Raw genomic sequence first — 144179 nt, 5'->3', positions numbered from 1 at the left:
TGATATTTTGACATCTTTTACATTGTAAAACAATGCTTCTACCAAGGTCTGACCTTTTTTTGCCCTGGACACAGTCCATTAAAGCTTGAGAGGACTTTCTCCGAAAAATGTTTTTATAAAAAAATGGAATAGATTCACAAAGGAAACCAATTACATTGAAATATAGTTATCAAAACATGAAGAAATGTGATATAGTATCGCATGTGCTTTTTAAGAACACATTTTTAAATAGCAAGACCTAATAACTATTGTAGTTTCAGAATGCTGATGGATGCAAAAATATTTCATGATATCAGAGAAAACTGCTGTGTGATTTCTATTGATGGCAAAATTGTGGGTTTTGATAACACAGATATTCTTTTTTTAGTTAATTAATTAACATTTTAGGTAATTAATTACTATTCTTTTAAATTAACAAATATTCTTTTAATTAATATTCTTTTAATTAGTTGGTTAATTTTCTTCTTAGTAATTCTTTCAGATAATTTTTTAGATAAACCAATTAACTCTCTCCAATTAGTTAATATCATTTTAGTTAATTAATTTTCTTTTCAAAGTTAATTGATTAACTAACTGAAAAAAAAGAATATCCATGTTATCAGTACCCACAATCTTACCATCAGGAGAAATCACACAGCAGTTTTCTCTGATATCATGAAATATTTTTGCATCCATTGCCATTTTGAAATTAGGATGGTTATTTTGAAATTAGGATGTGTTCATAAAAAGCACGTGTATACTATGTCACACGTCTCCATGTTTTGACAACCATATGTCAGTGTAACTGGCGGTTGTGCTGGGTTGTCGTTGCTGCCTGGGCTTTCTCTAGCGGTGGTGAGCGGGGACTACTCTTCATCGCAGCGCACAGGCTTCTCATCGGGCGGCTTCCCTTGGGGCAGGGCACGGGCTCTAGAGCGCAGGCGCAGTAGTTGCGGCACATGGGCTTAGTTGTCCCGAGGCATGTGGAATCTTCCCAGGTCCAGGATCGAACCCATGCCCCCTGCATTGGCAGGCGGATTCTTACTCACTGTGCCACCGGAGAAGTCCATGGACAGTCTGAACTGAAGGCAATGTCATGTTTTAGTTAGAGAACTGAGGACATAAAGGTGTGATTTTTACCCCCCCTCATCGTGTTCCCAGGCCCCCAGAATTCTGTGGATGAGTCAGAGGTCAAGACTCCAGATTAAGAACCACTGCTTTAGAAACAGAACTAGAAACCTCTCTTTTTGCCCTGGTGGTAAGGGGTGTGCAAACCACTTCCAGACTGTGGAGCTCTGTGCCTGCTGGGGAATCTTGAGTGGCTCCTCAGCCCAGCTCTAAATAATCTGTCCTTGTGACCTACCTGGGCTTTAGGGCTTAGAGAACAAAATTGCAGAAGACCCAGTTAAAATTGATTTACAGTTCAACAATAAAAAATTGTTTAGTATAAGTACATCCCATGCAATATTTGGGACATATTTATTGTATTGTTTTTCCATTGCTATGCAACAAAGGTAGCAGCTTAAACAATACAAATTCATTAACTCCAAGTTCTGTGGGTCGGAACTCAGCCCATGTGACTCAGGTGGGTCCTTTACCTAGAGTCTCACAGGTTGCAATCAAGGTGTTGGTCAGGCTGCATTCCTTTCCACAAGCTCTGGGGTGTATCCGCTCCTCCTCCTTTGAGTCACGGAGTTCAGTTCCTTGAGGTTGTAAGATGGAGAATCTGGTTTCCTCGCTGGTTGTTAGCAGCGGGGTGTGATCAGCTCCTTGTTGTTCAGTTGCTCCATTGTGTTCGACTCCTTGTGACCCCATGAGCTGCAGCACCCCAGACTTTTCTGCCCTCCACTATCTCCTGGAGTTTGCTCAAACTTACGTCCATTGAGTCGAGGATACCATCCAACCATCTCATCCTCTGCCTACCCCTTCTCCTCCCCACCTCCATCTTTCCCAGCATCAGGGTCTTTTCCAATGAGCCAGCTCTTCCCATCAGGTGGCCAAAGTATTGGAGCTTCAGTTTCAGCATCAGTCCTTCCAGTGAATATTCAGGGTTGATATCCTTTAGGACTGACTGAACCTTGCAGGCCATCAAAAAGACGGTGGTTTGTATCCTGGGTGAGAAGGGAAGACTGTGGAAGTTTCTGAGCAGAGGGCTACCATGATCTGCTTCAAGTATTAAATGGTCTTTGCAGCTACTTGGCGGTGGGCATGATGTGTGCCTAGAGCTGCCTGACAGGGTGTGGGATACATGGTCACTGCCCGGTACGGACTCCATCCACAGAGAACTACAGAGCTGGGGAGACACGGCAAGGTGGTGTGTCGAGCAGCAGGAGCCGGGACTTTAAGATAGAACTCTGGATTTAAGTCTTCACTCTTCCGCTCCTCAGCCTGGAAAGTTACCCAAATTCTCAGTTACTGCCGTGACCACATCTGCCTGATGTCGTGACTTTGAAGCCTGGCTCATCACATAGTGCCAGAGCCAGAAAAATAGAACAGTGGCTATGTTATTATTGGATAATAATATGGGGTAATTTTAAATTCTTCATCAAGGATCAGTTGGTAAAGAATCCGCCTGCAATGTGGGAGACCTGGGTTCGATCCCTGGGTCAGGAAGATCCCCTGGAGAAGGGAAAGGCTACACACTCCAGTATTCTGGCCTGGAGAATTCCATGGACAGTCCATGGGGTCGCAAAGAGTCGGACACGGCTGAGTGACTTTCACTTTCACAGAGGATGAAGATGGTAGCTGATAGTCTGGAGTCGGTGGGCCTCCTCAAGGCAGGGCAGACGGCTAACTACTGGAGGGATGGGGATCAGGAGGCAGAGGAAGGGACCTGGCAGAACCCAGGGGCCGGAGTAAGTGGTGGGTTCGTGGTCACAAAGACACACAGGGTGAGGTCAGCGGGACATTGCAGACGGAAGCTGGGGGAGGTGTAGGCTTGAGCAGGTGCAGGATCAAGCTGGTGGGAGGGCCTGATTCTGAAGAGCATGAACAGACATTGTCTAATTGGAGGTGACAGAGAGCGGGAGAGGGACTGGACTTGGGGCCGGCAGGGAAGGAGGGAGGAGCACAACAGACCCACAGCCGGGCCGGAGGGGTTGGGATAGAGTGGGCCTTAGGCAGGTGTCCCAAGGCCCAGGATTGCAGGCAGAAGGAAGTAGGCCTGTTTGTCCTGAAACCTGATCTTTCAAGCAGCTGTCCCCCTCAGCCTAATGGACCACAGGAGGGGGTGGGGGATGGACGGCCTGTCCCTTCCCAAGGCATCATTTCCACCAGCATCCCACCAACTCTCTGAGAGCACAGGCATCCCAGGAGAGTCACAAAGTGGGGTGACAGGGTCTCTGCCCCGCTGGGTGAGACAAGATGGTTGATTGGCATCGACTCCATGGACGTGAGTTTGAGCAAGCTCCAGGAGATAGTGAAAGACAGGGAAGCCCGGCTTGCTGCAGTCCATGGGGTCCCGAAGAGTCGGACGCGACTGAGCAACTGAAAAACAGCCATCGCTGGGTGCAGCCCCCAGCTTTTCTCTCCCCACGTCCCCTGAACTGGGGTCTGTGCAGTCTCTTAGGGCTCCAGGCCAGTGATTTCCGACCGGGTCATCCCCAGTCTCCAAGTGTCCCTGGAAGCAGTGTTGGAGTTTTGGGGGAGCTATTTTAGTGTTTATAGACATGTCTCACACAAATCATACATTTTTTGTCATAAGGCTAACTCCTGTTCATCCTTCAGAAACCCAACTTAAATATCCCCGCTCTGGGAAGCTTTCCTGACCTTTCACATGTCAGGTTCCCAGCAGGAACAGATGGCTCATTGCAACTGGGTAACTGAGAATTTAAAAAGGGACTACTGGAAAATCTATCGGCAGATATCACATTGCTTATATGCAGACTCAAAAAAAAAAGAAAAAAAAAGATACAAATGGACTTATTTCCAAAACAGAAACAGACTCAGCCTTAGAGAAGGAACTTATACCAGAAGGGAGCATTCAGGGAGAGGGATAGACTGGGAATTTGGGATGGACATGTACACACTGCTATATCTAAAACAGATAATCAAAAAGGACCTACCATATAGCACAGGGAACGCTGCTCAATATTCTATAATTACTTAAATGGGAAAAGAATTTGAGTAAGAATAGATGTATATGGTAAAAAAAAAAAAAAAAAAAAACTATTGGCAGGATTAAGGGACACGAATGACAGCATCTCAAGACCTCACCCACCTGAGCCCTAAAGAGACAAGGGAAAGAGGCAGTGACCAGACCCCTGCAAGACCTGCTGTGACATAAGGGGCTGCCTGGCAGGCTCTGTGGCCTTTGGAAGAGGTCACAGCCTCAGCCAGCCCATGGTGGCTGATCAGGGAGGGAGCTGACACTCTGCCCAGGCCAGGGCTCCCATTGGCAGCACCCACCTGGAGGCTGGTGGAGAGCCACTGATACAGTCCTTCAAGTCAGATCTCGAGGTCCAGGGCTGGGCGAGCCGGGAGTAATGTGGGTTTGGAGGGACTGGGGACAATATCCAGCCTACTTCTTGTGTTAGCTCGGGCTGCCATAATCAAATACCATAGACTGGATGGCTTAATCAATAGAAGCTTATTTCTCACCATTCTGGATACTGGAAGTCCAAGATAAAGGTGCTGGTCAATTTGATCCCTGGCAAGGACTTTCATGCTGGCTTGTCGATGTCCTCACATGGCCTTTCTTCAGTGCACACACATGGAGAGAGAGAGAGCTTTCTTTATCTTCTTATAAGGGCACCAATCCCAGCCTCATGACCTCATCCAGCTCTAATCACCTCCCAAAGGCCCACCTCCAAATACCTGCACATTGGGAGCAGGTAGGGCTTCAACATACGCATCTGGGGGGACACAGGCATTCAGGCCACAATACCTCCTCAGGGTGGTTCTGCACTGACTTACTGTGTGACTTCGGATGACTTACGTAGCTTCTCTGGGCCTCAGTTTCTTCATCTGTAAAAGTAGAGTAACTATGAAGATTTAAAAAGATATCAGGGAGCACATAGTTTTCAAGGTAGAAGCCCAGTGTGTCTCCCTTTGCCTGGCAAAGCAATAAAGCTATCATTTCCCTGTTGGTGTTGCTCAGTTGCTAAGTCTTGTCCGACTTTTTGTGACCTCATGGACTGTAGCATGCCAGACTCTTCTGTCCTCCACTCTCTCCTGGAGTTTGCTGAAATTCATGTTCATTGACTCTGTGATTCTATCTAACCGTCTCATCCTCTGCCTTTCTCTTCTCCCTTTGCCTTCAACCTTTCCCAGCATTAGGGTCTTTTTCAATGAGTCAGCTCTTCCCACCAGGTGGCCAAAGTATTGTAGCTTCAACTTCAGGAACAGTGCTTCCAGTGAATACTCAGGGTTGATTTCCTTTAGGATTGACTGGTTTGATCTCCTTGCAGTCCAAGGAACTCTCAAGAGTCTTCTCCGGAACCACAATTCAAAAGTATCACTTCTTTGGTGCTCAGCCTTCTTTATGGACCAACTCTCACATCTGTACATGACTCCTGGAAAAACTATAGCTTTGACTATACAGACCTTTGTCAGCGAAGTGATGTCTCTGCTTTTTAGTACATTGTCTAGATTGGTTGTAGCTTTCCCTCCAAGGAGCAAGTGTCTTTTAATTTCAGGGCTGCAGTCGCCATTGCAGTGATTTTGGAGCCCAAGAAAATAAAATCTGTCACTGCCTCTACTTTTCCCCCATCTATTTGCCATTAAGTGATGGGACTGGATGCCAGAAAAGAGAAAAGAAAGGACTTTCCTGATGGTCCAGTAGTTAAGAATCTGTCTTCCATCACTTCTCAGCCTTTTGGCTAAGATCAAGTGTAGCATCTGTTGTTATCATTTTAATATCTGATACATCCTCTATCCGAGGACAACATATTAAATGGATTTTTGGAGCAGGCTCCGGGAGTTGATGATGGACAGGGAAGCCTGGCGTCCTGCAGTCCATGAGGTTGCAAAGAGTCAGACACGACTGAGCAACTGAACTAAACTGAACTGGAGCAGGGAGTTGGAACAGGAGTTTACTCCGTCCACTCCACACATCAACGTGGTATTGCAGTACTTCCAGGAATGGTGCACCCCCTCCAGGGAATTTAAAAAAAAAAAATCTGTCTGCCAATGCAGGGGACATGAGTTTGATGGATTCCACACGCCTGGGGCAGCTAAGCCCATGCGCCCCAACTACTGAATTTGAACTCTAGAGCCTGTGAGTTCCAACTACTGAACCCATGCACCAGAGAGCCCGTGCTCTCAAACAGGAGAAGCCACCGTAATGAGAAGCCCACGCACCACAACTAGAGAAAGCCCCAAGCAGCAACGAAGACCTAGCATGGCCAAAAATAAAATAAATTTTTTAAAAAAGAAAAAACAATGAAAAAAAGGAGGGGGGAAACAAAAAAAAGATATTGCAGCTCCAGCCTGGACTGCCGTTTGAGCAGCCTGAGAAATCCCACCATTTTCCACTCTGGCCACCACCCCTCCACCCCACCTCTTTTCTTTTCTCTACCAAGTGACATGGGATTACACCATTCCTCTGCTCAAAGCCTCACCACAGCTTTTTATTTCACTTAGAACACAATGCAGCTTCCTTATGGGGCTGCGAAGTCCGCCACCATCTCACAGCTGTGCTTCCGTTCTCAGCCAGGACTGGAGTCCTCCCCCTTATCCCTGCCAGGTTTCAGATCTGAGCTTAAATGTCATTTCCTCAGAGGAGGCTTCCCAAAGCCCCCGAACTCCCTGTAATGTTCTCATGGTGGCTGTCCTTTCCCATCACAGCAGTGATTGCATCCGGGGAAAACATCTTGCAGCTCCTCGTGGGATGGATTGGAGCTTCATCGTGAGAGCAGGAAAGTTGACTGGCTTCCCCACTGCTTAGTCCCGGATGGCCCCGGTGCAGCACATATTTGTTAAAGGAATAACAAAGTAAAAGGTCTTTCCTGGAATGCCAGCAAGCTCTCTGGGGAGACAAAGACTGACACAGAAAACTCTTCAGCACAACACAGGATAATTTGTGTCTAGCCCGTCTCCAGAGAGCCTGGCCCTCACCCTTGAGGCTTCAGGAATTCAGAGAAAGGAGGAAAGGGTATTAGCTACCTCGTGAAGACTCAGCTTGAGGTCATTCCTTCCAGAGAGATGGAACACAGCAGGAAAAGTCACATTTGTCATGTGTCCACTATGTGCCAGAAGCGTATCACACAACATCTCTTTAAATCTTCAGTTAGATCTTCTAGTTTTGCAAATGACGAAACTGAGGCCCAGAGAGGTTAAATAAGTCACCCAAAGTCACACACCAAGTCAGTGGCAGAGCCAGGTTATCAAATGAGGCAGGCCAGATGTCAAAGCTTGCATTTTTGCAACCAGGCTTAGGACGGGAAGGGAGGTGGTAAGAATTTACTCTGGTAAAGTGGGCAGTGGTTCAAATGGGGCTTATGACGGAATAGCATCTAAACTATGGTTATTCTGAAAGCTGGGCTCGTTCTGATGCTGAGCCCAGATCTTAAATGTTATCAGGCACATGTGGGTTCTGAAGGGTCCAACAACAAAGAGGACAGCTAGACCCACCCAGAGCAGCTGCAGCCCTCAGAGATGGCCCAGAACTGGACAAGCCCTGGAATGAGGGTCTGGGCAGCGCTCCCAGCATCTGACCTTGGAAGGCGGCTGCAGAGCGTGGTTTGGGAGGTTTTCCTTCCTCAGCTAAGACCCACCGGACTCGGTTATAAAGACCCAGGTAAGGGAGCGAGGTGGTGCGGGGCGGGCAGTTCCATCTTGATAAGGTGGGGGAGGAGAGGGAGGGGTCATTCCTGCCAGGCTGACCTCAGCGGGGTAATGTGATCAGCCTGTCATGGTTCTGAGCCCTGATTTGGGAAGAACAAAGAGGCCAGGCCCCTCTGCCTCCTCTAGCCCAGGAATGCAGCTGGGGCCAGGCCGTGACCAATCAGGAATGCAGGTTGGGAGTGCGGCACGAATGCAGTTTGAACAGTCAGGCGTTCCTGCCGCGATGGGAGCGGGCTCACAAAGCCGGTGGACAGGCCCCGCGCTTCCAGCTTTGATATCCCAGCCCTGCCTCTGGGGAGCCCCGCATCCCGGAGCTGTCTGGCCCCGCTGCCCCACGGTGACCCTTTGCGGTGGTGGTGGTAGGGGGGCGGAGAGTGAAAAGTCCAGATGCAGACACCCCAGCCCTAACAGCGCTCCCAGGTGCTCGCATCTCCTTGTCCATCTCCATCGATCTCAGGAAGTCTGAGAAATAGGCCCTGGGGAAGGGGGGAGGGGAGGGGGAGCTCGGCTGAGCCTCCTGCCTGCTCCTCAAGGGTTTGAGAGATGGATGCATAGACAGACAGACAGATGTCCCACAGGAGAGGCTGCCAGGCCTCTGCATCCGCTGCTAAAGATAGGTCCTAGAAGCCTCTTGAGGCCACCCTTTCCAGGGAGATAAATAATGTTGGGGTTGAAGGGGGGGTGCTGACCCCTGGGCTGACGGTTGAATCCCTTCTGCATTCCACAGCTCTTCACCTCTCCCTGGCAGCCCAGTTCCACCAGTGTGGGGTCCTCTGGGCCTAACCTTCTCTGCCCTCCCAATTATCTTCTGCCCCCTCGCCTTCTGCACTTCCTCTCTTCCTGGGTATTAGCAACCACAGTGCTTCACCGTTCACAAAGCACATCCATATACACTAGATCATCTGATCCTGAGAACCCTACAAAGCAGGTGCTCTTGCCCTCATTTTATGCAGGTAGGGAAGAAGGAACAGAGGAGGCAGGAGTTCCGGATGCAAGAGGTTTAAAGATAGGAGAGGGAGTACTCGTATTGGATGATCCAGTTGCCTCAAGGGACGGCAGGAGTGGAAATGCAGAAGCTACCAGGGAGCCAGTGGTTAAAGGAGCCGACAGTGTAGGGACCAGGAGCTTGAAACTTTCTCTCCCCAGTGTCTGGAGCTCTGGCAGTGCTTAGTAAATGCTCGCTGACTAATTGAGTGTGCTCAAGGTTCTCTTGATCTCCCTGCGTTATACTTGCTCTTATGAAAAGACATGAAAGCTACACTGACATGTAAGTAACTGACGATAGTTTTCAAATGATGCCCCTCAAAGGACTCTGTTCTTGTGTCACAGATGCCATTCCAGTGAGCAGACCCTGGAGACTCTGCAATGGAAAGACCCAAGAGATAAGGACAGAGGAGAAGAGGCCTTGCCAAAGCTTCAGGGGCTCCCAGCTGGCAGTGGTGGGGGCAGGGGGAGGTGGTCAGAGAGACTTTGATGGAGCAGAAAGGAAGCCCAGGAGGAGTTCTGGTGTCCCCTCTGAAGTCCCCCTCTCAGAGTCACAGAATATAAGAGGCTGGGGGACCTTAGAAGTGATCTAGACCTTTGGTTAAAAAGAAAGGAAGCAGGAACTTCCTTGGTGGTCCAGTGGTCAAGACTTTGTACTTTCACTGCAACGGGCACAAGTTCGACCCCGGTCAGGGAACTAATATCCCACATACCATGTATTCCGACAAAAATAAATAAATGAAATCTATACCATGGCCAAAATGCCCTATATTTTTTTTTAAAAAAAGGAAGGAAGGAAATCTTCCTTATTTCTCACGCTCTGTGTATTGGTTTCATTAATTCAAGCCCCCTGGTAGCTCCTGGGTTTTTGTCATCTAGGTTTCCTAACCAGAAAGAAAATCAGGCTGCTCTCTCCTGGAGGAGGTTGGTGTGAGGGATCCTGGGAATGGGCTCCACTCTGGTCCAGCTTGAGGGACTCTCGCCACCCTAGCACCCTGGAAGCAGCATGACCCTGCATGTATTTGGACAACAGGTTAAAGGATGGAGAAGGGGGGAACAGTTCCCCGAGACAGAGGGTCATCACATAACCAGCCTCCATGTGAGCCCTGAGCTGGACGATCACCCTGTATCAAGTCTACCACAAAGCAATCTCATTATGGCATTTAGATACATTCTGTTGTCTACTGACAGGAAAATAGGTGAATAAATTATGGTACCTCTCACAGAATCCTATCCAGCTGTTAAAAAGATTGAAGAAGAGCTGTACATCTTTATATGGGAAATATCCATAATATATTAAATAATACATGTTTCAGAACAGTCTGTATATAGTGTTTATGTATAACAAAGCTATATATATACATATATATATATATTTAAAATTTACTTTTAAAAAGTTGGAAAAACTTTGTACCAAACTGTCAAATAGGATGGCCTCTATATATGTACATACTTTAAAAAATTCTTTTAACAAAGGTATATATTGTTGTTGTGTAGTTGCTAACTTGTGTCCAATTCTTTTGTGACCCCTGCCAGGCTCCTCTGTCCATGGATTTCCCAGGCAAGAGTACTGGAGTGACTTGCCATTTCCTTTTCCAAAAGATCTTCCTGACCCAATCCCGATCCAACCCATGTCTCCTGCATTGGCAGGCAGATTCTTTACCACTGAGCCACCTGGGAAGCCCAAAAGTATGCATTGCTTTTGTAATAAAAAAATAAAAAATGAAAATACTCAGGAAGGAAAAGGCCCAGTGCTCATAGTCTGCAGGTAAGGAACATGGAGGACAAAGAAATTAAATGACTTGCACAAAATCACAAAGAAATAAGAGCCTGATGTTCAAACTGCCTAGGAGGTGGCCTTCTTTCGATATCTGTCCAGGCTAGCAGCAAGGGACGGAGGTGGTGGGAACCCACGGGGATCCAGTCCAGACGGCACCAGGGGCGGGCCCAAGAGCAAGGGGGGGAGCCTGACATGGAGGAACAGAGTGGGTGCTGATTCTATAACTTGCTGATGCTGTCAGCTTTTGCCCACCGCCCCTCCTCTGCCAGCAAACAGTGGCCTGGGGACACATGTTTGCGTCTGAGTGCCAGGAATGGATTAACCCGGTGTCTTGCTGGAGAGGGGGAAGCCTGGGTCTCCAGGAACATGAAAGGAGCTCAGTGGCTCCAGGGATAACGAGAAATGAAGAGGCTCAGGTCTGAATCAATTAGAGTCTCTATCTGAAATGTAAACCAGGTTCCTGCCCAAATGCCGCTTTCCCTCATCCTGGTCCTGGAGTCCCAGAGGAAAAACCAGAGAACAATGCAGCCTTTGGAGTGGCTGCCTTTCAGAGGCCATGGCTGTCTACTCCATGGAGGCCCCGGCCCACGTGGGGAGCGCGGGCAGCTCAGCCTGCCCTCTTCCGTGCTCCTGGATTCCGCTGACACTGAGCCCTCAGCAGCCAGGGTTGCCCGTGCTGACTCCTAACTCCAGAGCTTGTGCCCAGCACTGGGGGACAGACAAAGAGATCTGGGGGCATCGCTAGGCATCAGATGCTCAGGGCCTGACGGCAGCAGAAGCCCTCGGCCCTGGTCCCCGTGGCTGGGCATCTCCCCACTGCCACTGCCCCTTTCCCACGTTCACAGTGCTCAGACTTACAAAGTCTGACCAGGCCAGTGTGGTCTGAGGTCTCCACCAGGCCTCTTTCTCCAAGCACCCTCTGAGTGTCCACATCAGAAGCTTCCCTCCTGACCACTGCCACGATCCTCTCTTTTTATCGTCTCACTTTCTCTGAAATCAAGGATGAGAGGAATTCCAGTTCTAGCATTTTCTGGCTGTATCACCTTACAGCACTTAGGAACATTTTCTTCGTGAGCCTTTCTGGGCTTCGGTTTCTCATGATATAAAATGAGGGTCAAGGCGAGGAGTCCATGAGTAAGTCATGTATAGAAAGAAAGCTGAGCCCATAGGAGATCTTTTTCTCCCACCCCTCTATGCCTCATCCCTACACCCAAGCGAAGGGAATTAACACGATCTGCTAAAGGACAGGGGAGTAGATGCAGAGAGAGACCCCTGGGGAGCTCAGATCAGGAGAAGGTGTTTCCTGGGAGCGGAGGCAGAGATTCTGGTTGACAACGACCCCGTAGACCAGTCACCCCAAGGAAGAGGGGGCAGCTGGATGGTCTGTTGCCAGGGCTCTCCACAGAGGAGATCAATTTCTCAGTCACCAGATGGTGGGAAAGAAGAACGCAGGAGAATGGCAGTGGTCTTCAAGCACATGCGGGAACCACAAGATGAGGCAAGCGGACATCAAACCAGATCACAGCTGACATATAGAATCACGAGGATTACCCACGTGTGACCTGGAGCAGGGACTTCTCGACCGTCTGCTTGGTGAGGGGAGTGAGACAGCTGCTTGAGGGCAGTGTGTGTGTGTGTGTGTGTGTGTGTTTTAGGTCTGGACTCCGAGGAGGACTTCTTGTAGCCCTGCCAAGCCCCACTTTTACATATTAGGCTTCTGAACCCAAGCTGTGTTGGAAAACTCCCCTGGGAGCAAGAAACGAGGCAAAGTGATGAGACAAGAAGTTTGTGCATGAGAAACGTTCATGGAGAAGGAAATAATCTAAAGAGAATGAAAACAAAATGGTCAGTAGGTTTGGTGGGCAGAAGAAAGGATGATCTAAAATACAGACAAGGAGGCTCTGGGAAAATTAAGGCCAGCCTGGGTGAAGAGCACAGGCTCTGGGTACCACGTACCATGTGACCTTGGCCATGGCTCTTCACCTCAGTTTCCCTATTTGCAAAGGAGGATAGAAATGCTTTTCTTACAGGGCTCGCATGTGGGTTGAATGAGCAAATAAACAAAGGCACACAAGTTATTAACAGAAGGGTTGGGACATGGAGAGGAGCACGGTGAAGAAAAAAGGCAGAGCCAGAAAGAGACAGAGAAAGGTCCAGTCACAGGGCGGGGGGACACACATGGAGACTTGGAAATCTCAGGTGGTTCCTGGGAACCAAAATCCCCCACCCTGGGGTCTGTTTCCAGAACACACACACACACACACACACACACACACACGCGACTTCTTGTGGGGACAGTCCTTCTGTTTTCTCCATCCTAGTGCGTTTTTTGTTTTCTGAATACTCACTACTTGGAGACACTGTGCTGAGAACTTCACGTCTTATATTACGTAATCTGCAAGACAGCCCTGAAAGGCAGATAGGTGCTAAGGCAGAGAGAAGTTAGTTACAAAGCTGGTAGAGGTGAAGCCAAAAATTAAGGGACCCTTACGTTTTCATAGTGACCCAACTAGTATATGGTTACTGTTCGTAAGCTTAAAATAGTATCTGACAGATCATAAAAGCTGAATAATTGTCTTATCATCTTCACCATCATTATCATCACTATGACTGTGTCTCGGCAGGCAGGATAGAACAGTGGAGATCATATCCAAGCATAGGCTTGAACTCCTGGTTAAAGAAGGCAGATTGAACACATTAACTTCATTCCTTAACTTCCTTAACTTCATTCCTCCTCAAATCCCACTAAAACAAAGATTAAAGGAAACAAATAAACAAACAAAAGTATAAACCCACAAAGACATGGGAAAGGAGACAATAGCAACACAATTTTGGAGGCTAGAAAGCACATGTAATAAATACCACATTAATAAGTGGAAACAGTCTAAGCAGGATGGAGAAAGTTAAATCCTAACTCAGACATGAACACTGCAAATTGTATCTCAGAACTTTCAAAGACTCAGGAATTAGTGATATAAGATAATTCTAGAAAGGAGAGGGGCAAAGTTAGCACTGAGAACAAGGAGATTAAAAGTTGGCTCAAGCACCTCTCTGGTGGTCCAGTGATTGGGAATCCACATGCCAATGCAGGGGACATGGGTTCAATCCCTGTTCCGGGAAGATCCCACAGGCTGTGGAGCAACTAAGCCCATGTACCACAACTCCTGGTTAAAGATGACCAGTCACATGACCCACACTGGGTCACATGTGGGTCACTGAAGCCACACGCCTAGGTTCCGTGGTCCTCAAGGAGAGAAGTCATCGCAATGTGAAGCCTGTGCACTGCAACTAGCAAGTAGCCCCCTCTTGCTACAACTAGGGAAAACCCATGCACAGCAATAAGACCCAGTGCAGCCAAAAATAAATTATTTTTCTGAACGTCAGCTCGTAAAAAAATTTTTGTTCAAAAAGCCGACAAGACCCAGATCCTTTCCCTTACTCTACATTCCCATCCCCAGCATAGACTGGACCTCTCTAGAGAAGAGGAGATCAAACAGATAGTTTCTAGACTGAGGCATATCATGCACAATCAGAGGTACATGAACACATGGGAATTAAGTGCCAGTTTACAGACTGAATGTGAAGACCACCAGTCTTTTTCCCATAAATGGTGAAAGCCAGGCTTATACTCTCCAGGGAGGAGACCAAATAAAGTTTTTCTGAGAAATATTATCAGATGACATCAAGAGTTTTCCACAGGGAGACTTACTCCCCTGGTGGCCTAGTGGTGAAAACTCCATGCTTCCAATTCAGAGGGTGCAGGTTCGATCTCTGGTCAGGGAACTAGATCCCACATGCTGCAGGCAGAGTTTGCATGCCACAACTAAAAATTCTGCATGCTGCAATGAAGACTGAAGATCCCATGTGCTGCGAGACCTGGCACAGCCAAGTAACTAAATAAATATTTTTAAAAATTAAAAAAAAAAAGAAAATGAGATGGATAAAATACCTAAGAAGTTTCAGCATTTGAGATAAATGAGAAGCAACACTCAATGTGGGAAGAGTTTGGACTAAATAAGTAACAAACACATAGAAAACAAAACAACTAAACAAACAAACCAAAATGATTTTTAACACTAAGAGAAAAATTTAGCAGAAAAAGGAAAACAATCATTATGTACTTATGACTTGGCTGTGAATAGTGTTTATATATTCATAATAAGGTAAATATTGAATGTTGATCTAACCCAAAACATGATCCAGTTATACTGGGAAAAGACAGGTTGAGTGGGTCAGAAAACGTGTGTGGGTGTGTGACCAGGGCAGGGGGATTTGGTCAAAGACAGATAAATCCTTTTCTTCCATAATGGGGAATAAAGCAATGCCTGTGTTAAAATTTTTAAGAAATGCCTAACATTGAAAAATTAAAAGTAGTGGTATAATCTTGCTACTTAACAATATGAAAGTAAAGAATCAGTTAAAAGGAGTTAAAGAAGGAACTGGCTGGAGCAGGGGCTCTGCTGTATTTCTTACCAAGCCTTGCAGAACTCTTGGTATGTTTAAATTATATGCCAGGAAAATTTTATTTAAAAAAAAATGATAAAGAACAGAAGTAAGAGCAAGAGGTGGAGGAAAAGAAGAACTCAGAAGGATCCAGTAAAGACTGGGTTCTGTTGTATTTGGGGCAAATGATTTAAATTATTTAATTTCTCTGATTTCCTCCTCAAAAAATGAGAAAATAATCCATAACTGACAGTGTTCTTTTTGTCTCTGGTATATAGTAACTAATATTATTGGAACCACAGACAGAGTCATCAAAGAATTAACCCTTGTTTTCCTGTCTGGACAATGGAGATCATCACCTGCCTCATTAAGCTGTTGAGAGATTAAATGAAGTAACTAAGGTCAACCACAAATGCTTTGGAACCAGGCAGGACAGGACTTTGGTCACATATCCAGCCTGGTGCCTAGCGGTGATGCTCTTGTGTACAGAGAGCTTACTCCTTGAGGAGCTCCATACATGGGCTTATCCCTCATCTTCCCAAGCAGAATGTCCTTAATCACCAGAACAGCCGGGTATGCTGTTCAAACAGACAAACACCAACCATCATAATGCATGTGAGTAGTCACATCTGGGCAGGGTGGAACAGACCAGAAAGACAGTGCAAGTCATTTATATACAGTTTGTCCACTTCTGAAAAAGATTAGTGATGGAGCTGCAAGAATAACCCAGAACTTAGAGATGAGAATCTGGGGACTTCCCTGTTGGTCCAGTGGTTAAGACTTTGTGCTTCCACTGTAAAGGGTGTGGGTTCAGTTCCTAGTCAGAGAACTAATATCCCACATGCCTCATGGCACCTCTGAGAAACTTGAAACAAAAAAGACAAAGAATCTGGCTTCAGATCTCTAGTTCACCCCATTAACTGTAGCCTACCAAGCTCCTCTGTCCATGAGATTTCCCAGGCAAGAATACTGGAGTGGGTTGCCATTTCCTTCTCCAAGGAATCAGAAGTAGAAGTATTAGTAGTGGTAATATACACATAGAAAATAAGACTTAAAATAGAAGTAAAACCCCCAAAACCATATAGGGAGGAAGAGGAAAACAAAAGCTTACTTAGTTTAGTTAGTTCAGTCCTAGACTTCCTGGCAACTAAACAAAAATTTAACACTGTGATTCTCATTGATAAAAAGCAAATGAAAATAGGACACTTCTTTCTGGGGCTAAATTCAAAGTAATTTGTCCTATCCTGGAAAAGAATCCCAATGACCCAGAATGAATAACATTGTTCAGAATTCTTATGATAACTTCTTATGATAATCTTCAATTAAAATTGATCTCAAGACATTAAAACAGTGTTTAATGGAAGCATTTCTCCGGGAACAACACTTCTAAGTCTAGAATGTCTTCTCACAGTGAAAATCACAGTTTCTTTTCACCACGCTTTTAACAGAAACAAGGCTGGCAGATTTCTAATCCTCATGACAGCCCAGAAGGTAGATGTTATTTCAATATTACCCTCTTTTTACAAATGAGAAACAGAAAGGATGAGCAATTTTGCCAAAGCTACACAGCCAGAGGTGGTGGAATCACCATAAGGTTCAATCTCTTTCCATTAAACCAGACCATCTTAAACTTAATACCTGGATTAGTTTTATGATGTGATTGACCATCACACCCTTTAACCAGCCTTCAAATACCAGTGGTTTCACCGGGCTTGTCTTCAACTGGACCGTAGTTCAAGATTCAGTTCCCACATAACTATCCAGGGCTCAAAATTCTCTTCTAATTGAAGGGAGACCCTACAAGTTCTTCTCAACTTTCATCTTACACAACTTTTTTTTTTTTTGTAAGCATTTGATGATATGAAACATTCTTTCTGTTATAGCAATAAAATGAAACACACTGCATTCAAAAAAATGGTGCACTCTTTCTTCTTAGCAAGTCATAGTTTTGTGTTTCCTGGGCAATAGTTCACTTGGGGAGCATCCGGAGTTTTCAAGCACATCCCCTGCACATGAATGGCCGGTTTTCTCCCTGTGGTTATGAGGAATCTGTCAAAGCCAATGTAGGTTGTTTGAGGTTCCACCAGCTCCTCACTGGCCCTGACTCAGTGGACAGGAAATGGATCACAGAAGAAAAAGATGGGTTTCCCTGAAGTCTCAGCGGGTAGAGAATTCGCTTGCAATGCAGGAGACACAGAAGAGGTGGGTTCCATCCCTGGGTTGGGAAGAGCCCCTGGAGGAGGAAAATGGCAACCCACTCCAGTATTCTTGCCTAAATAATTCTATGAACAGAGAGGCCTGGTGGGTTACAGTCCATGGGGTCACAAGAGTTGGACATGACTGAGCAACCCAGCACTCATGCAAGAACAGGACAAATCCCTAGCTGTCAACGTTTATACTAAATCTAATTTTGGGCACCACCATGAATATCAAAGTTCTCAGGAATCAGAGCTAATAACAGTTTAGAACATTCTGAACCACAACACCATTTTGATTTCTTTTTCTTTTTTCTCTTTTGTCCTTCTGCACCTTTTAAATTTAAAACTTTAGTATGATTTTTTTAAATTTAATTTTTTTTTTGGCCACACCATGCAGAATGCAGGATCCTAGCTCCCCAGCTAGGGATCTAATCTGCAGTGGAAACTCAAAGTCTTAACCCCTGGATTGCCAGTGATGTTCCTTAAATTTAAAACTTTAAAAAGTATACCCCAATAATCTGCTCTAGGATTATCTATGGATGAATATACTTGCTTTAAAAATAGGAGGGGAAGGAGTCCTCTGACTACAGATTTGATAGGCCTTCTGTTTACCACAATCCAGGAGTAGATATATTGAAGGGACCAAGGGTCCTAGAATACCATGCTGAGTGACTCACATTGTTCTGTAACAGAATTACTCTCTGGGGCAGAGTAGTTGTCGTTCAGTCACTAAGTCGTGTCCGACTTTTCAACACCATGACCTGCAGCACGCCAGGCTTCCCTGTCCTTCACTATCTCCTGGAGTTTGCTCAAATTCATGTCCATTGAGTCAGTGACGCTATCCAACCATCTTATCTGCTGACCCCTTCTCCTCCTGCTTTCAATCTTTCCCAGCATCAGGGTCTTGTCTAGTGACTTGGCTCTTCCCATCAGGTGGCCAAAGTATTGGAGCTTCAGCTTCAGTATCAGTACTCCCAAAGGATATTCAGGGTTGATTTCCTTTAGGATTGATTGATTTGATCTCCTTGCAGTCCAAGGGAGTCAGGAGTCTTCTCTAGCACCACAATTGAAAGCATCAATTCTTGGACACTCAGTCTTCTTTATGGTTCAACTCTCACATCTGTACGTATCATCCTCCAAAACTGAACTGTCTCACGTAGGATAATCCCACAGATCAATCAGCCTAGCAATTTAAGAGTACATTTATAATTAATTTCCTTCTAGAGTAAGAACATTGCTCCAGGCTAGATCTCCTAAGGGAGCATTTTTGAGATTTTTTTCTATTATATGACTGAGTACAGTAATTAATGGCAACATTCCCCTCTGGACATTGTCAAGACCCAAATAATTTTGATCATTCTTTATGACCATGCGTTTCAAATGAAATTCATATATCCGGAGAAAAATAGGCGACATGCCATGGGAACCTGTAAAATTTCGGGATAAATACACTCATTTTCTGAGAGTATCCTTTTCATAAAGATGTACAGTGAATCTTTAGTGAATCGTGTGAGTAACTGAACAGATTGTAATTTGTCAGATACAATTATAGAGTATTTTAAGTTTCATGAAATTTTAAGATAAAGTGTGAAAATTTAAAAGGATTTCATACTAGTGATAAGCTACCTGTCTCTGACTTCTCAGGGTACACAGATTTTTCACTGATCTTGGGAAATGGTCACTTAAAGTGAATCCACTTAGAATGAGGACCAAAACTATTTCATAGTAAATAGCAGGGGGAAAGGGTAGATTCAAATTTTACATTGAAAATTATACAAAAAATGTGAAAAGTAAGTTCATTTCACCCCATATTTAACAAATTGTTATGTTCTGATTGCAACCATGCAGTATTTTTAAAAAAAAAAAAAAAGCAAAATTTTTTTTAAAGCTAATCTTTACTTTGGGAAGATTTCTGACAGGATATAACATGGCCTGAGACATCACTTTCCCTTTTGACTTTCACAGCAAGATCATAAAGAAAGTTATGTTTCTCAAGGGAATTAAATCCTTTGTTATTCAAAAATTATCTTTCAGGGACTTCCCTGGTGGTCCACTGACTAAGACTCTAAGCTCATAACGCAGCGAGCCCAGGTTTAATCCTTGGTCAGGGAGCTAGATACCACATGCTGCAACTAAGAAGTTTGTAGGCCACATTTGAAGATCTCACTTGTTGCAACTAAGACCTGGTGCAGCCAAATAAATAAATAAATGTTTTTTAAAAACTTCTATTTCTGAGCACCTATCAAGTTAATAATTTTGTCAATTTTCTCTGTAATTATGAGTGACCTGTGGTTTTCTCAGGGCTTTGCATGAGTTTCAGTGGTTTATTCAACACCACTTTCATTGACTTCATAAAATCCCTGCATTTTGTGCCAGGTTTGCCATTGTCTTTGCCTTTTGGGGTCAGATACTCACCACATCTACCACTCACCACCAGGCAGGCTTGTGAACACGGATGTAGATGCAGCTGTGGGGGATGAAGAGATGAACGCTAGGTTTAGGAGGTAGGCTGCTTATATATGAGTGGTCCATTCATTAGAGGACATGTTCACATTATAATGGCACTTGTCTCCCCTACATAGCCTCAAAACTATGTAGGGACTTGGACAGAAACACTTAAATAATAAAGAACCCAGTGCACATGCCTTTCAATAAAGGCTGCTTTGAAGAGAAAGGTAGGATAGTTTCTACAGTGTGGAACTTTGGAAATTCACTGACCACTTGTTCATGGACTATAACAAAATAAGATGTGTGTCTAAGGAAAAATCCATAGAAACTTTTATTTGTGGGTGCTCCTCCAGCCTTCCTGAGTGACTCTCCACACAGGTGAGAGTCCTGGTTAGACACCTTAAAAACAATAACAAACTTGTAACCTGCTCAACTGGTTTCCATACTGACGGATCTAGTCCCATTCTTTAACAAAGAACGTCATCACTCCAGGGTCTCTTTATGGAATATAATATTGAACTACCTGCCATCTGGCATCTTTGAAAGGTGACACTTATGGAAGATTGTCTGAGAAATACTGAATTTATCCATTTCTTCAAATGTTAAAATTTCTATCTTTTTCAAGTGGAGATGCCAGTTCTGGTCTATGCTGTGTCTACCGCTGCAATTTGAGACAAGTCTAAGCAAATTTGGCAAAACCGGTGAGACAAACTGTCTGGAAATCTATTTGTGTGAAGGATGAAGGCACCTCCCAGGAAATAGTACCAAGGAAAAAGACAGGAAGTCTGGTTTGACCTCGTCACAAAGCTCGGTATCACAAAGGTGAAGAGAGAGGACTTCTGAATCCACCCTGTTGGGCCGGGAGGAACAATCATGTGTACAATATTCTTTGGGTTGGCCCCTGCTTTGTCTGAGCCTAAGAAATGAAAAGAGGTAGCTTCACGTAAAAAGCAAAAGAGTTGTTTTCATTAAAATTTTGGTCCATATCAGGACTGCATTGTGTTGGTGGATCTCTAATGAGATATGATGTGACAGAGAGAAAGACATTTTCTCCTTTTCAGTGGGGGGCCTTCTGAGAGCTCCGTCTCACCTTGAACTTGAAGGAAAAAAGGTCAATGTCCAGCATAGACTATGATGCTGAACAGGCCGGGTGCTCCCTGTGACGTTGCTGGGAACCAGCAGAAAAGGCAGTGGACCTGGGACTTAGGATAAACTGTTCCCAGAAGAGGTGGCACTGCCCAGATGACTGGACTGGCTTGAGAGGACATGCAAAACGCTCCCTGGGTTCTCCTAGGAATAATTATGGGAAGACTTTGTAGAGAACTAGAAGTCCTACATCAGCGGGTCTGAACAAGAGCCAGGAGGATGGAGACCATTTTTGCTGAGTGTCACCATGTGTCCCCCAGGGTGGATGTCACAGAGCAGGCTGGTGTAGCGGATGCTGTCAGCCCCCTCCCATACCTCCTTGACTACTTCAAGGCCTGCTGGCCCACAGGTCCCTGGCAGCACCTGCATCTCTTTGCCTAAAGGCTTTCTCTGCTTCCTGGAGCTTGCTCTGTTCCACCTGCCTGGTAGGCTGAAAACGCCTGGGGATTAATGCTTCTAGGAGCAGCCTTCAACCAATGACTGATGAGAGTTGGTACACAAATGCCCCACCTCCTTCCCCACCCAGGTAGGATAACTCTGAGGCTGTTTAACAAGCCCCACATTTCCAATGGGAAGGTTTTAATCTACTTTTGTAGCAACTAACTTGACCATACATCTTTTGCAGGGCTTTTCTCTGTCTCACTTGCCCACCCACTACCATTGCTTACTGGGATTGTATCTCGAGTAAATGACATGCATTTGGATCCTTTTCTTAAGGTCTATTCCTAGGGGAACCCAAACTAAGACAGATGGGTTACACTTGGAGCCAACTAAAGCAACACAAAGCTACTCTTTCAGGTTGCTTTATCTTGAATATTCATCAACCTGCTTTTTTTTTTTTTGGCCACACTGAGTCTTGGGGGATCTCAGGCTCCCCACAAGGATTGAACCTGAGCCACGCCAGCAAAAGTCTGGAATCTTAACCGTCTAGGCCACCAGGGGACTCCCCATCAGCGTGTTTTTACAGAGGTGCATTTTAATGTTAATGCTTTCAGTTTTTATTGACTATGCCCAGAAGCTGCCACAGGAGTCCAATACCTTTGGGAGACAGCTAAAGATGTTACACAACACTTCCTATATGACATTCATTGTGAGAATTACTTCTAAAATTTTAAGATGGAAAGGGTTTTTGCTTGGCCTGAGAAGCTGGTATCATTCCTGAATTCTGATGAGGAGAGCTAGATACTAGAGCTAGATACTCTCTCTCCCTTATAGGAAATTCAGAAGTCAATTTGGAGTTCAGTTATAGTAAATATATAGAACTTTATCACCTGCATCTATATACTTCTCTTCCCTAGTCTGGATGTCAGTTAAGGTATGTTTTCTCTGGTCCTGATTATTTATTCCCATTTATATTTATCTCTACTTTAATTTTTTTTTCCTTTGGCTATGCCAGGTTTAATTGTGGCAGGGGGGATCTAGTTTCCTGACTGGGGATTGAACAGGGTCCCCTGCACTGGAAGCTTGGAGTCTTAGCCACTGGACCACCAAGGAAGTCCCTACCTCTCCTTTCTATATACATCTCTTCGTAAGCTGCCTCAAATCTTCTGCAGAGTTAGTGGGTATATTAAACAAGGTGTTTAATAAGCATTTAATGAATTACATTTGAATGCTAACTCTGCAGAGATACAGTCCTGGAAACTGAGATGTATGAATCTCCCCTCTGAGCATCTTACTCCTTCAGTTCAGTTCAGTTCAGTGGCTCAGTCATGTCAGAAAAGACCCTGATGCTGGGAGGGACTGGGGGCAGGAGGAGAAGGGGACGACAGAGGATCTTACCCCTTAGGGCAGTGCATCTCAGACTTTCTAGATTCTGTGATTGTTTCTTCAGCTGACACCTTACAGGAACGGCAGATCAAGTCAATGTGAGCAGACATCCGGTAGAGACGTGTGGACAAGAGGATGGGACCCCTCACTCAGCTTGGACCACCACCTTCCTCATCTGCATGAATCACCTCCTCCTAAGCCTTAGGTCCCTGCCAGGAGCAGGCCGACAAAGAGCTCTGGAGAAAACCCAGCAGGGTTTGGGGCTTCGGACCCCAGGGCTGGGGCCGGGCCACAGTAGCCACCTGCTGCCGCCCAGGAGAGAGGGAACCCTCCCTTCTGTGGGCCTGTCTGCCCACCAGCCGAGGGCTATCCAGGTGCTGACTCACAGGTCAAGAACTAGCCTTGGGGCAGGGCCTTCCCCTGGCCACCTGTTGGTCTGTCTGGACTCTTTCCTTGCCCACTGGCCATGGCTTCCATTCCTCCAGGCTGTGGTGGAGATGGCGTGGGTGGGGTTGGGGTGGAGGTGAAGGGCCTGGGGAGTCAGCGGGGAGGGGGTGGAAAGGGACTGCCCCACAGGCCCCGGGTTCTGCCTCTTTTCTGGAAGCTCCTTCTAAACTGAGACGCACCCCCCCACCCCTCATCCTCACCCCCAACTGTTTGTCTAATGAGGAAACCTTTCTGACCCAGCCAGTTAAAAGTCCTGGCCCTTCGCCTCATTACTGCCAAGCCCAGAACTAAAGAGGTGAAAGCTGGCAGCCTTGGGCTGCCTTCAACTTGGCAACTACCCCTCGGGGTCTGTGTCTCGGAGGCCCAGCCTCTCAATAGGGCTGTGTTCTTAGTCCTGGTTAAACAAAGCCGGGCCGCCTCCCTCCCAGGCCTGAGCCCCCCATTCTCGTCTTTCTTGCAGGATTAAGAGCTGCTCTCTTGTTTGGGTGACACTCTCCCTTTGAACTGCCGTGGCTTCATCTGGTTTCAGGCTCAGCTTCCTGCCAGGAAGTGGATTTACCCCTGGTTTGTTGTTACTCTCGCCACAGGTCCATACCCAGGGGGAGTGGGGCTCTTTCTCCCCAGAGACCCCCGCCTCGTGTGTTTCCTCCCCTCCCCCTTCTCTCTCCAACCTAAGTCCCTAAAGTCAGACCCGGTCACCTCCTCTCTCCTCCTCTGAATTCTCATGCCATACGGGCAAAGGTGGAGGCTCTAGAGATGGGGGGGCCCAGGTCTGCTTGTCGAGGGGCACCAAGGGGAGCAAGATGGAGATGCTAAAGGCTGGGTGTGCGCTGGCCAGGCTGAGGGAGGAGAGAGCCCTGAACTGAGTGGGGAGGCTGGGCTGGGTCCCTCTCTGGGACTGGAGTCCAAGAACCTCTCACTCTCTTCTTTTTAAAATATTTAATTATGTGGTTGCACCAGATCCAGCTTCCTTAGTTGCAGCATGTGGGATTTTTGATCTTCATTGCCGCATGCAGGATCTTTTGTTGCAGTATGCAAACTCTTAGTTGTGGCATGCAGGATCTAGTTCCCTGACCAGGGATCGAACCTGGGTTCCCTGCATTGGGAGTGTGTAGTCTTAGCCACTGGACCACTAGGGAAGTCCATCTCAGTCTCTACTTAAAAGTCCCAGAAAATGCTAAACTTGTACTGAAAGCCAGATCTCTTTGAGTGCTAATTCAGGGTTATTTCTCTCATTACTTTTAAAATGTGTATTTTACCTTTATTTGCAATAGACAGAATCTTACAGACACAGTCCTTGAAGTGTGGAGAGAGTGTGTGTAATGTAGAAGGGGGTCAATTGACCTTAGGTACATTGACATCCAGGCAGAAGACAGATCTTTTCTTGTCTTATGTAGAAGTATATAAGATTTCCTTCTTAAATAGAGGGAAGGCTATTGTCCTTATTCTAGAAAGGATCTTCCAGAAAACATCAAGAGAGATATAAAAGTATAGTTCAGCTAATATCCCTTGTAAGGTACAAGAAGTGTCTGTCCAGCAGCCAACATAACACCTTCTATTTCATTAATAATCAGGGAAGGGTGAGTTTTGGCAGTAAGAATCCACCTTGGCCCATATTTCTGGAAATCCTCTTCAGGGGCGTGGATTTCAGGGGAGAGAAGTTAAATAATGGTGGTGATCTTGCCTGGGGCAAGGGACCATCTCTCAATCAGGACAGGTGTTTTTCCTTGTTTGTTTCTGTTTGGTATTACCTGCCAGCACCCCCACAACCTGTTAAGTGAGAAAATCGGCCCCTAAAATTGGGAGTGAGGGCTCTGTGGGGCACTGACATGAAAATAGATTCCAGCGTGGGGCTGGGGGGGAAGAGATATGGGTTGTGGGTGACAGAAAGTGGCTCACGGGAGGAGGAGGACGGTGTCAGGCCACAGAAGGTTCTGGACAAAGGAGCCGAGAAGGGAAGTGTGGCCGAGTGGATGAGCAGGAGCCCAGAGAAAGCCAGCAAAGCCACCCTCCAGGCCCGGCCCTCCCCTGCACACAGGTCGTGGGCCCAGAAGGTGCTGCTGGCCCAGGCCCGTCAGCTGCCCTCCTCACAAAGCCTGAGCTGTGCTGCTGGCTGTCTGGGCCTCCCATCCCCGAGGTCCCGACTGTGGCCGCCGGCCCTGGGAGCGTCCTCCGGCTGCCAGAGGCCCCGGGTTTGTCCCAGTGCCCAGACCTAATGAGCAGCTCGTCGGAATCCGAAGGACCGGGGCGCAAGTAGACATGCTAATTAACGCGATTGCTGTTCTTTAATTAAGCAATCATCCCCCCAAAGAGGGCATTATCATGCAAATAGAGCCCTCTCGGGTGAGGTAAGGGCTTTGGGCAACAGCTGAGGTCTGTTAATAAGGCCCCAGAGCGCTGGAGGGCAGGGATCCAGGATGCCCCATTGACTGGGTGGCGGAGCCCGGGAAGCGATCACGCCTCACCGCGCGCCCTTTGTCTCTCCCGGCCTGGGCTGCTGAGCAGTGGGAGGCAGAGACCCCCCCACCTCCCCCACCCCCCCGCCCCCGCGCTTCTCCTTCCCCTCCATCTCTCCAAGAGAGGCTTTCAGAGCTGTGCAGGCTGGAGGGGTTTGTAGGACAGGGTCCAGTTTGGTCCTTTTGTACAATCAACGCCCCAGTTATCAGAGCATCGGGAAGGGTTGGAACGTGTGAGAATGGGGGCTTCTCTGTGTTCATAAACATGGAAGATTCTACAAAGGGATGAGCACCATCCAGACTCTAATGGAACAGAAAGAGACTGAAATGAGTCACCCACCTGGCCGACTGGGTCAAACCACTTTCTCTTCAAGACCCAGTTTCTCATCTTTGTTTTTTATTAATTAATTTTTATTGCGGTACAGTTGCTTTACAATGTTGTGTCAGCTTCTGTGAGCTCAGTCATGTCTGACTCTTTGTGACCCCAAGGATTCTAACCTGCCAGGCTCCTCTGTCCATGGGATTGTCCAGGCAAGAATACTGGAGTGGGTTGCCATGTCCTCCTCTAGGGGAATCTTCCCGACTCAGGGATCGAACCTGAGTCTCCAGTGTTTCCTGCACCGGCAGGCAGAATCTTTACCACTGAGCCGCCTGGGAAGCTTTTACTGCATAAAAAAAAAAATGAATCAGCCGTACCGTATCCATATACCCCCTCCCTTTTGGATTTCCCTCCCATTTAGGACACCACAGTGCAGTTTCTCACCTTTGAAACGGGATGCTCACACGTGCCTGACACAGTTATCATGTGACTAAGAGGTTGTAAACGCAACAGGTTGAGGGTTTCATGCCTAACCTAATGGTTCCTGAATGGGGTGGCCTACTTCCAGAATAAGGCGGCAGATAAGATGTATCTATGTATTTTTATTTGCTAAATCCAACAACCTTATCGCTGGGGACACTGGCTTGTCTCAGAGATGTTTGGGCTGTCACGACTGGACAAGTGGGGGCTACTGGTGTCTGGTGGATGGAGGCAGGGGACACCGCTCAGAGGGTGCACGGGACAAAGACTTATCTGCTCCAAAATACCCGCAGTGCTCAGGTTGAGAAGGTCTGACATCAACAGCACCCAGGAAACCTGACTTAGAGGAAGAAGTCATGAGGCAATAGTGCACTTTCTAGAGCAGGCCCACAACAGTGTGGTTGCAAGTCACCTCGGGACCAGCTCTTTGGGTGTTTCTGTTTTCTCAGAGGAAGAATTTGGATAGTAATTCTGTTTTAAGTAACGGAACACCACGCTGAGGCCGAGTGGTACCGGCCGGTGCTGGGAGGCCCGTGCAAGAAGCGGGACCAAAATCAACTATGAACCTGAGGAGCCTCAGAGACAACACAGAGTCTGCTCAGAGCTAAGAGGAAATTGGGCCTTCATGAAAAGAAGCACCAGGGCGCAGCCTGCGGGCACAGTGAGGCCCCCGAGAGCCGGTGTTGGTGACTCCTGGATGGTAAAGAGGGAACGCTACTCACACCTTTGTTGTCGTTTAGTCCCTCAGTCATGTCCCACTCTTGTGACCCCATGGACTGTAGCCCACTAGGCTCCATAGGATTTCCCAGGCAAGAATACTGGAGTGGGCTGCCACTTCCTTCTCCAGGGGAATCTTCCTGACCCGGGGATCTAGCCCACATCTCCTGCATCTCGTGCATTAGCAGGTGGGTTCTTTATCACTGAACCAGAGTTTCGGGTGGGGCTGGTGCATTGCTGTGGGGGAGACGAAAGGCAGAAAGTCAACAAACCAGGCCATCCAGCAAGGGGGAAGATCAAGCCTTTTGCTCCCAGAAATCTTGGACCCTTTTCAGCTTGGTTTTCAACTCGCTGCAAAATAAATGTTTTGTGTTACAAGGAGACGGAGATACTATCTCATCAGCCCTACTAGTTTAGCACCGCCTCTGCCAACCTCTCACTCGACATTTGGCAGGGGAAGGAGCGAGGTGAAAAACAGGACCAGGTTCTGTTTGCAAAACATTTTCATCAGTCAAAAAACTGCCAGGGTTGTGAATATTAAGTAAACCCTGACTCACGGAGACGGATACCTTCCCTTGCTCTGCTGATCCGCTGGGTAACAAGAGTTCTGTTACTTTGGGCGTGACAGCTCTAACATTCTGCAGGCTCCTCAGAACTGCTCTGGCTTTTTCTGAACAAAGAACAATCCACAAAAACGCCCATGGTTTGCAGTGGATAGGAGTCTGTTTACAGGACCGAGGGCTTGGGCCCTCTCTTCAGTCAGGAGGGACCCAGTGAGATCGCCCATTTAATCACCTCCCACCTACACGTGGGGCTGGGTGGCCTAAAGGCCTTCTGCCAGTGGATTTCGTGAAAGTGTGGCCCAAGTGTCAGACCTTTTCAATGAGTTCCCTATGGGCCAGCTCTGTTTTTTCCATTGCAGGATTTATAAGTGGGTTTGAAATGAAAGCATAGTTCTGCCTTGCCAGGAACAAAGGTTTTCACTGTGTTTCAGTCACTAGCCTAAGACACCATAATATAAGCCAGGCTCCCCAGTCCCCACCTCGAGCAAGTCCCAAAGTGAAAGTTCATCCAAGAACAATAATAGTAATGGTATAGCCCAAACTTACACTTACTACGTACAAGGCATTGTTCTAATCCTCACAAAACCAGGAGGCAGGCATTCCTAGCACCATCATTTTTGAAAGTGGAGCTCTCCTCTTTTCCTTATTCTTAAGTTAGGCCAGTCTCCCACCATCCCGCATAGCTTCTCTTCAGATCTCCAGGTTATCTCCTTCATTCTGAATGTGACCAAGGTCTTCTGTTAGCTTAGAAACAGTCCATTTGTGTGCTAAATCATTCAGTGCTACCCGACTCTTTTAAGACCCCATGGACTGTAGCCCAGCAGGCTCCTCTGTCCATGGGAATTCTCCAGGCAAGAATACTGGAGTGGGTTTCCATTTCCTCCTCCGGGGGATCTTCCTGACCCTGGGATCAAACCCGTTAGTCAGGTGAGTTCTTCACCACTAGTACCACCTGGGAAGCCCTGAAACAGTCCAACCGAGTTCTTTCCGTGGCTTTCTCCTCAAGGACCATTTCTTTCTTGATCTTTAAACCCATAACCTCAGTCTTCACCAAAACCACTGGAATGCTTGTTTCTGTGCTGCTTTGTCAGGTTTTCTCATTGTGGAGACCACATTTTAAAAGCTATGAAGCCTAAGAGTTAAGTGTGTGTTTGTTCTGAAATTCACCTGCTTGGGTTTCAATCCAGCTCTATATCTCTAGCTGCGTCACCTTGGGTAAGTTACTCAACGTCTCTGAGCCTTGGTTTCCTCATTTATAAAACGGGAATAATATACCTGTTTCAGAGGAATATTGAGTGAGTGCTATCAAACTGTGCCTGGCACATAATAGGTACTAGCTAAGTGTGATGTTATCACACTAAAAAAGACTAAATGTCTCAAGGGCAGAGATGCTATTGTGTCTTTCTATGAGTGCTAAGCTAGTGATAAACAAATAGAGAAAGCTTGATAAGCCTTTGCGTGGGTCTTTGACTGCTCAAAGAAATGGTGAGAAGATACATGTGTCTTCCTGGGACTCCACCCAGGAAAGCAGCAAAGTAGGAAGTACACACAAAGAAGTGTAGAATCTTGATAATATCTTGTAGGCACTTAGTAAATATCATTGAATAATTTAATTACACTTAATCAGCTCTGTGGAAAACTACAGCAGTTTCAGTGTTTACAGGCAGAGAAGGAAATAGAGCAAAAGAAGACAGTAGAAGGATGATGATCGATTCATCTCCTTCTAGCCTTTGCCTTGTTTTTTCCAAGTGTTTGCTAAGCTCAGCACCTTCTGAGCCATCTCTGAGGCAGCCATGGGGTGGAAGTGTGCACTGACCTAGGCTCAAGAGGAAACACAGGGCTGACTCTCCAGACTGGTGCTGCTAATCTTGGTAGGAAGAGAATTTTGAGAATGGCCACCTTCCTGGTGACTCCAGATGGGTTGCAGGGCTCACCAACCGGAATCCAGCTGGGCTGAACATCCCAAAAACATTCTGAAATGTTTCCTGTGTAGAAGGATGGTGAAGCCAACCTCTGGGCCTGGAAGGGGTCCTCAGGATTACGTGCCTTGAGATCAGGCTGCAAGATGTTGACATGGGGAGAGAAGGGTAAACAGGGCCTGTGAGAGGAGCTAGCTGTCCCTGAGCCAGCCTCATGCTTGGAGGCAGGGGATTGGACCTGATGGGCATGTATAGCCCCCAGAGGCTTGGTTCTGATGGTTAAAAAGGAAATGATCTCACTGCGGAAAAAAGTCCCAGAGTCCTGATATTCTGCGTTGCTCTGGCTTATTTTGGGACTTAAGTCTCAATGCCCCCACGTCCATTCCTCCCTTCCTTTTGCAAAAGGCCCCACAGCCCTCCTCCTCCAGCATTTTGAAAAATCCTAAGCACAGATCTCCCCAGGCACAGTCCTTTAATCAAGGTGGAAGCCCTTTGTGAAGGGGCCCAAGAGAAGCTGGGCTGCAGGAGGGGCTAATTGGCTCAGTGTTGAGCCTTTTGATAAACCCATGAAATGAAAACAAAGAGAGTGGGCCAAGAGGTGTTTCTGAATGCAGGTGGGGTCTGAGACATCAAGAGGGCCTGTGAATGGGTTCTTCCAAAGGTCTTCTCATGCCCACACCTAGTCTGGGACCAGGTAGGAGGGGGGGGAGGTTGCTAATTTCAGTCCCTAACACATTGTTGGTCACGAGGGAGATTAGCGGCCACCAGGCAAGCAGAGAAAGGGTGTGTGTGTGTGTGTGTGTGTGTGTGTGAGGTCGCTTTAGTCCTGTCTGACTTTTTTGAGACCCTTTGGACTGTCTCCTGCCAGTGTGTTCTGTCCATGGGATTTTCCAGGCAAGAATATTGGAGTAGGTTGCCATACCCTCCTCCAGGGGATCTTCCTGACCCAGGGATCAAACCCATGTCTCTTACATCTCTTGTATTGGCAGGCAGGTTCTTTACCACTAGCTCCACCTGGGAAGGCCCCAGAGAAAGGCACGCGTTCTTACTCCCTCAGTCGTGTCTGACTCTTTGCAACCCCATGGACTGTAGCCCACCAGGCTCCTCTGTTTGGCCTTAAATGTCGGCAGCACAGAGCCAAACATGTGCTGTGATCTGAACAGCAGTGGAGGAGACAGAAGAACCCCCAAAGCCAAAATATCTCCAGGGGTGTCTGCTGTAGCTGCTCCTATAGAGTGATGGCCTGAGATCCCAGGAGAACCAATTACAAAGCTGGTCTCAGTTATTGACCCCTTTGATTGAATTAGCCTGAAAGCACGCTGAGAAGCCCATGGCCAGTTTATATTGGCAGCTTGGAGAAACATGGAGAAAATCTGTCTCTTTCTCCATCCCACTCCCTCGTTAACTAAGGCAGTCCCTGGTGCAGGGAGGTGAGGGACAGTGAGCAAGAACACAGTGTAAATTGTTCTCCATCCCCACCACCACTCATAAACCTCCCTCACTGGGGTCGCTAGCTCCAGCGGCTCTTCCTACTTGCTTCCCTCCCTTTCGGGCATAAGTGTGAATGTAAAGGCTGAATCCAGAACTCAGGGGGGTTTCTCCAGGCTCCTACCTCTGTCCCAAGTGGCCAGAGTCCCCAGCTCTCCTCCCCTGGCGTCTTCTTCCCGTCTGGACCCCGGGCCCCGGTCTCTGAGGCCTTACAGAAGTGGTAAGGCTGAGACGGTGATGTGGAGTCAGAAACAAAGAGTTTCTATTTTTTTTTTTACCACAGAGGATTTTGAGGGGCAGTGAAATTATTCTATGTGATACTATAGTGGTGGATATATGTCATTTTACATTTGCCCAAACTCATAAAGAGTTCTCATTCCTCCCGGAAAATGTGGTACCCAGAACTCCCAGGATGGGACAGACAGTATCAGGGAGCAGGCAGTTGGTAAATGACCTGGTCAACATGTGGTCAAGGGAGAGAACAGGACACAGAAGAGGGGATGCAGGGAAGCATGGTGGCTAGTGCAAGGCGTGAGGTTGAGGGAGACACAGGGACTCAGGGAGCTCTGTTAGGAATGGCGTGTTAGCCCTGAGGCTCTCTGGAAATACTTTTAACCAACCTAGAGAAAACACTTGGTTAGGTAGGGGGTGAGCAAGATTAAGGATGATGATTCACGAGCTTGCCTTGTCTTTTTCTGTATGTATATGTTAATCTGGTTAGCAAGCACCATAGAAGGCTTGCCAAGCTTATCTCACCCTCATAACAGGCTTCTAAACTTATGTCATTTATGGATAGCTATTCATATGAAGAGGAAGTATAATCCTTATTACTAAAACGTGAACCATCAGGACACAGATCATTAATTCACATGTGCTCACTCTTCCACTGCTCCTGTAGCATGATAGTTGTTCACAATGAAAGCAGAGAGAGAGACAGAGAAACATAATGCAGAGAGAGAAAACTTTAGTCTGGGGGAGGAGAATTCACAGTGATTTTTACCATGATGATAAAGGTAATAATGGTAGCTATTTTAAATTATTGATAATGTTTATATTATTTCAAAGCCCATTGCTTTGTAAGCATTATTTCATTTAATCCTCACCACAGTCATAGGAAACAGGTATCATTATTCCTGTTTCACAGATGAGAAAACTGCTGCACAAAGCCTCAGTAATTTGTCTAAGAGGCAAGTTAGTTTTTGTAACATTCTTTGCTGCTGATTTAAGAAATAAAATAATTGATGAGGAACCGTGGCTGTCTGAAGCAAGCTGGTGCATATAAAGAGCAAACACATTGCACCAGCCTTCGTTACAGACCTGTCTTTCTCTTTCCTGTAAAATGATCTCCACATTCTTTGCTAGTGCAAAGGAGATGTGTAAAGTCATTTTCTCCCGACCTGGTGTGTGGGTAAATTAATCTGGTGTCACAAACCCAGTCACAGCGTTAGGTGATCTGTGTGTAATGGGTTTAGGCCGTGAGTCTCCGGAGCTTAGCCTGCTCAGCATTAAAAAGGCCATAGAAATCTCTCTCTCCGTGAAATCCTCTTGCACACATTCAGGAAATGTACAAGACAGTGAGGGTACAGTCAACCTATTGGAATTCCTTTTTGAAGAAAAAAAAAATCTTGCAGAGGAAAACTGTTGATGACCCACCTCTGAGCCTTGGTAGGGAAGTTATCCTGCAGTCATTAGATGTAAAATTCCAAAGGCCTGGAGGAGGGTCAGCTCCCTTAATAACATGTCAATATTAAATTACATCATAAATAATCAGAACTTCCTGCATATTTAAGGGGAACTTTGTTGTATAAATTTGGAAACCGTCCAAAGGGAGACAAGCGACTTTTGTTATTGTTTAGCCCTCTGGGCCCAACTTCTTGTGGGATTTAGTTGTTATTTTGAACTTTGGAACCTTTAGCAGAGAGAAAGGCCCTAAACCAATTGACTTTTAGATGGTCATTTTCCCTTCCTTCTTTCAGTTTTAAATTGGTTAATGTTTTTTCTTATGTAAATAAGATCCAATAAAATCCAAAGCCATGACCAACATCAAAACATGTGAAATCACTGTTTGGTTTGAAAACCTTTAACAGACTGAGCCAGCTTGGTGATGACCAACTCTGACCACTCTTGCTTAAGAGGGACACTCTGACATTTGCCATGTCTATCAGTCGTTTCCTCTTCTTTTTAAAACATACTTACATATTTACTTATTTATTTGGCTCACCAGATCTTAGTTACAGCATATGGGATCTAGTTCCCTAACTGGGGATTTAATCAAGTCCCCCTGCATTGGGAGTACAGTCTTAGCCGCTGGACCACCGGGGATGTTCCTTATTAGGTCATTTCCAGCCCAAGAATATTTGAGAGGCTCATAACATTCATTTTGGTTGGTACCAAATCCAACCAGTAAGGTCTGATTTTCTACCATAAGATACAATACAAATATAAGTTAATTACTCTTATGACCCAAAGAACAAAGTCTCAAGTTCATGGTACAATTCAAGCCTTCCCTTGTGGCCCCGGATTGCTCTCAATAACTCCACCTCCCACTGCTCCTAAGTACTTCTCTGCTCATCCCCTGGGCCACTCGCTGTCCAGAACCTTCCTTCCTCTTTCCATTCTGCCCTCACAGCTTTGTTCCCTGTGCCCTTCACTCCTCGTTGGGAAGCCTCTCCATTTCTCTACTTCTCTTGGAATCTTCCCCAGCCTCCAGGCTGAGATCACGTTCTCTTTCCTTCTTAAAGCCTTTCTACCTCCACTTTAATTGGGTGTTGCTTCTGTAATCACCATTTTCTGAGATCCTACTATGTATCAGGTACTGTGCTAGGAATTTGGCACGGGTGATCTCATTTAAGTCTGGAAAAGGGGGTATTATTTTCATATCAGATTTTGTGGTTTTGTCTAATGATGAACACCTGGATTGTTCTAAATCTGTTATGAGCAAGGCCGCAGTGAATGACTTTCACATCAGCCTTGCACATGTGTGCAGGAGGGTCTGTAGGAGAGATTGAAAGGCTGGGACTGCTGGATCAAAGGGTGATAGCGTGCTGAATTTTTATTAACATCTTCCGATTTTCTACCCTGGTTCTTGTGCCATTTTTCATTCTTACCATCAATGTGTGAAAGTACCCCAGGCTTCCCTGCCCATCACCAACTCCTGGAACCTGCTGAAACTCATGTCCATCGAGTCAGTGGTGCCATCCAACCATCTCATCCTCTGTTGTCCCTTTCTCCTCCTGCCTTCAATCTTAAGGTACAATACAAATAACTATTTGATAAATACCAAATGAGCAGGATGCCACCAAGTGCAAGTTTTCAGCCCAGCCTGAATATCATTAGCCCAGTGATCTTGCATTTTCTATGCCTTCCTTGTATATAAAACAGGCAAATTTGGAGACAAGTGAGGGGGAACATGTCACCACCCTGGCCACTGCTTTCTGATATATCACAAGAGACATAGCTGGTCCCTCACCAGGTGCTTCAGTTTGGCCATGAGAGTTGCCTCCAGAGGGGATAAACAGAAAAACCAAGCCTCTGAACAGGACATGGATAGACAAGGAATCTACCTGTGGTGTTCCTGCCATATCCTTCTCACGGTCATAGGGAAGATAATGCACCTGCAGTTTTGGGCTTGGTCATTTCTTTCCAGCTCACAGCCCAGATTCTGTGATTGATGACTTAAATTATTTTCTTACTAATATTGCATATTAATCTCCTTGTGCATACCCTCCAGCACAGCTCCAAATTTGGATCGGTCTAGTGCTTTCTTTCCCCTCATGCCTGAGCAGTTAAATTTTGATAGTCATGCAGATTCCATCACTACAAATTCACCATCTCAAATCTAACCATCCCACATCAATCCCATAAATGCTTTTCAACTTTCAATTTTCAACTCTCATTTTTCTAATGACTATTCCAAACCCTCATCACCTTCCCAGAGTATCGTTTTCAAGTCTTACATCTTGAGTTCTCTAAGCAACGCACCCTCCAAATTCATCGGGATAATTGAAGGCTTTAGATATCAGAATTTTAGAGATCTATCTTTGGCCGCAGTTTTCCATATTCTTCCTGAAGCTTCACCTCTACTTTCATAGTATAAAAACTACTCTTTGTTGATGACTTTCAAATCTAGACCCTGCAGCTTGGACTCTTCTATCTAATAGACACTTTCACTTGGAAGGTCCATGGACACCTCAAGCTCAAAAGTATCAAAATCAAACACCATTGTTCCTCTAAAATCCATCTCTCACGCAGGACATGGCTCTCTTCCCGAGTACCATGGGTTTAGAGAGAGGGTCACCAACTTCTCAAGCTAGAAGGCTGATGTCATCCTCAAGTCCTCTCTCTTTTTTACTTTCCACATGTCATCAGGTTCCAAATCTTGCCAAGATTTCCTTTTGTTTCTGGAATTTCCTTTCTCTTCATTTTTCTACAGTTGTTCTACTTCAGTCTTTTGATCCAGCCTGGACTGCTTTGGAAGCTTCCAAATTGTCTGATCTCAGGCTTGGATCCCTTAAATCTGTCATTATAGCTGCTGCTTGGTGATCTTTCTAAACATGAATCTGCCCATATCACACTCCCCACTGCACTGACGAGTCCCAGTCTACAGAACCGAGTCTCAGCTGCTTGGCATGACATGCACGGCCATCTGTGATCTGGCTTTAGCTTCCTCCTGCAATTCCTTTCCTTACCAGTCCCTACCTGACCCCTCACACTTCAATCACCAAGGAGTATTTGCAGTTCCTTTGAGCTGCCTCCTTGCTTGCCTTTATTCATAATATCCCCTCTGCTAGATGACCCTCCCATTCCTTCACCTGTACCTGGCCAGCCCTACTGTCCTTTAAGGCTTAGTTCATGGGTCACTTCTTTTGGGAAGCCTTTCTTGACAAGCCGCCCTCCACTCTCCCCAAACTCTAAACTGGGTTGGCTACACTGACCCTGTGCCCCCACACCTTGCTTGTTCATTGCACTGAAGATGTCTCAACACACTTATCCACTGATGGGTCAGTATCACAATTTTTGTGTGTGCTCTCTGAAGCTTGTGTTGGGTCCTATTTCTCCACGTATCTCTCTGCCTAGGAGTGGCATAGAGTTCAGTTCAGTTCACTCAGCCATGTCCGACTCTTTGCGATCCCATCAACTGCAGCATGCCAGGCCTCCCTGTCCATCACTAACTCCCAGAGTCCACCCAAACCCATGTCCATCGAGTTGGTGATGCCATCCAACCATCTCATCCTCTGTCATCCCCTTCTCCTCCTGCCCTCAATCTTTCCCAGCATCAGGGTCTTTTCAAATGAGTCAGCTCTTCGCATCAGGTGGCCAAAGTATTGGAGTTTCAGCTTCAACATCAGTTCTTCCAATGAACACCCAGGACTGATCTCCTTTAGGATGGACTGGCTGGATCTCCTTGCAGTACAAGAGTAGGTACTCAATAATACTTGTAAAATATTACATTTGTAAGTGAACAAATAAGTGAATAATTCATTAATGGGAAACAATTTGCCCCTGAAATGAATTCTCCACTTTACAGGTAAGGTAGCAAGGGAGTAATCAGCATCCAGAAACATCATGATTATTTCTCAGGCCTGATTAAGAGTAACAATACCATGTGTGTGTGCTGAGTCGCTTCAGTCATGTCTGACTCTTTGCGACCCTATGGACTGTAGCCCACCAGGCTCCTCTGTCCATGAGATTCTCCAGGCAAGAATACTGGAGTGGGTTGCCATGTTTTCCTCCCAGAGGATCTTCCCAACCCAAGAACCAAACCCCCTGTGAATTGAGCCTGCCTCTCTTAAATCTCCTGCATTGGCAGGTGGGTTCTTTACCACTAGTGCCTCAAATAGGTATACTGATATTCAAAGGGCACTATGAGTCCTGGGAAAGCCCAGCATCAATGAGGCTCCAGGAGAGAACCCTCAAAAGTCTGTAGAGGAACTGCTATGGGATCCTTACAGAGTGCTGCAAGAAACCTGCAGATTTCGTTCATACAAAACCCTCAGTTCAAATAAACCTTCACTGTTTACAGGGCATCTTATTTACTGATTGAAAAAATCATGTAACATACCTTTAAGTTAATAACATACAGACTCGGTTTGAATAAGTAAAAAATGAAACAAGAGAACAAAGAAGTAGAGTTCTTTTTTCCCTCTCCTATACTGACTTTCTTAGGACCCGATGCGTTCATAAAGACCCTGGATGTAGCTAAAGTAAAAAAACTAAACTGTCTGAACACCACCACACTTTCATAGCCTTTGCATGTGAAATTCAATTAAGAAGGTAGTGAAGTGAAAGTCGCTCAGTCACGTGACTCTTTGCAATCCCATGGAAGGTAAGGAACGTCATGTTTCTCCTGATGTTCCGAACTGAGTGTTTTTGAACTCCAAGTATCATTAGAGCTCTTTTTTGTAGTTAAATAGTAAGTGACGATGATGGTAAAAATTAACTGCTATTATTATTATTAATATATAGAGGTCACAATCCTCGAATGCCCATGCTGTGGCAGGTGCTTTCCGCTAAGTATCATACTCATGCTTCACAACAACCTTTTAAATACAGTAGAAATTATTTCCCCCTTTTCTGTTTGAACAACTGAAGTTCAGCGAAATCAGATCAGTTGGGGCACGTCCAAAGGACAAGCTGGAAAGACTCTGGGGCCAAAGGCCGAGGTGGTTGCAAGACCACGCTGAGCCTCTCCTAGTCTCTGGGAAGTTTTGTTACCTGCCTGCGTGTATGTGAAGGCAGAGCGGGAAAACCGGTGAACCCGAGGAAGATTCACCGCCTAAGAATCTAAATACTAAACGTGGGGCAAAGGCGAAGGAACCAAAAGCGGCGGGAAGCCGGAGCCATAAGGCAGACACTAGGTAGGAGCTGAGAGAAGGGATGGACTGGCTGGCTCCGCAGACGACTTAGGTGGAGGGATGAGGGGCGGGGCCTGGGCGGGGAAACCGGGGACCGAGTAAGCCAGAAGAGCTCGTGCTCGAGCCCAGAAGTGGGCCGCCCCAAAGGCCGCCTCTCCCGGGGAAGTAAAGGTGAGGGGGGAGGGAGTGCAGGCATTATGGGAAACTCCGAGCATTGCTAAGGCAGCTCATCCTCCCCATCCTAAACCAAAGCAGAGACTTTCCTCTCCTTTCCTGGGGGGGCGCCCTTGTAGCGCAAGCAAGAGTGGGACAGGGAGAAGGGCCTGCCGGAGAGCACTCCCCCCCCGCGCTCGTTGGTACGGCCCGTCCCCCCGCCGCTGATCTGGCAGGCTGCGCGCGCACCCTGCGGCGGGGCGCGGGCCGGCGGGGAGCTGCGGCCTCCGCGGCCGGGTTCCCTCCTCCCGCTCCTCGCGTGCTGTTCGCTGGCGCTGCGCCCGCCGGGTGACGCGCCCGCGCGCCTTGGCGGGGAGGAGCGCGGCCGCGGGGGCGCGCCCCGGTGACTCCGCCCACCCACCCCCGCCTCCCCTCCCCTGAGTCCCGAGTGCCCGGCTCGCGCGGCTTGGTGCGAGGAGATCGGGACCCCGCGCCGCCCGCCCCCGCGCCCCCCGCCCCGGCGTGCGAGGCGCCGCGCCCTCCCGCTGCCCTGCCCGGTGCATGGAGGGGCCCGTTCGGATCGCAGCCGCCGCCGCCGCCGTAGCCGCCGCCAGCGCGCGGGGGATGACCTGGGGGTGGCTTTCGGAGCCGGCTGCCGCGCAGGAGGTCTGGGGGCTTAGCCAGCCCCGCTGAGAGGTGCGGGGGTGGGGTCGCACCTAAGGGTGGGCGGGAGGGATGGCCTGGGGACACCGGGCTTGGGCGCCACGAGGCTTGGGAGCTGGAGGTCCGGGAGAGCGGGCTGCCCGGGAGGGGCTGGGGGTTCAGGCTGCGTGCGGGGTCTGGGAAGGGTAACTGAAGGATGCGCAGCGGGGAGCTCCTAGGTTCCCGGTCCTGGGGACTCAGCCACCTCGTGGAGGAGGCGGGGTGAGGTGTCAGTGACACGATGCAATCTCTTTGACAATGATCCGCTGGGGCAGGTGAGATGAAGCATAGCGGGGTGCAAGGGGCGCCGGATCGTTTTCCCAAGGGAGCCGGATCTCTCGCCTCTCTCAACCTCCATCCCCGCGGAGCGCCCGAGAGAGACAGTGATTTATGTGTAGGGAGAATCAAGAGAAATTTCCTGCACAATGTATCTTTCTCTGCCTTCACAGACTCAGTGACTTCCCAGCCCCAGGGAGCGTATTTTTTCCTTCTCCTCTCTAAAGCATTCTGTGGATTGCATTATCATTTGCTAAATACATTACAGCCCGCTATTTATTTTATTCTGCAGCTTCCAGACCTTTGTTGCATTCTCTCCACATCTAGGAATTTCAGTAATAAATCACCGAGGGGCTAGAGAGCCTCTCTCGCCCTTCCCTTCATTGTTCTCCCCAGCCCACCAAATCAGGTGGAAGGCTCTCCAAAAAGAGATTTCTCCAGAATGCCTGTTTTTCCCAGTTCAGACTCCAGAGGGTGGCAGGTGCCTGAAGGGCAGGCTGCCTTCCAAGTTGGCATCTAGAATTGAGGGAATCTCATTAACCTCTGTGTCCTTAAATCAGACACCTTGAGAAACAGAAGACTGGACTAAAGGAAACATGAGATACAGTCTCAGGCCAGTGGCCAGTAAAGGTGAACAAGGCCAATTCTCCTTCCTTGCCTCCCTGATGCCACAAGCTGCAGACTTTCCAGCTGACTCTTGGCATAACTAGTGGACTGTGTCTGGTAGGAGAGGGTGGGAGGGGACTGGAGCATGAAACAGGTTTATTCTCAGTACAATTCTAAACAGTCTATTATATTTTATAGATCATTTTTTTGGGGGGTAGTCTATTTTAGCTGAGAATGTGGGAGTAGTTCAACTTTTAGAACAAGATGAAAGCGACCTCTAGAAAATTTCTGGAAAATTTAAATGAGTGCTTAACTAGAAAGCATTCTTAGGAACCCAGAGAGGCACCAAATACTGTAGTTTCTGTTTTGCACATGTGGAAATAAACTGCCTCATACTCTAAGTTATATGAGAAGGATGGAGAAAACCTGTTTCATTTCGTAAAGACGTGCCCTGGGTGTGTGTTTGGCAGCGTGTGGAGCAGAAACATTTATATTTCTGTAAAACGCACACACACACACACACACACATGTGTATATTGTTTAACTTTCATGCAAAAACTCGGATATAGTATTTGGGAAATCTGTCTTTGTTTGAATAGTTTAGTCAACCAGGAAAATCAGTTACTAGAGGTACTGTGCTATTGTTTGTGTAGTAACTCACTTGGGACGCCTTGATTGATTGCCATGGTTCTCATCAGCCTCCTCTTCTGTGGAAAGTACTTAAACAGCTCTGACCCTCCAGCCAGGAAGCACAGAGAACCTTTAGGACTTGGAGCATACAGATCTACCTCATGTAGGTTGGCTTCTAAATCCGTGTTACTCGTTTCTTTGCAGGTGGCTTGACTGTGTATGGAAGGAACTAAGTTCATTTTAAGATAGGACAACCCCCCACCCTCCCATCTCTAAGGTATATGTAAAGAGGAAGTCTTTATGTTGGAGTAAGAACTTCTGCCATAGGGCTGGGCTCCAAGAATTTCAGGTAAAACTTGACCAGTTCTCATGCTTTCTTTTTCTTTTCTCACTTTTGCCATTATGCTTTTGTGACTTTCTAGATGATTTCATGTATGTTTTTGTCAAAATGGAAGTCGAAGTATAATGTTGCTTCTTTAGAAATGTTTCTTATGCAGACGTTTGGACTTGAAATCGGTACTGTTTGTAAGTGAATTGGTACTGTTTTTAAGTAAAATACTGGATAAATTATCTCAAGAATGAAGCCTTATTGTAACAAAATTGGGCTGGAGATTGGAAATTTAAAACGATTAAGTGAAAAATTTGTTATTTTTTAACACATTGTTACATTAGCTATTGCCTTGTAGTTAGCATTTCTACTGTAGCTAAGGCAACACATCAGAAGGGAAGCCTTGACGTCTAGGGATAGTCTTTCTATAGACATATGATCTTACTACTTAATAGAAGCTAATTAGATTAGAAAGGAAATTTGGAGTCTGGTTGCTAAATAGATTGCTCTGAAGGACTTGATTTAATGTGAGTTTTGATGGGTGCTTTTTTCAAGAAATTTTATTAATGTGAATTAGAGAATGCTTTATTGTTTGTATTTAAAATTTTACATTATACGTAAACATTTCATTGATTTATAAGCACTCCATTTATAAATGTTGTGTATATGGTACTGACTCATTTTTCAGGAGAATAGAAAGGAGAGCTTGACTCTCCTCAGTTACAATGAAGAGATAGTATATGGGATATATTTAATTTCACTTTAAATATATTGGATTACAATTAAATGAAAAACTGGTTTGTTGGTTTTTTTTTTAATCCTTCAAGTTCTCCCTCATTGTCTGTGCCCTTTCCCCCATTGTCAGGCTTAAAACATACAGTATCATTGTCATCTGTCCCCTGAATAATGGTCCTGAGGTGATATTATTAATGTGGCTTTTTAAAATCAAACTAATTATACTTGCCTAAAAGAGCCACATGTGTGTGATTCTAGCTGCCTGGTGCCTTTTGAGAGCCCTGGAGACAAGCTAGTGAATAGAGCTGAAAATTCATTCTGTATTTGATTAAATGGAACAGACTTGCTGCTCCTTACCCCAGCAGGGGCGATGAGATCTCTTGATCCCCGAAGCGGCTCCAAGACCCTGGGAATTCCATTAGCGAGCACCTGAGGAATTTCTGCCCTGCAGTGCCTTTTTTGTGTGTGTGTGTGTGTGTGTGTGTGGAGAGGGAGGGGGGCCGAGTGGTGATGGGGGGGTGGTGGTGGGCGTGGGGACGGAGAGAGGCTACGTTAGAAGACTCCATATGTTAGCGGATCTAAAATCAAGGCAGGATTTAACAGCTTATCTTGTAAGAGAAGAGCCCAACCCATAGGCAGATTGCTGGCCAGGACTTTCTTACCAGCACGACTGTGGTGATGCATCTTTACCCTGAAGTGCACGCCACTGTAAGTACAGAAAGTCACTTTTCTGCTTTCCCTCCGAAGCACAAGCATATACACGTTGCAGACCTGGTAAGTTTTCTCTGAATGATCTTTTGATAACTATGTAAAATCATGGTACAGTTCGGTCTCGCCTGTAAGGGCCGCTTTATTGTTTTAATAACTTTTTCAGCCAAGAGCAGAATCAGACTTTTCTGTGAAGCAGAGTGTTTTGCAGAGATGAAATGCTTGTTTGAATAGGCATATTTGAGTTTGCTGTCTTGTTTTTATATGACTTTTATTGTGTTTTTGTAACATTATTATCACAACATTTACCTTCGTGCAGGATATGTCTCTCTCTTCTGTTGTCTTTTGAAGAATTCTGATTGCTAGGATTTTTTAAGGCATCGCTTTGCACACTTGCCAGCAACCACAAATAAATGAAAATATATCTGTCATAAATATTCTGTAAAATCTTTGGAGCAAAATTTTTGAGAAACATCAGCATGTCTGTCCACTCCACCCCCTCCCCAACCCTCACCCCACCCTTCTTCCCCTCCCCTGAATGAGTTTTGAATACAGACGCTCTTCAGACTATGAGCCTGGTTTGTTCCTTGTGTGTTTTTCAAGGAAGAGCAGTTCTGAATCTTGGGCATTCTACTTAATTGATTTTCATCTTCCAAGAATATTTAAAAATGAGTGTGAATTCCAGCGCTTGTAGCTTTCACCTAGAGCAGAGAGCAGTAGCCTATTTGATGGTTAATTTGATAGATTTTGTTTCTGATTAAAATCTTGTTGTGTGTCACAGATTTCCCCATCCGATTCCTGTGTAGTCCTCTACTAGAGCCTCCTAAATGTTTAACACTAAGTGTTTAAAAAATGAAGTCTTTTAGAGAATATGTTTAACTTTTTTTTTCTACCTTCTTCCTGGGCTTGCATTCTACTAGTATGGTCAGATTGAAAAGACTCGAATGAATGGAAGTAAACACTAAAGTTAGCATTGGGCCCCTCTCTTTTCACAGTTTTTAGGAACTTTGCTGTGTGGTGTATTTTGATGGCCAGAGATAATAAAAACTATCCCAAAGCAGATTTTGTTTTACTACCTGTCAGTTGGAATGTGAGTCAGGACTTCAGTTCTTGAGAACCAGGGCTGTGCTTTTAACCATAGAGTTAAGAAACTGTGAAGTTCCATACTACTTGAGAGGGGGGGGAAATGCACAGGTTATGTTACTGAACTGAGATGTATTCTGCTTACATTTGGTTACAATATTTTTATATTGCTCTTATGTAAACAGAATTAAGAAGCTGACATACAGCTTGCTTTTCAACCATTCTTGTCATAAATTAGCTCATCTGTTTTTATTTGTGTGAGTTGGGAAAGTGATTTTGATCTAAGCCTTGATTTCCTCATCCCTAAAATGGGGCTAATCACAGTAGTAACTGTTAGCATTGTTTTGGAGTTTACGTGAGATACTGAAAGTAAAGCACTTGGCATATAGTAAGACCTCTATGAATGTTAGCTGCTATTTTAGGTAACTCCTCCTGTACACGTTAGTCTGTTACTTTGATCCAGAAGTGATTTCTTTTGAAGATTAAATAATGAGGAATTCTCCAAAGTTAGTAATAGTGGGGGCACATGGAATTGCTCTAGCTTCAGTATGCTACAGTTCTTTTCGTTTTGCAACTGAGACTTAAAAGGCACTTGGAAACAATGTTGCATTCCCCCCCCCCACTTTGAGGTATAATAGAAAAATGTACACAAGTGTACAGTTAATGTATACTGAGCGAACAGCCAGATGAAGTTTTATATATGCACATGTGTGGTAACCATTACCCAGATCAAGATGTAGGACATTTCTTCATCTTGGAAGGTGCCCTGGTGCCCCTTCACGGACTTGTCTGCCGCCCCTAGCCGAGGACAGCTATTTTGACTAGTCTCAACCATACGTGAGTTTTGCCTGTTCCTGAACTTTATAAAAATAGACTCACATGATAAATATTCTTTATATCTGGTTTCTTGCACTGCTCCTTATGTCTGAGAGCCATCTCTATTACTGTGTATGGCAGGAATTCATGCTTTTCCAATTGTTTTTGCATCTTTTGCCTGTTCTGAAATCCATAGTAGTTCATTTTATTGGCACATTAGGTGTGTGGTTATTGGGAAAACAAGAAAATAACATCTCTTCCTCAGTCATTAGATCCTAGTCACTATCTTAGAAAGACCTTAAATTTGTACATGAAGTTGGGTTGAAGGTTCTGTCACCTTCAGTGACAGTTCCATGAACCAAATCCTTTGATAACTGCCTTAATTTGTGTGTGTGTTTAGAAAGGGAGAGAGGGAGCCTCAAATTAAGGACCATCTAAGATAGCTAATAATGTTCATGCTTAGGATTTAATGTCAAAATCAATACTTAGCATGGTGCATTCTAGAAAAGCAATAACTAGCTCAGCATGAGCATCATATTCTCTTTGGAGAAAGCGAAACAACACAGTGGATTCATTAAAAAAAAAAAAAAATCCACCCATAATGGAAGAAAATGGAGCAAGGATATTGTTATACTGCAGGAAAATTTTGAAGAATGGAACCTCACACTTGTATCAGGAAGAATTTTAGTCACTAACGTTCTAACAGTTGCTGTCAGTCTCTGCCTATATGTTTGGAATTTCTATTTGTATTGTTGGAATTCCCTACTACAAAATAAGTAAAATTGATTTCACCAAACAGTGAAATAAGAATACCAGATGATGTGGATGAATCAGAAGTGTGGTTTTTGTTTTTAAATTTTGGAAGGGGCTGCAGCTGAGGTTAATAGTGTGTGTTTCTGCTCTTGGAAATGTTGATGAAGCATTTTCTGGGTGTTCTGCTGGAGAAAGCCACTTCTTTCTCCAGAGACATTGTCTTTTTCAATGTTTGTAATTTTATTAAATCTTCTTTTTCATAGTGCCTCGACACCAGGTCCATCTTCACATACAGCTGTGTATAGGATGGGTTCCTTTGGACTACAGGGGGCAAGTGGTCCCCTTTTCTCTTAAATCAGAACCCCAGCAGCCAAGATTTCACTGGGGGTGGGGAGAGTTGAAATAGTGATATATGAGTCATCTTTTGTCCCAGAGGGGCACTTGAAAGATGCAGATTTTGTTTCAAAAGAAGAACTATTGACAAATAAAGCTGCCTCAGGACAGAAAATGCTCCTTTAAAGGGTGTGAGCTCCTTGTTGCTAGACATGTTGTAGTGGCGTTTGCAAAAGATGCTGCAGAAGAAATCTCTTCCTTGGGTGAGAGTTGGGACCTCATGACCCCCAAAGGCCTTTTCAGTATGAGCCCATGAGACGGGCTCTCCTGAGGGGGCCGTGCTACTTAACCACCACGTTCAATAGTCCCCCCTTACCCCAGGGATCACTTGCTGCAGTTTCATTTCCCTGGGATCTATCACAGTCCAAAAATATTACATGGAAAGTTCCAGAAATAAATGATTCATAGGTTGTAAGTTGTATGCTGTTCTCAGTAGTGTAATGAAATCCTTCCCCCCCACCGCCACCACCCAAGAGCCCCAAACCTTCGGTGTTGTCCTGCCGCTGACATCCAGCCATTCACTTCGTCACACCTGGGTGATCCAGGGTTATCAGGAGCTGGTGATCGTCCTTCTGACATGTTGCCAGAAGGTCAGTACTAGCTTAATGCTACATCACAATACCTGTTACTCACCTCACTTCATCACATCTGGGTGGGCACTTGGTCACCTCCTACCATCATCATCATAAGAGCAATATTTACAATAGTGCAAAATTTTGAGAGAGAGAGACCACATTCATATAACTTTTATTATAGCATATTGTTAAATTGCTCTATTTTATCATTAATCTCTTACTGTGCCTAATTTATACATTCAGCTTTATCATAGATATGTATGTATAGGAAAAACACAGTATAAATAGGGTTCAGTACTATCCACAGCTTCAGACATTCACTAGGGGCCTTGGAATATATCCCCCATGGATAAGGTGGGGGCCAACTGTGCATAATTTTGGAGGGAAAAAATGTGTAGAGTTCCACACAACCATTGGATAAATAAAATTTCTCAAACCAGCCCTAGTTTAAAGTTGAGGACTGCCTCTTCTTGTTGACCCTTTCACTTTAAATGTAATTTAGTTTATCAGTAACAAGTAAATGTCAAATATTCTTTTCTACTTAGAAAACGGGGCCCTTTCCAGTATTCTAAGTATATCATTAGCAGAAATGAGAACACTTTACAAGTATCTGCTACCTTTTTAGGTAGGTACACACCTGAGTTTACTTGAAGCTCCACCACTGGCCAAGTTACTGACTCACTCCTACAGAGAATTACAAGGCTTCCCAGATGGTTCAGTGGTAAAGAACCTGCCTGCCAGTGCAAGAGACACAAGAGGATTCGATACCTGTGTCCAGAAGATTGCCTGGAGAAGGAAATGTCAACCCACTCCTGTATTCTTGTCTGGGAAATCCCAGAGACATGCAGGGTCACTGATCCCACTAGATTTTTAAGGGCAGAAGTGTGTAATTATGATTAAAAGAAAGCTTTGGATAAAAAAAAAGTTAAATGTTAAAGATATTAGGACTTCTATCATCACATTATCACTGGAATGCTTGTCAAACACTTTACGTATTTAAGATGTTTATTTTTGTTCTGTGCTGTTATTTTGTGCTCAGAGAGCTGATGTCAGATAGTCTGTTTTTTTAATACATAGTATTAGGGGAGTTTTCCTGGATTTCTGGCACTAAAAAGTACATTCTGCCTTCTGTCTCTTGCCAGGGAAATTTCTGACAGTTATTGGCTTTTTAGGTATCAGAATAACAGTAATTAGTATTTTCTCTTTTACTATCATTTGAAATCTTTTCAGTGAGTAATTGCATACACTGCCTGGTTGGAGGTGAAATTGGCAAAGGGGACGAATGTCTAATGGATAAAATACTACTTTTATCAGGCCATGAAATTACTGTAGTGACATCAGAACTTGGCAGCCTCTTGTATTCCAATAAAAAGAAAAATAGCATCATAAGCTAGGGATAAGATTTTTCTTGCCCATTTATTTTGGCTTATTTTCATGGTTTTAGCCTCAGGGTGTGTGTGCAACAAACTAGCACAGTGAATAACAGGCAATAAGAAGGAGTGAACATAGCTTTAGCTGGAACGGATATACTGCTTTTCACTTACCTCTGTTTCAGTGGTTTAAACTTCCTCCTAGATTGGTGAGTGTGAAGTTATGAAAGTAGGTATGAAGAATCCCCCTCTATGAAGTGGAGTTAAGCTTCATTATTTGATGTTACATAGCTTTCAATATATTGAAAAAGTTTGATAATTAGCTGTTGAAATGGTCATATGAGGGGGAATGTCTAAATTTGATTATGAGTGGGATTGTGTCAGACTTGTGCTGTTTATTCCTCTTTATAAATACCAATAGAGTAACATTGTTTGAATCTAGTGTTTCCCCCTGCCTATATTACCCTGTTCACTCTTGAAATTAGGCTAATTAGACTTTTAGATATTGGCATGATTTAATGACAACTGATGCACCAGGATTTCAAATTGGTTTCCATGCATCTGAACAGTTGTTCCAGTAGATCTTGGGACTGCTGAATCCTGGGAAAATAGTTTTATGTTTCTTAATAGATTATTAAAGCGCCCAAGTAGAACCACACTGGTCTTACCACTGTGTTGTGTCCGTAAATTACCATGTGGGTTCTCCTATTCTGATCAGTTTTTTAAACCAGGTCATTTTATTGTTTCTTCCATTAAGTCTTAGATGGTCTTCCAAAATGAAATTACACGTTTTGTTTTACAGTAAGAAGGATTATAGTATGGATGGATTCGATTTTAGACCTAATTCTGCATTTTTACTCCTGAAGAACATATTTTCAAGTCATATTATAATCTGATTAGAATTGGTCCTAACCTCTAAATCAGTTCTTTGATTTCTATTTATTGAATATTAGGCACACTTCCTTTACTGTGGTCAAGTCCTTTTTGAGAGTAAAACAAAAACAGATCAAACTTCTACTCTGAATCCCTAATTCCAAGCTCTAGTTATTAAGTTATTCATGTTTTGACTGTAGACCCATATAAACGCCTTTCATAGAATTTTCATCATACACTTTAGAGCCAAAGTTGTTTTTTTTTAAGCCTCATGGCTGACTAAAGCCAATTTTGAATCATTCTAAGATGGGTTGTTAACTGTGGTCTCCTGTTAGGTTAGCGAATGAAATTGTCATTGTTGGTTATTCTTTTGTGTTCGAGGATGCATTTTAAAAGAGCTGTTGTCACCGTGGTTAGGCCCTAAAATAATTTTATGTTTGTCACTGTGACTGCAGCCGCGGTGGGATTTTTAATCATAAACAATACAGCTTGTGCAGAGATTTGATAATCTATTTTTTGCAGCATCAAATAAATTTTAGCTCAGGGATTTGACTCAATACATCTTGTTAATGTTAATAAGGTCTTATAGCTAACTCCCCAAGTGAGTTTCTAAATATAAGCTTAGTATAAGTCCAGGTTGTATCCTACCCCACAGGAAAGTAACAGTAGAAATTGTTTTAAAGAAAAATTGTCAATGTTTTACTTATTTGAAGATTTTGTCTTCCAGATAGGCAGATTATTAGGAAAAAGATAGGAAACAATTGACCCTGTAGAACAAAGACAACCCTTGATCAGATCCATGTTTTCTCAGCTCGGAGTTGTACACATATACTGAATAATTAATGAGTTGTGACTGTAGATGTCAGTTGGGCATGGAATCAAATTAACAGACACCATGTACTGAACTCCTGAGGCCTTCAAAATCAAGAATGAGAGATTGAGTTCTGAGTTTTTCATTTGTGCAATTAAGATTTTTTTCCCCCTTCATGTTGAAATGTGAGTTTTCTGGAGAAAGAATCCATTCACTTGCCATTTCCTAGACAAACAGTCCCCATTTGCTTTAAAAGTTCTTTCTAATTTACTGAGAAATACTGGCATCTTTTGTGCCTGAATCATCTAGAGGGATGGGTACTTCAGGAATACTTGGGCAGTTTAACAATAAACAGTGCTGTGACAAAGGAGCAAAGTATTGCTTTGGCTATGCCAGGGGCCTTGATTGAATGAGTGCCCTACAGACTTATCAGAATGATGCTTCCAGAGGACTGGGAAGCGAAAGATGGTCCTGACACCGCGCACAGACAGGTTGGGTAGAACCAGGACCCTTTCTGCTCACGCAGCTCTGTGCTGAGGAATTGCTAGTTCAGCTAGACCCCTGTCCTGTGGTTCTTTTCATTCTATTTACAGAATATTTGTCTCCTACCCTCTATTTCTAATGGTCGTTATTTCTTAAATAATTCTATAGAGTCCTTTGTACTTTGCAGAGTGTTTTAAAAGTTTTTTTTTTCCTCCCCTGTTTGCAATAATGTATGAAATAGTAAAGTTTTCATAAGAAGGAAAGTCATGAGGAAAATAAAGATTGAGCATTGGTTTCACACACAAGAGTTTTTAATGTAGTTCAAAGTTGGGTTAAAATATCTCTAATGTTGGAAGAGGAGATTATTTGAAACTGTGGTCTTTGTTTTTAAGCTTAATTTAGATTACAAGTGCACATTTGTCTGATTGGGAATACAATAAAATAGTTAAATTTTAAGGTTTTGTTGTTGTTTTTGGTTGCTCATGGGATCTCAGTTTCCCCACCAAGGGTGGAACGCTGGCGCCCTGCAGTGAAAGTACTGAGTCCTAAACACTTGACTGCCAGGAAGTTTCTTGTTTATTGTCTTTGACATTTGTAAACCACAAACTGCATCCTAGGTTCTATTGACCTAATGGAAGATACTGAGATAGTGAAGTAAATTTTGCCCAAGGTAAAATTGACTCCCAGGTGTTTTGTATTTTTTTAAGGTCTTTCCTCTTTATTTTATTTCTTTGCTCTTTCCTCTTTAAAGAGGTTCCCCCCCCCAACCCCCGGCGACAGGGATCCTTATTTTCCAACACATTTTTTTTAGAGCAGGTACCTGGATTCTTAGAAATTCTTTAATGGCATATTCCAGCTGAAAATGAAGTTTGAAAGCCCTTTCCAGTTACATGCCCAGTAAGGAAAATAGCAAAGGGGGCTTTTAGAAATAAATCTCATTTTACATATACATTTTTGCTTGTGGAATAAATATCAAATCAAATTGAATGCTCTTTTTCTTAACATTTGTTCCATGGTAACCCTGTATTCTGAGCGTGACAAATGAGGTCAGTGCTTAATCTTTCTGTTTCTTGGATATGTTAGAAAATGAATACAAACTTTGTAACTTTAAGTGATTCTTCTCATATTTCTTTTGTCAATCATTAACTGTTTCTTTTCTTTTTAAATTTATTTTTAATTGGAGGTTAATTGCTTTGCCATATTGTATTGGTTTCTGCTGTACAATAATTTGAATCAATCATAAATATATATATGTATCCCCTACCTCTTGAGCCTGCCTCCCAATTATTAGCTATTTGTTTTCTGTTTTATATCATTGTATGAAAGAAAGTGAAAGTGCTAGTCACTCAGCTGTGTCAGACTCTTTTGCAGCCTCATGGACTGTAGCCCGCCTGGCTCCTCTGTCCATGCAATTCTCCAGGCAAGAATACTGGAGTGAGTAGCTATTCCCTTCTGCAGGAGATCTTCCCCACCCGGGGATCAAACCCAGGTCTCCTGCCCTGCCGGCAGATTCTCTACCATCTCAGCCACCAGGGAAGCCCCATATCATTGTATAGTATTGGCTAAAACAAATGCTAATGCTACAGCATTAAGGATAGATTACTTGTGTTCTTTCATTGTAGATCAAACTATTTAATGAGATAGTTTAAAAGTTTTGATGAGCAGATCAAGAAGGAAAGAAAGAAAAATAGGTAACTTAAAGGCAAATGTTGCCCCTCCTCCTGGGCTGGAGAGAAGCTGAGTTATAAGAGTGCAGAGTCCAGCTCCTAGTTTGAGGTGTGAGGCTGTTTATTTTCACTCTGGAGATGTATATACTACAGAAGGAAGACTCTGGCCTTGCTTAACCTAAGCAAGTCATTACTTATCTACGATCTGGCAAGCGATTTGATTAAGGTTGACAGAGCTCATATAATATCAGAACCAGGCCCTCTTAATGATTGATGAAGCTTGTCTGTAAGTTTTTTTTTTTTTGAAAGGACAAAAATGGAGCAAGAATGAATACTTGTTCAGATCTCCAACTGCCCAGTATCAGCCAAGTCTGTAATATAATGTAGTTTTATCTGTTGGGGTTAATAGGTATTAATTTGTATGTTATTTTTAATGGTATAATTAAATGGCTTTAAAAGAATATTTTTAGGTCAGCAGGTTATGATTTAGAAACTTGTAATAAAGTGTCACTGAGTGTCGCTGCTAACCTTTGCTACATTATTTGTCCCTTATCCTCATTACCAACAGGTTCTCTGTATGACTGAAATGTGCCAGATGTTCTTTTTAATTACTTTTTAAAAATTTTAAACTTTTTATTTTGTATTAATAAACAATGTTGTTGTAGTTTCAAGTGAACAGCAAAGGGATTCAGCCATACATATACATGTATCCATTCTCTCCCAAACTCCCCTCCCATCCAGGGTCTTGGCAACACTTTATATCATTAGTCTACATATAGTTCTGTGTCCAGCCAAGATTTCTTGTGTTTTAATCATTCATATGTTGCTTAGTAGAAATGAGTATAGGACCAGAAGAACCCTCTCCACCTTATTTTAAGTAAATTGAACATAAAGAATTTTCAGATGAGTGAAACAATTGAGTTGAGAATGAATTTGTTTTCTGTAAATGGAGTTTTCACAAGCTGGGAGCTTTCAGGCTATTGATCATACAGGTTTAGACTACAGTAAACTCTGGAGTCAGTGTGAGTGGGATCAAAGCCCGACCCCACCATCTTCTCATGGGGGTTTAAATAAAAAGTTTAAAATTTTTACAAAGTAATTAAGGCTTCTCTGTGCCTTCGTTTCCCGGTCTGTATAATGGGATCACCTCAGTTAATCCTCACAGACTAATAGGTGCTTGATAGGTGCTTCTTGCAAGTGAGCTGTTGTTGCTATTATATTATCTGTGAGCTGGGGTCTAATAGTGACAAAATATTATTGTGATGTTGCTGAATTCGAGACAGTCATTTCAAAATAAAATGAGCTGGGATTAAACTCTGGGGACTGTAGAAATGTGGAAAGAAACTAGAATTGATTATATGTTGTTCTTGAGTTGGTTAGGACTTGGCTTCCATCACAGAGAGTGGTTAGCTTAGGTGAAGAATGTAATAGCTGGTGGTGATTTTCCCATGTTCCCAAATAGTTGAACGCATCTTAACTTTCTTACCCTAAATTTCAATTTTGTTTCTTTGCGATCTCCCCTTTCTCCTTCTCATCTCCCCAGACTCAGTAGAAACATACTTTAGTACCAGGAAAATAATATTTTAGGTATGAGAAGAACGTCATACCTAGTCTTATTGACATGTTCTTAAAAGCAAGAGCTATCTATGGTTGGAACCCTTTGTTAATTCTTCTTGATAATTTTCCCACCAAAGGTACAAATGTTCTTATCTGTGGGAAATCCCAGTGCTTTCTAGGATTTTGATGTATATGTGCTTAATAATGAGTTTGGCTCTTACATCTCTTTTAAATTACTTTTTTTCTCTTGGGCCTAAATATGGTCAGAGCAGATAAACACTTAACTGGGATTGATAGTTTTGAAGACCACCAATAAAGTATCATTCCCAAGTTGTTTCTAAAAAAGAAATAGAAGAGACATGTGATCATCTGATGCAAATGTTTGATTTGGAGGGAGGCCAGCGATGTACACTGTCAGCCCCACCCTAGCCACCCCCTTGAGTTGTTTCTCCCTGGCTGGATAAGCCCTCAAGTCACTGTTCAAGATTGAGATTTAGCAGCAGAGGGGAATCCAAAGAACTGGAGCCAGGAGTTGTGGAATCAGAACATGAGAAGGTTGGGGCTGCAGGCGTCTCTTTCTACCTGATTGTGTGTGGCCTGTCCGTCCTGGAGTTCCTTTCTGTCATCAGCAGTGACAGTACTAATGCTTCAGGAAGGAGGTACTTTTCTGTCTTACTTTTTTGTTGTTGTTTTAAATATTTTCTTAGTTAAGGTTTGAGAATTCATCTGTTTTTTCTACCTTACGGGTTGGCCTCATTATTGTATTTTTATTATATCACTGGAATCCGGGTTTTCAGGGAAGCACAGTAAATTTTGCAGCAATAATGAGCCTGTTTGCTGAAAAAAACATTGTACCATAACTCTAAAATGCACAGATTTTTAAGATATTCCCTCTGGGGCCTATGGAATAGAGGATAAAGCTTGGTTGAATTGCATTTATAGAGTTTTCTTAAGGTAGTGGTCTTCGTGGCTATGGAGGTGGATAGCATTTACAAGATTCTTTTAACCTTTTTGATTTGGGGGAATGTGAATCTAGTGTTTGAAACTATAATTCTTGTCCTGTCACCCCCATTCTCAGTTGAGATTTGCAAAGATGTATATAATCAAGGAATTAGCTTTGTGTGTGATTGGTTAACATCTTAAGAGAGGTGATAATGTCCTGTATTTTGCTAAAAAGGAGTGCACAAACTTGAATAATGTGCCACTTATCAAAGGGAAAAATTTTTTAAAACCCCAATATTGTTCAAAAAATTTTATTATTGACCTCATTTAATTATGTACAAAATAAACTAGATGCAAACTTCTTATGAAACTAAATTCGCACATTGTGACAAAATCACAAAACCAACGTAATTCAAAAATGTTAAATCTTAAAAATTGTTTTGTTACATTGTCACTATTGAGTTGAATAATAGGAAGATGCATGTGTGCTAAGTCGCTTCAGTTCTGTCACTCTTTGCGACCCCTGTAGCCTACCAGGCTCCTCTGGGATTTCCCAGGCAAGAATACTGGAGTGGGTTGCCATGCCCTCCTCCAGGGGATCTTTCCAACCCAGGGATTGAAGCTGTGTCTCTTACATCTCCTGCATTGGCCGGCGGGTTCTTTACCGCTAGAGTCACCTGGGAAGCCCTAATAGGAAGATACTGTTGCTTCTTTCATATTTGACTTGTCCTTTTGATTTGATTCTTCGATTTTAAGCATGTTTAACATTATTTTTCTTTTCTTTTTTAAACTTTTCATTTTTATTTTAATTAATTGATTGATTTGTTAATTTTTGGCTGCACCTCAAAGCTTGTGGGATCTAGTCCACTAACCAGGAATCACACTCACACCCCCTGCATTGGAAGCACAGATCGTTAACCTGTGGACTGCCAGAAAAGTCCCTGTTTTTTCTTTTTAGTATTGAACTTGTTTTTAACTATTGGTCCAGTATTTTGTGGACCACTTTAAAAGTACACTCTGATACATAATACTGAAAAACAGTTTAGAATTCATTTGATGAAGTGCATGTATGCATTCATATTTACTTATTGTTGATGAGCCATAGTAATGTGGGATCTTTATAGTACACGTGTTTCTAATGTTATATTATACCATCTGCGATGTCATCTGCTTTTCAAGTTTGGCGCACTTATGCTACCATGAGCTAGAAGATGATTTACAGTTCCTCCTTTTCTTTTCACCTGTTTCAGAACTTTCTTTGAATGGTATTATGTAACATCATTTGACCTTCACATGTCATGGATATGATCCAAGAACACAAATGTAAACCAGGCATGGAAATTTTGTGTCATGTCTTTATCGTTTGGCTGATGACCTAGAATAAGATTACAATAATTCAAGTTTCAGCAGTGCAGAAACACAATGAAATAAAAAAAAAAAAAAAAGATTTTCATACCTTCAGAAATTCATCTGCAGATTAAAACTAAAATAGAGAAAGAGAACTAAAACCTGGTAGATTTAAGCATCCTTCCAGAATGAGAAGTGGCTGTGGATTTACAGTGAATTCAACGGGCATAAAAAAGAGACCTGTACTCAAGGTTCTCCTTTATTTAAGAAGCTGTGGGTAGAAAGGGTGAAGTGGAGGCCTGAGCTCACCCTGGGTTTGATCTCACCCCCATCATTTATTAGCTATGCAATCTTGGGGAAATTATCTGAGCACTCATTTTGTGCAGGTTACTTCGCAGGTGTTAGAGGTACAGAGGTGACCAAACTAGATGTGGTTCCCTTCCCTCACGGACCTAATATTTAATCCAGGTCTGGTAGAAATTTTTTACATTTATATGACCTATAGATATCTAGTCTAGTTCTTTATTTTCACAGTGTAATGAGTCAGGTAAAACCAGCTTCTATACATTCCCTTCAATACTGTTCCTTGGTTACCATTTTTCTCAGGAAATCAGATTCAAATGAAAATCAAAGCCATTACTGAAGAAGAGAAGACGTTTTATTTTATCTTTTTTAAAGATCTTATAGACAGGGCCATCTTTATTTGATGTAACATGATGGTACAGAGAGAAAATTGCTTTAATTTATAGAAGATTACAATAATTTATTATGGAAATGCTCAGGTATATACTTGTTCATTGAGTAAATTTAACGTGCATTCAAGGAAATATAGGGCTTCTATAACATAGTATGAGAGTGAAATTCCTTATGTTTTATCTCAGTAATTTCTTAAAAAAATTTTTTTTTTCTTTTTTGTAAAGTTTTAAAACAAACTTTGAAAATAGTTTGCAGAGAAAGTAAGGGGATAACGGGAATTTCGCTTCCCAATAAGGTCTAGACGTTTGGCCTATTTTGAAGAGGAATGTTAATAATGAAAAGTACAGGTGGTACTGGGACCAGTGGGGTCTTTTTGAGTGGCAGAAACCTCTCAGTACTAAGAGTGAAAACGCTGCTTTCGGGAGATTTGTTGGTTGACATTCAAGATGAAAATCTGAGGCTGTGTGTTTAATGCTCCATTAAGAGACACATGATTTAACCTATTTTATAACCAAATGTTGGTGATGAGCTGTTATAATCTACTGATTTATAAGAGTGAAGACCTTAAAGTCTTTAGATTACTGTTTCTCAGCATTGATCTTTAAACCAGCATAATTTACAATGAGGATTTTATATTCATCTGGAGTAAAATGAGAAACAACCAACTGAAAGACATGGAGTGATTACTTCCTAAAGCCAAATTTATTCTAAAGTTACTTTTTGGCTCATGTTTTGTTCTGTTCCAACGAGCAATGATTGTAGATGACAGTTCTTTTCTTTTTTTTTTTTTTTACTTGGTAAATGGTTGGTATTCTTACATGGGACATACTGGTATTTTGTTTTATTTTTAGGTGTCTCTGGTTATTGAAATCCCAAACTCTGGGAACCATTGCTCTAGATTAAATTTGGTAAATTATCAGTATACAGTTTTCCAAATTGGACATGGCGTCTTTGCTGTGTCTCATGCTGGATGTTTCTCCATCTGTAATGTTTACGGCCATGTGTTCATGATGCATCAGCGTCAAGTCGCATTCTCCCTCTGACCACAGACTTAAGTTGGCTTTTTATCCTCCAGCAGAAATGGTAATGCCTCACTTAGTTTTACGTGTACCTTCATTGTTCCATATACTGAGGTCAGGAGGCAAACACTTAGAGAGTCTCTCTCTATATAAAAGTTGCTTTTAGATGTTTTATTAGTCCTGCTGTTGGTTATTTTAATTACTTGTATGTTTTATTTGTACCCTGAGGCTGTTCAAGCAAAGAATGTAATTCAAATAAACAAAATAATATCTGATTTTTGGAACACCCACACCTGCCAGCTGGGCCTTTCCTTTTAACGTCTTACTCAGGTTGGCATGGAAGCTGGGCAGAGAAAAAGGAGGTGATTATGTAGAGTTATGAAATGTTTTCTTCAATGTAAGTTCTTGGAAAGCTTGGTAACTTCGTTTTCAAATTAGCGGTGCTGTTTTTCTTTCAGCAGTCTTTCTTTTGTAGGACAATCCTGAGTCTTCTTAAGAAGGTCTGTCTTTTCCATTGTGTATGTTTCTAACTGTTCCCAGAATTCTGTGAAAACCTCACAGATAATTTGACTGTCAAATAGTGGATGACACTTTCACAAAGCAGGAAAATTTGCCAGGGAAATTTCTTCAGTTTCTTCGTTATTATTGTTCAGTCGCTAAGTCATGTCTGACTCTTTTGGGACCCTATGGACTGTAGCCTGCCAGGCTTCTCTGTCTGTGGAATTTTCCAGGCAAGAAAACTGGAGTGGATTTTTTCCTTCTCCAGGGGATTTTCCTGACCCAGAGATCGAACCCCTGTCTCCTGCGTTGACAGGTGAATTCTCTACCACTGGGCCACCAGGGAACCTCAGTTTCTTTTACCCAAATACAAATTAAAGGGTCTGCCTCTTCAAGTTCTTACAATGAAATTGTAAACTTGTCTCCTGCTTTTTTTTTTCAACTTGTTTTTCTTTTTTTTAAATAAGGGTGAACACAAGCAGTCTCTTTTTTGCTTGCAAACTGAAGGGCTGAACTATATGCTTTTGACTTAATTTTTAGAGCTGAAATTTTGTTGATTTTGGATACCTTTGCTGTTTTTTTTCTCCCTTTCCTCTTTCATTAGTGCAGTCATGTTTGGAGTCTGCCAAAGATGAGGCAAAACTAGTGTAAGAGGTACACACAGGCTTTTAAGTGCTTTTTCATTTAAACATAGCACTTGTAAAATGTTTGTCATAGAATTCTACAACTGAGAGAAAATTGTGGGTTTTTTTCCCCCTCTATTTGCAGACAGAACCTAAGCCACACTACTTTACTAAATGTTCTACCTGACTGAATCCTCTAGGAAAAAGAAATACGTCACTGTAGACTACCAACTGTTAATTCTTTAAAAATATATTTTGAATATTCTTATTAAATACTTTAAAAATATGTTATTAATAAATTCAGACTCCTGTCACTTTTGGAAACTTTTTTTTTTAACGTCAAAAAAGTTTTAAATGCTGCTGTTTATGTGTAATCCAAGAGTTAAAGATGTCAGAGATTTAAGAAATGAGATCAAGGTCTCTGTTATCTTATTCTACTTCTATGTCATCTCTTCTCTAATCGTTTTCTTCCCCCAACTGCTTTGAATATGGACACTCAATACGTTTTTGTTGTGTAAATGAATTGAGAAACTGCTTTTTGTGTTTTTAGGCTACAACTTTCAACTCTACTCATAATGTCTTAGAAAACGGGTTGAAGGAAGAGATTTTAGAAAATTAAGCAAAGGATCCAACCCACAGCATTCTTATATTTTAAGATCCAAATTAATCATCTGTCATTATATAAACAATCGAGTTAATAATTCTCTTCTAAATCTCACCAAAAAAGAAAACCAAAAACTCCTCAAGTTGTTCTGGAAGCCAATAGTAAGTCCTTAAGAGTTCAGCTACAAGGTATATGCCTGTATCAACATGTGTGTTCTACAAATGTCAGCTATGACATGAGTATAGTGTGATATGAAAAAAAATATATCAGAACTATACCAAAACATAAAATATCTAAATCAGAATTATGTCTTTAAAAAAGTCTGTTACTTTGGCAAGCTGTATATTTAATATCACATTGCTGTTATTATACCAAGAAATTTGGTGTTCTTTTGGAATTGCCTTTACTGTTTATGGCACTTAAAATTATTATTTTTTATTTCTTGAGTATTTTGGAACTAACCATTAATAAATTAATTGGGTGATGTTGATGGAGTTAAAACTATATGGAGTTAAAAATCAAGTGTAATCATAATCTAATGAGATGGTTTTTATGCCTTGTTTATACACCAAAAATAATGAACAAAGGATTTTCAGAAAAGTTTTACACAGAGGGGCATCACTGGAATAAGTTTATCTGTCTTTCTGGTTGGGTCTATCTGCTGTTCTGATTTTCCGATGATGTCCATGAGTACTGTGTATGTCTGTGTGTATCTCTTCTATCAGGGTGTTCTTGAATTCTTTTCTTTGGACCTTCCTGTTTACCATTGTCCAATATATGTCACAGAGCAGCTGCTGCTCTTTGGTATACATGCGTGCGGCCTAGCAGAGTTGTTCCAACAAGCTTTGTTTCATTTCTGGTGGACAAGGTGGACCCACTGCTAAAACGTCACCTCAGGCTCTCCCAGTTGGACTAAAACTTCAAGCAGTATTGTGTTATGTTTAGAAAGATATCCCAATCTTAATTGATCCATTTTTCTATGTTCACTTCATCAGAACTTTGAATCTTGATCATCTCTTTGATTTTATCTGTCTATCAAAACTTCTAGGAATGCAAGTTTTTTTTTCCTATGGCCTTCGTGCATTTTTACTTATATCTATATTTATCAGTCCATTTGTGGTGACTGTGCTCACTGCACAGGAATCTGTGATTGACGTGTATGCCAGCCTATGAATGGGCTTGAAGGGTCCCATTCTCAGTGCCTAGTGCACGGACACGATGCTGTGACAGCTCTGACAAAGCCGTGTCTGACCTAATTCCCATCACCAGCTTGAACAAAGTGGGCCTCCTGAGAAATATAGACCCCTTCCGTTTTTTATACAGCTAGGTTTATTTATTTTTGGTTATGTGTATTTTGCTTTTTCAAAATTCTTTATTTGGCCATGCTGGGTCTTAGTTGCAGCATGTGGGGTCTAATTCCATGACCAGGGATCAAACCTGGGCCCCCTGCTTTGGGAGTATGAAGTCTTAGCCACTGGACCACCAGGGAAGTCCCTATTTTATTTTTTTTAATTGGAATACAGTTGCTTTACCATGTTGTGTTATAGTTTCCTCTGTACAGCAACGTGAATCAGCCTTATGTGTGCATATATTCCCTCCCTCTTGAGTCTCCCTGTTACCCTCCCTCATCTCGTCCCTCTAGGTCATCACTGAGCACCAAGCTGAGCTCCCTGTATTTTATGCAGCCAAGTTTAAAGATGGAAGAAGGTACTTGGAGACTAGTATCACTATGTTCCATGTCTCTAGGAAACTCATAATTCAGCAGGTCATATAATATAAAAATCATCCTGATGGAGGTCCAGTGCCCAACCATCACTGATTCAAGTTTGTTTGCAGCCAAGATATTTTTTCTTAGATCTCTAATATCTTTTCATTTTGCTTTTTCCTCAGTGTTTTCCTGTATACATTAGAATATATTGCATGGAAATGAGTTTCTCCTTCAGTCCTTATTTCCTCGTTATGAAAATGAAACATAAACCAAAACCCCATGACCGTGGCTTTCGTCATGGCCAAGGAAAATTCATTCCATTTGGTAAGGTCTGAGCAAGGCACTGTCCTTATTAACAACTAGATTAATTTTATTGCCTAACACTTATCATCCAGAGCTCTTTTTAAAATGGCTTCACATTCCTCCTTCTCATTCTCCATCAAAGAACATTAGCCCAGTGTCTATCTGGATCTTTATAATATCAGCCTGTTCAAGTTCAGCTAGTTCTTTGTAAACTTAAAGTTTTGCGTTTGGCATTTGTTTTGTGGTTACCATTATGGTGTTACATTTTCCCATGAAGCCAATTCCAATGACAAACCCAAAAATCGACTGAGAGTTGGATTTGTGGCAAGTGTTGATTTTGTGATGATTGCAAGAGATTCAAGAGTAATCTCCTTGAAACTTGCTGTATTTTGTGTTTTTAATGATCCCTCCTAAGTCTCGCTTTAGAATTTCACTTGTCTGTATGCAGCTATGCTTTTAAATATTCGGAACACTCCTGTACAGTCACTGTGGATGCCAGAATTATCTTATCTCCACAATTCTTGGTTTCCTGTGCTCTAGAAGCAGGAAGAAATAGCCTCTTTGAGAGAGAGTGGAACAGGAACGCTTGACTTTTTTAAAAAAAAAGACACACAAATATGTGGCTAGAACCTAACTCAGCCCTGGCTCAGGCTCCTTCTTTTGGTGAATAATTAAGACCACATTGGCTCCCATTGCAGCTGGCAGCCCCTCACGGGTGCCTTTTTCTGCTCATGACCTTTGATCTCAGTGACCTTTCCTGGGGTTAGTCCTAGGCCCTTTTCATTGTGTCGGAGCTGAAGTGGCTCATGTGCAGTTGATTATTTCTTTGCTCGTTTGGCCTTTTTGGTGCCATAACTCCAAGTCACTTCCATTTGCTTCCTCGACTTTTGATGGCCAACAGTGAAAGGAAATGCTTGTGGAGGCAGCAGGATCAGCGTGCCGGCTCGGCTGACTTGATTGAGGCTCCGGAGAAGTGGGGGAAGGGCTGTGAGGTCTGTAGGTGTCAATGGTTTAAAAAACTAGATGCTCATAACTGCGTGGTCCTTCTGAGCTCCTGGAGGCAGATACCACCAAGAGCTGCATTTCCATTGGCAGCGGCGGGAGAGGGGGAAGGGTGGGGGGTGTGCTGAGTTCTGGTGAGAAGAGAGGTCAGCCCATTGTTGACTTGGCCTACATGCTGGACAAACTGCATCTCTGCTTGCACAAAATTTATACACTCATTCTGCCCTCAAGCTTTGCAGCAGGTCGCAGAATGCATTCTTGTCAATTGCACGTGACTGCTGGAAAGGATGCTCTGGTTTCTAAAAGCCCTGAGAATAGCCCCCAGAGAGGAACATGTTGACTCTTAGTGGCAGTATCTGCTGCCACTGGACTTAGGAGGGCCCTTTCTTCCCTTCTCCTTCCCTCCCCCTCCTCCTGCCCCTACCCACGCCTCCAGTCAGGCCACTGAAGGATGCCTGCCGGCTGTTGCTCTCATTTCTTGGGACCCCATGTGGGCAGCCTGAAGACTGTCACTGATCAAAGGCTGCAGGGAAGGAATGTGTCTGGTTACCCTAAACCGTGCTTGGTACCTTTGAAAGGTATACGGGGGCGTGAAAGTCCAGGGACATTTGGGAACTCATTTCTAAGAAGTCTTGAGTGTCTGATTCCATCCCTGGAATATAATTTTCTGTCTTTTCCTCTTTTGTTAAGACAAAAAACTTTTAATCAGTAGCATTGATGATGAGCATTATTTTTGAGAGAGGAATTAGTACCCCTTTAAATTTGATTTTATTTCATTTTTTGGTTTTAGCCCGAGACTCCTTCCCCCTTAGGGAATCACAATCTCTCTGTCTGCCCTTGCCTCCCTCATCTCTTTTAGGCTTTTCAGCTTGCCTGCTAGGTCTTTCCTAGAGTTTCTCTTAGATCCAACTCAGCTTATTAGTTCCACACCTTAAGATTCGTCCTTTTCGTTCCCTGCTAACTCCAAACAGCAACAACAAACCATGGAAAGCCCTGCTCTTTCTTGTGCATTTCCTGTCTTAGTGAAGGCAGTCATCCACATACTCACTCTTCCACGTCAAAATCTGGACAACAGCCTCAATGCCTTTATTTATGGCCGAAGCCAAAGGGAAACAGAAGTGAGCGGACAATGGATTCCAAAGATGTCTAAGAGATGTATTCCTTCCCAGTTCACATCGTTCACTACCCAAGTTCCATCAGTCCCACCTCCTAAATAGCTTTTGAACTTGTCCATGTCTTAACATTAAAAAAAAAAAAATCTTTCACATGTATCCCCTGTTATTTCTCTAGTACAGGTCCCCTTTCCTTTTCACAACAGCCTCCTAAACGCTCTTCAGCCTTTCTCCACGTGGCAGGGTAAATGGTTTGTCAAAGGCACGAGTCTAATCTTGACTCTTGCTGCCTAAAAGCTGTTAATACTCGGCTCAGGGGGAAGAAAGCCAAACGCTATAACCTGATTAATTTTGTTCTTGATACTCTGGCATCTACTCACCTATGTGGCCTTATTGTCTCCCTGTCCTAACTGTCCACTCTAGTCTATTCTTCCTTCCTCTCTGTGTCTCTAATTCTGTGCACACACTCTTCCTTCTGCTTGGAATATGCCACTCCCCTTGCTTTTTCTCCCTCCCCCCAAACTTCTCCACCTGACTCACCTAATCTTGTCTCTTCTGGGATGTCTTCTCAGCCTCTGAGTCTTGGTTGGATGACACTTCTATTTTTCCAGTAGCACCTGTGCTTGCTTTATTCTGTGGCTCATTTAACCTCTCCTTACCTACTTTAGTTCCTAAAAACTTGTATACCCTAAAAGCCTTGCTTCTTTATCTTCTGGTGGTTTTTTTTTTTTTTGGCCACACCCTGAGGCTTACAGGATCTTAGTTCCCCAACCAAGGATTGAACCATGGGCCCCAGCAGTGAAAGCACCGAATCCTAAACATAGACTGCCAGATAATTCCACTAAAAGCCTCGCTTCTTAGTGAAAACTATTTCTATTGATTTTGATGGGGAAAAAAGTCATGACATGTTCCATCCCAAACCAGGAGAGCTAAACTGTTTTCACAGATAGAAAAGTAAATCAACTTAGCAATAAAAACCAATTTGTGTAGATGATAAACAATATTTTGAATGCAAACAGTTTCTTCCTAAATATGTTGCAGTGAGTTTATTTCACTTCACAAAGGAGAAAGAGAAGACTTGAGGGTGCCGGCTGGTGAAGGATGGCTGGTGAGGAAGTCCTGCAGAGGTGGGGGAGTCCGGGAAGTGGACTTGGAGACAGGAAGTTCTTTAAAGCATGTAGTTACCTTCCATTCCACATGGCACTTAAAGTCATAGCACACAAAAGCACCTGATGGCAGAATAAAGGCTAAGCACTAGAGTATTCCATAGTCATGAGAATGATGTACTCCTGCTGCAGGCAGAAGATTAAACATTTACAGTCCTTTGTTTTTTGGTATCTGTTCACAAAATATCCAAATAAATATAGCAGGCCATTCAAATTCCTATAGATAGTTTCTGATAAAAACTGTGGCATCATATAAACTGGTGGGTGTATCTTTGCCCACAGCTGTCCAAGTTCCATTGTTTAGTTTCTGATTGAAAAAGTTATATAAAAGTTTATACCAAATAGAAAGAAGCCGTCCACTCCTTAGGTACAGCCATCATTTAAAACTGGACATTTAATTTCCAAATACATGGGGTTTTTAAAGTGTTGTTGGTATTAATTTCTCACTTAAATGGTTTGTTCTCTGCAGTCACCCTCTGTTTTCTCAGTCTTCTAACTTTATTGAGGATTTCAATGGTCAAGCCAAAGATCTCTCTTGGTAAATGTCACATTGCATTTGAAATTATGTGGGGTATTTTCAAATATCTTTTGATATTGACTTCTAACATAATTCCACAGTGATAAGAGAACAGACTCTGTGATTTCAATATTTAGACTGTGAAATTTTTGTATCTTGTTTCACATCCTTGGATGTGTTCCAGTGTCTCCTAGTTTATAGTCTATGGAAATTTGAGTAGAATTTGTATCCTACTGTTGTGTGAAAATTGAATAAATCTTGATTCTGTTGAATTGGTTCATGGTGCTTTTCAGGTCTGCTGTAATCTTCTTTTCCGTATGTTCATTCTGTTAATTTTTGAGAGTTTGATATTGAAGAAACTCCAACTAAAAATCTTAATACTTAAAATTAACTGTAATAAATAGTGAAACTCTATGTAACTTTGTTTCATATTTTCCAAGTCTCCTGTAAACGTGTTACCATTCTTTCATAATTTAAAAAAGAAAGAGAAAAAAAGAAGCCATCCACAAATGCAGTAACCTTGAAGGGGCCCTTGTGGCAGCAAGTTTAGTTGTTCTGTTAGGTGAGTCAGTATTGGAAGGGCTTCTCGAGTTGTCACCTGTCCTTACCTGATTTGAAGCATCTTGAAGGCAGCTGTCCTGCTTGTTTCACCCCTGGCTGAGTTCCCAGGACAGCATAGCCCCTGACATGGAGTAGGGAGGCACTTAGCGTTTGTCGAATGAAAGATGGATTCCTCTGCTTTGACCTCTTTCAATACTTTTTACATTCTCATTTACTTATTATATTTTTCTTTATTTCAGAGTTAATTAATTCAAGCCCTCTTTTCCAAATGAGGCTGCAGTATCCTTTAGCTCAGAAATTATGCCTTCCGCATCTTCCTCATCTTTGTACCTCTCCCAGGATCTTGCCCCAAGTCAATACCCTCCATATGGAATTAATTGATTGAATGAATATTTCTTGGAAAAAGTAAGATTCTCTGAGAAGTCTGTGCAGGAAATATTGTTTGCTTAGCTAAATTACTCAGATATTCAGAATGAAGAAAACTTGGAGAGATTTAAAGTTGCTTGTGATTAAGGTCAAGGTGGTTCAGTGGGTTTAAAAAAAGGTTTTTGACTTCCATAACCGAAATTGTGCAGAATTAAGCAGTATCTAGTAAAAAAAATTTTAAGTATTTTTTCTTTTGTTTAGTTATTGCCAAAATGTCATTTTTTTCCCTCCACAGTTGAGAAATAGGATGCTTTGAAATAGTTTGAAAATAATTTTTTTTTAAAGAAGGAAATTACTATTTTATGAAGAAGATGCCTTTAAAATAGAAAACTAAGAATGTTCTGTTTTGAAGAACAATACTAATCCCAAAGCCGAATTTTTGGTTCACAAATTAATCACAGTTATTCCCTAAGCCTCAAAGAAAACTCTAAGAACATCTGATACAGGAGTCTAGGGAGGGGATAATGCAGAGAGGCTGCTTTGATCATCCTTAGGAAAGCAGAGGCGTTCCTTCAGAAACAGAGGAGTCAAATCTAGAAATTCAGGAAAGACTTTTCCCAAAGGATTATTCTGGCAGCGTGTTGAAAAGGGGTTATAAAAGCAGCAAGTTCACAGCCTGAACAATAAGTTAAATAAATGTTAGGGAACTATTTCCTTTCTTATTCTGAGATGAGGCATACCTTTAGTTTCCCCTTGCTGACAGAAATTCTCCTCAGCCTGGGATGGCTTAAAAGTACAGTTTGTAATGGAAGACAAATAGCCTTCTCTGTGGGCATGCGGGAAGGGCTTAGAGAAAGCCCTGAATCTTTAAGTCAGGACTCAAGGAGCAGCACTTGGGCTGTCTGTTACTCTTCTTGTGATCAGGGATGTTTGTTTGTGAGGTTGGACCTAGGTTGCCCTTGGTGGCTGTTGAATATAATTTCAAGCTACCTGATGAGTAGGGCAACGGAATCCAGGTCCTTATTCTGAATATCGCAGTTCTCAACAAGCTGAGCAGGCCTGCCAGGGATAAATATAAACCAAGTCAACAAATATGTAGTCAGTAACTGTTAGGGTTGTAATTCCTTTCCAGCCACCCAAATTAACTGACAGAGTGTTAGCCTCATAGAAACGTGGGCATGTTTCTGTGCCATAGTGTTTAGGTAGCAATAATGAGCTGTGACGTTTTAAAGGACAGCTATAAAGTAACTCACCAGATCCCATGCTGGGGTTCAAGTTGACTCTGGAATTTGTTTCACTGCTTTTCAATAAATAAATAGTTGAGGAAAGATTTGGCAAAAGGAAGAAACTCTCCTCCTTGTCCTCATCGTCTCAGGAAAGTGTCTGCTGTTAACAAGTTGTTTGAATGTTTACTTTGCCTTGACTGCCTAGCAGCGGTATGTCAGTTCCTGCCCTTGAAACAGGGGAGAATTCAAATAAACCAAAAAAGGCCTTCACGCAGCTGGCCCTTTCTGCCAGTGAGTGGTACTGCAGTATTTTCTCCCACATTTAAAAGAGCTCATCAAGGAAACAGGTAAAAGGAAGTCCTTGAACTGATAGTAGATGAACTTGAGTTTGCAACTTGGAGATTTTGGAGTCTGTGGTGTAGAGAAGAAGCAAGCAGATCCTGAGAAGTACTTGATTTATTCAAAGACATTCTTAAAATGCCTTGCCTTGGGTTACTATACCCAGTTTTGTCAGTGGTTAGAGTTAACCTTTCTTTTCACAAATAAGTATACATGTAGAATTCTCACTACTGAAAGGTCACTAGTGTAGCTCTGGCCTTACATTTTGTTGTGTTCTGTAGTCACAAATTCTGTATCCTGGCCAAGCAAGAACATGGGGAGTGGAATTTGTCATCAAAATAACCACTCTGGATCTCTAGCCTAGCAATTATACTTGGTATACAGTAGGTACTTACTGTATGTTTGCTGATTTTTGAAATCATATCTATGAACAAATAAGTGAATGAAGGAATAAAAATATAGCTAGGTCACACAGAATTCAGTTGAGATAACAGTTCTCATTAAATACTACTTTGTTAAGGTACTTCTGGGAGTTACATTCTATGAAGGTATTCCTTTCATTTTCAGAAACATGAAGTGCCTCTTTTCTGCTAGGCATTAGAATTTGCAAAGTTCAATATGACATCATTCTTGCCTTTAAAGAGGACACGGTCATGTAACCAGATAAATTGCAGAACAGAGTAGTGAGTGCAGTGGTAGGCAGTGACCAGGGTATAGAGTTAGCACAGAGGAGAAGGAATAAAGCGTATCTGGAGAATGGCATGGACCATATTCCTAATTTATTTGTCTGGTTTATTGTTCATCTCTCACACAGAATGTAATGTATACATTTTTTTGTCCATTATTTTTTACACTTATATATGTATTTAAGGTGCTGTAACCCAGTTCCTAGAATAGTACCCAGCATATAGTAAACATTCAGAGGGAGGTTCAAAAGGGAGGGGATATATATATATATATATATACACACACCTATGGCTGATTCATGTTGAGGTTTGACAGAAAACAACAAAATTCTATAAAGCAATTATCCTTCAATTAAAAAATAAAATGAAAAAACTGTAAAAAAAAATTCAACAAATACTTGCTGAATGAATGAATAATTTTCCTTCTGAAAGGAGTTTGCCAATTTTATTTCCACCAATGAGATATTATAGTGATTTTACCCACATCTTTACCAGTGCTGGGTTTCGTGAAACTTCTTTTTTAACTTTGTTAATGTGTTACAGGATTTCTGTATTAAAAAAAGACCCCACAAAACCCAACATTTCCATGGCTGTCAACCATCCATCCTTAGCAGTTCAATTTTTCTGCTGCCATTTATAGCAATGGGCTTCCCTGGTGGCTCAGATGGTAAAAGAATCTTCCAGCAATGTAGGAAACCCAGGTCTGATCCCTGGGTCGGGAAGATCCAGATGGCCAAAGCATAGCTATTGAGCAACCTCTTCTTCAGCTGTTTTCCCCTCTCTAGTCCTCCCCATTTCAGGAAACAGGACTTTATTCTGTTACATCAAAAGCTAAAATTTATCCTTGACATCTCTTTATCTCGCCTTCTCTACCCAAGCCTTCAACAGATTCTGTTGGTTTGCCTTTAGAGTCTGCTTTGAATCTAGTGATTCAGTGACTGCCTCTGTTGTATCTGATGCACCCTATAGACCAATGAAAGGCAGTCCCTTATTACATCTATATGTTTTGGTCCTTGGAGCTTGTAAAAGTTCTAGAAACAGTCTTATATTTTAAAAGAAATAAGGCAATATCCTGATACAGAGCTTAACAGTTAGGGCAGTATAGATGAGAGAATCTTTGTGACATAAATGAGACAAAATACTAATTCTATAAATGAGAAAAGGTAAACAGCTCTTTGAATGAAGCAGCTTGGTCCATTGAAAATTCAATTATTCAGATCCAAATTCTGAACTCTTAGAGACACTGCTGTATGTTACTCTCCCAACTCTGCTCTTCTGTGAGGCCAGGTAAGAAGAGAGAATGGCAGTTTGGGGGGCTGAAGCTTTTCTTCGTCTTAATCCTGTGAATCACTGGATTCAGTGGCTGCCCACAAGTTTGCAAGCTTTATATAGAGTGCATGAAACACAAGACAGGCAGCCACTAACGCAGTGCTCACACCAGCTTGTTCACACTCCTCCGTTCCTGCCCCACTTCAGTCTAGTCTGTCCTCCAGCCAGTCCTCTTAAAGCATAATGAGACCCCATTATTCTCTGAGTCCTCCAAGGGCCCGCCATTGCCTTGAGAATAAATGCCAACATCTTCACCGTGGCTTTTGAAACTGGGTGGGATCTAGTCTGGCTTTCCTCTGTGCTCTTTTTCTGGCTCATCCCACCCTCACCACAGTGGTCTTCGCATGTTCTGCAGAAGGCTCAGTCCCCACCCACGTCTGCCCTTAGCTTTCTCTGTGCAATCCATGAGTCCCCATCTGAAAAAAGGGAAGAAAACCAGGAGTAGCTAACTCATAGTGTTGTTGCAAAGGTTCAGTTAATATATGAAAAGCACTGAGATGGTGTCTGGCCCGTACTAAACACTGTATAAACGTAAGTTATAATTTTGTTGTTTTTGTTATTGTTTGTATCTTAAGGAATGTAGAGAAGGAATGCGTTTTGGTTGAGTTTTAGATGGTTGTGAGTTGTACAAACAGAAATGGGCGAAAGGCTGTAATGGATTCATTTGCAATGATTGGGTCCGTATAAAATAAGTGTCTTAGTATCTTGGAAGAATGAGCGGAACTTCTAACTTTAATGCCTGCAGATTATTTTGTGAACTGGGAAGATGTGGATCATTAAATGCCTTGTATTTGATGCAGTCTATATGAAGCTTGCAAAATTGAAGGCAGCTACCACGTGCAGGACTTTGGCTCTTCAGAGAGTAGATTTCAACTGTTTTTATACTTTAAAATTTGCTTCTTCTTTTTTTTTCCCCCTATGTCTCTTAGTGAGCCAAAGCCTGGGTTTTGCCCTGGAAGTCTGCCCTGCCCGCTTCTGTAATCTGGCGCTATGCATCCAGATTCTAGACCCTTACAGACGCTGTTGTACATGACTCTCCTGATGCTCTGCGCTTCTGTGAGTCCAGGTAAGAAGAGAGAATGGGAACTTTTGGGCTGAAGCTTGCCCGCATCTTAACCCTATGAAAAGCTTCAACTTTAATGCTTTGCCAATAGTAACGGTTTATAAAGACGTTTCTAAGATTTGTTTGACCAGCGGAACGATTTTAAAACCTTTAATTAAACAATTCAAAGATTTCTTAGTAGTGCTTCTAGGCACTCACAGTCCTTCCCATCATTGTCCTTGTAATTTATTCCTTTTGTTGCCTTGAAAATAAATATTTTCTGATTGTGCTTTTTTTCCAATGAGGATATGTTACAAATTTCTGAATTTGGAAGTTATAATAGGAATAAAGTGCTGACTGTATACCACCAAAGGAGTAGTTTTAGAATCAGTATGTAAGAATACCCAACTTGGAGTGAGAGAACTTGGTTTGAATCCCAGGTCTCATGACCTTGCCTAATTTATTATCTCTTTGCATTACTGAAAAGCTTAAATGTGTTTATTATTAAATGTACATGTAAGCCCAAGGCTGATACATGGCCCATACGCATTTCTTTTTATTTTAGATTTGTGTGAAGATTTTTATATACAAATACAGTGATGTTTATTTATTAATATCTATTTATTATCTTTGTTAAAAATACTATATAACTGTGTTTGATTTAGTTAAGGGAAAATTGATTTAGTGGTTTTATTTCTGTTTTTTTGTTGGGCTAAATAGCAACCTCAGATTCAGCTGAGGCATTTCCCTTAATCTTTATTTCTGGTAAAATACCCTATAAAAGTAGATTCAACAATTTATTGTGTTTTTTCTTTTAAGTATTTTATTATACCAGATTAGCAGGATTCCTCCCCCATCCTCTTTTATGGGTGGAGGAGAGGGATCTGTTTTGATACTTGAGTGCAAGAACCTCTCTCTCCCAAATTCCTGGAAGAATAGACATAACAAATGAAACTATTCCAAAAACCAAATAAAAATGTTCAGATTGATACCCCGTTTATCCTTACATCCCAGAAAGGATAGGTTTTGTATTTCAGTGTGGCTTCCTGACTTTCTACTTCTGCTTTCTTAAAAGTTGGACATGATTTATATTAAAGAGAAGTAGTCAAGGAGTTGTTATTGTTTAGTCGCTAAGTTGTGTCCGGCTCTTTTGCAACTCCATGGACTATAGCCCGCCAGGCTCCTCTGTCCATGAGATTTCCCAAGCAAGAATATTGGAATGGGTTGCCATTTCCTTCTCCAGGAGATCTTTCCCACCCAGGGATCAAACCCCTGCCCCCTGCATTGGCAGTCAGGTTCTTTACCACTGAGCCACCAGGGAAGCCAAATCAAGAAGTACCATAATCTTTATTGATAAAATAATTTGCTCTTAAAGTCAAATCCTGTTGGTAATATGGAAGAGAATTCTCTTTATTTTGAAAGTCATCTCTTTTTCAGATGCCTAATTTCCAGTTTTTAAAAACTACTTCTTTCAAAGAGCAGCTTACCATTTCTCATTTACAGAATTAGTGTTTTGTTTATTTAGATCATAAGGATTGTTATCTGTACTGCTCTAATTGTTATGTTCTATATCAGGACATTGCCTTGTTTCTTTTCAAATGTAAAGCTGTTCCTTGAACTTATACAAGCTCTTAAGGACCATAACATACAGATGCGGTAAGGGATTGTCTTTTGTTGTAAAGGGATTGCCAGTAAGTATATTAAATGTGCTCTTCTTTCTCTCTCCCCTTACCTCCCCTTCTCTCCCATTCCCTCCTCCACCTCCACCCCTTTGTATACGGGGAACGCTCCCTTGCAGACTTGGCACCTTATTTTGTTTCTGAGCCATTGTCTGCTGTCCAGAAACCTGGTGGACCTGTAGCACTGCATTGCTCTGCTAAACCTGTGACTGCTCGCATCTCATGGTTGCATAATGGAAAAAGGTTGGACAGAAATGTGGAGCAGATTAAGGTTCATCAGGGCACGTTGACTATCCTTTCTCTTAACCCCTCACTTGCGGGTTATTACCAGTGCGTTGCTAACAACAGCATCGGTGCCATCCTGAGTGGTCCTGCAACCATATCCACTGCAGGTGAGTTTAATTGTTGTCCCTGTGATAGATGCTTTTTCCTGAAATTACTCTCGGCACCTGCATTGTTTGAGTCGTGGAAGTAGCATGGGCTTTGGAGTAAGATACATATGAGTTCTCATCCCAGCCTTGACATTTGTTTTGTTTAACCCCAGGGGAATGATACTTGAACCTCTGTGAGCCTAGCTTGGTGTCTTCCATTGTAATAAGGGATGTGAAAATTATTTTGGGAAAATATTATTTATTTTCACATTTATTTATTTATCACATAAAATTATTATGTGAAAATTAAATTGTCCTAACTAGGAAAATTTTCTAACATGAAACTGAATTTCCTTGTATTTCCTTAATATCAGCAACAACAGCTGTTGTCTGCTTTGATGCAGTTATTTCATGCAGTCCTTTATCTTTTTATCAAATCTCACTGTTTTATTTATTTTGATTACAGAGTGATTTTAGTTTGTTTAATTGAAACCAGGTTAAAGAAGTGCGGAGGGGGGGAAAATAACGGCAAAGAAAGGAATGTTGAGTATTGAACTTACGGAAAATCTAGACTGTGTGGTTTTCTTAGTAAGTTTGGGCCATCTGCCTTTCAAATGGTGATGGCTTCCAGTAATGGAAAACGTCTTTGTGAGGGCACCCCTATTTACAGAACAAATCTGGATTCCCCAGGAGTAGTGAGTTTGTCGTAACTGAGAAGAGTAAATGTTGTTGTAGAGCTGTGACCCATGGACAGCTCCAAGTCACACTCTGGAGGGCTGACTTCCTAGGGGCAGGCTGCAGAGGCTGTCACCATTGCCCATAATAAAGAGCCCGTCCATGCCGGCTCCATCTGCAGTAAGCTTAAACTGGGAGAAATTGAGACCTAGTTAGGGCACGTCCTTGGCAGTGATTAAGACTCAGTGCTTCCACTGCAAGGGGCCTGAGTTCCATCCCTGGTCTGGGGAACTAAAATTGCCACCCCCACCGCCCCCCCCCCCAAGTTAAAAAAAAAAAAAGGACTAATAGTATATTTGGGGCTTCCATGGGGGCCCAGACAGTAAAGAATCTGCCTGCAATGTAGGAGACTTGATTCTCTCCCTGGAAATTCAAATGATACACTGTTTTTTGTTTTTCCCTATGTCCTAGGTTCATTCTTGTAAACCATTTTATTGCCATGTGAGTGGCTACAGACAGAATAAAGATGCATAGGGCAAGTGAGCTGTGATGAGTGACTGGATTAAAAAGGATTCGTCTTGACAGAATGGGGAACAGTTATGCTTTATAGTTCTCCCTAATATTTCAGGAACAGTTTGCTTGTCTTGTAGTCTCCCGGAAGCATTGACTTCTCAAAAAAGGTGCCATGACTAAGCCCCAGCCCTCAACCGTGCACCTCTATCCCAACTGCTTACTGAGATAAAAAGATTCTGCTACTCCGGAAACTGGGATTAGCTGCCACAAACAGCTGTGGTGCCAATGTTGTTTCTGGTTTTAAAATTTCCTTTGGGGAAGAGAGTTCAATTTTGCATTTATTTATTGATCCGTCTACTTATTTACTTATTTATTTTAGTTCTTGGTGATTTTGGTGCATCCACAAAAAATGTTATTACGGCAGAAGAAAAGAGTACCGGTTTCATTGGCTGCAAGGTACCAGATAGTAACCCCAAAGCTGAAGTGCGCTATAAAATCCGGGGAAAGTGGCTGAAGCGGTCCACAGGTGAGAACTCTAATGAAAAGCCAGTGACACCGTGGAACAAATGTCATTCACCAGCTTCCTTTAAGCTCTGTGTGCTGGGGGCTGTGGACACAGAAATACTTGAGACACATTGTCTCTCCTCTTGAGAGTCAAGTGGAAGAGACTAGAACAAATGGTTGTAGTCTAAGATAGAACATAATATAGAGTACAGGATAGAAATGATTATAGGAAATTCCCGGGTGGTCCAGGGGTTAAGACTCTGGGCTTCCAACGCAGGAGGCGAGGATTCAGTCCCTGGTCAGGGAACTAAGATCCTGTATGCTCAGAGGTGCAGCCAAAAAGTAAAAATTAAAAAGGAAATAATTACAACCCCGCACCTCTAAGGCTCACTCCTTCAACCTGTTCAGGAATTTACTCAGATAATATTTCCTTCAAGGTCGCTCTCATGGCTCTATCTAAAATGATAAGCCGTGTTTTCTCTGTCCCCCTTGATTCAGCTTCATCTTTTCTGTAGCACTGTATTGTATCAGTGATTGCCTGCTCTTTATTTGCCTCTCTCTCGGCTACCCCGTCCCTGCACTGGAATGCTGGCCACGTGAGTGCAGGGTTTGCTCTATCTGCTTGCTTCATTGTTGTATGGCTTGGGCCCAAGCCGTTGGCAGAAAGTAGGCTGTCAGTGCATACTGTTGAGAAGAAAGGAATGAAGACATGATTGAATACTGGGTGGTCAGTGCTGTAGGCAGAGGTTTGCCCAAGGTGATAGCTGTGGTCATTGTGTCTTTTTTTTTTTTTTAATAGTCCCCCTATAACTGTTTATTAGAATGTGAATATATTTCAAATCAGTAACTTAAAAAAAAAATCAAGTTACAGAGCATGCATAAAATACAAAGTAGCGATTTACAAGGAGATAGTAGTATCTTCATAACCTATACACCAAAATAATAAAACAGCTACAGAGGAAAACTAAATAGCTGACCACAGCAATGCCTTCAGTGCGCCCCACACGTCATGAGCACCGCAAAAGACAGAATCATTGTGTCTTTGTCCAAATGTTTCTTGTGCTTTTGATTTTCTCAGTGAGTGGTCTGGAGTCATGGGCCTGATTTTGTTACTCAAGTGCTGTTGACTTTTTTTTCCTGTCTTGGCTTTCCTTTTCCTTCATTTAATGTTTTTTCCCTAATTGCTTATCAGCTGCTTGTGTCATGTCTACATTTAAAGCGTAACTATCAACCTTTGTGAGTTTTAACTGGTGTCCTTCATAAAGAGAGAAGCCTAACTGCATTCCCTTCCTTCCTCAGAGAATTATCTAATCCTTCCATCAGGAAATCTGCAGATTTTGAATGTATCCTTAGAGGACAAAGGATCATATAAATGTGCAGCTTTTAATCCTGTCACACATGAGTTAAAAGTTGAACCCACTGGCCAAAAGCTCCTTGTGAGTCGTAAGTATTTGGGGGAATCATGGTCACTGGGGAGAGTCCTTGGAAGCATTCCACGTGAAGAGTTGGGAAATGGGAGTTCATTTTTCTTTCACATCCTGTTTGTTTATCATGAGAAAGTCTTATAAAAAATTACATGCCTAAATAGCATAATTCTGTACATGTTTTATTAATACAAATATAATGGCTTTCCAGGAGAGAATTTTGGTCGAATTGACAGAGTAGAATTCATATGGAGAACTCTGCCTTTTGCTCAGAGAGAAAGAAATTAGAGAGACTTCCCTGGTGGTCTAGTGGTTAAGACCTTGCCATCCAATGCAGGTCGGGGGGCTAAGATCCCATGTGTCTCAGAACCAAAAACCAGACCACAAACAACAGAAATTTATTGTAACAGATTCAATAAAGACTTTAAAAATGGTCCATGGCAAAAACAATCTTTGAAAAGAAAAAAAAAAGAAATTGGAGAGCGAATATCACTTTATATCAGTGATAATCAAATTGGTGGCTGACTATGAATTATGCAAAAATGTTTCTCACTTCTCTTTGAGATATAGTAGTTCATATCTGATTTTTTGGTCAAGCTGTGACTGGATCAGTAGTCAAAGCACAGTGAAGGAGTTGTCTGTCCATGTGCTTGGTGTGAATTTGACATTTCAAAACTATTAATTAGCCCTAAAGGATCCCCAAGTCTTTTAAAATCAATTCTCAACTGAAAATGGCTTCGTTACCAAATAGGACTTTGTAGTGTAAAAAAGAGTAAATGGGAAGATGAAGATGCTCACAGCTTTGCTAAGGAAGAAAGTAGAAGTGAATGCTTAATGATTTTTTTTGCTTCGCCTTCTTTCTCCAGGTCCTTCTTCAGATGACTTTCACATTCTTCACCCCACCTTTTCACAGGCATTAGCCGTTCTTTCTCGTAGCCCTGTGACCCTGGAGTGTGTGGTGAGTGGGGTCCCGGCTTCTCATGTGCACTGGTTGAAGGATGGTCAGGATGCGGTGGTGGGAGGCACTTGGAGAAGGCTGTATACGCATCTTGCCACGGACAGCATTGACCCAGCGGACTCCGGCAACTACTCTTGTGTGGTGGGGAACAAGTCTGGAGATGCCAAACACGTGTCTTACGTGGTGAATGTACTTGGTAAGACGTTACTTGTTAAGTGTGTTTTCAAGTCAGGCTATTTTTCCGATCTAACTGATGTTTGAATGGAAGATCTGTTTGTGAACTGTAAATGGAATAGAGACTATCTAGAAATAGTTACCCCGGTAGCCAGCTTCATTTCTCTAAAGCACTGCTGGGACTTCCATGGGGGTCCTGTGGTTTAAGACTTGGCGTTCCCAGTGCAGGAGGTGGGGTTCAATCTCTGGCTAGGGAACTAAGATCCCACCACATAATGTGTGGTACAGCCAGGGATAAGAGAAGACTGCTGAGTTGGGCAGTATTTCTGTGTAGCACAGAGTCTTTCACCTGGGATGTTCTTGGGATCTCACCCCTACCCTGGTTACACAAAACGGAGCTGGTTCTTCCTTCTCAGTGACATGGAGGAAAGAGACTGGAGTCCAACCGGATCAAGGTTCTGGGCTGTATCAGTGTGTGGTGTCCAGTAACAGTAACTAAGACAGAGTGCATTGTCAGCTGTATCTGACTCTTTTTTGACCCCGTGGACTGTAGCCCACCAGGCTCCTCTGTCCATTGGATTGCCCAAGCAAGAATACCGAAGTGGGATGCCATTTCCTCCTCCAGGAAGTCGAACTCCACCCAGGGGTCGAACTGGCGTCTCCCACATCTCCTGCACTGGCAGGCGGATTCTCTACTATTGAGCCATCAGGAAGCCGAATAAGACAGAGTACTAACTAGAAAATGTCATCTCATAAAGGCAGTGGGTTTCATTTTATTTTCCCTTTTGAAATGGTTTCACTACTGCTGACTCATAAAATTTGTGTTATTTTCACTCACATTCCATGTGTACTATTTATTTCCGTGTCGTTCCTTTCTTCCAGCTACCTATCTCACTGTCATGTGTAGCAGCAAAATGTTTTATCAAAACAAATTTTCATGGAAACCAGAAAAAAAGTTTCATACTAAATATAGTTTTTGTCAACTGGACCTGTTTATGTGCAACAGTGGCCTGAGGCAGGTTATACTGGCATTAGTGTATGTGTATGGCAAGCAGGCTTTAAAATTTAATGATAATTAGGACTAGATTAATATACACAATCATTTAATATTGGCATATGTTACAAATGCCAATACATGATTTACTTTGTCCAAGTAAAAAGTGGCCTGATGGATACTAAAAGAAGATTTTTTGCCCAGAATACACCTAACCTCAAAGCAGAATTCACCAGGAAAAAAGAAAAAATTTTACTTCCAAATAAGCATTCTTCTATTTTGGCTCTTGTATAGTATAAAATCCAAGGAAATTATTATTTCAAAACAGATCATCTGAAACCCTGCATATGTGCATATGTGTGTGCGCACATATGTTGGCTTGGGGGGTGGTTAATTGGGTGGAGAGATCTATTACATAAAAAAGGACTGCAACATATTAGTAACATATGGTTTATCCTATTGGAGGAAAGTCAATACATTTCTAATTTTTTGTTGATGAGAGAATATGAGGGAGGAAACAATACATATTGGTTTCAACTAGTCATTGGTAGAGTTTTAATGACTTGTGTGAGGGCTAACTTTATATTTTTTATTTTTATTTTTTATTAATTTTTATTGGTGTATTAGTTGATTTACAATGTTATGATGGTTTCAGGTGTATAGCAAAGTGAATCAGTTATACATATACATTTCTCCACTCTTTTTAAGATTTTTTTTCCCATATAGGTCATGCAGAGGATTGACTGTGGTATACAGTAGGTCCTTATAAGTTATAATATGTTTTATTTTTAGAACGTGCTTCAATTTCTAAAGGACTGCAGGATCAGACAGTGTCTCTAGGTGCGACAGTACAATTCACGTGTGAAGTTCATGGGAACCCAGCACCCAACCGTACCTGGTTTCACAATGCCCAGCCCGTTCACTCTTCCCCACGACATCTAACTGTGGGAAATGGATTGAAAATTAGTGGTGTTACCATGGAAGATTCCGGGCTGTATCAGTGTGTAGCAGATAATGGGATTGGATTTACACAGTCTACTGGGAGACTTGAAATTGAAAAAGGTAGGCTTTTAGGTCATGTCATCCTAGGAAATTTCACTGTACAGATGGGATTTTGTTTTGATTAAAAATTAAATTCTCTTTACAAAAAGGAAGTAATCCTATCACCATAACAGAACTGTGTTCATTTTCCATGTTCCTTTCTACTTGCTGGTAGACATTTCCATGAAGAAGCAACCTTATTTAATCAGGCTGATAAAAAAATTTGTTTTTAATATTTTTTAACAGATACATCATTGCTTTAAAAAGGTATAATTTTAAAAAGTATGTGGTAAAAATCTCACTCGTGTTCCCTAGCCAGTCAGATATCTCTTAGAACTAACAAGTTTTGTAATTTTCTTGACTAGTCTTGTATGCATGTATATGGTTAATTACATGTAACATGTGAGTTTGTGTGCATTTAATAGTAATATCAATTTTTTTTATACAAATGATGCTGGCATTCATATAAATTACCTTGAATTTCTCCTTTAAAATTTCCTTGGATTTTACCTTAAAAATTACCTTGATTTTTTTTTCACTTAACATATATCCTGGCCACCTTTGCATATGGTACATTAAATAATATTTTCATTTCTTTTAAAAAATGGCTGCTTAGTCTTCTATTGTATAGCTGTGAAGGTCTGACTGATACCTCATGGATGACTGTTTCTAATCCTTTGCTATTATAAGGACTCTATGATGAATGTCCTTCTACATAGATTATTTTGCACATATGTGAACCTCTTTAAAGTAAATCCTTAGAAATAAACTTGCTAAATAAAAGCATATATGCCTTGGTAATTTTGACAGATACCTTGCTCTCTCTCTCTTGTTATCATTTTACACTCCTACCAGCAATGTTTCCTTATATTCTCACCAAGGCAGTAGATTGTCAGAATTCTGTTTAATGTTTGCCTATCTGATAGGTTTTTCAAAACTACGTTTTGATCCCTATATTTTTTATTATAATGAGTGACGCTGAGCATCTCATGATGTGTTTCTGAGCCGTCGAATTTGCTTTCCTGTGTACTGAGTGCTCATTGTCTTTTGTCCATTTTATATTAGGTTATTCGTCTTTTTTATTATTTATAGGAATTCTTTATATATTATGGAAATTAAGCTTTTGCTGAGAGTTATAAATATTTCAAAGAATCAATATAACAGAGACCAACTCTCTGAACTTGTTGCAGTTACTTTAGACTCTGCAGTTACTTTAGACTCATTAATTTCAATGAATTATTTCAGATGTTAATAATAAAGAATTTTTACATGGCATGTATTTGGAAATTTAGAATTATAGTTCTCAATGGCTGGGTGAAAAAATCGTATTGGAAATTTAAAATTCAAAATAATAATGAATGTCAAAGTCAAATTGTGTGGGATATAGGAGAGCAGAATATAAAAGGATTTATACCCTTAAATGCTTATAAAAAAAAGCTAGTAAAACTAAAAATTAGTGGGCTAAGTAAAATAATAGAATAGATTTAAAGAAAACAGAAGAAAGGAGATAATAAAGATATGGACAGAAATCAGTTAAATAGAAAATTAAGATAAAATAGATAGGATCAGTAGGGATAAAGTTTAACCAAAGAGTTAGCCCAGTAATCAGTCAGAAAATTTAAAGTGGCGTTCATCCAATTTAATGAATAAAGGAGAAGAATACTATGATGATCTCAGTAGAAGCAGAAAAACCATTTGATATAATTCAGTATCCATGTTAGACACTCTTGGAAAAATAGAAATAGGAGGGAACTTTCTTAACAATAAAGAAAATCCAATAAAAAAAACTTACAGAAAACATTACTTTTAATGGCAAAACGTTAAAGCATTCCCTTTAAAATATCTTTTAGTTTTCATTATAGTTCAGATTCTAACCAGCACAGGATGATAAGAAAAAGAAATAAAGATATTAGGATATAAAAAGGCAGGAGGGAGAAGGGGGCAACAGAGGAAGAGATGGTTGGATGGCATCACTCATTCCATGGACATGAATTTGAGCAGACTCCTGGAGATAATGAAGAACATGGAAGCCTGGCATGCTGCAGTCCATGGAGTCATAAAGAGTTGGACAGGATTTAGTGACCGAACAGCAATAAAGATAAGAGAGAAAGAAACTCTTTCTCTTTAAGCTGTTCTCTTTCTCTTTAAACTCTTTTCTTTAAGCTGTTATTAATGTTATTAATTCACAGCTCCTATGGTTGTCATGAGAGAGAATCCTCTATAGTTTGTTGGCAAATTATTAGAAATAATAAAAGCTTTAGCAAGATGGCTGATGAAGACCAATAAACAGGAATCAGTTGCCTTTCCAGGTACCAGTGTGTTAGCAAGTTTCTCTAGAGAAACAAAACACAATAGGATATGTAAGATACACATCAGAGATTTATTGTAGAAACTGGCTCACACAGTTAAGGTGGTCAAGTCTGTCATCTGCAAACTGGAGAAGGAGGTAAGGTGATGAAGCAGTTCAATTGTGGGAGAAGTGATGGTAAGTCTCAACCTAAGCCCCATAGCCAGAGGTCCAGGAGCACTGATGTCCAGGGTCCTTAGGGCAGGAGAAGGATGACTAGGCTCATAGAGAGAATTCGTTCTTCTGCATTTTTGTTCTACTGAGGTCCTCATCGGATTGGATGGTGCCCACCCATATTGGGGAGGGCCATCTGCTATCCTCAGTTTACCAGTTCAGGTGCAGATTTCTTCTGGAAACACCCCTCACAGGCACACCTAGTTATCTGAGCATCCTTTAACCCAGTCAAGTTGACACATAAAACTAACCATTACAACCAGCAACAGAAAATGTCATTTAAAAGTCACCTTTTTATATTAGAAACTTTAAAAAGTTCCAAGTACATAGAAATATATAACAGTTCATGGATACCAAAATTCAGTATTAACATACTTCTAAGGTCTTTCCAAAAGCTTTCTGTAGATTCGTGCAGTTCCAACTAAATCCTATCACTAGTTTGAGGACCTAGACAAACTAATTCTAAATCATATGGATGATCAAAAGACCAACAATAGCTAAGACACTCTAAAAGAAGAACAAGAATGTGGGGGGCCTTGCTTTACCAGATTTTAGAACACACACAAAAATTTATAGTAATTAAGATATGCTGTAGGGCTTCCCTGGTGGCTCAGTGGTGAAGAACCCCCTGCCCATGCAGGAGACTGCAGTTTGATCCCTGATCCGGAAAGATTCCACATGCCGTGGAGCAGCTAAACCCATGTGCCACCACTATTGAGCCTGTGCTTTAGAGCCTGGGAGCTTCAATTACTGAAGCCCGTGCACCCTAGAGCCAGGCTTTGCAATAAGAGACACCACCACAGTGAGAAGCCTGCACACCACAACTAGAGTTGTCCCTACTCCTGGCAACTAGAGAAAAGCCTGAGCAGCAGTGAAGATCCAGCACAGCCAAAAATGAGTAAACAAATAAAATCATTAAAAAAAAAAAGACAGTGATGTATTATTGGTGCAGGAAAAGACAAGTAGGTCATGAAGGATATGCATGTAAGGATTTGACCTAGGTGGCACTGCAGATCACCAAGGGAAGGATATCCATTTCAGGGTTCCATGTGGGGATAACAAATGGAGAAAAGGAAATTAAATCTCTAACGCACAAAGACTAATTTCCAGTGGGCTAAAGACCTATATATGAAAGGCAAAATGGTGAAGTTTTTCAAGAAAATATAGAAGAATATATGACCTAAGTAAAACTTTTTGACCAGAAATTTTAGGCTAATTTTTAAGAAAAGATTGGTGTGACCATGTTAAAATTAAAGCATCCTTATTATTAAAAGATACCATTAAAATGAAAAGAAAAACAGAGAGAAAATACTAGTAACAAATGTAATGCACAAAAGAACAGTATGTAGTTACAAAGAATCCAGAACCATTATGAAAAAGATAAAGGACCCAGTAGAAAAAAGGACAAAAGGTATTTGACAGAGGAAGAAAAAATGAGTAGCAAATTAACCTGTGAAAAGATGTGCAACTTCATTAGTACTGAGGGAAATGCACGTTATGACCCATGAGATAGCATTTTATAAGTACTTGATGGGCAAAAATTCAGAAATCTGGAAACTGTTGAATGACTGTCAAACGCAGGAAGTAGGACTAGAAAAGGAGAAAGATGTGCTGGAGAAAATGTCAGATGTCAATATTCTATTGTGAGGTCATGAAATATATGCTCCCAAAATATCTAGGACCAAAAGGAAGGAGGTGGTGTTACTTTAGTTTACAAACAAAAATTTGTTCATGTATGGTCAGAAATACATTTATCAACTATAATTCAGAACAGGTTTTTCTCCCAGAATTGTTGTGATCAGATTTTTGCATCCTGGAACCAACTTTTTTTTTTTTTTTTTTTTTTTTGAGGGCCTATTGCTTAGTCTTATACTTCTTTACACCTTTTTCATGGTAAAGTCTGAGGCTTTGGCCTCGCATGTTCTGTATTTGCAGTGACCAGATGTGCTGAAGAAACCTGTGGGCAAGTTCTCTTCACAGTTCTGTATTTACATTTATGCAATAGGATGAAATTATTTTGCATTGTAGATACTATATATAACGTACTTAATTTTTATATGTGAATTATTTTTTTCTTTAATAGGCAGTGGACTCAAGCCCATTATAGTTAGAGCGCCAACAAGTGCAGAGGTGGCCGTTGGTGACTCTGTGACTTTGTCCTGCAATGCCACTGGGGTACCGGTGCCCGCCATCCGTTGGTACGACAAGCACGGATTGATAACCAGTCATCTGTCTCAAGCTCTTAGATCTAAATCCCGAAAACCCCACTTATTAAGACCTGGGAGTTCCGACCCAGAGCCTGTCACATCCCGGGCGGGCTCAGGCTCTCTGCACATTCAGGCTGTTACTCGGGAACACGCCGGGAAGTACACCTGTGAAGCCACAAACACACATGGCACTGCACGGTCGGAAGCCATCCTTATAGTTGGTGAGTTGTCATTAGTGTCTTTTCCCAGAGGAATGGGTTTCTTTGATAGTAAGGGATAAAGTAAAAGATACATTTTTTAGAGATTGTTGAACTTATTAAGTGAAAGTCGCTTAGTCGTGTCCAACTCTTTGCAAACCCATGGACTGTAGCCTGCCAAGCTCCTCTGTCCATCGAATTCTCCAAGAAAGAATACTGCAGTGGGTAGCCTATCCGTTCTGCAGGGGATCTTCCCAACTCAGGAGTCGAATCGGGGTCTCCTGCATTGCAGGCGGATTCTTCACCAGCTGAGCTGTCAGGGAAGCCCAGACTTATTAAGATATACTTCAAACCCAAGTCTCTTGCATCTCCTGCATTGACAGGTGGATTCTTTACCAGCTGAGCCACCAGGGAAGTCCTCATCTATATATTTCCCTCTTCCTTCTTCAAAGTTATTTTTCTAACAAGATGTATGCTATTCTTTATATTTTTATTGACGTGGGGCAATGATGACTTAATTTGGAGTACTGGTATATAGAATATCAATATTCAAATTAATTCAGATTTGACTTAATTCACAATCAAATCTGATATCAGTGGGCATTAGTGAAGGTGCCCTACTCATAGGGCTGGTGTGAGAATTCCAGGAGACTATATCTGTAAAGTGCTTAGAACAGTGTCTGGAAGTATTACTAGAAAGCCTTTAATAAATACTAAGTATTGGGTTATAATTATTGATATCTAATTATTATTAAATTATAATTATCCCTTATGATTCCCTGGTGGCTCAGATGGTAAGAATCTGCTTACAAAGCAGGAGACCCAGGTTCAATCCCTGGGTTGGGAAGATCCCCTGGAGGAGGGCACGGCAACCTACTCCAGTGGTCTTGCCTGGAGAATCCCCATGGATTGGAGCCTGGAGGGCTGCCGTCCATGGGGCTGCAAAGAGTTGGACACAACTGAGCAACTAACACTTTGTGGTAGTGTGTAAGGAATGAAGAAGTAGTTCCTGATTTTAGTAAACCTCAAAGTATCCTTAAGTATAGAAGGTAGTTAAGGTTTGCATAAATTTATACACACTTATGGATGTGTATATGTATGTATACATGTGTGTGTTTATGTATCAGTCTGGCAAGCAAAAATAGGAGCGGCTCAGCTCAAAATTGTTAGCTGCAAGATGTGTAATGCAGGTACCGCTAGGATAGAGCATTTGCTGAAGTGGTCATTTTATGTAAATAAGGGGAAGATGGAGCTGTAGATGTCACAGTCATAGCTGTTGGGACGAAGTAAGTGTCTAGTTGTCTGCCTCACTTTACTTACTCATTTATTTAATTTTTAATTTTTTTGGCCATACCACGTCATGTCGGATCTTAGTTCTCTGACCCAGGGATCGAACCCAAGTCCTCTGCATTGGAAGTGCAGGGTCTTAACCACTGCACCACCAGGAAGGCCCCCTAACTGCCTCACTTTAAATATGAGAAATCTGAAGTTATTGGAAGATACATAATTTGTTTAGAGGAGATATTTTTAGGTTTTGAAGATCCCTGTCACCCCCGGGATTTTATGTCTTGATAAGCCTCATTTTGTGATGTACAGTAACCCCATGCACCACATCCTGCCTGAGTGGGCCTCCACTGTGCCTTTTACATGCTCCACATTAATGATCAAAGTCTAGCTGAGTCTGTTAAAGCTCAAAACAGCATATAACAACCCAGTTCTTCCCCTGGAAGTCTGAGCCTATTGTTAAATTCTAGCGTGCTGACAGTCTTTACATTGTTTATTGTGAAGAGGGCAGTAAGCAAGATGAATCACTCCCTCACCTTTTTTTCTTCCCAGAGACCTTGGTTTTTGAGGTTCTGGATATACAAATATTTGTAGAGTGAGTTGTAACTCTTCAAAACTATAATGAGAATTGGCCTAGGGTCCTAAATAGTTTGGGGTGGGGTTGCTGGTTTGAGTGGTCACAGGGGGAACCACTTAGGCAGATTTGGTTCTGTTCCTGTTGACTTGGTTTCAACTCAGAGTCATTAACTCATAAACATGGCCACTGTCATAGTACTCAGAAAGCCAATGTTTTATCAATCTCTTTTACAATTAAAAAAAAAATTCTATCTTAAAAAAATGCTAGATATCTCTTTTAGATGACCATTTCAAAGTTGTTTTGACGATAAAAAGAGTTGTTGTTCAGTCACTGTGTCCAACTCTTTGCGACTCCATAAACACCAGGCTTCCCTGTCTTTCATTGTCTCCTTGAGTTTTTACCAACTTGTGTCCATTGAGTCAGTGATGCCATCTGATCATCTCATCCTCTGTGGCCCCCTTCTCTTGCCCTCAATCTTTTCCCAGCATCAGGTCTTTTCGAAAAAGAGTTGCTTTGAAGGTCAATTGAGATCATGGATGTGAAGAACCTTTGGAAAGTACTGTGAAGGCTTTATGCATTGTATCTAGCATCTTGTGAGCACTCTAATTGTGCTGTTGGGAACAGTAGAAGAAAATTAATTGCATCTCCTTTTCAATAAAAGTTACGGAAAAGTCTCTTTGCAGCCCGAATAACACAAGTGGAATTTTGATACTCCTGCAGTAGACACAGGCTGTAACATTGCATTCTTCTCATGCCTCTGTATAAACTGCGGCATGTGGTATTCAAACTCTTCTACAGCCAAATACCACTTCCCAGTGGTGACCTGCCCAGAGGATGCATGAAACACTAATGATAAAAAGGTCCTTCTCCACTGCCCTAAGCCACAACTAATTGCCTCCACTTGCTAGAATCCATCTCTGCATTAGCAGGCTCCCAGCCACACCCTTCACATCCAGCCCTCATTCTGACTCACTAAGTAAACAGGCCTGTTCCAGGAGCAATATTTGGAAGTTGTCTCAGGGAACTTAATTAATTTTCTTCTATCTTATTTTTCCACTAGCTTCTTGTTTTCTTTGATGGAGAAAGCTTCTGGGACACCTTTTCTCTCTTTTAAACAAACAGAACTGACCTCCCACTGTTAGCCCTGTTTTCTGGTTGGTTCTCTATGAAGCTGCAGTCGCTCTAAAAATACTCCCACCTTTTACCAGGAATCTGACTTCATTGTGGAAAAGAGACTCTGCTGTTGTTTCCTAGGCTCCCTTCCTTCACAGAAGTAGGAGACCTTTCGTTGTCTGTATTAATAGCATTTTAGAGGGACCAGGCTGTCAATCCTCGGGTTTTATTGTCTTGGCAGTTTATTTGTTTTCATAAATTGCTCTCTCATTTTTTCATGGCAGCACCGCTAACATTCTTCTGCCAGCTGTTGTCTCTTAATCTCTCAGAACCCAAGTTTCTTCATCTGTAAAACGGAAGTATTACTATCTTCCTAAGAATGTTTTTTGGAGAATTAAATGAGATGATGGTTATTTAATGTCTGGCTCCATGCTGAGCACGTAATATGTGCTGTGTAATTCTTTTTGGGTGTAGGTGACCTATTTATTTTTTTCAGCACAAATAAATTATTTTTACCTTCCTCTATGTATTCTGTACGTTCTTAGTAGTGAATATTAAGGCTGTTTTTAGATTGGCAGTTTTTTAAAAATTTATTTTATTGAAGAATAGGTGATTTACAGTGTCGTGTTAATTTTTGCTGTATAGCAAAGTGATTTAGTTATCCATATAATACATTTTTCATATTCTTTTCCATTCTGGTTTTTTACAGTATATTGAATATAGTTCCCTGTGCTATACAGTAGGACCTTGTTGTTTATCTATTCTGTATATAATACTTTGCATCTCGGCTAACACCAAGCGACTAGTCCGTCCCTCCTCCACTCTGCTTTCGCTTTGGCAACCACAGGTCTGTTCTCTGTATCTGTAGATAAGTTCATTTGTGTCATATTTTTGATTCTGCACATAAGTGATATTCTGTGGTATTTGCCTTTTTCTTATTTCGCTTACTGTGATACAGACTGGCAGTTTCTTAAGGCAACCTTCCATTTTATCCAGAAAAAAAAATTGGAAACAAGTAACTTCTTCCTTTACCTTTGCTAGTCTTGTTTCATTTCCTTGCTCTTGTCTCTGACTTGTCTTCCGAGTATAGAAGAGGTAGTTAGTTACGTTGTTGTATGCAGTGAAAGTGTTAGTTGCTCAGTCTTGTCTAACTCTTTGCAACCCTAGGGACCGTAGCCCGCCAGGCTCCTCTGTCCATGGAATTCTCTAGGCAGGAATACTGGAGTGGGTTGCCATTCCCTTCTCCAGGGAATCTTCCCGACCCAGGGATCAAACTCAGGTCTCCGGCACTACAGGCGGATTCTTTACCATCTGAGCCACCAGGGAAGCCCAAGTGTTAAGTTGTTCATCTCTTGTTGTTCAGTCGCTCAACCATGTCTGACTCTTTGCGACCCCACAGACTACAGCTTGCCAGGCTTCCCTGTCCTTCACCATCTCCTGGAGCTTTTGAAAACTCATGTGCATTGAGTCAGTGATGCCATCCAACCATCTCATCCTCTGTCGTCCCCTTCTCCTCCTGCCTTTAATCTTTCCCAGCATCAGGGTCTTTTCCAATGAGTCGGTTCTTTGCATCAGGTAGCCAGAGTATTGGAGCTTCAGCTTCAGCATCGGTCCTTCCAATGAATATTCAGGATTGATTTCCTTTAGGATTGATTGGTTTGATCTCCTTGCAGTCCAAGGGACCCTCAAGAGTCTTCTCCAACACCACAGTTCAAAAGCATCAATTCTTCAGCATTCAGCCTTCTTTACAGTCCAACTTTCACATCCGTACATGACTACTGAAAAAACCATCTTTGGGGGTAGTTATATCTGATGAACGACTTAACAGGTCCTTTATTACCTTACAGGTCTGTGGGTTACCTGGATAAAGTGGGCCATTCTGTGGGCCTTGCTTGGTCTTTTAGACCTTTGTAATCAGATAGCACCTGGGGCTGGAACAGCCGACGTAGCTTCACTTACACATGTGGCATATTTGTGAGGGCTGGACTCCACCCGCATCCCCTCCTCTCCCTCCCACCGCCCTCCATTTTTCTGCCTTCCTCCCTCTCTCCCTTCCCTGGTCACTTCTCTCCATGGCTAGCTTGGACGTCTGTATGTGGTTAACACTCTGGTAGGGGTGCCAGGCCTTCTTAAGGCTTAAGCCTGGAAGACCACAGCCTCTCTTGGGCTTGGCATTGGTTAAAGCCACTCACAGGTGCTCGCTTCAGCAGCACATATACTAAAATTGGAACGATACAGAGAAGATTAGCATGGCCCCTGCGCAAGGATGACCCAAATTCGTGAAGCATTCCATATTTAAAAAAAAAAAAAAAGCCACTCACAGGGTAGCCCGATTCAGCGTGGGAGGGGACTGCCCAAGGGTGTGAATACTAGGGGACCTTTGGGGACTAGCTACCCAGTAGGTAATGGTCTAACTCTTGATCTTTTCTTTGCTACTTGTGTTATTTTGTTCCCAAGGGAATGCATTACTCATTGTGTTTCATTTACCAATTAGAGTAAATGTTCCTTGTTCGCCAACTTAAAATCTTCCGAGGTTACACTAGCAAGTTGTTGTTGTAAAAGAGGGAACGCTAGCATAGAGCAGGGGAAAATAGCATCCTTTCACATCAGAGACGTGGGTTTGATCCCTATGTTGGGAAAATTCCCTGGAGGAGGAAATGGCAACCCACTGCAGTATTGTTGCCTGAAGAATCCCTTGAACAGAATCTGGTGGACTGTGGTCCACAGGGTCGCAAAGAGTCGGAAACGACTAAAACAACTTAGCACTAGTACTAGCTACTAAACTACTGCATTGTAGAACTGCTTTTTCAGAAAATTAATTTGCTCCTTCATGAATAGTAAATAGCTACTGGACATCAAACCAGTCAATCCTAAAAGAAATCAACCCTGAATATTCATTGGAAGGACTGATGCTGAAGCTCCAATATGTTGGCCACCTGATGTGAAGAGGTGGCTCCTTGGAAAAGATCCTGGTGCTGGGAATGATTGAGGGCAGGAGGAGAAGGGGATGACAAATGATGAGATGGTTAGATAGTATCACCGACTCAATGGACATGAACTTGAGCAAACTCCAGGAGATATCGAAGGACAGGGAAGCCTGGTATGCTGCAGTCCATGGAGTCGCAAAGAGTTGGACATGACTTAGTGACTGAATGACAGCAACTGGAGATTAGTTGTCTCCATGAATTATAAGTTGAAATGTTCTCTGTTTTAATTACTAGGGCTCAAATTGTGCTAACATTGTGTTAGATGACAGCATACTATGTGAGAGACCCTGCAATAATGCATTTCTTCAATATCCTCTCTTTCTCTGCAGTTCCTTTTGAGACAGACACCAAAGCAGAAATAGTCACATCTTCTGATCCCACTCAGAATGATAAAAGTGATGATTCAGAAACTGAATCATTGAGCTCATTTCCGGTGAAAGAACATTCCAGTGCCAAGGAATCATCATCAGAGAAAAATGCTAGTGGCACCTCTGTCCCTGACGCCCCCATCATTCTGAGCCCCCCTCAGACACACACACCAGACACCTACAACCTGGTCTGGAGGGCAGGGAAGGATGGCGGGCTGCCCATCAATGCCTATTTCGTGAAGTACCGAAAGGTAATGTCTTGTCATTTGCAATCTTTCTCTTCTCATGTCTTCGCATCCTGTGTATAACACGTACTTATTATCTTTCACACTTGTGGAGTGGCAGCAAACAGAACAGGAGGATCCCAGGGCGAGGAGTTTGGGAGAGAGTCAGCAGTCATGCTGGGTTTACTAGTTTTATAAAAGCAGTGAGAATGAAGTACAAATAACCGCACCCAGATTGGGATTTTAAGAACCGGGTAACTTGACAGTTGTTTTCTTGTCCATTCCTTGGGGTTTGAGGGATCTTAGTTCCCCAACCAGGGATAGAACCCTGGCCCTGACACTGAAAGCCCCAAGTCCTAACCACTGGACTGCCAGGGATTCCCTGCTTCTTGCCCTTTTTAATCAACTATTTTAACCCCTTGGGTGTAAAGCTTTATAAACCGCTTTTTTTTTGTTGTTGTTAGTTAATTTTCTTCTTTTTTTTTTTTTTCCATTTATTTTTATTAGTTGGAGGCTAATTACTTTACATCATTACAGTAGTTTCCAGCATTGAAACATGTATATTATCTAGGGTGAAACAGATAACCAGCCCAGGTTGGGTACATGAGACAAGTGCTCGGGCCTGGTGCACTGGGAAGACCCAGAGGGATCGGGTGGAGGGGGAGGTGGGAGGGGGGACTGGGATGGGGAATACATGTAAATCCATGGCTAATTCATTTCAATGTAAAAAAAACTATAAACCACTTTTTAAGAAATAATTCCTTCCTTCTCTGAAGTGGCAGAAGACGGTTTGTTTAGCAAAGAAGCAATTTCTTATTAGAAACCACTGTTTGAACAAAGTTGTTCCGTTATAATCTCTGACTAATATTTTCATTTCAAGTTGTCTTCCTAATTGTATTAATATCTTTCATTGTTTGGTTATTTATTATGGTAAATGTTGGTCCGTCTCAATTGATTTTTCAGATGGTATTTTTTATCCACAGGCTTATATTAAAACAAGATGAAAATCCTCCCCTCTTTGTTTAATGAAACTAGTAAATGAAATGGGAGTAGATGTACTCACATTTAAAATAATTTTCTATATTCAAGATGTTTTGGTATCCATCATTTAATAGGAATTTTTTTTTATCCTTTAGGTATTTTTTTAATTGAAGTATAGTTTATTCACAATGTTTATTACTGCTGTATAGCATAGGTATTCAGTTATCCCTATATATACATTTTTTAAAAATATTTTTTCCTTTCCATTATGGTTTATTATAGGATATTGAATATCTAGTTCTCTGTACTATACAGTAAGACCTTGTTGTTTTTCCATCCTATGTGTAAAAGCTTACGTCTGCTGGTCCAGCCTCCCACTCCATTTCTTCCCCTCCAGTAATATTTTTAATATCTGGAAAAATTAACATAATGATACTTGAAAGTTTATTCACTGTTTTTAACTTGGTGATTCTAGATGAAGGAAGTTTCACTGGTAACCCTGTCCACATGGAAACTTCCATGAATGTTGGCTCTTGGTTTTGTTAATGAAGGCATAACAGATTGGATTCTTTCTTTCAACTCACTGAACAGTGTAAAGACATGAAGCAAGACTGTTAGAAATATGTAATGCATAATTTTATAATTTATACAGACATAAACATGAACTATGATTTACCAGGTATTGTGTATATTGTATATTATTATTAATACGTATTATTGTTTACTTATTTAATTCTCCCATTAGCTCAGTAAGAAAGGAGCAATGTTTCCATTACGAGGAAACAACTGGGTAATCAAGTAACTTACTTGAGGCCATACGTTAGTGGCAACTGATGAAGCAGTACTCTTTTTCAAAAACAGTGAGGATCCCAAAGTTCTCACTATAGGTCTCCTTCTCTTTCTTAATTGGAAGAGGTACTGTGTCTCTTTCACTTCTGACTGTGTATCACTTCCCCAAATTCATTTTGGAATTTAAGGACTTCTAGTTTTTACCCAATTGAAATGGGAAGATTTTCTGCCCTGTATCTCCATTTTTTGAAAAATGCCTTGTTTTCGCTTGGGTAGCTGGAGGATGGTGTTGGTGTCGTGGGGAGCTGGCACACAGTTCGAGTCCCAGGAAGTGAGAATGAGCTCCATTTAACGGAACTGGAGCCATCAAGTCTCTACGAAGTTTTGATGGTGGCGAGGAGTGCAGCCGGGGAAGGACAGCCTGCCATGCTCACCTTCCGAACCAGCAAGGGTGAGTATAATCTTCCTTAAGAGGAGGGAATTGGCTGTATTGATGTCACTTTTTAATAATTAGTGTCATTTTGGGGTAGCAAAGTTTCTTATATATAAATATACTAAATAAACCTATTATAGTACCTCTTGGGGCCACATTTAGATGGTTTTATTCTTCTAGTCCATCTAGCATTTCACGGATATTTTTGAGGGTTTATGATAGGTAGGAGAAGGCAATGGCACCCCACTCCAGTCCTCTTGCCTGGAAAATCCCATGGACGGGGGAGCCTGGTAGGCTACAGTCCATGGGGTCGCGGAGAGTCGGACACGACTGAGCGACTTCACTTTCACTTTTCACTTTCATGCATTGGAGATGGAAATGGCAACCCACTCCAGTATTCTTGCCTGGAGAATCCCAGGGACAGGAGGCTGGTGAGCTGCCGTCTATGGGGTCACACAGAGCTGGACACGACTGCCGTGACTTAGCAGCAGCAGCAGCATGATAGGTAAGGCGTTAGGTCAAGGGACACAAGGAAAACAAGGATAATCAAGACAAAATCCATCCTGATAGAGCTTCTACTTTGCTAAGAAAGGTAAGACATATACATAAATGCCAACTCAAGGCAAAATTTCAGTTCAGCTAGTATTTACTGAATGACTTCTCAGTGCCAGGCAGTAAACAAAATAGATAATACTCATTTGCTGTCATGGAGCTTCCATTCTAGTTGGGAGAAGTATACACATAAGTTATAAGAACATTAGTAGGTGGTGAGTGTTAACAAGAGAAATAAATTAAGGGATGGGTGTAGCATGGGCTTCTCAGGTGATGCTAGTGGTAAACAATCCACCTGCTAATGCAGGAGACCTAAGAGATGTGGGTTTGATCCCTGGGTTGGGAAGATCCCCTGGAGGAGGAAATGGCAGCCCATTCCAGTATTCTTGCCTGGAGACTCCCATAGACAGAGGAGCCTGGTGGGCTACAGTCCATAGGGTCACAAAGAGTCAGACACAACTCAAACGACTTAGCATGCATGCACATGGGGTAGTAACAGTTGTCACAGTTTGAACAGGTGGCCAGAGAATTGAGCAGTTGACAGCAGGGCAGAACTTTAAGGAGGTGTGTGGAAACCCATGTGAGTATCTGGGGCTAGAATGTCCCAGTAGAGAGGATAGCACATGGGTGTGCTTGGCGTTTCCAAGGATCACTGAGGGTTCCAAGGAGCACTCCCACAGTGATGGGAGTAAAGTAAGTGGGGAGGGGAGAACGCTCAGGGAGATGGATGATCATCAGCACATTGTCCCACCTGCAGGGACACCGACTTCGAACCTGAGTGAACTGGGAGCATTGGAGGGTTTTGAGCAGAGTTGTGACACTGTCTCTTGTGTGTTTCAATGCTGGCTATAGGGCCTTGCTGACTGTAGGGTAAGGATAGACTGGAGGAGGGCAGAGGAATAGGGAGGGACCAGATCTGACATGGTCTAGGCAAGACAAGATGCCAGAGGATAGTCTTCTGTGGGGTAGTTTGTGAGGGTGGTGGTGGTGCTTTAGTTGCTCAGTCGTGTCCAACTCTTGAGACCCCATGGACTGTAAGCCTGCCAGCCTCCTCTGTCCATGGGATTCTCCAGGCAAGAAAACGAGTGGGTTGCCATTTCCTTCTCCAGGGGATCTTCCCAACCCAGGAATCAAACCCAGGTCCTCCTGTATTGCAGGCATATTCTTTACTGACTGAGCTACATGGGAAGCCCACCTAGTTTCTCAAGGTAGCTTGATTGAGAAGATGCCATTTCCGGGCTTCCCTGGTGGCTCAGTGTAAAGAATCCATCTGCCAGTGCAAGAGACACGAGTTCAATCCCTGTTTGGGAAGATCCCACATGCTTCGGAGCAACGAAACCCATGCAACTGGTGACCCTGTGCTCCAGGGCCTGGAGTCACAGCTACTGAGGCCTGTGTGCCCTGGAGCCCCTGAGCAAGAGAAGCCAAGCCACCGCAATGAGAAGCCCATCCACTGCGGCTAGAGAGTAGCCCCTACTCGCCACAACTGGGAAAAAGCCTGCACAGCAACAAAGACCCAGCACTGTCATAAATATATAAATAAAGTAAAAAATTTAAAAAGATGCCATCCCAGGTTGGCCATAAATGAACAAAAAGACTTCCATGAGCAGAGACGGGAATTGGACAGAAGAGTTTTTGGTGTGGCACAGTATTAGAAAGGATTTCTGATGATTGAAAAGAAATTGTCTTTGGCTTTTGAAAAAGATCCTTTTATTTAATTACTGTGTCTGGCCAGAAAAATGATGAGTATTTCTTATTTGAAATGTATTTTGAGTTATTACCCATAATTAGTCCTTAGTTGTTTATATAGTCTGACCTGCAAATACTGAATAATGAGCATGTATTTCAGTTCTAAAATAATCACTCAATTTCATTTTTTGCCCCTTGAAATTTTAAAACAGCATGACAGGTTTTGCATGAAGAAACTTAACAGAAGCTCTTAAATAATGAATTTTCTGCATCAGAACTAAGAAATATGTACAGTAAAAATAAAAGTGGTTGAATAATTTGAAAATCTTTATTATAGTCATTTGGCTTTTTCATTTGTGTCATTTTTTATGTGTGTAAATTAAAGCTACCCTGGTGAAGAGAGACACATTTTTGTTATAGGTACTAGAAAAAGCAAAGTAACTTTTCAAGTTAATTCCTCCTTTAGCTAAGTAATTACAATGTAGGTTTTAAATTTAGACACTGTAACAGATAAGTTCATATATTTATATACCAGTTGAGTTTCATGAGTCCCTTGGACTGCAAGGAGATCCAACCAGTCCATCCTAAAGGAGATTAGTCCTGGGTGTTCACTGGAAGGACTGATGCTGAAGCTGAAACTCCAGTACTTTGGCCACTGCATGTGAAGAGTTGACTCATTGGAAAAGACCCTGATGCTGGGAGGGATTGGGGGCAGGAGGAGAAGGGGACGACAGAGGATGAGATGGTTGGATGGCATCACTGACTCGATGGGCATGAGTTTGAGTAAACTCTGGGAGTTGGTGATGGACAGGGAGGCCTGGCATGCTGCGATTCACGGGGTCTCAAAGAGTCGGACATGGCTGAGCGACTGAACTGAACTGAGCTGAGTTTCCTAGTATCTTTTCTTACTTATGCATAGAAGCTTATTCGTATTACATCACGTTATATTTTACCTTTCTAGAGAAAACAGCATCGTCCAAAAATACCCAGGCCTCCTCTCCACCTGTGGGCATCCCTAAGAGCCCTGTTGTTTCAGAGGCTGCAGACAACTTCGGAGTGGTGCTCACAGATTCCTCTAGGCATAGTGGAGGTAAGGAGAAGATTCTTCATTTATTATTCTGTTTGTTTCCAAATGTAACTGACCTGTTTCAGGTTATTAGGGGGTGGAGTAGGACAGAATATTTATTATTCAAATTATATCCTACCATATAGCTCTTTTAGATTTTATTTCAACCATTTTAAAATGTCTTGAATTTGAAATCTTGAATACCCAGTACCATGACTGATATTCAAAGTAATAAACTCAGACTTCAAATGTTATGATACTAAGTTTTTAGAACTCACAAAAAGGATTTTTCTGTCTCCTGTCTGGCATGGAAACCAAATTTACATTGGAACCCTGAACATCTGACTTGTTTTTTTTAATGATTTGTCAAAATATATCATGGTACCTATAGCATGACTTAGTTTTTTAGTGAATGATTGCATGTCATTCTCAGCTTTATTGTTATATCATGTTGATCTTACAGTGTTTAGATGTCATAGCAATAAGATTTTTAAGACTTCTTTTTAGTATTTAATCATACATGAATTCTCCCGTTACAACATAATGTGCTTTTTGTGATCTAGGGAAGGCTTAACATTTTATTACTGAGCGCTAAGAATTTTCAAGCTTCTCTTCCCTATTTTTATAGTCTTCCATGCGTTGGTCTCAGACAGAAGCAAGTCATAACATTTGAACACCTCTGTGGAGTGCCTCTGCGTCTTCAGTATCATGAGCTGCTTTTTCTTGAGTCCTTTCACCTTTGAGATCAGAAGAACAAAAACCTCATGAATTAATACACTGCAGTAAATGCTGGAACAGCAGAGATCAAATAAATCTTGCCCTTGGAGAGGCTTACAGTATAGGAGATGATGCAGACAGCTAAACCAATACCAATATAGCAGGGAAGATAGATTAACCAGCAACGATGGTTTTGATTCTACCTTGGAATCAAACATTTCACAAGAGATTTATGTAAATCACTTACTTGATAGGAAGGAGGCCCAGTGGCTGGCGGTAAGAGATGTTTCCTAAGCTAAGCTTCAAAGGCAAGAATGTTATAGCTGAATGAAGAAGCAGGAGAAACAGTTCTATGCAGAGACCTCTCATGCAGAGACAGATGAAGGACATGTTCTATTTCATTTAGAGATTCAGAGATTTTATTTAGTGCTATGGGGAATCATGCTACAGTGGGAGAGGAAAGCAGTTGCCTTGTATGATGTCCTTAAAGATTCAGTCTTTCCCTAAAAGCTATGAAGAAGCCCAAGGATTTTAGAGATGGGATGGGGGAGTGGCATCAGATGAGGCTTGGAAATACAGGCAGTGACAATGTGGATGGAGAAGGACACAGACAAGAGATGAAGGGAGCTGAATCCTCATTGAATGAAAGTGAGAAATACGGTGACTTGGGCAACTTGAACTATTTACCAGGATAGATGATAAGAATTTGTTGCTGAAGGTTATGGATTCTGTTCTGGCAATCATGAGTTTGGTGTTATCCAAGCAGAGATAACCATAAAGAAATGATTTATTTAATCTTCACAATAACCCTGTGAGGAAGGGAGAATCAGCATATTACAAATCAGGAAACTGGGACTCAAGGGGGTTATGGAACTTGCCTAAGGTCACCCAGAGAGCGGTGGAACTGCTATCCACAGTCAGACAGTTAGACTCCAAGAGCAGTATTCTTTATCTCCTTTCACATGCTGTTTCTTTTGAGTATTGATGGTATTCTTCTCTTTAGGGACTTTCCCCTAATAACGTTCTTTTTCTACTTGGTCTGTGGTATTCTTTATGAGTTTTAACCTCATTTGAATCAGCAGAGGAAGTTGTTTTGTTATCTTCGTGTTAAAAGAGAGATTCACTAACTCCTATTCATTCTGTTTCCATTGCTTTCTAACTTGAAAGGAATACAGTAAGTATCATGCCAAGTTGCCTGCTTTGAATGCATTCATCTTTTCATCCATTAAACAATTTGTTTTTAAAATGCCACAAATTTCTTCATACAGGCACCATATGCAACATTACTTTGTTATGTGTTTGTATTCAGATTGAAGAGATGTTGAGACAGAGAGGTGTTGGTGGAGGCCAGACCCAGGCTAGACAGAGATGGGGCTTCCTGAGTAATTCATTGAAGTCATGTAACTGTGGGGGCTTCCCTGGTGGCTCAGCAAAAAAGAATCCACCTGCTGATGCAGGAGATATGGGTTCGATCCCTGGGTCGGGAAGATCCCCCGAAGAAGGAAATGGCAACCCACTCCAGTGCCCTTGCCTGGGAAATCCCGCAAACAGAGGGGCCTGGCAGGGTTTGCAGAAAGTCAGACATGAGTTAGCGACTAAAACGATGACAATTAACCGTGGTCCAGAGCTGGTCCTCCTTGTTCTAACTCTAGAAACGTGATGGTTAGTGTGTGGAAGGGTAGTCGGTCTTCTTGATAACCAAAATCCCCAGGTGATTAATGTAATGTGGGATGGTGGTTTACTGCTTTCTCACTGTCACACAGACCAGGTTGTTTCTGTCCGCATCCTTGCTTTGTAGGGGCCAAGTGGGAAGCCAGCTATAACCACAAGATTGCTTGGCCAGCAGTTAGGGACACGTGTTGGGTACACAGTTTAAATGCTGAGCTCACTCCTGAGGTTTCTGCTTGCCATGGAATCAAGACCGTCTCATCTGTGGGCTGGGATGTCCCTCCCCTTGGCCATGCTAACCACAAGCTGCCAGGTGTTGGCTCTCTGACCGTCCTTTCCTACAGGTTCATGTGGATGATCACGTGGACCATGTTTCCTGATAACACTTGTCTTTATTTAACTGTGAACCTGGCTTCCTTTTTATCAGTATTGATTTTATCGGTTCAGTTTATCTCTGTTTACTGTTTGCAGTCTGTTTTCTGGACTAGCATTCCTGTAGCTTTGAAGTGCGTTAATATACGTACAATAGTAATAGCTACATTGCTGATTATTGACAGGCTATGATCATAAGAGCTAATAAATAGAAAAATCTATAGACTGTTGGCTGAATATGTTTTCTATAGCTTGCTTGGATAAAGAAAACCATTTAAATAACACAACATTTTGAAAATTTACTGTAAAAAAAAAAAAGAAAATTTACTGTAAATTATTACCACAGTCAGACTTGAAGCACCAAATAATAATTACTTATATTGTCTTAGTATGCCTCAGTGATCATACTCATTAACTTTCAGATTTTCAGAGATACTTATCAAGTTTATAAGTTATCTCACTTTTCCTGCTACTTCTTCTATTTCATTGCACATTAACTTTTCAGAGGACAGAAAGATAGTCATAATGTTATTAACTCTGGCAAGTATTTCAACTCTGGTGAAGAGCCTTTAATAAAGTGATATTTGGGATTTACCCCTTTCAGTTCATTTGAGTAATTCTTGTCTCTGATGCTGAGGGTTATCAAAATGAATGTTTCCATTTTCAGTCCCAGAGGCACCTGACCGGCCTACTATCTCCACTGCATCAGAGACGTCTGTCTATGTCACATGGATTCCTCGGGCCAACGGGGGCTCTCCAATCACTGCCTTCAAGGTCGAATATAAACGGATGAGGACTAGTGATTGGCTGGTGGCAGCTGAAGACATCCCTCCTTCTAAGCTTTCTGTGGAAGTTCGTAGTTTAGAGCCAGGTAGTTATATTCAAACATTTTGTTTTAGAACATCAAAGCTGACTTTAGATGCATATTTGTCTTTTTTTTTTTTTTTTTCCACCATGCCTGCTGCATGTAGGATATTAGTTTCCTGACCAGGGATCCAATCTGTGTCCCCTGCATTGGGAAGTCTTAACCACTGGACCACCAGGGAAATCCCTAATTGCATATTTTAATAATCTTATGTTCCTCCAATTGTTAAAGTAATGTGAGCTTATTGTATAAAAATTTGAAAGCAAAGTATAAAAAGAGAATACTTAGAAACCCACCCATCTAGAGATGACCATTGTTTATATTATGTTGTATTTCTTTCTAGTCTTTTTTCCTTTCTAATACAAATTGGGATCATGCCATAAATATTGTCTTGTGACCCCCCTTTCCCGTGTTATATCATAATTAACAGTTCTTCAGAACTCAGTTTTTAATAACTGGGTATCTATCATGTAAGTATATCATTATTGACTTAACCTAGTCTTTCTTTCTGGGCTTTAGATTATTTCTAACTGCAAATGAATGGAAGTAGGGTTGTGGTGACATATTTGTGTGTGTGTATGTGTATTTATTTTGCTATGAATGAATGTTTTAAGAGGAAAATTGCTTGTTATTTGACTACAATTGATCTGATGATTCATCTTAGCATGGTTTAACCCACTACTTTGTTTTATGGATATGAGACAACATTTAACACCTCTTTGTTCTGTTAAGTTTTGTTTCAGCATCAGGGGAGCTTCTCCAGACCCACTCTGTCTTAGTTGCTCAGTCATGTCCGACTCTTTGTGACCCCATGGACTGTAGCCCACCAGGCTGCTTTGTCCATGGGGATTCTCCAGGCTAGAATACTGGAGTGGGTTGCCATGCCCTCTTCCAGGGGATCTTTCCAACCCAGGGATCAAACCCAGGTCTCCTGCATTACAGGCAGATTCTTTACCATCTGAGCCACCAGGGAAGCCCATCCAGACCCCCTAATATGTGAAACAAACCACAAAGAGAAAAGCACTAATCACAAATCAACTTTCCTTACTTCTGTTTGTTTGGGTTTCATGACTGTTTTTGTTGATGGACTTTTGTATGTACTTTAGCAGCAAAAACCCGTGTTTGTCTGACAGGTAACAGGAGGAGCTCAGGAATAGGTAGGTACAGTTGGGAGAAGGTGGCTGTTTTAAATATAAGAAAAGCTAAGTAACATTTTATAAATAGAAAGGACTATTTTCAGAAGATCAGGGGTTATTTTTGAGCTTTTGTGAAACTTGCTTTAGGGGTCTAATTTATTCTTTAGATTCAGATTTTCAGAAACTCACAGTGCTTAGAGTTTTTTTTTTAAGTTCTTAATATCTAAGCCAAACAAATACCTTCTGTTGTAGCCTAAATCTGCTCTTTCTTATCCTCTTATTAGAGGGAGCAGAGTGACATCTGTGATCAGCCACAAAGTGCCTCTTCATAGCTGTATTCCCTGTGTTAAACTTCGCTTCAGTTGTTTCTTTCAAAGTGAAAAAAACCTATTGGATTGGCCGTAAAGTTCGTTTGGATTTTTCCTATGTTCTTACGGAAAAACCCAAACAAGTATTCTTGCCAACCCAATAGTTTCAGCAATCCATTCCAGTATTCTTGCCTGGGAAATCCCATGGACAGAGGAGCCTGGCGGGCTACAGTCCTGGGGCTGCAAAGACTGGGACACGACGTAGTGACTAACCACCACCACCATCACCACCAGCTAGTCCTGTATCTGATGGGTATGACTTTAGAACAGGATGTTGAAAAAGAAATGTGCTCTTTCCTCTTCTCTCCTTGCTTCCTTCCATGAGGAACAGCATCTGTCTCTCCCAGGGACCCCCAGTAAGATATTGGAATCTTGAACACACGCAGTGATTGCATGCAGTACCAGTGGAGTTGGCAAGTGGGTTGAAATCTGTTCACCATCTAGGCTTTAGAGCATGTCGTTGTTATTGCAGAGAGATGCTTAAGTACGATTGTTGTATTTTTAATATTGTCCCTTAAATTCTGTTTATTTTCCCATCCCTCAAAAGGTTCAACATACAAATTTAGGGTCATTGCTATCAACCATTATGGTGAGAGTTTTCGGAGTTCAGCTTCTCGTCCGTACCAGGTGGCTGGGTTCCCCAATCGCTTTTCTAACCGTCCAATAACTGGACCTCACATTGCATACACAGAAGCTGTCAGTGATACTCAGATCATGCTAAAGTGGACGGTAAGTAAAACATCTTCTCTAATGACAAAAGTTTCTGATGTGGCCATGTTAATTTAATATCAGGACATGATACTATGAATGGGAAATTTTTGAACTTTTAAGTAAGAGGAAATTGAGGGACACAAATTTGTGTATAAGAGGGGCAGGTTTGGTGTTTTTGTTTTTTTTTTACTTTTTATTTTATAATGGAGTATTAACTGATTGGGGCTTCCCAGGTGGCGTTCCAGTGGTAAAGAGCCCACCTGCCAAAGCAGGAGACATAAGAGATGCAAGTTCAATCCCTGGGTTGGGAAGATCCCCTGGAGGAGGGCATGGCAACCCACTCCAGTATTCTTGCCTGGAGAATCCCATGGCCAGAGGAGCCTGGTGGGTTACAGTCCATGGGGTTGAACAGAATCAGACACAAGTGAACTGAGGTGACTTAGCACACACACACTCCTAGCTGATCAACAGTGTGATGGTTTCAGATGCACAGCAGAGGGAATCAGCTGTACATACACATATATCCCTTCTTCCCCCAAATTCCCCTCCCATCCAGGCTCAGGGGGCAGGGCTTTAATAAAATGATTGTCTCTTCAGCTCTTATCCAAATATTAACATAATCACCATTTCGTGTTTTATTGCTTTTGAGCCCAATGTACTTTTTTGTCTTTGAGCCAAGTGAGACATTGCTTTATTTTTGTTTAGCCCTGCAGCAAGCTAAAATGCTCTCAATACCTTTGAATACCTTTGAATTAAATTTTAAATGGCTATCAAGGATGTCTATAAAATGAAGCTCAAAAAACACTGCCACACAGATAAATAAATCTTAATGGATGTAAAAGTTACATTATTTTTGTCTTTGACAAGTCTTTGCTTCTCTTTTCTAGTACATTCCATCGAGTAACAATAACACTCCCATCCAAGGATTTTATATCTATTACCGGCCAACGGATAGTGACAATGACAGTGATTACAAGAGGGATATTGTAGAAGGTAAGTGCCGTGGACAAGCTCGAGTCTTAATAAGGGAGTTTTGGAGGGAGAGGGTTTATGAATATTATGGAAAACATCCCAGGGTAAAATAGAATAAAAAATGAAATGACATATATACTATTACTTTGAATTTTTTCCAAAGAAAGTTAATTTGTCCAATTTAATACAGTGGACCCTGGAAGAGTGAGAGGTTGGTGGCTCAGTCTGTAAAGAATCTGCCTGCAATGCAGGAGCTGCAGGAGACTCATGTTTGATCCTTGGGTCAGGAAGATCCCCTGGAAGAAGGCATGGCAGCCCAACTCCAGTATTCTTGCCTGGAAAATCTTATGGACAGAGGAGCCTGGCAGGCTACAGTCCATAGGATCACAAAGAGTCAGGCACGACTGAAGAGATTTTGCACATATGAATCCTAGTTCGGTTTTGCATGTGTGTGTGTATATGAAATTATTTGCTTAACATTTGCTTCTCCCACTAAATGTTAATCTCCTCATGGCAGAGGGCCTTCTTTCTCACGGCTGCATCCCAAGCCCTACACTGTTGAGTTGTTTGGTATTTACTGAGTGAATGAATGGGTGAATGCTCAGAGTCCAGAAAAGAATAGTGGCGTGTCTAGGGTGATCAGATTGGAAAAAAAGACATCTATTGTAGCCAGCAGCAGAACAGCTGTCTTCAAGTTGTGTTTTTTTTTTTTAATTTATCACTTTGGCTCCTCTGGGTCTTCGTTGCTGTGTCTGGGCTTTCTCCAGTTGCCGGGAGCTGGGCCTACTCTCTAGTCTCGCGGTGCGGGCTTCTCCCCTCGCCGAGCACGGGTTCCAGGTGCTTTTGAGCTTAGTAGCTGTGGTACCTGTGCTTAGTTGCTTCACAGCATGTGGCATCTTCTCGGGTGAGGGATCAATCCCGTGTCTACTGCATCGGCGGGCAGACTCCTAATCATTATACCGCCGGGAAAGTCCTGTCTTCAAGTATTTAAGGACTAGGATGTGGAAGGAGGTACTCAGTCTGTTGGGGGAGGGCAGCTAGAAGGAAATCGTGTGAGACCCTTTCATGCCATATTTCTAACATGGGTTCCCGCACAAAATAATAAACTCCCGAATTTGGGAGGTGTTCAGTAGAAGCTAGATACCTGTTTATCAGTGGTATCTTGGAACAGAGTCTTGCTTTGGGAGGAAGGCTTCTTCCGAGGTCTTTTTTCACTCTAAGATTCTTTTTTTTTTTGAAGTATTAATCTCCTAATGAACCGTCTCAAAAAATTTTCCCAAGCCAAGGTGACTTTCCTCTGACTTTTCAACGTCAAATAGTTTTTTGTTATAAGTAATCTTATAATAAATTACTTTTAATAGGTGTCATCATGTTTTCTTTAAATATTGTGGTTTTCTTTTCGTTGTTTATCCAGTGGAATTACTTTTGTGATGTGATGAAAAATCTGTTAACTAAATTTTAGTACCTGGTACAGAGTAGGTGCTCCCTAAATATTTTTTGAATGAAAGAGTGATTGTTTCTCTTTTCTTAATCTGGAAAAATGAGAAAGAAATCAGTTCCCCAAACCCCAAACCCGCCTTCTTCATAAAGATTTGGGGAAGTGTGGAAAAATCATTGTTAGTGGCGGAAAAGATTCAGTGAAGTCAGGATGGTAGCTTCCTGGAGGGAGCAGTGGCTGGAGCAGCGTGAGGGGGGCCAGGAACACTTGCTTCACCTGGGTGCTGGTCCCACAGCTGTGCTGTGTGTATGTGACCATTCATCTCTACAGTGATGGATACGTTTTCATATGCCTGTTCATGAAAGGAAACAGGATTGTTAGTGACCGATTTACACTGTAGTCCTGGCTCAGTCTTCATTTTAGTTGTGTCTGGATTAGGCAGGTGGAGCTGTCCAGTTTTTAGTTTTAAAATCTTTTGAGAGAGGTTACACTTCGTTAGAAGGTCATTCTAAACAAGGCAAATATAAATGAAACGAACATCCCTCTCTGTCTCTGTCAATATCACTCTCTCCCGTCCCCTTCCCGGTTCAACTCTAGAAATGCGCAGAGAAACATTTTCTGTATTCTCTAGCTAAATCTTTGAACATTTACAGACTTGAGTGTTGCGCCTGTGGAGTGTGGAGCTGGGAAATTCCTCTAAAGGAGCTTTTGTTTCTATTACTAGCATCTGTACATGCGAGCTTTGCCTGTGGTTCACAGAGAACTTGTTTATGAACGTAATAGAGCAGTTAGCTGTTTAAGTGGGCTTCACTGTGCTGTGTAATTTGCTTATTCCTTATTTTCAGGTTTATGCACTTGAAATTCTTTTTGTGGCAGTTGGAAACTATTGGCTTGCTCTCCAGAGCCGAGAAACAGAAGTATTTATCCTTTATATATAAAGTTTTCTTTAAAGTTTTAGATTACTTATGTATATCAACTCGAAATGGTTTAAGCTTTGAAATGCAATTACATTGTTAAAGAATATACAGTAAGAGAAGAGCAATTATACTGGTACCCTTCCTTTTGAATTAAGTTCCACGTTTAGATAAGCTGTAAACGTTTTGAACATACCAGTGTTTTTGTGATGATTATTTTAATCTTGTAAATTAAATTAAGTTCCAAGTAAATCAGAGTATGTCATCCTGATCTTTAAGCCCGTGCTTTCATTTTTTACCTTTTCTAAAACATTCTTGGTGAAAAAAACTGCCTGCTGAGCAAACAGCCTGCTGGTTGGTTCATTATAAACCTAATAATACACTTAGGTGTCTTATTTGTCAATGACCTGTAAAACCTTTCTGGTGATATTTCCTATAATCGGAATAATTCCAATAACAATGGGATATTATTCTAATAAGATATGTATTAGTTCATTTTCTCTTACTAGTGACTTATCAGAAGCTTACTTTAATGCCATTTTTATTAGTGCTATGAAAGGAAAACTTCAAATCTAGTGTAATAATTATTCAAGTGAATGTTGATAAATGAGTGGGGGGCTGGGCCAGGAAAGACCTAAAGATAGAGAAAAAAGTAGAAGTCTTTTAGCACAGTTTTTGGATCTTAAAAATAGATCTGTTCCTATCTCAAGTAGATTTTGAGTCAAGTTTCTTTTAGGATCCTCTTTACGCTTATAAATGGGGCCTAGAATTCCCCACTTGTGAGTTTTTCATAGTCCTTCGATCCTAAAGTAAGCAGATTCTCTTCCTTATAAAATATGGGACTTGTAAAATATGAATGAGGGGCTTTGTGTTGGTGGCCTGGAAAGGGGTATGCTTCTGGGTTGAGATGTTTTTGTCTGTGTTGAATCAGGAAGAATCCCGGAGCCATTGGTTCTGTCAGCCAAGTCGATTTGACTTGTGTGCATAGTTTTGTTTCATTTATTTTTTTTCTTCTCTCCCGTTAATTGACTCTTAAATCAGTTGGTGGTATAGTTGAGTTTCTAAGAAACAGTGAAAACAGTTTGAAGAGGTATTTTCTAAGAAGGATTAAAGGTGCTTGAAGAGTTCATTGAGTCTGGCAGACGTGTCCCTGTTTATTAAAGTTTGTCACAGGTCCACGGAAGTAAAAACAGAGAGTGATTTATAATGAAGTTGCTCAGTTTAGAAGTGTTTCTAAATGAAATGCTGGCTGTGTGCCACGGATCACAGCCTCATTCTTTACTTGTGTGGTTTGGAGACCCGGATTCAAAAGGAAAGAAATGATGGGAGCAGTAGCCAAGAGCTTCCCATAGTAGACTTTGGTTTTTGAGCATTCATTTATACGTTGGAGGACTTCCCTGATGGCTCAGGGGTAAAGAATCTGCCTGCAATGCAGGAGACACAGAGACACAGGTTCCATGCCTGGGTCAGAAAGATCCCCTGAAGAAAGAAATGACAACCCATTCCAGTATTCTTGCTAGGAGAATTCCATGGACCCAGGAGCATGGCAGGCTACACAGTCCATGGGGACGCAAAAAGTCAGACACGACTGAGTACACACACACACACACACGCACACACTGTGTCTCATTAGAGTGGAACTGAGAGTTTTGCTGAGGTCTGTCTTGTATTGGTCACTTATTATGGGAAAGACATTGTTTTCTGACTTCATACATGGCATTGCTTTCTGGTGGATGAACAGAGTGGGTTGACTTGCTCGCTGAAGTATGGGATCAAAGGACTTGAGGGTTTTCTTTTAACTTATGCATAAAATGAATATGTATTTTATGGAAGACTTACTACTAATTACTTGTAATGAAACAAAGTCTGAATCCCCACAGACAGGTTTAGCTTTAATTCAATTTCTCTCTTCTCTTTACCATTTCTTTTCATACCATGCAATAGAAATGCTATTCATCTGTTGTGTATTGCTGAAAGTATAAGGACATTTTTATTGCTCAAACTGACTGTATGGTGATGGCTCCGGCTCCAACTTCATTTTGAAATTACTGAATAATTTTATTGACTCTGTTGTTTATGTTGTGGGGTATTTAAAGCTTATCTTCTATTTTTCCTTTCTAGGTTCAAAGCAGTGGCACATGATCGGCCACCTGCAGCCAGAAACCTCCTATGATATTAAAATGCAATGCTTCAATGAAGGAGGAGAGAGCGAGTTCAGTAACGTGATGATCTGTGAAACGAAAGGTAGGGGAGGGGTGAGAATTAGTGGTTTTTCCCTGGACAGAGCTAGGATTCTGAACTCTGGATTCCTTCTGACTGTCGACGTGTTTCCAAAGATACTTTGGACTGTTTTCTAGGTACATATACTTAGACTGTCTCAACAGTCTAGCCTTATGTCAGCTAGAGCAGCGGTCCCCAACTTTATTGGCACCAGGCGCTGGTTTTATGGAAGACAGTTTCCCACGGACCAGGGAGGTGGGCAGGTGGTTTGGAATGATTCAAGTGCATTACATCTATTGTGCACTTTATTTCTATTATTATTACATCAACTCCACCTCAGATCATCAGGCATTAGATCCTGGAGGTTGAGGACCCCTGGGCTAGAAAACTTGCCTTAAAAGTAGTTTAGATAAGTATTCATTGTAAGTTTCTGCATGCCTCTGGGTACGCCACTTCCCTTTTTTTTTGGTCCTCCATGAAGGAATAGAAATATTTGCTGACTAATTTCTGAGATTGCTGAGAGAATTAGAATGCTTCCCCAAAAAAGTTAAAGAGAAGTCGCTACCTATGTTTAAAGTGGTTTTTGAATGACAAATATGTATACTACCTACTTGTTCAGTTAAGTGTAGTAGTTAAGTTCAGAATTAGTCGATAATTCTAAAGTAAGATTTCAACTGCCTGCAGACATAAATTAGCTGTAAAATACTACAGTTGTTGAAAACAGATAACACACTTGAGTAACAGAAGCACCCAAAGTGGAAACTGAGGCTCAGAAAGGTTGAATTCATATGCCAAGACTCAGCTTCATCGTTTAATTCTGAATCATGTGTCTTTCTGCTTCAAAACCCACATGTTAATTCACATTTAAACGTTTATACTCTCAGACCTGTAGACTAACCTTGAATTTCATTTGTTTAGCATATATTTGAGTACCTTTTTGTACTGGACACTGTTAAGTATTAATGAACATTTCTTACTTGCCTCCAGATGCTGTGAAACTCAGAACAGAATTACATAAAAATGAAATTTCTTGTCTCTGCTTCCAAGACATTTAAGAATCTAGCCAGGCAGAACATAAAACACAGACAACAATGTAGTAACTGTATTGTTTTTAATAGTCTTATAGTATACATTGTTAATTGACTTTGCTGGGGAATCAAAGGTTCCAGCTATAGGTTTTCAGATCAGAGGAAAACAAAACCCTTCTTTAAAATGTTAATTGAACTTCCCTGGTGGTCCAGAGTTTAAGACTGCCTTACAGTGCAGGGGGTACAGGTTTGATCCCTGGTCAGGGAGCTAACATCCCACATGCCTCGTGGCCAAAAAAACTGAAGCAATATAAAACAGAAGCAATATTGTAATAAATTCAATAAGGACTTTAAAAAATGGTTCACATAAAAAAACCCGAAAAATCTAAAAAAATAAAATTTTAACTGTTCATGCTGAATGACTTTCTAAAATGTATTACACAATCCCCAGCCTGTTTAAGTAGAACGTTGGATGCATGAGTTCACCTTTTTAAAGAAATGACTCAAGGTTCTTATTGTGAACAGCGATTATCTTATCTTAGTAACTCAGTACAGTTTTCTCGGGAATGACACAGTGTTGGAGGCCAGCCACTTCCCCCCACTGTTAAAGATTGTGGACCATCGTGATTTTTGTTTAGTTCTCTGCTTTCTCTTTTTGTTTTGGCGCTTACCTTGCTCATGTCATGCTCCTGGCTCTCTCTTCTTATTCACATCCATGGGACCGTCTCACCCACTGCAAAAGTTTTTAAGTTCAGCGAGAGGTTGGCCACTGTTCATCAAGCTTGGTGGAATTATGAATAAATTCAGGGTAAATGAAGAGTGAATAAACCTGAAGGACTTCCCTATGAGTAATTGTGGTCTTTCATGTACAATCTGTAACATCCATTTTGCCTCAGAAACTTGTTTGTTGTCTTAGGAATTGGCAGGGACCTTAGAATTGTATAATCCAACACACCACCCAAAGTAGAAATTTCCTTTAGAGTCTTTGCCAGGTATTCTTCTAGCTTTCAATGATGCAGAGCTCTTTCCTTTGAAAGGCAGCCTCTCCTTGACTGATTTCCAGCCGGGTTCTGTAGAATTGAAGTTGCTAGAAAATGGAACCCCAATATAATATTAGTTGAAGTAGGTTTTTTTTTTTTAAAAGATCACTCTGCTCCTGTAAGTAGTTAGGAACCATAACAAGAAATGTAGAATAATAACTAATGACAGTAACAAAATTGATTGAACACTACCACATGCCAGGCTGTAAGCGGAGAGCTTTTTTACATGGATTAACTCATTTATTCTTTTATGATTTTATTTACGTATTCTAATTTTTTAAGAACTTTTGGCTGCTCTGGGTCTTCCTTGTGGCGGGGAGTCTTTCTCTAGTTGTGGTGCGCGAGGGCGTCTCTTGTTGTGGCACCTGCGCTTCCCAGTGTGGTGCAGGGGGCGTCTCTTTCTTGTCGTGGTGCACAGGCTCTGGAGCGCACGGGCTCAGTAGTTGTGGCGTGGGTGCTCTAGTTGTGCCAAAGACCCTACAGTATGTGGACTTCTCTAGTTGCATCTCGAGGGCTCTCTAGTTGTGGCCTGCAGGCTTAGTTGCCCCATGGCATGTGGGACCTTAGTTCTCAGTTGTTTAGTTGCTGAGTTGTGTCCAACTCTTTGTGACCCCACGGACGGCAGCATGCCAGGCTTCCCAGGCCTCCGCTATCTCCCGGTGTTTGCTCAGATTCATATCCATTGAGTTGGTGATGCCATCCAACCATTTCATCCTCTGTCGCCCCCTTCTCCACCTGCCCTCAATCTTTCCCAGCATCAGGGTCTTTTCCAATGAGTCGGCTCTTTGCATCAGGTGGCTGAAGTATCGGAGCTTCAGCATCAGTCCTTCCAGTGAATATTCAGGGTTGATATCCTTTAGGATTGACTGGTTTGATCTCCTTGTTGTCCAGGGGACTCTCAAGAGTTCTCCAGCACTGCAATTTCAAAGCATCAGTTCTTTGGTGCTTAGCTTTTTTTATGGTCCAGCTCTCACCAGAGATCAAACCCACATTGTCTAATTGGAAATTAGATTCTTAACCAATGGGCCACCAGGGAAGTCCCCTCATTTACTCTTCATTACAAGCTTATGATGGAGCTGTTATTATTATGTCTATTTTCCACATGCAGAAACTGGTTCATGGAAGTTCAAGTCATATGGCTAAAGGGTACATGGTGGAATAGGATAGAAACCTGGACAGTCTGGTTCTAGAGACCAGGCCATCAACCACTATGCTGTCTGCTGCTTCTCTGTAACATGTAGAGCATTAAGAGCATGTTATCTGATGGGGACAGAGAAAGTGGGGTTTATGTGCCACCTGTTATTAGCTTTTGCTCTTGCCATTATCCAGAATACCCGTGAATTAGGTAAAAGTACTATGTTTACGCACGATCTCAAGAGTTCTTGGTTTTAGAATGTTTAGTATTATGTGTGAAGTTTTTGGAGTTGTATATAATTGTTCTAGTAGTCCAAAGTCTTGTCTTTTAATATATTTACAGGCAGAAGGCATAAAATATGTAATCATGAGTCTCATTCAGCTCAAAGTATGTCAGACAGAAAGGAGTTTTTGTCCCATCTGTAGGTTACCATATTTTTATTTCAACTCTTTGGGAGTCTTCTGCCAGTACAATTGAGCAGATCATCATATAGCAGTTTGGGTTAGACCAAGTGCATCTGTGTCTCTGACCTGATGATTTCTCTAGAATTTGTGGCCTAAAACCTTAGCACATTAGACTTTTAAACTTTGGAGCCCTCTTTGTGACTCATTGGTGGTCAGATCATCTCAGTCACAAGTGTAAACAGACTGGCTCGTGTTCCTAACCAGACCTCCTCTGGAGAGTAAACCGTTTCATAGAGACTGTCTTCACCCTGACATCATATTTTCCTTTCTGTTTTTCAACTAGTGAAACGGGTCCCTGGAGCTTCTGAGTATCCCATCAAAGACCTGAGCACCCCTCCAAATTCCTCGGGGAGTGGTGGGAACGTGGGCCCTGCCGCCAGCCCCACCAGAAGCAGCGACATGCTGTACCTGATCGTTGGCTGTGTGCTGGGGGTGATGGTGCTCATTCTCATGGCTTTCATTGCCATGTGCCTGTGGAAGAACCGCCAGCAGAACACCATACAGAGTAAGTCATTCATCAGCGTCTCCTGCTCTTTTTTCTAAAGATGGGTAGAAAAATATTGTCAGAATAAATATTTTTTTCTAACACGTTTGTGCATGAGTGTCGTGGGATAGAACACATCAGATGCTCTTCATTCAGTGGAGATGACTTTAAGATGGTGCTAGCTGTCAGCCAAAATAAGTGGAGCATCAAATTAAATTGCCCCGGAGAAATAAACAGCAAAGGCCAAACTAAGCAGGTCTCTAAGTAAATAGCTGACTCAGTGCTGGGAAACTCTGGTGGTGCTGGACCACCAAAGAGGCTGAGGACTTGGAGCATGGAGCTTTGGAATTGCTGCAGGAACCCCTCCGTACTGCTCCAGACCTTGTCAACAAGGAATGAGAAAGGCATGATGGAAAGGAAGCTAGTGAAGACTGTTCTAAGCTACTGTCCTGGGATGACACAGATGAAGACGCCATGCTCCTGATTCGGTACTTCATGTACCAAAACAGCTCCAGGGTGATGTCCCACCCCCGGAGACGGGTCCAGGAGTGCTGGAGCTGTCAGTGATGGCACTGTAGTGAAACATGTAACCTAGAACCCTCTTCCCTTTTCTTTCCTCTTTTTTCATCCCCTCACCTGCTTACTGTTCCTCTTCCCCCAGCTATTATAAAAGAGGACAGTCAGATCAATCAGAGGCTTTAGTCTCTGCTAGGAGGAAGTATTTCAGTTTCCTCTTTGGCCCCAGAGTAAAGAGATGAAACAAAAGCAAAGACCCCAGCAGTGATTAGCGCTCAGCAGCTCTTAGCTGGTTCCTGCCTATAGCCCCTTTTTAGTGAACAGCTCAGGGGGGGAAAGTGATTGATTTTCATCACCTTGTTGCCTTCCAGGAGATAGGCAGGGTGAGAAGTGGTGGAGATGGTGATGGTGGTGCCAGGCTAGAAGAGCTGGCCATCTTTTGGGTCTTTTTCTAAATGGTTCTGATGTCATAGACTTTGATTGTGTGAGAGTGTGCCAAATCACTAAGAGTACTGATCTGCTTGTCTGAGCAAGATTAATCTGGCTAAAGTTGCTTTCCTTTGTGACTTGAAAATATGTTGAAAGATGGGAAATGGTAATGTTCATTGATGGAAACGTTCATTCAGTCATTATTCACAAGATAGTCATTGTGCCTCTCACCTGTGGTCCCCACGCTGTGGTGGACAGCGCAGGTGTCACGCCCTCCTCATCTCGTTTAGTGGAGAAGAGAAGCACTGATAGTGACACACCTGTGCTGCTAACACACCTGTCACAGGAGGAGGGACAGTTCGTCCGGTCTTGGCACTCTCCTCCAGTACCTTTCAAGAGCTGATCAGGACTCTGACAACGAATCCTGTGCAGTTTAGATAATATACATTCTAAAGAACATTTCACGTTTTCTAAGTACATCTGGTAGGTGTGCTTCTGGAAATCAGATATTTGAGGCAGCTATGGAAATACTTTTAATGTAAGGAAAGGGAATAATTAGCCTTTCATGTCCCGCAATTTCCAACTTGGCTGTAATAACCAAGGACCTGTATGAATAGTGAATACTTCCCCAATCCCATCCTTTTACTTAAGTGGTGTTTATTGCTTTTTGAAATATTCTACCTAAAGTTAGCCTTTTGCTGGCGTTTTATACAGTTTCTTTCGGCACTTTGAAGCATCAGGGAATTGAAACACATTTTCTTACTGTTGCCGGTACTTTGATAGTCGCAACTTGCACAATTTATTCATTCTCTTTTGAGCAGTTTCTCTCTGGCTGATTTCTGTGCCCATTAAAAGAGTCATAATTAACTCATAGTTCCTGGCTGCCTCCACACCGTTAAGGAAATAACAGTAATAACTTGATTAAAGCAAATCTCACAAAGAAGCTGTAAGTGAACACTTTTTAAGAGTGTATTTTAGTACAGGTGTAGTTTATTAGGGATTTAATGAATAAAACTTCCCGAACAAGAAGAATTGTCTCTTTTAGTCCCTTACCCTCTCTGTTTGTTTGCTTTTTTTGTTCTCTCTCAACAGAATACGACCCACCAGGCTATCTCTACCAAGGGTCAGATGTCAATGGGCAGATGGTGGAATACACCACTCTGCCCGGCACAAACCGGATAAATGGAAGTGTTCATGGAAGCTTCAGCAATGGCTGCTCGCATCTGCACCACAAAGTCCCCAATGGAGTCAGCGGGAGCTTAAATGGAGGGCTCTACTCCGGGCACGTGAGCTCTCTAACCAGAACACGTGTGGATTTTGAACATCCTCGTCATCTAGTGAATGTAAGAGACCTACTTATAAATGAAAGCCTCCCTGTGTCCCACGATGTCAGGGTGCAAGAACATGGTCAGCACGCGTGCTTTTCCCAATAAAGCAACCTCGCAGGTTCACTGGTGTAGCTGGTGTCACCAGCAGCCTCTTGATCCATTCATCTTTTGAAGCTTTCTGTTATCAAGCAGTAGTTGTATTCATCAATCTGAATTATATCTAGAGTTATTTAGCACCGAAAGTGCAGGGCCAATTATAAACAGACTGGAAGTTATTCTTGAGATGAAGCGGAAATTCTATTGGCCATGGACCAAGCCACATAGTTTAAATTTGATTTATTTAGAGCAAAGTCTAAAAACTTATACGCTTAGAGGAGTCAGGCAGATGGTGAAATTGAGTGAAACAAGTTGGGGATGAGACAGAAGTGGTGGTATGGGAGAGCGGTGTAGAAGCAGCCCCAGGGGGCTTCCCTGGTGGCTCAGTGGTAAAGAATCGTCCTGCCAATGCAGGAGACACAGGTTCGATCCCTGAGCTGGGAAGATCCACATGCTGCAGAGCAACTAAGCCCCTGGGCCAGAACTATTGAGCCTCTGCTCCACAGCCTGGGAGCTGCAACTGCTGAACCCACATGCTGCAACTACTGAAGCCCACAGGGCCTAGAGCCCATGCTCTGCAATAAGAGAAGTCACCGCAATGAAAGCCCCCATATCACAACTAGAGAGTAGCCCCCGCTCGCTCGCTGCAACTAGAGAAAAGCCCTTGTCGCAGTGAAGACCCCGCACAGCCAAAAACTAAATAGATACCATTTTTAAAAAAGAAAAAATAAGCAGCTCAGGTTTAGCGCCTGTTGTCCACACACCCTGTGTGGCCAGGTCTTCTGAGTTTTCACATCTGTAAATCCAGGTGAAATCTAGATTTTTTACATTTGGCAACTAATTCCACTTTGAGAAAAAAGCCTTGCATTGGCCATACACAGCATGGCTGTGTGCCCCCAGATTGTCACTTCTGACCTCCTATGGGGTTTTCTTGATTTGTTTTGCCCCATGTGTGTTTTCTGGTTGCCTATAAGGCTTTTATATTTTATAAGATTAGTGTTCTCTTGCCACAAGGAGTGATAAACCTTTAGTACTACTTTATTTCAGTGCAGTGTAAGAGACCCAGGCTCGATCCCTGGGTCGGGACGATCCCTTGGAGAAGGGAATGGCAGCCCACTCCAGTGTTCTTGCCCCGAGAATCCCATGGATGGAGGAGCCTGACGGGCTACAGTCCACGGGGTTGCAAAGAGTCTGACTGAGTGACTAACACTTTCACTTTCAACCAGCTGATATACTTTCATTTTTGAAATGGGAATAGAATGACTAGTGTATTTTAGACTTGTACTGGTTTAAGAGATTCTCTGCACCAGGAAGCTTGATTTATTACATTGTTTGGATAGTCAGCCACTTTATTTTCAATCACATAAATAAAATGTTTAGTTGATCAAATTAAACACTCATTTACATATTTGTCATTGTTTCAATTACAAATAAATTTGCCATAACCTACAATGTGCTAGAAATGAAGACGTTTATAGAGACTTTTTAAAAAATTTTAAACAGTAGTAAAGATTTATTAACTCTTTAATTTATTAATTTATTAAATATTATTTAATTATTATTAAATTAAACTATTTTAAATATTAAAATATTTATATAAAATAATATTAAATATTAAAAATATTTTAAATAAAATTAAAATTATTAAATTCATTAAAATCTTACCTTTGGAGACCAAAACTATAGTATATATTTGTATCTTAAAGCTAGAAATCTAATGGCTTTCCTGTGATGTAGCTTTAATATGTTGTAGAAAAAATATTTAATTTGCTTTAGTGCATCATTACCAAAAGTGAATAATGATTTCATTATTTTGTATGGAAAGACATGGCTTATATTCAGACTTTCTAAACTTTTTTGTCACCATTCCTAGTCCAAACTACTAACATTGTCCAAGAAACTGAAGGAGGGAGCATTACCGTTTGAATAGCACAGGCTGTTTCCATAAGAAAAAAAAATAAGTCTGATGTTTGCTTTAGTATTTGAACACAGCACTTTGTGTTTTTTGAACAATGAGTTGCTCTTTAAATAATAGCTGCCCCAGTAAGTGTGCAGTTTTAGGTGTTATCCTCTCTGATCTTAGCTCATTCATTTTCTTACTCTTCTGGATATGTGGAAATAAGGACATTTTAAAAATGCTTTTGATCATAAAATGATTGAATTAACTTTAATATGTTTAGTGAGTCCAATAAATACACTATCCTGTAGGTTCTTAACTTCAGTTTTTTCTAAAGCTTTGGAGTTTATCCTCCTGGACTGAATATAGCATAGGAATATTCTTTCAATGTTTTCTCAAAAGCTCCTGTTGCTAGTTGGATCAGGAATGTTGCAAGAAATTTTCAGTACTTTTGGTTTGCTTAGATTCTGGCTGTTGTTATGAGATGAATGGAAATGGAAAGTATTCTGGGAAAAACAATTGCCTGAACTTTTCCTAACCTTGAGGGCCTGTTCTGGGCTTGGGGAGCAGTGTAACAGCCTCCTCCACCCTTATCAAATTCAGCTCTGCTGTTTTGCTTCTGAAAGCAGAATTTTGACTGTGACCATAAGGCTGATTCAAGTCTTAACCCATTTTCAAGAACTCTTGCCATTGTATATGTCAAGTGAATATTTTACAGTGAGGTATGTGTTAATCTGGGCATTTTTCTTAATTGCTGGGCAGTTTCCGCCAAAAGCAACAGCACAATATTAATACTCCCCTCCAGGTCATCGCTGGCTGAGAATCTACTCCATCTGGAAAAATATAACATGTTTTAAGACTTCATGGAGTCAAGTGAACAAACCTAATCGAAATAATTACAGGAAAATGAAGATGGGTTTATCTTGTGACATCATTCAAACAGATTTCCACCCTGTTTCTCCAGCTAGCATCCCATAAAAATTTTCCATGACTGCTAGGAAAGTAAAAATGAATAGGAGGTTATAACGTATAGTGTATTTTGGGCCCATTAGATTTGAAACACTGAAGGGAAATGACTAAACTTCTCCCTTCATTTATTTCCCTCTTTCCAGTATAAACATACATGCAAAAACCCATGGTAGTTGAGTTTGGGGAGAACAGTTTTAGTATTGTGCACAACTCCTGTGTGAGTATAGGTAAATAGTGATAAACATAGCACAGCTCAAGGAGATGGTTAAAATATACCACGTAACCAGTTATTGTTGGTGTGGCTTTATTTAACATTTGAGATGATCTGATTACTAGTCTGTGACACCTTCAGCACTCCCTTTTTCCTTTTTCCCTCTGCTTCCTTCCTGACAAGGGTGGTGGCCTGTACACAGCGGTACCTCCAACTGACCCGATGGAGTGCATTAACTGTCGAAATTGTCGGAACAACAATAGGTATGTTGGTGTGTATTTGCGAGTTGTGAATAGGTGTGCAACTCCGTTTGTTATTCTGTGTTCAGCAGAGCAAGTTCTTGCAGTTTTACCTAAGTTATGTATAAATCTCCGAGTATGGAGTCTTAAGTTTAAGGCTGTTGCTCAGTTTTTGCCCCAGCTTTACAATTTTTAAAGCTTCATGCTTTGGTTTCTTTCGATATATTGACAATATTAAAGGCTTTATTTCTCACTGAGATCCTGTTAGAAGGTTTGATGTTTTTGAAACCTTTAAATCAGTGCCCTTCTCTTTAGATAGATTTTATCTTTTTTCACTTATTCTATTTTCAGTAGAATTTTCTTTTCTATGCTGTATGGTATTTCCTACTCTATATCGTAGATGATAGCCTGTTTGAATGTTAGGAAGGAAAAACCCTGTGTGTATGGTAATGTTTTTTCATGGTAACATTACTGAAATTTTCTTATCAGGTTGTTCAATTTTTTTAAAAAATCTTAAAACCTTATGATAATTAAGTAGCACAAGCTTGCTTTCTTTTAATTTCTGTTTTTTTTAAATTAAGAATTTTATGTGCTCATAATTTTTCAAACAAAATGGAATGTGTAGAGTGATATGTACATTTAATTTTTGACAAAACAGTCAGAAAGCTTTCATGCTGCTTTTTTATGTATTAATCCTAAAGGATTATCAGATATTTTGTTGTACTAAAGTTATGTCTGTTGGAAATCTCAGTTCTTTCTTTTACATAATGATGGTGTTTGATTACATGGTCTCAAAAGTCCTTCTCAGCTCTAAAACTCTGCAATTTAGAAATCATATTACAGTTAGTACATAAAATACCTGGAGTATTGGACTAGAGTTTGGGTATTTCATTATTGAAATGGGATTTGACCCATATTTTAAAAATGAATTATGAAATTAAAAGTTGCATCTGGGAGCTATCAAAGCCAGAACTTAAAGAAGGATCCAATCAGTCATTGAATTAAAATTACATTGTTTCATCTTGTGTTTTGAGAGTTGCTGAACAAAAGCAATGAAGCTTCCTAGAGATTTTTTTTTCATCATTTGCTTAACCCATTTTAGGGTTTCTGTATTAGCAACAGCCTTCTGCACGTTTTGTGTACCAAGATTTGCTTGTTATATTTTAAAATGCTGTATCACCTTAACTAAATTTTAAGATGCTTGTAACAGTAAAGCCACATTTTTGTCCTGAGTTTGTCAAAGGCTTTATCACAGCTTGTTAGGAACATGCTAAAGAATTGGTAAAGATAGTTCATACACCCGGTGAGTAATCAGATGGATTTAATTAAAACACATCCTCTGTGGCTTCTGTGGCCAGCAGCAAATATGATTCAACCCAGACATTAGAATGATGTAGCAAGAGGACCTCAGGTCTAAGAAGAAATCAACATAGGCTTTGCTGCTGATTAAATCTATGCTCTTGGGAAAGTTAATGTAATCTCTCTGAGGCTGTTCCTTATCTGAAAAATGGTGAATTGTCCTAGATAGTGTAAAATTGCTCACAATGTACTCTGATTATAGCTTTTAGTAATTTGCTGCTAATCATCTTTATAATGAGGTACCATATCCTAGTACCAGAAATACATCCCATTTCCTTAAAAAAATTTGAATGACTTCTGCCATCTTGTGTTCACTGCCATTTTTGTTTGTGTGAGCTTGTGTGTGTGTGTGTGTGTGTGTGTGTGGTCTTTGGGGTTTTATTATACATGGTTTTCTCCTTTAAGACAATCAATATTTCTATTGATTTTCAAGTTAGCGACCTCTTGTATTTCATGTTTGTGGTGTTACTTTTATCTGGAGACAGATGAATTCTCTGTAGCCTTAGAAAGCCAGCTTCAGTTTCTCCCTGGCCCAAATATTCTTCCTACCTCAGAGTCTACCTATTTAGGGCAAACCTTCAGTTTCCTGCCTGGGCTCCAAGGTTAGCCAAGTGGCTCACCTGACTTCTTGGAACACTTATGTGATTTTGATGCAGATTAACATCAATAAGTACCTATCTTCAACTCTGCAAAATTGGAATCATTAAATCTAAAGGTTTCTGACTCTTTTTAACATTATAATTGAAAACAGGCATCTCCTCTCAATTTCCTCAAGATGGCAAAATTTGTAATAAGCTTTGAATACTGAGAAGTAGATGATATATCCTTTATTCCCCCAAATATGCACAATTTTAGACAATTTACACTTCTAAAATATTGACATTATTGCTAAGAATAAGCTTGCATTTCCTCATGCCAACTGAAAAGAGTACGTACTCAAAAAGAGGCATAATTTCAGTTCAGATATATGAGGGCTATCAAGGAGGCATTTTAGAGTTTTTGGCTGTTCAAGCAGAATGAACATTTATTGAGTACTAGCCAGGCACTGGAGTTTCCAGGCAGAAGGAATCAAGTCATGGAAGGAGGAAAGATGACACTTACCTGAGGGTAAATAGTCTAGTTCAGGGGTTATCAAACTTTAGCATGCTCTAGAATTGCTTGGAGCACTTGTAAAAACCAAATTATGAAGCTCTATCTCTACAGTTTCTGGCTCAGTAGATCTAAGGTGGGGACTGAGAATTTGCTTTTCTAGTGCATTCCAGGGGTGCTGATGTCTCTGTTTGTAGGATCATGCTTTGAGAACTGCTGGCATAATTTGGCTGGAGTAGCCAAGTAGAGACTACTCGTGAACCCCTAACTCATTTTATGAGCCTCTAAAGAATCCCCCTACATTGCAGGAGACCTGGGTTCGATCTCTGGGTTGGGAAGATCCCCTGGAGGAGGGTATGGCAACCCACTCCAGTATTCTTGCCTGGAGAATCCCCATGGACATAGGAGCCTGGTGGGCTGCAGTCCACGGGGTCACAAAAAGTCAGACACGACTGAGCTACTAAGTGCATGCTCCACATCAGGGGCTGAAATTCAACCTCTCAATAAAGTACAGTACTTGTGCTCAGTCATGTCCGACTCTTTGCGACCCCTGCGTCTCCTGAATCAGCAGGCAGATTCTTCGCCACTAAGCCACCTGGGAAGCCCATAGCAGGTCATAAAACTGGAAAACCAGACTGAGTTTCTATCATGGATCATCCTTACTGTCAGGGTTTAGTAGTTCATTTAATCAACTTTATTGAGTGTCCATCACGTACGAGGCTTCCCTCCAGAGAGCTGACAGTTAATAAGAGGGATTCACAGACAGAGCTTGAAGTATGGTGAGTGGAGTTTGAAGAAGCACATTGAATCTCATAGTTTTATATTTAAGGAATAGAAAAAGCCCCTATTGTTTCTGTAATATAAAATGTAGGAGAGAGATGAGATTTTTGCATTAATCAAAAAGCAGGGGACATGGGTTAAATGTTGAGACACTCTGGGCTTAGTGGCATCATGATTCTTTTGAAGATGTTTGAGAAAGGGAGCCAGCTATGCAGAGATGTGTTTAGGTTAGTTAATGGTGGTAGGATTGGAGGGAGGAGACCAGTGTGACGACTTGTGTAATGAAGGCCTTAGCTTCATGAAAGGAATGAGTCTAGAAAGGGAGAGCTGAGTTAGATTCTAGAGTTAGAATTTGGGGGACTTGGCCATTGACTGGAATGCACTGATAGGAATCTAGAAAAAGGTTCAAATGAATAGAGAATTTCAAATGTGAATGGCTTGGTAGTCACCATGGTGATAGTCATAGAAACAAGAAACTTAATGAAATGATATATTGAGGGAAGGTGATGATATTGGTTGGATGTTTTTAGAGTTTCAAGTGCCAGTTAAACATCTAAGTCAAGGAGACAGATGAAAATGCTTATCTTGGGTTCAGGGAGTAGATTGGGACAATGATCTCTATATTTACAAGTCATTTGTATCAAAGTAATAGAACTTAAAGATGGGTTGGACATTTTGAAGTTCTCTACCTGCCTGTAAAAGTTGACCATTTTAAAAATATTTGGTGGGGGGTGCAGATTTTTGTTTTATCAATAAGACATTTATTTGGAAATGCATAAGTATGTGTATATGTATACACACATGTATACAGAAATTGCTATTTTTGTAGGATAAAAGTTTGAATATCACCAATTCCATATTGCCTAATAAAACTAAGTTTGAAAGAAAAATAAAAATAAGTGGGAATACTAATGGAGACAGTAACCTTGGCTGATTGATTATTTTTATATATTTAATTTTTAAAGGCTTTTATATTTTAAGTATTTGAAATAATTAGACATCTTTTTCATAATCCCCTCGTATTTTCCTTACTGCCTTGATATATTTTCAAAGAGGTGAGGCAAGGGGTGTGATAAAATCAGGAGAACGAAAATTAAAAGAGGATTCAATCATTCATCATTCACTCAACAGATATTTTTTGAAAGTCTTTTGTGGACCAGGTGCCAAGCTAGGTCCCAAGGCTACAGTTGTGAACAAAACAGGCATTGTCCTTGCCTTCACTGAGCTTATAATTTGATGGGGAGACACATCTTTTTTCAAAATGGCATAAATAAATCGTAAAAATGAATAAATAATTCAAACTGGGTGCTTTAAAGACAATATGAAGAATGCATTAGAAAGGAAAGACTTCACTAAGCAAGTGACACTTTACGTGAAGAATTTGTAAAATTAGGTCAAAGAGAATGGAGATAGGTTTAAAGCTTTCCAGGCAAAGGCAAGGTACTGTTTATGCAAAACCTTTAAAGCAGAATACTGAAATCCTGGGACTTTCCTGGTGGTCCAGTGGTTAAGACTGCACTCCCAGTGCAGGGGGGCCCAGTTCAATCCCTGGTCAGGGAACTAGATCCCACATGCCATACTGAAAGATCCCATGTGCCCCAACTGAGACCCAGCACAGTCAAATGAATAAATATTTCTAAAAATAAATAAATAAGTAAATAAAAAGGGACTGCCCTGGTGAACCAATGGTTAAGGGAGTAAGGGGCATGGGTTTGATCCCTGGCTGGGTAGCTAGGATCCCACATGCCTCGTGGCCAAAAAAACCAAAACATAAAACAGAAGCAATATTGCAACAAATTCAATAAAGACTTTAAAACTGATCCACATCAAAAAAAAAATCTTAAAATCATTGGTAATAGATACTATAAGCTATAAAAAGAATGCTGGAATTCTTACAGAATCAAAGAAGGCTAATGTGGCAGGAACGTAGTAAGGGAAAGGGTCAGAGATAGATGAGTGAATTAAGACCATATGGAGCCACAGTGAGTCAGCGAAAGCTAGCATGATAGAGCGCTCTGGAGGATAGTTTGGAGACTCTGTTGGATGGCACAAAGGAGGATACAGGGGATCCATTGGATGGCTGTGGCAGTGATCCAGATGAGAAATAGTGCACTAAGATAGCTATAGTAGATGCAGAGAGAGGTAGGTGGTTTGGAGAGATTTAGAAGGTACAATTTTTGTAAAAGATATGAGTAACTGAGCAGGCCCACAGAGGGGAAGATGTCAAGGATAGTGTCCAGGTAATTGGATGTAATCACTGAATAAGGAAACACTGCAGGAATGCGCTTATGCCCGTCCATCCCTCACACACCTGGGAGTCATCCCGTTCAACCCCAGTGGTGCCTCATCAAACCCACCTTGACCCAGGGCAGGTCTCTTACTCTACAGATTACTGATGAGTGAAGAATTGACGAAGGCCTTTCCCCTTGGAATCTACCTGCCCTGTATCTTGCCGCCCTAGCTTTTTTTTTTTTTCCCTGCCTTTTTAGATTTAAACTTGAATGTATTTCTTGGAGTGGCCTTTTAAAAAGCAAGTCATTGCCAACCTTAAGGTCCTCTTATTATCTTTGTATTTCCGTAATAGAAAACTTTGCCTTTCTTGTCCAAACTGACATATTGATGTGAAAACTTGAGAACAGGTCAAAGGGGAGTGGACTCAACAGATATGCATTTGAGCAAACTCTGGGAGATAGTGAAGGACTGGGAAGCCTGGTGTGTTGCAGTCCATGGGGTCACAAAGAGTTGGACACAGCGTGGCGACCAAACAATAACTAAAGGGGAGTGCACACTAGCAATCTAGAGTTTTATTTGCTTCTAGGGCTTTTGTCGGAGAAGGCAGTGGCACCCCACTCCAGTACTCTTGCCTGGAAAATCCCATGGATGGAGGAGACTGGTAGGCTGCAGTCCATGGGGTTGCTAAGAGTCCGACACGACTGAGCAACTTCCCTTTCACTTTTCATTTTCATGCATTGGAGAAGGAAATGGCAACCCACTCCAGTGTTCTTGCCTGGAGAATCTCAGGGACGGGGGAGCCTGGTGGGCTGCCTTCTGTTGGGTCACACAGAGTCAGACACGACTGAAGCGACTTAGCAGCAGCAGCAGGGTTTTTGTAGCATTTGTAGAGGACTGCCTGCCTCTCTGCAGTTCAGTCCATTTGAACCTTTTCAGGTTTAAGAGTTGCATGTAACGACTCACTACAAACAGCTGGAAAGAAACATATTTAATGTAGCTTTGGGGGAGCCAGCCCCCTATATGAAAGACTCAGTTGAGAAATCCTTGTGCATTGCAAGAGTTAAACAGATTTTAATCAAATAAATCAATAGCTTTCTACCCTTCTCTCCTCAATTCAGAAAACAGTAGTGCAGTTCTGGATATGTCATTAAATGGGGTTTGTCAGTTGCTTGGCTAGTTTAATGGGAAGGGATTGACATTAAATCTGCTCTGTTTACCATCAGTCTTGATAATTTGTAAGAGAGGACACTGATGAAATTCACAGATGAATGAACTGAGAGGTCCCATCAGGAAGGAACAAAAATTAACTTTAAGTGTCCTAAAGAGATTGGAAATGGGCAGGAAGTTGCCAAGTAAAAATCAACTTGGAAAAATGTATATAATCCATCTGGGGAAAAAAGTATGAGCTATACATGGCTTGTGGTCAAGAGGCGAAATAAAACTGTTGGGAATAGTGCTTTAGAAAACGTAGATATTATAAATGACCTCCAGGTTTTTCTGTAATGATCACCTTAAAAGTCTGGGCATTGTTGGGTTTGAAGGTACTCCTTCACCAACTTGAAACCTTCCACTGAGTCAGGTAACTCAGATAAACATAAGTGTGTAGAGATGAATATGAAAACATTCCATTATAATAGTAGATCTTTTAGGTGGAGGGTTTGGTTTACACAATTGGTTTGTGAAATATGAAAACAACTGCTTATCTAAAGACAATTAGACTCTGCTCCGGCAGGTTAATTGGTTATGATTCAACCCATCTCCTATCCCTGACCACTCAGCTACTTCAAAACTAGCCATAAAACCAAAGGAAGGAAATACACAGAGCCCAAGATTTGGGTTCTCTTTCATCTATGTTAATCTCCCTGATTCTCTAAGAAAAATATTTTAAAAACTGGGTCTAATTTCTTTAATTGATTGGTCCCTTCCTTTTTGGGGAAGTTACTTACATTCTACTTTTGATATGGAGCCCTGATCCTGTTGTCAAGGAGTCATGTGGTTAGAACAGTGCATGCTTTTGGTCTTTTATTTATAAGGTTGTGTGTGTGTGAGAGAGAGTGTGAGCTTGCCACGTTCAATCATGCGTTCTGTCATTTATAGTCACCCAACATGTATTTAAAGGGAGTGTTAGTTGCTCAGTCGTGTTTGACTCTTTGCAGTCCCGTGGACCATAGCCCACCAGGTTCCTCCGTCCATGGAATTCTCCAGGCAAGAATACTGGAGTGGGTTGCCATTTCCTTCTCTAGGGGATCTTCCCAACTCAGGGATCAAACCTGCAGCTCCTGCATTGCAGGCAGATTCTTTACCGTCCAAGCCACCAGTGAAGCCGGAGATGGCTGAGGGACTAAACCAACATGTGTGCCTGTTGTGTGACAGCCACAGACAAACTGATTCCCAAAAGGAGATGCCCGCTGCATGGCTGGGGTCACTGCAGCCTGTAGCAAAGAGTGTATGGTGAGAACGGAGGACCTCCATGGCCCTAGAGGAATGTCATCAGGGTTCTGTTGCAGGGTAACTGATGACCTCCTCAAGATAAGGGCCAGGTCAGCAAAGTGACAGGCACAGTGGCAAGAAGAAACAGCAAGGGTGAGGTGGACGTTAAAGCGAACCACCACCAAGATGAGACGGTTTCAGAGGATATTCATGGAACACATTCATGAAAATAAGTATCACGCATCCAAGAGGTTCGTGGGTAGTTAGTCCCTGCCCTCCAGGGATAATCAGAAGAGGAAACTTAAGGCAAAATGTATACAATTATCTAATCACAGAAATTCTGTATATAATCATGCTTAACAAAAATTCAACTATGTAATCAGAAATGGGATACTTCTCTGCAAAACATTTCAGAGGTGCTATGTAGTTTTGCTGGAATGTCCAAAATAGGATTAGTCAAATACTAATGCAACGTATTCCTCCAAACACGATGCTGCGCTACTATTCCCGTTTCTTATTTCTTAGTGTGTATCTATTCAGATGGCTGCTTCAAGAATATTTTATTTTTTATGACACTGTAATAGTCATTCTCCTATCTTCTACTTTGGTCAGACAGCCCTCTCCTGTTTCCTGAAAGATACCTTAGTAATAAACTAACAGGTCCCAGACCACCTGAATTCTTGCAAAGCAGCACAAATCTTTGTATGTGGCAAGATGCATGGAGTTCTGTTAACTCAGTGCTTTCAAAGTTAGGCAGAGTCATTTCATTGAGCCAGAGACAACCCATTGAAAACTATCACTCCACCTTAAGCCAATAATAACTGCAACTGAAAGATTATTTGAGAAGCCTAAGATAGATAAGAAGTTATAAACTATTTATATCATATAAACTGTGAGATGTGCATTGTAAGAGCATGTTAATAATATCATAAATATGCAGACATTTGCCCTTTTCTCTCTCTCTCAGTACCTGTAGATTTGGGTCTGTTACATATATACAGGTACTATTTTTGTAGTTATCTGGTTGCTTTAGAAATTTTAATTAAAGCATCAGTAAAAGAATTGTTTCACTTGTTACAAACTTAATTACATTCAGAACAGGTATCATGTTTCTTTTCTATAGACTGTGTCCTCTGTGTTTATATCTTACCATGTAACCCCCAGGTTAAAGCCGTTTTTATGCTGACCCATGCAGACATCCAAAAATGAACTAGAAGTAATGTGACTCAATTACTTATATTTGGTTTTCTACATCAGTGGTCCCCGTGGAAGACAGTTTTTCCATGGACCCAGGGGGGAGATGGTTTTAGGATGATTCAAGTGCATGACATTTATTGTGCACTTTATTTCTATTTCTGTTACATTAGCTCCACTGCAGATTATCAGGCATTAGAACACGGTGATTGGAGGCCCTGCTCTATGTGGTTAATTACTAATAATTATGAGTTAGGGTTCACTGTACTAGAACATTTTAAACCAGTTTGGTTTATCAGGTTGAAATTTGGGTAATCATCACTTTACTAGTCTAACGCACATGATGATTTTACTGTCACCACCACCCTGTTAATTGAAACTCAAAGTTTGGAATAAAAGTATGCACTGCAGTAGTTTTCTATATCACTTACCTGAAAGATAGATGCCAAAGAATATCCAGTAGGAAATTGCACTTTTCTCCTGCTAAATATCTGTAATTTCTTTTAAAACGTATGTATTTACTTGTTAACCCCAGCTCATAAAGCCAGATGACAGTATCAGCTCTCTAGATACTATTCACTGTAATTGGCCCTGGAGCCTCTGTCCTCACCATCCTTTGGTCCTGTCCCATCCATGTCATTCACCTTCATTATCACAATAGTGCTTTATTTTTTTTTTTCCACTATGAAAGAAACTAGTGTATTCACTTGGAAAATGTGAAGCCTTGCCACTTGTTTTCATCAGTGAAAGCAGTATCAGAATCACACCTGCCATATTGTAACAGCTCTAAGGCTGGTAGCCAGTGTTGTGATCAAACATCTGTGAAATAAAATGTTCGCAAAAGGGCTCTACACTCATACTGTTAGACTGCCCTTAGAGGTCCTTTAAAAATCTCATCTGTTGCTTTAAATTAAAGAAATGAGCAGGACAAAAAAGAAACGAAGGAGGGGAAAGAAGACAACAGAAGAATTGAAGGCATCTAATCTGGTGAGTCTTCATTATTTTTGTTAACATTATGAAATTTCATTCCTGTTAGCTCTGTGAAAGCCAGTTATTAACTTACAGTATCTTGTTTTTTAGGGAACTGCCCTGGTGTTTCAAATTCTGGCAAGTATATTTTTTTCCTACACCTTAACTTTACTTCTTTAAATGAAAATGTCTCTTTCTGACTTGATCCTTTTTTTTTTTTGTCTTTCAGGTTTCAGGTACCTTTGTATTACTTCCAGATTCCTGCAGAGAAATGGGACATTAAGCCAGAAGCTCGTTTTGTTTGTTTTACATCATGATTGGGGGTTTCATTAAGTGCTTGACTGTGCCCTGTGTCTCACTGATCTAAGAGCTTTCTCTGACACCGAGGACAGGCATTGCCCATCCTCCAGAAGACTGACATTTAAGTCAGATAACTTTGAAGCCAACAAATAGAAAGAAAGCTAAACAACAGAGCCAATATGAACGAGGACAGAGATAACTTCTATTGCGGTACAAAAATCTTCAGAGGTAAGTATATGGTTCATTCTCATTTTTAATCTATGTGTCTTAGTTTTGGGTGTGATCTATTATAAGATATCTTGACCAATTAGTTTAGTTGTTGCTCTTTGATAATAATTTTACTTGCTTATAGAAAAGCTTATTTAAAAAGTTCGATGTTCAATGTTTATTATGTATCCATTCACCATTTTTGAAGTCCTATGATATGCCATTTACTATGTGCTTGGCACTGGACATTATGACCTTAATTGGAGTCTAACATGCATTAGTACTTTTATTACTTCTTAAAACAGCAAAATATTTTAGAGTCGTTTCAACTCTAGTTTCTTCTCCAGTGCTTTGTTATTTTTGTCATATAGTTTAATTCTATAAATATTTAAAATCTTTTAAGACAATACAGGTTCGGTTTTTTAGCAGTCAATGTTTATTCACAGTTCCCAACATTATCTTTGTTGCTGTTCTCCCCTTTCTTTTTTTCGGATAATTTTTATTGGAGTGTAGTTGATTTACAACGTTGTGTTAGTTTTAGGGGTACAGCAAAGTGAATCAGTTATACATATACATGTATCTGCTCTTTTTCAGTTTCTTTTCCCCTATAGGTCACTACAGAGTCCTGAGTAGAGTTCCCTGTGCCATACAGTAGGTCCTCATCAGTTCTCTGTTTTATATATAATAGTGTGTATATGTCAGGCCCAAACTCCCAATTCATCCCTCCCTGTCCCTTTCCCCTTTGGTAACCGAAAGCTTGTTTTCTACATCTGTGAGTCTGTTTCCGATTTGCATATAAGTTCATTGGTCCCATATTTTTAAATTTTTAGATTCCACATATAAGTGATATCATATGATATCAGTCTTTCTCCGACTTATTTCACTCAGTATGACAATCTCTGTGTCCATCTATGTTGCTGCAAGTGGCATTATTTTGTTTCTTTTTATGGCTGAGTAATATTTCATTCTATATATGAGCTTTTCTGTATGCCCCTTATGTCTCTTTTCTTTCTATATTTTCCACACTTTTGTGTCTTCAGAATGAACACACTTCATGTTCAGTAAACCTTTGGTCATCTGTGCTCAATTTCCACTTAACTCCATGAACTGAGTTCTTCATTTAGGTTATTCTACTTTTTAGTTTAGAAATTCCAAATAATAATTATTATTAGATGCTCAGTCTCATTTAAAATTCTCTGTCTTGTCACCTTTTTTCTTGAATATAATCATCCAGTTCTTTTAAAGTCATTGTCTCCTAACTCAATATAAGCATCACTTATTTTTCTTTCATTTCTGTCTTCGGAAATGCCTGGTAATTCTTTATGGAATTCTGGACGTTGCATATAAAAACTCCTAGAGGCTCTGGAAGATGTTTTCTTCCCCCAGAAAGGATTTGCGTTTGCTTTTGGCAGGCAATTAGGCAAGGAGCAGATCATTTTAACCCACTTAGAGACTGAGCTGATTTAATGCTGAGTTTCAAGTCTTTTTAAAAGCCTTGTCTCTTCCTGCTTCACCGTTATTTTTACAGTGTAACTCTTCAAGGGTCCCAGTTAAAAGCCTGGGCTGTTTACTGGGCCTTTTCTCTTTGGCAGCCTCTGAACTCTTAATTTCTGTCTTCCCAGCCCCATGAAATGCCAGAAGTTCTCAGTTCCGCAGCTGCCTGCCTGCCTGACGCCTCAGTGTCCCATCCTGCATTGAACTGGGCAGATGCTTTGTGAGGACAAGTGGTGCTGAAACTCACATTTACCTTCTTTCTGGAATCTCAGCCACTTAAGTGCTGGGTAGCTGTCTGATGACTCCAACAGATCTAAACTCCAATGTCTCCATCTTTTTTTTTTTTTTTTTTTAGTTGCTCTTGGCAGGAGAGTTGTTCTGATATAAACTAATCAGCCATAGCCAGAAGCCAGGAACATAATTTTTAAGAATTATTTTCAACAAATCATGGTAGTCATATAGATTCCCTTGACCAGAGATATTTCTGGTTTTTGGAAATCAGAATCTTTCTTACTCTCTAATTGTCATCTAATGTAATTTGCTCAATTATAAGACACTTGAGTCTGAAAGAGCATGGAAGGATACACACTAGTCTCTAGTTGGAATGCAGAAGGTACCCTACTCTCATCAGCCATACAGCCCTAACCCGTCTCAAAGCTGAGTGCTACCCGTGTCTTATATCTTCTTATGTTATACTTACTACACTAGTGTAACCGTTTGTCTACTTACTCTCCTCTGCTAGACTGGGAGCTGGAACCTGTTGTATTTGCCTTTATATTTTCAGTGTCTACCGCAGTGTCTGACATTTAGAAGGTATTCACATGTCACATGCTTTTGGAATAAAGGGTTCTTCTAAGTATGTTTTTTTATATAGATATATAATAGTCAGTAAATTCTCACTAGAAGTAATTTGAATGCAAAAAGATTTTTCAAGGAGTTCCAGGGTGACCCAGTGGGTAGGACTCAGCACTTTGCACTGTTATTATGGCCCTGGGTTCATTTCCTGGTCAGGGACCTAAGATCCTGTAATCTACATGGCAGGGCCAGAAAAAAACAAAAAGTGTTCCCCTTGCCCTTGCCACACATTTCAGGTGAGTACCCTGATTAGAATCTGTAGTTTCTTATGAATTGAATACATTCAAGAGGGATTTCAGATTCTCTGGGTATTGAGACAGCGGAAGGACTCATGAAAAGAGACTGATAACATGGACACTTTTAAATGGATGTCAAGAGATCTGTGTTTACCTTTGTTGGCATCCCAGCATCCCAGAAAAAATTTTAAGTTCAGAGTTGAATGAAACGTCCAGCAGACCCATGAGGAATGCCTTGCTCTCCTGGAGCCTTGGTCTGCTAGCCCAGTGCTTTGATTCTGACTCCAGCAAACTTTCTTCCATACCAGTGCTTCCTCTGCTTTTTATTGCCTTAAGACTTGCATCGGAATGCAGATTTTCTTTGAATCAGTTATATATTTTTTCTGATAGTGTTAAAAGTTAGGATTACAGTCGTATTAGATTATTCTGTAGTCATAATTTTCTGTGCAGATGAATACCTGACAAACATACTTTGCTTTCATTCCAGATAACTGGTATCTGAATTCTACTAAGTGTATAGTAGATATATTTCTCTCTTTGAAATTTAAGTTGAACTTATTTAAATTAAGGATTTGGTTTACTGACAGATATCTTCCTCTCTTTCAGGTTCCAAGGCTTCAAGCTTAACATTTGTTATTTCTAATAACTTGAACCAACAGAGATGCTGTTAACAGTTGTGGGGACTTCCCTTTACTGATTTTATGTTCCAGAAACATACTACTTCCATGGCTGGAAGTCAAAAGAATTCTTATCTTTATTCCCTAATATGCTTAACTCCAGTATACTTGTGTATTTCCTACCTAACCTTCCCGACCAAAGTCACATGAAATGTCTTCACTTTTCTCACTCCTAATTTTATAAATAAAGAATATTTTTATTTTATATGTAAATACTTCTGGGTCTCCAGTCTTCAGTTTCTGTTAATGATGGAATAGCTTATCATCCAGGGTAATAATGATGGAATCTCGACAAGCTGAAAGTATTGTATATTAACTAGAAACAGGCAGAAACTGAATAAATCTAACCTTGAAAGAACAATGGGTAACATTTGTCTATAGGTTTTTGCCTGAGGACATTCTTCAATCTTGGATCAAGAACACAAACTGAAGGTATTGAAAGATGGAGTTTGAGGTCAACAGAATAACCAGAAAATCAGAGGGAAAAATCCAGCTTAAAAAAAAAAAAAGTTACTATACATGTAAAAAATAGGAAAAAGTGATACTTACTCAAGGGGAAAAAATTGTCAATAGAAACAGACCCTGTAACAAATATGCTCAAGGGCTCAATGAACTACACAGAGTGCCTTCACGTGGGGAATTTCATCTTAGAAATAGAACCTATAAAGATCAAATGGAAGTTCCAAAGCTGAAAAGCATAAATAACTGGAATGGAGAATTTACTGTTTTGGCTTAATATCAGATTGAAGACAACAGAAGAAAGAGTCAATAAACTAAAAGATCAATAGAGATTATCCAATCTGAAGAACAGGAAGAAAAAATTAGAGGAAATCACATATCTTGGATGAAGACAGGAAATAAAAGCAGGGCAGAATTGAAGTGAATGTTTAGTACTAATATATTCTAGCCATTAATTCTGCAAAGAAAAAAAAAATTGAAAAATAAACAAAACTTGGATTTTGAATGTCTAGTTCTTGAAGTATTTCTTCCTAGAGTGAAAGGGAACATACCTGGTTTCAAAACTGTATTTTTGTTGGCTTTCATAAGGTCATTTCTCTCACGTAGCTGTAAGTTTCTTAGCTTTCTGTCCTTTTCCTCTTTTTCTGTTTCACTCCTTCCAGCATGAATGGCCTTTTCCTTCTGTGTGCTATATTCAGGAGCTAGTTTATTATGTAAGACAACTTCTAACAGTGGACTGAGGCAAAGGATGCATGTGATAAGTCATTGTGTACTGTCCCGTTATTCATTGGTTTGCATTTTGATGCATTCTCCTTTGTATTTCACTTTAACTATAACTTTTGAGATCTTGATAATTCAAATCATAGTGAATCATTTAGTTATTTTTAAGCACCAGTCTTGCTTAAGAATCTGTGAATACAAAATACCAAATAATATTTCAGAATAAGTGAATTTTAGTTATTGATCCCTCTAGAGACAATTCTGTCTCCTTTGGTTTACCCTTTGTAGGTGTTTCACCAAAGCCAGCAGCACTTTCAGCAGCAGCCCCCTTCCTGTGGTCCCAGTGATAGCACCTTATCCTCAAGAGGGTTTGGAAATGAAGCCCTTCAGTCACATGAAGATGCCTGTGTGTCTGGCTTCCACAGTCCCCGACTGTGTTCAGTCACCCGAGGAGGGCATCGCGGAGGACATGACACCAACACCTGCTCAGCCGATTTGCTGTCAAGACAATAGAGATGCGACCAACTCTGACTGTGTGGAAGATACAGCAGAGTTCCACAGAGGTACAGCAAGACATTATAAATCACAAGTTTCTAGGTAGTCTTCAGTTAACTAAGAACTGTATCAGGAGAGATGATGCTTTCAGAACATTCTGTGATCAACTCATATTTCTTAGATTATTGGGTGGGGGTATTGGATATGTCAACAAAAGTTGACTCTGTAAAGGATTCTTTAAAATTCTTGGGTGCTTGGGGATGTTCTTTTGTTGGCGTTTTTTAATTTTTTGGCCACACCGCACGACATGTAGGATCTTAGTTCCCCAGCCAGGGATCAAACCCGTACTCCCAATGCAGGGAACCTTAATCACTGGATTGCCAGGGAAGTCCCTGAAATTCTGTGATACACGTCCTTCATCTCTGATTGTTCATTCTATTACATTCTGGAAAATAAGTCCAAATAGGCTTTGATTCAGTTTGTACCTGAACCATAGACTTGCTCGAAGGATGCATTTTGTGATCCTAGGCTTCTTTTCTCATCTGAGTTGATTCTGGAGTTGTAGTGGTTCTTGAACATGGTTATTTTGGGGCTTTTAAGGGGTTTTCTGTAACCGTCAGATGAATCATGTAACTGTTCGTGAGAGCTCAACTTTATTTTAAGCCTCTGCCTCCCTCAGATTCAAACGTAAACTTAACTGGGCTCTAATTTTGCTCATGGTTCTTTCTTTATTGCTGAAGGTAGTGTTTTTAGATTGCTTTGATAAAAATCAGCCTTTCTCATTTCATAATGCTTCCAAACCTTTATTTTTCAGGAGACAGCTGTGTGCCCTCAGAAGCTGAGAACAACATTTTAAGTTGGAATCCTCTTATTTTGCCACCTGTCTCAAAGGACTGTACTGAAAAGACACCATGGTGTCCTCCTGGCACTCCTGTAGACAGTCCTCCAGGCGTCCTTCAGCAATCCCAGGAAACCTGAGGATGCGGCAGCGCCCGGTCGTGTTCCCACTGCAAGCCAGTAACTGCGCGAAACTTCCCTGAGGGTGGACTGTGTGAAGGACATTAATTCAGTTCAGAGAAAGAGCGTTATTTATTTTTTGTTGTAGTGATGTCATATGAATGTATCTTAAAATGTGTGCCCTATGATGTTATTTATGCCTTAAAAGTTTCCCTCCCTCTTCCTTCCTCTCCCTCATCACTAAACAACCTAGTCTGGCACAGTTTCAGTCACCTGAGACCATGTTGTCCAACAGCCTCAGCGATAGTAAGAACCCCTCCGGCAAGGATCCTACCTGTCGGCTGATTCAGCTCAGTTGGAATTGCACAGGCCATTGGGAATTTTCAGATGGAAAGGTGTCTTTCACTATCGTGTTATCAGACTGTCTGAGAACATTTGAAATCAACCACAGTTGTCACACCTGATGTTTATAATAGATGTCTTGCGAATTTGATGAGTGCCTTCCACGGAAGTGATAGTTGACCTGTAGGCTGTCTGCATATGGGCACAGGTTACGTCCAGTTATCTAGGCAGTAATCACAGTGTTGTGGACATGGCAGAGGGTAAGGCGGTCTGGTTGGGTTATTGCAGAAGGCAGAAAGGGAGCCAGGACGAGAGAGAAAAAGAATGCCTTCATCCAGTTATCATTTAAAATTACATTTATTTATAACATGGTTACCATGGGGCTCTTTTTGACTCTTTCTAAGAGAAAAATAAGACTTTCAAGTGGTGACTAGAAGAGAAAGATCCATATTTTAAGAAGAAAGGGAAGGTTCCAGGTGGATCATCTTGGCCGAAGCTCTCCCATTAGTATAGGAAGTATCATGGTGCCCCACCCCTGAAAAATCTGTATTTTCTAAGTTCCAGCTTGGGCAGTACCTGAAAGATGTGAGTGTTAGAAAAGAATCTGGAGGTTTGAAGTTTGCCTGGCGTTTTTCCTGAATGTCGTCATTGTACCAGCACCTACAGCTTTGATTGGCAGAGCTCGTAAATCACAGTTATTGCTGCCTCTGAGTGACAAGGGCATTTGCAGCTGCCGTTGAAAGGCTTTTCTTCTCCACATCTGAAACAAAACAACACAGCACTCTGACTGTATTTGATAGCTTGACTCAAGCTTCATGGATCACTGCTCTTTTTTGGATTGTGCATCCCTTTGGGGAAAAAAACAAAACAGAAAACAAGTCTCTTTACGGAGAGTCAAGCGATTCCAGCATAAATAAAAATATTTTTACAGTTTCCCAACAATTGCAGTGAAATGGAGTAGAATACTGTATTAATCAACTTTCTGTGTAAATGCATCCATATTCCCTTACATATGTCTACATATTTTAGAAATAGAGCTGTTAGTGGAATGTGCCATGTGAGCTGGGTCACTATGCAAGGATTACTTGGAGTAGAATGTAGTGGATACAATTTCATAGTCAGGTGTCACGGATGCTCCAGAGTCAAGTTCTCCGTTTCAGACATCCACACCTATAGCGTACTGGATTTATTCTTCATTGTTGCCTAGATGCAGTTAGCTTTAGAGGGAGTTGTCTGCATCCTTTACTTCTGTGGCCAGCAAAGGACAAAGTCCTAGCGCACGGAATATGAAAACATACCCTGTGTCTGCCAGTCAGGTTCTAGGGCTACACTCACAAAGGGAGTTTTAGAAAACTGGGGACTACGTGTTTGTAAGCAGTCATTTTGATTCAGGAAACAGAGGTGTATTAGCGTGAGCCTTAGGTCATAAACTGCTTTTAAAGACTGAGTTTGAATATGGGATTTGTCCACTAGGAAGAGAAAAATGACTTTACCTGTAGGGCAATCTCATTGTGGACTGCTTTATTTATATTATTAGTAACGCTGTTTTAAGTGTTATCCCTTTAATTGTATTTTTATTTATAAAAAATGCTTTTATATATTGAGATATATAAATATAAATATATATATAATTGCCTTCATGTTTAGGAGTTATGAGTGCTCTCTGACTATGAGTTGTTCTGAACTTTTATGCTCTGCACATTTACCCAAAACAGTCCTACCTAAAAATATTTGCCAGGAAGTCAGAGGACAGGACGGCATGGGCGATGGCTCTAACATTTGTGGAATAACTGTTATGTACCAGACTGGTGCTTGCTACTACTATCTCAAATCTTCCTGTTACGACACATCTACTAAGTAGATGATAAAGTCCCCAGGTCACACGGGTGAGCCACAGAGCCTGAATCTGAACTTATCTGGAGCAGTAATCTGAGCTCCTGTTTTTCCAGACTGCTTTCCAAAACCATTGCGGTTCACTCTGCTGATGGAACCCATTCCTGTAAGCCCCCTGTCCTCCCCACCGCAGAATTCCTCTGATGCTCTAGCACCACAACTAGAGAGGCTGTCCCCCATGGGCAGAGCTCTGAGCTTATTACCTGGTCTCCCCGGAGCCCTCATTTCTCCTTGTGACCCCCCTTGCTACCACGCCTTCCCTGGAAATTTGACCTTTTCTCAGCGTGATAGTGATCCTGTAATCCTTCAGACCTCTTCACATCCCTTCTCCTCTGAGAACTCTGTGAGTCTTTGTTTTAGCATCAAACTGCCCCTTCTGCTATATCATTTCTCTAGCTCCTTTTTTTCCCTTCTTTTGGTTGTGCACTGATCCTCTGATGATGGGCGCTGTACAGAATGTAAGTGAAATGGCAATGTTTTAAACCTCTTGAAGTGGTCTTTAAAAACAAAAGGCATTTCTTTCTGGGTTTTGTTTTTGTCAAGAGAGTCCACAAGGATGGATACAGATTACTAAACTGATTGTGACGTAAGTCTCATTCCAGCTCCAGGACTGCCAAGAAGTCAACCTTCTAACTGAATTTCACCTGTGTTTCTCTCTCTTAAAGCAGTGATTTTCAGATGCATGTTTTTGTACCATATTGAAAAGTATGTTTTATTTTCCTTAAAGTTGTAATATTATGTTTGAAATTGTATATATTTTAAATGATGTAGCTTTGACAGGTTTTATTTGGTCGATATGATTTTCTATTAAAAGAGAATGCTGCTTTCATGTAGAGTAGCTCATGAAGATGCATTTCTCTGATGCTCCCTGTCTGTGTGAAGCTGCTTCTAGCTTGTGGCGGGGGTGGGTGTATGTCTTTGAAAAGTTTTGGACCTGTCCTTCCTTGAAAACCTCCTCTGCACAACTTAGAATCAAGTGAGTTAATCCCTTCTGATCTGACTGCAGAGATCGAGGCCCTGAAGAAAAAGGATCTGGGACAAATACATTATGGGGCGGCTGGGAAAATACCTGCAGCAAGGAGCTCTGTCAAAGCAGATGCAGCCTCTTAGGGGGCTTAGCATTTCTTTGGAAGGAAATGAGGGCAGAGGAGAGTGAGAAAGAGGGATCCCTTCTCAGACCTTGTCTATTTTTACTGTTAACCTAGAGCCATGTCCATGTGAACCCCAGAAATTTAGTCTTAAGAAGCAGCTTAACTTTACTGCCCTAAAAAAAGTGTCTGGAGTGGGACTTCCCTTAATGTCCAGTGGTTAAGACTCCATGCTCCCAATCCAGGGGGCCCAGGTTCAACCCCTGGTCAGGGAACAAGATCCTGCATGCCAAAACTAAGGTCTGGCACTTCCCAAGTGGCTTTTCTGGTGGTTCAGAGAGTCAAGAACCTGCCTGCAAGTACAGGAGACACGGGTTCGATCCCTGGGTTGGGAAGAGCCCCTGGAGAAGGAAATGGCAACCCACTCCAGTATTCTTGCCTGGAGAATCCCATGGACAGAGGAGCCTGGGGGGCTACAGTCCATGGGGTCGCAAAGAGTCGGACACAGCTTAGCAACTATACAACAGCAAGATCCAGCACAGCCAAAAGCAAACCAAAAAACACCCAGTGTCTGGGCTGCTTCGACCAGAAAGCCACCAGGGCTTTTTTGCATGGGGTGGGGCCCTGTCACACCGTGTTCCCCAGGTTTAAACGGGCCTTCCTTGAACCTCAGCCCTGGCAGCCGAGGGAACCCGAAAGCCCTCTTCTCGCAGAGACTGAGTCCGTGAGAAACTTAGGAGAGCTCCGTTTCTGTCAGCGTTCCGTTTCCGCTCAGGCGCCACTTTCCCGATTCCTGGCAGGACCATCCCTTGGCCGTCTGGCTGTTTGTTCTCCTCTGCGTCCCCCGCGGAGGCAGGCCTGCCGACTCGCCCAGGCAGTGGAACAAGCACGCATTTGTGTTTCACCCAGATGTCAGACACACACGCTCGGAGCCAGTGAGTCATGCCGGCGGCTGACAGAGTGTGACTTTGGCCAGCCCCGGGCCCCTGGCAGCCAGCTCCCCCAGCCTGGTGGCAGGAACCCCTGTCCCGTCTTGTTGGCACAGGCTCTCGAGTCCAGCGACTGTGAGGCCCTTAGGCCACGGCAGGCTCTGTGCCTGCACGGGGGTGAAAGGAAGACAAGGGCTCCGGGCACCTGGCTCTGCTCGCAGCCCTGGTGCAGCTTGTGTTTGAGGGGGAAGGAGCTGGCGATTGGGAAGGAGCCAGAAGATCACATCTCTGCGGCCCTACCATCCTGAAGGCGCCAGATTTTATCTGCTTTCAGAAGCTAAACAGGGTCAGGCCTGGTTAGTACTTGGATGGGAGAAGAGCACATTTTCTGCAACAGTTGCATGAAGGGCACACACACACCCCTGCCTATCTCATTTCCCATCTCCTAGCTTCCTCCCAGTAGGGAAACCTGGGCCCCAACTGAAGCTGGTCAGCCTCTCCCCGTGGGAGCTGCAAGTGGGATAACCCTCCACCAGTGAGAGCATCATGTGTGATTTATTGAGAAATTGCTCAGTGCTCGAACTCAGGCTGGAGGCAGGAAGCTGGGTCATATGGCTCCAGACACCGTTCCCAGCACCGTGGTTCTCACTTGCCCTTGGACAGCCGGCGATCTTCTCCACAATCACGTGTCTTCCTGGTTGTTCCACCTCTGTCTGCCATTAACTGGGCCAGGACTGGTCTTGTAACCAAGTCATTAAAGGCCCTGCAGCTGAGCCTTGCACTGGTTGTAAAAAGCTGCTTATTCAGCGGGAAGGGATAGTTGGGGGTCTTAGCTCCCTTGTGACAAGGGGATGTTCCCATTCCCCCACCGTCTCCCCTAAGCCTGTTGGCACCTTCCTCTTGGGGCCTCATGGTGTGGCCGTCACTGTGATGGTGACATTTACTGAGGGCTCTGTGATTTCTTGTGCAGGATCTGAACCTGAGGTGGTGGGTGATGGTTCGGTGCCTACAGAGAATGGACCCAAGCAAAGGAAAGAGAGATGCCTGGGAGCATCCAGGTTGTTCCCAGAGGACAAATGAGACTGAGCATCATGAGTGACTCATGACTATTCTCCCGAGTTTGGGGGTAAAACTGGGCTTACCTGGCATTGCCTCAGGGGCCATTCCTTGAACCCTGATGTTGGTGACTTTGCTCCCTGAGGGTGAAGTAGAGAATAAAATTATCCTTTCCCAGCCTTCCTGTCCAGTTAGAAGAAAACCCTGACCTCCAGAATGACTGGGCTTCCACACCCACCTGGGAACGAGCAAGCACCCAAGGCCTGGAGGAAGAAAAGGAAGAGGCATTTCTTGAGCAACCAGCCTAGGTCCTGGGAGAATAACCCTCCTGCCCCCAGACTCAGGACCCTGGAAGGGGGTGGCCCTAGCTGCCCAAGGTTGGGGGTTGGAGCCCTGATGGACTTCTAGCTTTGGGAGGAGGTCACAACTAAGGAAGAACCTAGATTCTTTGCCCAGGGGAGTCTATGTATTGTGTGCTAAGTTGTGTCCAACTCTTTGCGACCCTGTGGACCATAGTCCCCCAGGCTCCTCTGTCCATGGGATGCTCCAGGCAAGAATACTGGAGTGGGTTGCCATTTCCTCCTCCAGGGGATCTTCCCGACCCAGGGATCAAACCTGACTCTCTAACATCTCCTGCACTGGCAGGTGGGTTCTTTACCATCTGAGCTACCAGGGAAGCCTGTCTAATATGGGGCTGCCTCTTGGGGTCAACAGCCCTGTCCTTGAGCTTCCCACTCACAGGGGAAGGTGTCCGGGTGCCGGGCAGCATACTGGAACGCCAGCAGGGAGGCCGCTGTCGCCACCACCTTTCCTGTGCCTGCCGCGCCTAGCACTGCCGCATAGGCGCTGAAGGGGGGCTCCGCTAGGAGAGGGTGTACAGGGTAGGCTTAGAGCCACTGCTGAACTCGGCAACAGTGGCTTTAGGGCATCATGCAGGCTGTGCCCTGCTCCTCTGGTTGGCCCTCCACTTGGGGGGGTGGGGGCTGCAATCAAGAGCAAGCCTTGACCTAGAGAGTCGGGAGACCAGGTCTCTCCCCAGGAGAGGGTGCTCGGCCTGCCTGGGCTCCTGGGGTGTTGAGTCCCCAGCCAAGTCCCCTCTATCTGGCAGAGCAGGCAGTTACTCTGGTTATCTCGGCAGCCTGGGGCGGGAGGGAAGAAATACCCAGGATGGAAAATGAGCAGCAGGAAGCCGAGAGCCCACTGTGCCGCAGGGGGTGAGACTGAGGCGCAGAGCTGGGCCCTCACCCTAATTCAACTACAGACACCTACACCTCCCCTTCACTATTTCTTCTGATCTGAGCTGGACTATGGTTCCCGCCCCTAGGCCCAGGCCTCCAGAGACTCTGGGAGGGATGGAAAGATAGGAGTGGGGTTACTTGAGAAGGGAGGGTGGAGGAGAGGGCAGAGACTGGGGGTGGAGGGGCTCAGGAGGAAGGAAGAAAGGAATGCATGCCCTGGGGAGAAGAAAATGACCCGAGTTGGGTTCAGTGGAGAAAAGCGAAGTCCCTCCACAGTGCAAAGCCCCAGCACCTGGTGTCTTCACCTCAGAGAGATGTCCAGCCGTGCCATGATTCAGAGCCAGGACGCAAAAGGTGTAGAGGACCCCCAGGTCCAAGCGCCCCAGCCGCTGGCCCCTGCTCTCCGGCTCGATGTCACCAGCCAGGGTCTCCCAAGCCCCTGCCCCCAGGCCTGGGACGCTGGCCCTTCGCTGCACCGGGAAGACCGGGAAGCCCATCAGATTGCCGGGGCCTCGGACGGCCCATTGCAGCTGCACCTCGCTCCGGCGTCTCCCGTAGGTCAGACGGCTGATGGTGACGTTGGGGGGAGCTGGGTATCCTGGGGTGAAGGCGGGGACACACACAGGCGTGTGTGTGCATGCATGTGTGTGCTCGAGGGCTGTTTAGGGTTTTGTCGAGAGATAGCTGGTGGTGTGGGGATGCGGAGGTGGGGATTGAGCCTCGACCACATCTGTGTAGTTTTGGTCTGTGTTACCCTAGACTTACACACGGGCCTCAGTTTCCTCCTCTGTAAATGGAGGTGTGTGTTAATCACTCAGTCATGTCCGACTCTGTGACTTCATGACCTGTCCATGGAATTCTCCAGGCAAGAATTTTGGAGTGGGTTGCCATTTCCTTCTCTAAGGGAATCTTCCCAACCCAGGGATCAAACCAGGGTCTCCTGCTTTGCAGGCAGATTCTTTACCATCTGAGCCGCCAGGGAAGCCCCTTATAAATGGAGGAAAAGGAGGTTCTTCTGACTACATGGAGTTCTGTTTGCCTGAACTTGAGGATATCTGATTCACGTTCACATGGGGTTTATGCTTTTTGAGGGCCCATGTGTGCCTGAGAAAGATAACGCATCCAAGATTTGAAGCAGGGAATCCATGTGCCTTTCCACCTAAAGAGCAGTGGCTGGAGGTTCCCCATTCCCTCTGCACGCACACGCACACCTGCACACCACTCCTCACTCACTCAGGACCTCCAGCAGGATGCTCCGACTGCTGTTGCCCAAGGCATTTCAGGCCACGCACTGGTGGGTGCCCCTGTGACGGGCTAGGTCGGCACCTTGGACACTCAGGCCCAGCTGGGCCCCCTTGGGGTGCAGCGTGAATCCGAAAGTGCCTGGCTCCACCTGCCGTTGCTGAGGTCCCAGCCAGAGGAGCTGGGCGGGTGGCATGCCCCCCAGGAGGGCACATCCCAGCCAGGCCTCATCCCCCTCCAGCACTGACACCCGGGGCCCAGCCACTGCCAGTTGAGGGGCTTCTGCAGGGACAGAGAGGATAAGGTGAGAAGGTGCCCCCTGGGCTGGTGGGGATGCTCAGAGGGGAGGTGCTGGCCAGTGGTGGAGGGAGTGGGGAGGGGAGAAAGGAGATGGGAGGGCTACGGAGTTGACAGTGAAGCCTGCCTTGGCCTGGTCTGCCCCCTTTTCAGGCTCTCATTCTATGCCGAATTCCCAGCACCCCAGCAGCACCTGCTCCAAGTTTTACTGACAGTAGTTGCATTTCATGATGCTCTCTCCCTCCCGACCAGAGCAGCTCCTACAGGTGGGCCCCCGCCCTATTTACCTCTGCATTAACCACCCCCTCCCAGCACCTGGCCCAGGGCCTCCTACCCCCACCCCCAAAGGCCCACAACACCTCCACCCCGGGCACAGGGCCGGGCCCACAGCAGGTGCTGTTTTTATGAATTGACTCCTAAAGACCCAGGGTTTCAGGTGTTCGTGACTCTCCTATGATGGAATTTCCAGTCCTGAGGCTGAGTAATAAGCGAAAGAAATATGTTGAGTGGTGGACCTCCCTGAAAACCATGGTAGTCACTCGGCCTTTGCAGACCAAGACGTGAAGCATTTTGTGAGAACCGTTTTAGGTGACGGCTCTGCCATTCGCTTTTCTCAAATTTTTACTTCAATGTTTAATGCTTTGTTCATGAGTTGGTGATAAGTAGGACTGGTAGGGCCAGATGAAGACAGAGAAAGAAATCAGATCAGAAACAAATAAAGGGAGTGGGACTCCCTTTATAAAGCAGCGCAGGACTTCTGGTGCCTGATTCATTAATGCAAATCAAGAATACAATTAGGCACCTTGTGCAAATTGATGCAAATGAGGGCAACAGAATCCCTCCAGGTCTAGACCTTGCTGTCCAATAACAGCCTCCCTCCCGCACTCCCCGGCCACATGTGACAATTTAGAACTTGAAATGTGGCCAGTCCACATTGAGATGTTCTGCCACTGGAAACACACACATTAGATTTTGAAGACAGTATGAAAAGAAAAAAGAATGTAAATATCACTAATTATTTTATTATGACATGTTGAAATTAGTATACCAGTGTGTTGTGTTAGTCGCTTGGTCATGCCAACTCTTTGTGACCCCTTGGACTGTAGCCGCCAAGCTCCCCTGTCCATGGAATTCTCCAGGCAGGAATACTAGAGTGGGTTGCCATTCCCTTCTCCAGGGGATCTTCCTGACCGAGGCACCAAACCCAGGTCTCCCGCACGGTAGGCAGATTCTTTACCATCTGAGCCACCAAGGAAGCCTGATGTGTTGGGGATATCAAGCTAAATAAAATGTTTCACTGTTTCTTTTTACTTTTTTAAAATGTGGTTACTAGAAAATGCTAAATTCTATCTATGGCTCACATCATATTTTTATTGGAAAACACAGACCTAAACCAAGCCCCCTGATTTTATGCATCAAAAAACTTGAGTCCCTGGGCAGGGAGGTGACACAGGGTCTTGACTCACTTTGCATTTCTGCTCAGCCGCCAACCCCCAGAGCCCCTCACCCTGATTCCAGAGAGCCGCTTCTCCCCCACTGCCCCAGAACCAAGCCTCTAGTTCTGACTCACCTAGCCGGAGCCGGCAGAGGGGATCAGGGGCCCTGAGTGGGTGAGTGCCCTGGCACGTGAACTCTCTGCCAGCCAGGTCTTCCTGGGCCTGCAGGAGGTAGACGGCCAGGGAGGAGCTGCTGCTGCCCAGAGGCTGTTCTTGCTCATCAAGTCAGCTCAGCACGGCAGGGGGCTCACCTCCCGGCCACTCACAGCTCAGCGTGATGAACTGGTCTCTGATTGTGGCCAAGGTCCAGCAAGTGGGGCTCCACAGCCGTTCCCCTGGGTAGGGAATCACAGCTCAGCACGGCGCTACAGGAGGAGGAAGGGCTGGCAGGCCTACCCATCCCTTCACTCTTCATTAATTGCTTCACTCACTCATGCCTCCACGTACACAGTCACTCATTCATTCATTCATTTGACATTTATTGAGGGCTGACCATGTGCCTGGGAAATAGTGGGAACAGAGTGCAATATAATCTGATGTGTGCTAGAGCATAGGTAGAAAGACAAAGTCTCTGGGCCTTCAGGGAGGAGGACTGAAGACAGGATGACATATGAACTTGGCCTTGGTAGATGGGTAGGAGTTTCCAAGGTAGAAAGAAAACTAAAGGCAAGTCTCAAGGCCAACATGCAATAATTGTTCACTGTTTAGTCACTAAGTCTTGTCCAACTCTTCAAGACCCTATGGATAATGCAAGTATGCAAGAATCAGTTCAGTTCAGTTCAGTCGCTCAGTCGTGTCCAACTCATTGCGACCCCATGAATCGCAGCACGCCAGGCCTCCCTGTCTATCACCAACTCCCAGAGTTGTCCATTGAGTCGCAAGAATAGACCAGTAAAAATAAGGTCCTCCCTGGGGGCTGGGAGATGGTAAGGAGGGCATCACGGGGCTCTAAGCCAGACTTAAGCCACCATGGGGGTGGAGACTGGGGCTGGAGAGGAGAGAAAAGCTGGAGGTGGGGACTGAGCCATGCCGCCACCTCCCCATTAAGCGGCAGGTCTGGGAGATTGTGGCCTGCAGCCCCTTCTCTGATCCCATGGCCCCAGTGGTCTGGCCTCTGGCTCCCTGCCCACTCCTCTGCCTGGACTGGCATACCCTGCCATCCACCATGCCCACTCACACAGCGTGATCCTGCAGAGCACGGGCAGAGCCAGAGCTGGATGCCTGCCGGTGCAGGTGAAGGCTGCTCTTGGGAAGCTGGGTGGCTGCATAACTCCAGGTGACATTGCTGAGCGCAGTGGGGCCAGCTCCCTGGGGTCCGGCCCACTGCAGCTGGGCAGCTGGAAGCCCCCCAGGCCAGGTGCAGACCAGACTCAGTGCCCCAGGGGCAGGGAGAACAGCACAGGAGGGCTGCGCCTTGGGGGGATCTGGGTGAGAAGCGTGTGAGGGCAGGGCTGGAGCAGCCCCATGGCAGTGCACCACAACCCCCCCCCACCCCGTCACTCCCCACCAACCTGGGAGCCTGGAGGCCTGAGTTGTCAAGGGTGGAGGAAGTAGGGAGAAGTTGGTGAGCCGGGAAAGAGTGATCTGTCTGAGGGGCGGATAAGGGAAAGGCAGAGTTCTCAGGCCAAGGGCAGAGGCTGGGAGAGGGGTGACTATCCAGAGTCCTTGAGGAATCCCGGAGCCCCCTAGGCCCCCACCTGGGAAGTCTGCCTTTCTCTGCTCTGTCTTGCTGTCTTTACTCTTCTCTGTGCCTCAGTTCAGTCCCCGGGGGCGAAAGAACAATCCCCTGGGGAGGGGTCTACGTATGGGCATCCCCTCTTCCCGCCCATTCCCACTTTGGAGGGCTTGTATAGACCCCTCTCTGACCACCTATCAACTCCATCTGGTTTCCCAAGTCCCCCTCCCAATCCACGTCTGCACCAGGGCCCCTGGATTCTGCCAGAGCACAGGTCGGGGGGCCGCCTGTTGCAAGGGGCCCCTGCCCACACACTCACGGTGGATGCTGAGCTGGACGCTGGTCTGCGTGTTGGTGTCCAGGCGGCTGTTGTGGGCCAGGCAGGTGTACCGGCCTGTGTGGGCCCAGCATGCACCTGAGTGTGGTCATGGAGCCACACATAGAGGCTGGGGGGTTGGATGCAGCCAGGCAGCTCGGGGTCACCTCTTCCCTCTCACTGGCCCCAATCCCCTCCTCAGTGAAGCCCAGTGGCTCCACAGTGATCACAGGATTGT

General features: G+C 42.5%; 2 protein-coding genes and 2 non-coding genes across 9 annotated transcripts in view; 3 read left to right on the top strand and 1 right to left on the bottom strand.

Moving 5' to 3' along the window:
* The first annotated feature begins 5778 nt into the window (after nucleotides 1-5778).
* On the top strand, nucleotides 5779-5972 carry LOC139031932 (U2 spliceosomal RNA). Its single transcript, XR_011484485.1, has one exon. It is a non-coding gene; the product is annotated as a U2 spliceosomal RNA (small nuclear RNA).
* Nucleotides 5973-38349: 32377 nt separating this feature from the next.
* On the top strand, nucleotides 38350-135457 carry CDON (cell adhesion associated, oncogene regulated). 6 transcript variants are annotated; one of them, XR_011484347.1, is made up of 23 exons: nucleotides 38350-38622; nucleotides 40345-40489; nucleotides 69266-69402; nucleotides 71177-71449; nucleotides 72996-73142; nucleotides 74420-74563; nucleotides 75411-75698; nucleotides 77463-77732; nucleotides 82316-82660; nucleotides 88927-89216; nucleotides 91236-91410; nucleotides 94595-94723; nucleotides 98124-98327; nucleotides 100373-100554; nucleotides 101424-101529; nucleotides 105982-106104; nucleotides 110031-110252; nucleotides 112269-112519; nucleotides 115861-115940; nucleotides 125917-125987; nucleotides 126081-126107; nucleotides 126199-126497; nucleotides 127071-129951. XR_011484347.1 is itself a non-coding variant. In XM_070457366.1 (21 exons), the coding sequence occupies exons 3-21, from the start codon at nucleotides 69327-69329 to the stop codon at nucleotides 132388-132390; spliced, it is 3744 nt and encodes a 1247-aa protein (XP_070313467.1). In that variant the 5' UTR covers nucleotides 38352-38622; nucleotides 40345-40489; nucleotides 69266-69326; the 3' UTR covers nucleotides 132391-135457. The 6 variants fall into 6 exon arrangements, 3 of the variants coding, with proteins under 3 accessions (XP_070313469.1, XP_070313467.1, XP_070313468.1); XR_011484346.1 differs by having other exon boundaries at nucleotides 125917-126107; nucleotides 129668-129951; XR_011484345.1 differs by having other exon boundaries at nucleotides 125917-126107.
* Nucleotides 87805-87909, top strand: LOC139031950 (U6 spliceosomal RNA). Its single transcript, XR_011484499.1, has one exon. It is a non-coding gene; the product is annotated as a U6 spliceosomal RNA (small nuclear RNA).
* A 1700-nt stretch (nucleotides 135458-137157) lies between the features above and the next one.
* Nucleotides 137158-144179, bottom strand: part of VSIG10L2 (V-set and immunoglobulin domain containing 10 like 2) — a 10035-nt gene continuing 3013 nt past the window's right edge. The window contains 10 exon segments of the mRNA XM_070457680.1: nucleotides 137158-137703; nucleotides 138388-138539; nucleotides 139208-139513; nucleotides 140149-140439; nucleotides 142025-142285; nucleotides 143128-143189; nucleotides 143191-143374; nucleotides 143945-144028; nucleotides 144031-144069; nucleotides 144072-144179. The exon segment at nucleotides 144072-144179 is cut by the window's right edge and continues 9 nt beyond it. Of these exon segments, the coding sequence (XP_070313781.1) occupies nucleotides 137530-137703; nucleotides 138388-138539; nucleotides 139208-139513; nucleotides 140149-140439; nucleotides 142025-142285; nucleotides 143128-143189; nucleotides 143191-143374; nucleotides 143945-144028; nucleotides 144031-144069; nucleotides 144072-144179 (1661 nt within the window). The 3' untranslated portion in view covers nucleotides 137158-137529.

The sequence above is a fragment of the Odocoileus virginianus genome, chromosome 28 (genome assembly GCF_023699985.2).
Source record: "Odocoileus virginianus isolate 20LAN1187 ecotype Illinois chromosome 28, Ovbor_1.2, whole genome shotgun sequence".
In the NCBI taxonomy this organism is placed as follows: Eukaryota; Metazoa; Chordata; class Mammalia; order Artiodactyla; family Cervidae; genus Odocoileus; species Odocoileus virginianus.
The sequence above is the reverse complement of the archived record's forward strand: the minus strand, read 5'-3'. Positions and strand labels throughout refer to the sequence as shown.

What these genes read in the sequence shown, in the direction of transcription:
- CDON (XM_070457366.1), top strand. Translation starts at nt 69,327, where the DNA reads ATGCATCCAGATTCTAGACCCTTACAGACGCTGTTGTACATGACTCTC. An exon ending in GATGATCTGTGAAACGAAAG is followed by an intron (nt 106,105 to 110,030) that starts GTAGGGGAGGGG and finishes TTTTTCAACTAG; the next exon opens with TGAAACGGGTCCCTGGAGCT. An exon ending in TACAGCAGAGTTCCACAGAG is followed by an intron (nt 131,481 to 132,226) that starts GTACAGCAAGAC and finishes TTTATTTTTCAG; the next exon opens with GAGACAGCTGTGTGCCCTCA.